The sequence below is a fragment of the Equus przewalskii genome, chromosome 10 (assembly GCF_037783145.1).
Source record: "Equus przewalskii isolate Varuska chromosome 10, EquPr2, whole genome shotgun sequence".
Lineage (NCBI taxonomy): Eukaryota > Metazoa > Chordata > Mammalia > Perissodactyla > Equidae > Equus > Equus przewalskii.
The window spans coordinates 57,275,758-57,391,722 of record NC_091840.1 but is presented as its reverse complement, the minus strand read 5'-3'; the positions used below and the strand labels follow the sequence as shown (position 1 = coordinate 57,391,722).

At 43.2% G+C, this 115,965-nt stretch overlaps 3 protein-coding genes across 11 annotated transcripts; all 3 read left to right on the top strand.

Moving 5' to 3' along the window:
- The first annotated feature begins 14,315 nt into the window (after positions 1-14,315).
- On the top strand, positions 14,316-33,828 carry TRIM16 (tripartite motif containing 16). The gene is made up of 6 exons (XM_008540724.2): positions 14,316-15,108; positions 20,736-20,831; positions 24,370-24,603; positions 27,477-27,642; positions 28,115-28,210; positions 32,924-33,828. Exons 1-6 carry the CDS (start codon positions 14,608-14,610, stop codon positions 33,505-33,507), a joined length of 1,677 nt encoding a protein of 558 aa, XP_008538946.1. The 5' UTR covers positions 14,316-14,607; the 3' UTR covers positions 33,508-33,828.
- A 9,377-nt stretch (positions 33,829-43,205) lies between these two features.
- Positions 43,206-80,704, top strand: FBXW10B (F-box and WD repeat domain containing 10B). Of its 4 annotated transcripts, none has more exons than XM_070563442.1 (14): positions 43,206-44,010; positions 45,818-45,994; positions 47,214-47,411; positions 47,503-47,630; positions 48,516-48,638; positions 51,551-51,660; positions 55,166-55,366; positions 64,077-64,198; positions 67,831-67,979; positions 68,973-69,115; positions 74,191-74,349; positions 75,999-76,270; positions 77,173-77,316; positions 79,582-80,704. In XM_070563442.1, the coding sequence occupies exons 1-14, from the start codon at positions 43,509-43,511 to the stop codon at positions 80,400-80,402; spliced, it is 3,249 nt and encodes a 1,082-aa protein (XP_070419543.1). In that variant the 5' UTR covers positions 43,206-43,508; the 3' UTR covers positions 80,403-80,704. The 4 variants fall into 4 exon arrangements, with proteins under 4 accessions (XP_070419543.1, XP_070419544.1, XP_070419546.1 ...); XM_070563443.1 differs by having other exon boundaries at positions 43,283-44,010; positions 77,176-77,316; XM_070563445.1 differs by lacking the exon at positions 74,191-74,349 and having other exon boundaries at positions 43,283-44,010.
- Positions 80,705-82,219: 1,515 nt separating this feature from the next.
- Positions 82,220-107,795, top strand: TVP23C (trans-golgi network vesicle protein 23 homolog C). 6 transcript variants are annotated; one of them, XM_070563447.1, is made up of 7 exons: positions 82,220-82,433; positions 86,996-87,078; positions 88,516-88,660; positions 94,066-94,155; positions 95,274-95,405; positions 104,451-104,579; positions 105,983-107,795. In XM_070563447.1, the coding sequence occupies exons 1-7, from the start codon at positions 82,422-82,424 to the stop codon at positions 106,007-106,009; spliced, it is 618 nt and encodes a 205-aa protein (XP_070419548.1). In that variant the 5' UTR covers positions 82,220-82,421; the 3' UTR covers positions 106,010-107,795. The 6 variants fall into 6 exon arrangements, with proteins under 6 accessions (XP_070419548.1, XP_070419550.1, XP_008538942.1 ...); XM_008540720.2 differs by lacking the exon at positions 82,220-82,433 and adding an exon at positions 82,574-82,952; XM_070563448.1 differs by lacking the exon at positions 82,220-82,433 and adding an exon at positions 82,698-83,129.
- The last annotated feature ends 8,170 nt before the right edge of the window (positions 107,796-115,965 follow it).

Genomic DNA, 115,965 nt, shown 5'->3' with positions numbered 1-115,965 from the left:
TATGCATTTGTTAAAATCCATAGAATTTTAATAGTACAAAGAGTGAACCTTAATGTATGCAAATTTAAAAAAATCATTTAGGAGGTGGAGAGATCCCAAGAAGGAACACAGACTGTGACAAAAGAATCTAACTGTATTTCAAATATTATAGACTAACTTCACTGAAGGGAGTGGGGAAACAAGTGCTGACCTAAGTAACTTTGGAAATGAGTGGAGCCTGTAAGAGTAAAGACAATAGGAACCATACATAAGCACTGTACTCTAGTTGACAACATTATTTCCCGTAGGATTATAGGTTAACAATTTTGAAATCAATATACATGTATACTTAATTGAACAATTAGGTACATGGATGGTGGATGGGGGAATTGAGATTTCTCACTGCTGGAGTGGGAGGTTACAGACAAGCAAGGAGAAGGCGAAGGATGGAATGATCCATGTTGGACTGAATTAGAGTTGGAGGTATCAGTATGAACTCATTGTTAGCTTAATATAGATACAGATAGATACACATAGAAACATGTATAGGTATATGTATACCTATAGTTAGCATATATTTTCTTGCTCTGTCAGCTGAGAGAACATTGAGATCATGGTTTCAAATGGCATTCTCTAATTAAAGGAACCAAGGTTCCTTGGAGAAAAAGCTGATTTTAGGATTGGGGCAGAGAATATACAAGATGAACATGGAACATCTTGTAGTTCTCCAAACCCAAAACCCAAACCAAACCAAACCAAACCAAACCAAACCATAACAATGGGGAATGTCAAAAGGACACTGGAGCCAACAAGAAGAGTTACCAATGGCCAAAACTGGCACAATTAGAGCAACAAGATAAAGTAGTGTTGTATTATAACCCAATGTCTAAAATAAATATCCACGAGTCTTTACTGATATAAATAAATGATTGAGTAGATAAATAAATTAGGGAGAATAGGCAAATCTCCCATATAGAAGAATTGCAAATAAGTTCTGTAGATATCTACTCCACTCTCAAAGAGGTGGAGCAAAACTCCGCACTCCTTAAGTGTGGGCTGCACATAGTGACTTCCTTCCAAAGAAGACAGTATGGAAAGGAGGGAAAAAGAGTAACTTTACAGTAGGGAAACCTGACAAACACTACCCTAGCCAGGTGATCAAGTCCTGTTGATTGTATGTGTTCTTGATATGATGTGATGAGTACAGCATTTTACCTCTGTAGTCTTCCTCCAAGAAACCTATAACCCCAGTCTAATCGTGAGAAGAACATTAGACAAATCTCAATTAAGAGACATTACACAAAATCCCTGACCAGTACTCCTCAGAGCTGTCAAGGTCATCAAAAACAAGGGAAGTCTAAGGACGTGTGACAACTAAATATGATGGGGTATCCTGGATGGGATTCTGGGACAGAAAAAGGGAACTAGGTAAAAACTAAGGAAATCTGAGTAAGTATGGACTTTAGCTAATAATGTGTCAACATCGGTTCATTATTTGTGGTGAATTAGCGTAATAACCTAAGACGTTAATAGTAGGAGAAGTTGGATGTGGTGTATGTAGGAATTCTAAGAAAAAGTTTGATCCACCATGGTAGAGGAATTTTATTATTTCCTTAGAAGTTATAAAATTCTCAGTTGAAGAAACACACAAAGAGAAAGCAGCTAAAAATTATATGAAGAAGAAAGTGTCATAGAGGTGTATCAGGAAGTTGATTAATAAAAATATTATTCTTTCTGGAAAAAAAGCCACGTCTACTTGCATCTCATACAACTGCACAAGTACAGTTTCTCTAGAAAACCATCAGAGGTGCTTTATGCATAGCTCCCATTTTGTCACTTAGATAATATTATAAAGTCATGTACTCAAGGGTTGAGATTTTAATGAAATTAATAGTTTTCACTGCTTCATCAAGTATACTCTTAGCTGGAAGTGGCGTGTTCCTCTAGTCTGTGGGTGGTGAATGGGAAGAGCATGAGGGCTGCTAGTTGGTTTGGTGCTGCTGCTCTGTCTTGTGCTGAGGCCCCAGGAGTTGCTTCTCCGCCAGCAGTGAAAATACCAATGCAGTGAACAAGGCAAATAATACTCTCATATTAGCATGGAAACAGTGCTGACCTCACATACCCCCTGAAAGGGTCTCAGTGAGCCCCTGGAGTCCAGACAACACTTAGAACCACTGGGTTGATGGCAGGTATCCAGAGTTTTTGGATGATGAAGGCAAGCTCCTATAAATACTTTATGCTTGCTGTGCTTGTCCCATTAATGAAATCCATTAGCCTTCCCCCCACCCTCTGCCAAAGGCAGAGTTCATTACACTGGATAAAAACCAAAACTCACTTATATGAGGCTACAAGGGATGCATTTAAAATGTCAAGATCCAGGTAGGTTGGTAAAATGATGGGAAAAAGATAATACCAGGTAGCTAAAAACTGAAAACAACCCAACAATGCTCATCAACAGATGAATGGATACACACATTGTGGTATAGTCATAGAATGAAATATTACTCAGCAATAAAAATGAACAAGCCACTGACACACACATACGTGCCTGAATCCCATTGTTTTGCTGAATGAATATTAAGCTAGACACAAAGGAATACCTACTTTTGTATGAAAGTCTAAAACAAGCAAAATTCATCCATAGTGATAAAAAAATCAGATAAAAAAGTTGGATCCACAGTTGCCTGGGACCAGGAGTGGCAGAGAGATTGACTGTAAAAGGATTTGCAGGAACTTTCTGAGGTGCTGGAAATATTCTATTTCTTGATTGAGTAGTGGTTACATGAATTATATGTTTGTCAAAACTCACTGACCTGTACTCTTAAAATGTGTGAATTTTATTGCATGTACATTACACTTCAAAAAAATTGATTTGTAAAAAAAGCTTTCTCTGATGCAGTATGGAGAATGGATTGGAGGGAGCAATGAGTGGATGTGCAACTTCTGGTTTGGAGGCTGTTGCCATATGCAGGTGAGAGACAATGGTGGTTCAGACTAGAGTAAGGAAATACAAAGAGGAAATGTTCTGGAGATACTTTGGATATAAGATGGTGATGGAATGGATATGGGGATGAAGGAGAGGGAGGAATTAGGGATGTTCCCTAGGTTTCTGGTTTGTACATCTGGTTGCGTGCTGGCAGCAGTCTCAGAGAAAAGACCCATGAAGAGGGCCAGCTTTGTTGTGAAATCTGGAAAGGTTGTAAGTTTAATTTTGGATGTGTTAAGTTTGAGGTGACTCTGAGAAAGTCAAGCTTTTATATTTAGAATGTAGTTGGATATACAGATCTGAAAGTCTGAGCTGGAGATCAATTTGTGAGTCATTTGTACTGATGGTAACTTACGTCTTAGGAATGGGTGAACTCATCTGGGAAGAAAGAATAGGCTGGGAAGAGGAAATGGTCTTGGGTTGAGCTTCAGATAGTTTCACAACTTTACCAGCCAGGGAGAAGGAGAAGAGCAAGAAAAGGAGACCGAAAAGTAATGGCCACAGATTGAGGGCAACCAGGAGGATGTGGTTTCACTTGAATGTTATCAATTCATTATCCAGCTTTCCAAAACATTATCTTGTTTTAAAGTTTAGGATCTTACAATAACCCTGAGAGTTAGACAAAGCAAGTACTACTCTAATTTTATAGGTGAAGAAACCCGGACAGATCCAGAAGCCATATACACAAGTCCAGAGTGGCAGGAGGAACGTATACTCTACAGGTCGATGGAAGCAGTGTTTCCTGGTTCTTAGTCGGGGCAGCAGATGTAAGGCACATCATTGCCTTGATATTGGGACAGTAACCTGCCTCACTCAGGAAGCTTCCCTGATGCACATTTTCTTGGGATGTAGTCTGCCTAGCTTTGAGATGCTAGAGCTGATAGGTCGTGTTGGGGAGATAGCAAGTAAGTTTAAACAGAAGAAGAGAGTGTGTAGTCAGAAGTCATAGCGGGTCCTCCTCTGTCTCTCTTTAGATTTTTTTCAGGCTGAATTTTTCCAAGCTTTGTCTTCACTCACATTTTATATTTATTCAGGCTTTTCATCACTTTTGCTCTCCTCCAATTCTCATGTTTACCATCTTCAGTGGGTTATGAATTCTCCAACCAGTGGTGGCTAAACCTGATGCTGAATTTACTTTTTCAACTTCCTCCAAGCCTAGGTTCCGTTCACCTGTGCCGAACCCTGGGCATGTGCTCCTTAATGGGCTTCACTGCCCCTCCTCTCCGCCAGGAGTGGAGAGAGGATGGGCTCACCTGTGCTGCCTCGTCAACACTTCAAGGGGTGTATCATCCTAACAATGTGTGAAATCCACCTGCATCACCCTCTCTGAATTACGGCTGCCACCATACATGAGCCCATTTTTGCTTTCAAAGATGATTCAGAAATGGGTATTCAACTTCATTCTTAAATCCCATTTGCGTTGCTTTGATTGGCCTATATTCACCATGGGGGGACCCACTGGGTGTGGTTTTTAGTCAAACACTGCGCCCCTCCTTTGTGTCCTCAGGGGGACTCACAATCCAGTGATTCACAAAACATACGACTCACAATATATCATAGTGTTGTATTTCACCAGACATGGTAACTGACCCAGGCCTGGGCAAGCAGAGTGAACACGATCGATTAGAGTCCTTCCATGATGCTTGCTGTATGCAGACTGGTAGGGAGAGGTCTCTTCCCTTTTTGGATCTCAAGCTTGTATAACGTGGGCCTGCTAGTTGGCTTATTTCCTGCCACATGGAGAGTGTACCACTTATAATGCTTCCAGCTGGAGCCTAAGGACATTTGTTATCCTATATGACTTGAAGCCTGAAAACAATCAGCTTTGGGGTCAAGCAGCTCAACAATGTCATTGAGGGTCTTTCCATGTTTATGCTCCATTTTTATGCACTTGGTCCTTGCATTGGTCCTTATGACTGCAAAATGAATGCCACAGCCTGAAAGGCAGAGCTATCAAATAAGTCAAGGCAGAATTCCAGAGATATTGTAAATATAGGATTGGCACCTGTTCTTTTTGTGGCAGGGCCTGTGTCATATCATATTTTATGACCTCCAGTGTATCTCAGATTAAGCACGTAATGGATGCACAATGAATACTTGATGAATCAATGAACTAATCCTGTGTGGGGAGGAGACAAGCATGTGGAAATATTTTATGAGTCATCTATCAGGCCAGGACCACTCTGGGGCAAAAAAATGGAGACACTTTTCACAGGAGGGCACTTGGATGTTTGAGAAAGAATTAAAATGAGGTAAGCATGTTACAGAGAGAGAGGAAATGCCAGCTCGCTTGGGAGTGTTGTACCTATTTTCTCCTTTCCTGAGAAGATCCAGCTGAAGAGCAGGCAGGACCTGGGGGATGGACAGCCCTGCTTCTCCGCTACCAGCCAAGTCAAAAGAAGCTGCTTCAAGTCTGTTCATGAGTGACCACCTCCCTCCCTTTCCACTGAGATGAAAGGCCTCTAGGAGTAGCCCTGTCCTTCCCCAGGATCAGCAAGAAGGTCACCACACAGTTTGCCTGGGACCTCTCCTGGCTTTGGAGTCACGAATGTGTATTTAAATCTTTACTCCGTCATATATCCAATGTATGGCTTCGGGCAAGGTACCCAATCTCATTAAATTACAATTTTCTCGTCTGTGAAGCCCAGTCCCATGAAGACAACATGTATCGACTGCTTAGCCAAGTCCCTGGCTCAGAAGGAGTAGTTGCTGTGATGATCTTGGGCGTGGTGGCAGCAGCCATGACACGTTTCAAAGACAGTTCTGCTCTCCAGCTCAGGAAGACACATGAAGGAAAATCGAAGCTTTGTGTTGGAAATACTCTATGATTGGGAGGTCAGGCTGAAGGGTTCTGAGGACCCAACTATGGGAAAGATGAAATCTGAGAACTATAAACTGAAGGATTCAGAACAGAATGTATGCCATGTAGATAAGTAGTAGAAGATACAGAGATGAATATGAACTAAGAAATTCAAAGAACCCCCAGCAAAGTCGTGTTAAGGAATCTGGAGCTCTTGTGAAAACTGGGCAAGGATCACTGCAAATAGACACTTGGTTTTGAGGCAGCCATATCTGCGCTTTCAGTTGACTTTGGGCCTGGCCCCTCACAACCAGGTCTCAGTAGGATTCCTTTTAACAAATACTTATTAGGCACCTACTCTATGCGTTATGACTTACCGAATACCATATTATTGGAAGAGGTGATAAATTCTAGGGGCAGTGAGGAAAGGGGAAAAAACAATAATTATGAAGTGATTGGGGAAGAAGAGAGAACAGAACTCGAGCTGGCACATGAAGGAGTGATGTTTGGAGGGAAGAGAGTGGAAAATTGAGGCAGAAATGATCCCTTAGCTTGAGTTTCAAATTGAGGATAATGAGTTTCTTTAAGAGTCTGTCAGAGGAGAAGCTGGAGGAAAAAAGGGCAGGAATGAGGCAGAAGGATGGGGTCTGGCGGAGGGAGATGTGGAGTGCTGGTGGTTGCCTGCTTAGCCACTGTTAGCATTCTTCTAAATCCTCAAGTAATGATAACTCATGACGACAGCTAACCTGTTGAGGATGAAGACTGTATGTGGATATGTCTAATGTAATTTAATCTTCTCAGCAATCCTGGGAGGTGAGTGCTATTATTATCTCCATTTGGGGCAACTTAGAGACGGTAAGGAGCTTTTCCAAGGTCACCCCTGAAGGTTTGAACCCAGATGGTCTGATTCCAGATCATGCACTGCATAGCTGCAGAAATCACGTCTCCTCGCTGAGAAGAGGGTACAGGATGCAAACGTGGAGTGGGCTACATTTCCAAAGCCCCTTAGACAGTCCCTTAGATGGTCACATCAGATGCAGGAAGCCTGAACCTACCATTTTCCCCAAAAGGAGTAGTAAGAGTTAAGGACGGTTAAGGAGGGTAGAAAACTTTGAAAGTCAGGCTAGGACAAGAGACAGAGCAGGTTAGAGTATTTGATCAGAGAGGAAGGTCCAGTGATTGCGACTAGCAGAAATTATGCCTGTAAGTGAAAGGGCCTCTGTGTACCGAGGAAAAGATCTGACATAAATCCAAGGGTGTTGATGGGCTTTGTGATCCAGGTTTCTTGGCAATTTTCATTCCTTCCTGAAAAAAGGCCGAGAGCAGCTTGAAGTGCAGCTTGACCTACACCTAGAGTTCTTGTGGCAAAAGAGTTCAGGCCAATTTTGGAGCATGGGCTTTGTGAAAGTATTCCCTTGTCAGTTAGGACCATTCAGGTTATTTGCAGACCAACCCAAACACTTTCAAACCATAACGAAAACGCATAGAAAGTGGATCGAGTTGATTCTGCAGCTCAATGATGCCATCAAGGACCAGATCCTCTTAGTTCCTCTGCCTTGCTGTCCACTGTGCGGGTGTCATCTTAAGGCTCGTCCCTTCATATCATAGGCTAGTTGCCAGCAGCAATGCTTCTTTGTCCATCTCCAGAGAGAAAGCAGCTGCTTTCCCAAGAGTCTCTCTTAAAAGCCAGGAAAACCCCAGCAAACTTCTCAGATCTCATTGGCCTAAGTTTGCGCAGACTTCCCATCCCTGGAGCCGTCACCACTAGCCAGTGGGCTGGAGATCAAGTCCGGCGTAGGTGAACAGAGCCCATCCCTGGAGCTGGGATGGACTGGCTATTGAGGAGTCATGTTTTCTGACCTGTGGAAGGAAAAAATAAAAAGCTATGTTCTTCCATTAGGTGATTTAGAGTGAAGCTTGACTGCGGGGTTCAGAAGAGTCTGGACCTCTCTAGCAAACCTGTGGGGCAACCCACCACAAGCCTTGCTGTGTGAGAGGCCAGGAGTCTCCTAGCAGGACACTCGTCCTGAGGGAAGGAGTTAACCACGATGAGCTTGGCTACGCGTCACCATTTCAGGGTCAGAGTGGGAAAGTGGTCCTAAGAAGGGTGGAATATGTCTCCAGGATCTGCCCTGGAGCCAGCCTCAGTGGAATCATGGAGTTTTAAGGAGAAAAAGGGCTCTGAGTAAAAAGAGAATGAGCAGTTTCAGTAAAATTGGAGGGACTCGGTGTCCCAAGCACCCTGGCTGTGGGACTTCTGACAGAAATGACCCCGTGTACTTCCTTAGTTGGAGGATGGCCATTGCTAAAGGCACAGCTGAAGCTGATTCTGGTCAGTTCCCGCCACTCACCAGCAGGGGTCCTTCAGGCATTGTGGTGGGTGCTGGGCAAGATGGATAGATCAGAGGTCACAATCTTGTCTTCAGAACCAGTGTGTGTGCCCCCTGTCTTTGTGAAGAGAAGGCATATGCAACACCCTGGGACAGCCCCTCCTTCCCGAGGAGGCCAGTCACTACCCCACGGAGAGATAGGAGGCTTGGGGGCAGGGCGGGGGCACGGAGTCCCTCCAGGAGCGGGTGTTCTGAGACTAGGAGCAATGATCCTTTGAGTCTGTAATGCTCTGTTCGCCTGTCCTGCAGTTGGTTCTCTTGTTTTGCTAGCAATAATTACTTACCAAAAGCACTCAAGAGGCCATTCTTCTCCTCTTAGGGGAAAAGCAGGGCCTGGACCAGTTTGCTGATAGCAACCCCAGGCCAGAAAGTCCACTGGGCCCACACCCCCAGGTGAATCAGGAAAATTCTGGGCTGGTTTCTGGAAGAGTGACACAGCTTGCAATTCTGTGGTTCTCAGACTTTGGGATTTTACCAGAAAAACTGCAAAGTGAATTTGGAGGACTGACTTAGATATAACTCTTCCAGATAACTCCATCCCCCCCACTATTATTACCATAGTTTCATAAAAGATAAGACTTTTAATTCAAAAAAAGGGAGGAAACAGTCTCAGTAAACTACAATCCCTTAAAATTGATCAAATTTAGATTTATGACTAGTTACTATATTATTCTCATTTTTAAAATCCGATGGACTGCTTTTTCTTAATTTCTGCAGACAGATGGACAAATATTACCTATGTTTGTGAATCACAGCTCTGCGTGGCTTGGCAGAGACACAAATGAAAAAAACCCAGTGAGATTTTTCAGTAGGCAAACTGAAAGCTGTTTGCTTAGGAGAAAAGCTTGAGAAGCTTCTTTAGCTAGAAACTGCCAGATAGAGTCTTTGGGTTAAGAAAGCTCTGCTTGAGTTCTTCCAGATACCCTGAGGTGATGGCCTTAAACCCATAAACTGGGAGGGGATCTGTTGGCATTCATTGTTTATGTACCTCTTAGGGAGTTTGTCAGTTTATGGGACTATTCACCACACAGTCAACTGGGTGAAAGATTAATAATTACCTACCTACCTACCAATTACTTACCACATGGGTTGGTAAAATTCTGGATGAGGAAACCTCCCTCAATTCTGGAAAGGACTACAAAACCACAATCTGGCCCCAACATTCCTAGTGGCAGGTTTGATTCAGGAAAGGATACCCAAGTGAAATTACACTTGTTTTGTGTAGAAGAGAGAAACATTTCCTTTTATACAAGGCTGAGTGTTTTGGGGTTGGTTATGATGAAGTCAGTGGTGTCCGATTAACACCATTGCTAAGTCTTCACTCAGACAGGACCATCCCTTTGCCTGAATTCATCTCACTGAATTGTTTGCGTATAATAAATTGTTGCTATAGAGACCAACCAGCAGACAGCACAATGCCCCACAGCACTTGGAGGTCAGAGCTAAACTGACCAGCGTGGGAGGAAAATGACAGCTAGAGCTTCACTGTCACTTCTTGCTACTGGAGTAGCTGAGCAAGACTCTCCCTATGTGACTCCAGAAGGCAGGTGGCTCTGGTCAGAATCTCAGCTCCTCATGGTGGCACAGGAGCATGGAACAGAAAATAGACAAGAGTCAGAAATAGTTGACCTTATAGTTAGAAGGGGCCTAACACATATGAGAGGAGCCTATCGGAGTAGGTATACGTAGTCTTTCAGTCAGCATATCTATTTCTCAAGTGTTAGGTGCTGGATAAACAGTGGGAAGTGGAATGACAAGGTGAGTGACAAGGTGAGTGGTCCTTGGGGACAGACCTTGAAGCTGAGACTTGTAGATCTGAGTTAGATGGGCATGTGGGTTCCAGGGACATTTTTTGTTTTTTTTTAGGATGGAAGATACTAAAGTATGTTTGCATGTTGACAGGAGCTCTGTAGTGGAGAGGAGCAGAGTAAAGGTGCAAGAAGGAATATACTTGAAGAGATAGAGTCCCTGAGAAGGTAGGAGGCAGGAGGAAGCCCAGCGCACAGGAGGAAAGACTAGACTCTAACAGACCTAGGGATACTGCTCTTATTGCAACAGGAAGGAAGGAGGAGAGGCTACCGATGCTGGCACCTATGTAGATCCGGTCATGGAAATACTAGGGATTTCCTAATTGGTGACTTCTTTTTCGCATTAAAGCATGAGTCAAGATGCCCTGCACAGAGTGGAGGTGGGAAGCAGTAAGAGGGTGAGGAATCCAGTCCTTGAGGAGGGGAGAGAGGGCTTCCTAGAGAAACACAGCATGATGGCTGTGCGATGTCAGGGGCCCGCTGGAGGGTAATGATCTTGAACTTACAGTGGCACCTCTCTGCATGATTGATGATTTTGCCCCAATAATGCTTGCTTTTAGGTGCAGGCCCAGGGAAGGTGGATAGTAGGGGCTGCTTGGTGTTCTGGGGTTACCAGGAGAGTGTGATGGAGGGTAGAAAAGAAAGGGAGGGGCTGGCCCAGCCACAGCAGTTAAGTTCTCACGTTCCACTTCGAAGGCCCTGAGTTTGCCAGTTTGGATCCTGGGCACGGACCTATGCACTCCTTGTCAAGCCAGGCTGTGGTAGGCGTCCCACATATAAAGTAAAGGAAGATGGGCACGGATGTTAGCTCAGGGCCGATCTTCCTAAAAAGAAAAGGAAAAAAAAAGAAAAGACAAGGGCAGCTGCAAGAGAACAATGCTTGTGGGACCATGGAGTCTAAAAGAAGCTAAGAAGAAAATGAAGACAGGAGAGGAAAGATGAGAAGGAGGAACTGGTGAGTAGTGGATTAGTGGTCTAATGAAACCTGAGGTGCCTTTTTCCATGAGGCATTTAAGCAAGTGAGCTGTAAGTATAGTCAGAGAGTAGGATTATCAATTCACGATTTTGGAGATAGAGATTTCTGGTGAATGCAAAATCTGTGTGTGAGGAAGGGAATTCTGACACACGCTACAACATGGGTGGAACTTGAAGACATTACGTAGAATGAAATAAGCCAGACACAAAGGATAAATGCTGTATGATTCAACACACGTGAGGCACTTAGTATAGTCAAAATCATAGAGACAGAAAGTAGAAGGGTGGATGACAGGGTCTGGGAGGATGGGGAGCTAGTGTTTAATGGGGACAGAGTTTCAGTTGGGGAAGATGAAAAGAGTTCTGGAGATGGGTGGTGGTGATGGTTGCACAACAATGAGAATGTACTTTAAGCCACTGAACTGTACACTTAGAAATGGTTAAGATGATAAATTTTGTATTATGTGTATTTTACCACATTAAAAGAAAAATTCATGTGTGACCATAGGGTGGGTGGCCGAGGAAAAAGTCCTCGGCAATGAGGTGCATTCAGAGGTGGAGGTTCTGAGAGTTGGGCTGGGGAGAGAGGCTGCGATCCAGAGCTTGAGTCTTTGTGAGTTAGATGCATGACCGGGAGGCAGGTGGAAGACAGCCGGGAGGAGAGGAGAGGGTGGTATTTTGGGGCGGTATGAGCATGGGGGAGCAGGTTTGACAAGAGGGCTGGGTTTGACAAGTGGCGATCTGGATGTTGCGATGGGGGGTGAGGAGGACTCCCACCCCACCTCAGCTCTAAGATACTTAGGGGATGAGAGAAGGAGCAGTGCCAGTTGAGAGGTGGCGGGAGAAATAGTGTCTTTGGGGGAAACCAAGTCTCAGTTAAGGCCAGGAAGCAGAGGGAGCAGTTTAAGAAGAGACTGAGAATCTTGGGATGGCCCAGGGTGCAGTGGGAGGAAAGGGGTGGTGGTGGCTGTGGCGCGCTTGGTTCAACAGTGAGTTCAAGTTGAGGAGACACATGGGGTGTTAGCCGCAATCTTCTGGTGCTGAAGTGTCGAACCAGGGGATTTGAGGCGTGATGAGATGGGTTGCAGTCCCTGGAAGTAGGATGGTGGGAGCTCAGGGCTAGCAGTTTTGTCCAGAAGGTTCTGCTTCCAGGCCTGGCTGTGGAGGGGATATAGAGGTCTTGGTGAATTCTGTGGTCCCAGAGCACTAGAGGTGGGCCCCCACTCTCCAGTCCTAGGCCCACACCGGACATCATGGCTTGACCATGACGCCATTTCCCAATAAGCTCAGATATGAATTTAGAGAACACAGTTCCCCAGAGAGCCAAACCAGGAATGTATTTACCAGCCCTGACAGGCTGACCTGCTCATTTTCTGGATGAGGAAACTGAGGTAAAGAGAGGACAAATGATTTTCCTAGACCAGGCTGAGATGGAAATTCAGATTTCCTGTTTTCCACATCACTGTGGACCATCTGCCAGCTCAGGGCTCCAGTGGGGGCACAGGAGAAGGGCTGAGCATGCCCATGAGCTGCCCTGCAGAGTTACAGTAGAGAAGAAGCAGGCAGGGAGACAATTCATGAAAGGAGAAAGGATGGGAACGATGAGGAGGGGACGATGGGACATCAGTGAGAGGCCTCAGGGAACCCAGGCTGGCTCGGTGCCCTCTCATTGGCACTTGAGGCTGAGGAACGTGTCAGACAGGCAGCCACCTTCCCTTCCCCTTCCCCAGAAAGAACAAAGGCTCTGAGATGTGTGGGTGGACTAGTTCAGCTTTGAGCACCGGGTCATTGTGCAAAAGGGGCAGAAAGGAAAGCAACTGTGTCTGCTAATATTTGGGAAGGCCCTGAGAATGGTCTGGGGTGGCAGAAGCCAGCTCCTCTCCCTCCTGGCTGGAGATCTAAAAACCACGAAATGAACTATAAGGAAACCTCTTCTGGGGGGTCTTCAGCAGCGGAGGAGGGCGGTCAGGACAGGGATGCTTAGGGAACTTGATAGTGCTACGGAGGGCTGCTTTTAGGCTGTCATGATATGTGTGTTCCACGCATGGTTGAAAACAAACAGGGCTGCCTCGGAGATGGATTTACAGTCTTCTATGCCCTCCAGCTCGGAGCAGCCTCTGGATTTCTGAAATGTCCTGGTCACTGACAAGAAACGTCCCTTGGTTTATCTAATTAAATCCAGATCTTGCAGAACTCGCCTCAGGGGTGGAGAGCCATGGGGAGTGCGACGTCTTGGAGACGTCCCAACCCCTGATCCCAGGGGTGAGCTGGACTCCCATTCTCTCTCTGTTCCATTAGTCTTCCAAGTCCTGTTGAGTACAGCTGAGGAAGTCCTGGGTGGAAAGCTGTGAGCCTCTGCAGGACACAGAAGCTGGAGTTCAGGTCCCGGAGTTCTTTGGTGCCCATCTGGCAAATACTAAGTAGACCGTGTGTCCCCATCCAGTAGAGATGCCTAGGAGCTCCTTCCTTCTAAGGAGCTGCATCCTTCCTGTCTCCTCCCCTGGCCATGTGTTACGGGCTGAATTCTCTCTCCTCCCACCCCAACATGTACGCCGAAGTCCTAACCCCAGTGCCTCAGAATGTGATGTATTTGGAGAGAGGGCCTTTAAAGAGGTAATTAAGTTAGGATGAGGTCACTAGGGTGGGCACTAATCCTATATGACTGCTGTCCTTATAAGCAGATGAGATTAGGACATTGACATGTACAGAGGGAAGACCGTGTGAAGACACAGGGAGAAGTTGGCCATCTACAAGCCAAGGAGAGAGAGGCCTCGGAAGAAACCAACCCTGCTGACACCTCGATCTTGGACTTCCAGACTCCAGAATTGTGAGAAAATAAATTTCTGTTGTTTAAACTAACCAGTCAGTGGTGTTTTGTTATGGCAGCCCGAACAGACTCACATGCCGGGTCTAGGTTACCTTATTCAGTGGACAGAGGGGCTGTTGCTTAGCATGCACCCCTCTCCAGGAACTGCAGGGTAGGGTGTTTGGCCCTGGAGGGCTGTCTGAATGGAGCTGTCTGAGGGAGGAGACACGTGCTTCCTGACCCTCCCGGTCCACACTGAGCACCCATCTTAAGCCTGTCTCCAGGAAACTGCAAGAAGGTGCTATGGAAAAGGTCAGGGTCAGAAACATGGATCCTGTTCCTCGCTGCCTCATGTCCAGTTCTGTGTGACAGGGAGGGATGAATGGCTGCCCTATGGCTGGAGTCGGTACATTTTGGATCCCTTTAAAAAATGGAAACAAAAAATTTAGCCTGTCAAACCACAGAAAGCAATACAGGCTTTTTACAGCACAGCTCAGGCATCTCCAGTCCTTTTCAGCACAGCCAGACACACGTGGTCTCTGGCTGAGCCTATGGGGGACGGATGATTTACATAAGAATAGAAGTTTCGGGCTGGACTCAAGGAGGGGCCTAGTGCCAGTGGGGAGACATCCTGAGCAGCTATGCAGAGCCTGAGTAATCGAGCTGCCTTGTCACAGCAGCTGGCCGCTGACCAAGCCCTGGGCGGAGCAATGACTAACTGAGCCTCCTCTGGGAGGGAGGAGACAGTTAAAATCTTGTGGCAGCTGTAATCACCGAGGCATGGTTCTCCTGTCTGACTTGGGCTGCACAGAGCCTGGGCTAAGGGGCAGAGGAAGGACGGCTTAGGCGGCGGAGACTTCCAGATGGCTGAGTTGGATCTGATGGCTCCGGGGCCACTGCCCGGGGTCACTGCTCACTCTCTGGTCACTCTCAGCCCAGACCTTGGGTCAGCCAACCCGGCAGAAGAAGAGGACATGGGCTCCCTGGGGAGTCCCCATGGGGAGGCTGAGGGACAGGGCAGCAGCTCTGCATCGCACGGGGGTCCTGGTGTCGAGGGGGAGGGGGAGATCCTGTGTGACTTCTGCCTTGGGGCCAGCAGGGTGAGGGCAGTGAAGTCCTGCCTGACCTGCATGGTGAATTACTGTGAGGAGCACCTGCGGCCACACCAGGAGAACAGCAAACTGCACAGCCACCAGCTGACGGAGCCGGTGAAGGAGCGGGATCTGCGCACCTGTCCTGCCCACCACAGCCCGCTGGTCGCCTTCTGCCACCACGATCAGCAGTGCATCTGCCAGGAGTGTGGCCAGAGTGAGCACAGGGGCCACCCCTCAGTTTCCCTGGATGCTGCCCGCAGGGACAAAGAGGTGAGTGCTGGGGTCCATCTGGGAGATGGAGATGAGGAGACGATGAGCCCAAGGAGAGGCCGGGCCACCACTGCTCCTGGGGCTGCCTCTTTCACTTCAGGGCTCTGAGTTCACCTGAAAAAGAGTTTAGCCGTAGCACCTGGCTGTTGGTCCAGCATAAATATCTGTTGCACTTGGTTCTGGAAACTAAAGAAGGTCACTCTGTCCCCATCTGGGTCCACTGTCCCTATTCTCCTTCTACCTTGGTCTGTGTCTCCTCAGGCCTGCTAGTTTCCTGCTATTTCTTACCCACCTTTCAGGAATTGATATGTGTTTGGGTGTGGCGTGCAGAAGTTGTGGGACTTAGGATGGTGGGTTTTCCCTCCAGCTGGATCTGGGTGTCAATTAATAAAATGTAAGCCTTAGCAGAAATTCAAGAGTAAAGAATCTAACCCTTCCCCTAATTTCTCTTTTTGTCTTTACCCCAAAACAAAAGATCAGTAGAAAGTGCTCCTCTAAAGTTACTGAGAGTGAAATCCAAGAGCTTGAAAAGTGCTAAGATAGCATAGAATTGGAAACTTACATTCAGATACGACCTCAAGGACGGTTTACCTCAGGGAAAATAAATGTTCCTCATCAGATATCGGGTCAGGAGAGACTGAGAAAGACCATGCTCATAGCCTGTAATTTTATTCCCATCAGATAAGGGAAACTATTTCTAGAACAACTAGCTTTTCTTTGCCCGAAAGCTGAGAGCCTAGAGAATTTCTTGGGAATGGACTTAGCTGCTTTATCTGCTTTCTTTCTCACACCTTGACTTTCCAGGAGCACTCTGTTTCTCAGTAGGGAAATGCAGTTGGCTTTTGCCCCACATTCCTTATATTCATACTCCTGGCAGCCCCGTGTCTGCACTGCGTGTGGCCGCAGGCCCTTGGCAACTTCTTGGCCCTGTCGTCCTGGGCAGCAAAGGAAAGAGGTGTCTGGGAAGGGCAGTTTACTTGCCAGGGTCTTTCTTCCACGCCCTTTTTTAGGCATACATTTTATCCAGTGTTAGTGAGAATTGTTCTGGAAAGCTGTGTGTTCCAGATGTCAATGACTCAACGTTTCCAGCTCTAAAACCCACTTGTTAACTGTTTCCAGTGTTTCCTGTGTCAGGGAATGTCCTGGGAATGTCAGGAGAGCAGTTCCTACTCAATTCCCTACTCTCATAACCACAGAGGGGCTCCATATTGACAGATAGACAGATCAAAGAAAAAGCTCCATGCAGTGGAAGAAGTTAGTCTTTCTTGAGCATTGCCACGTGCTAAATGCTTAGCATGGATTTTCCCATCCAGCCCTCAAATAACTCTGTGAAGTGGCTACTCTTTTTATCTCCACCACATTTGTCCAAACTCATCCAGATGACTAAGTGATGCGGTAAGGAACTGGAGCTTCTGGAAAGCTACCCTACTGAAGGAACACAAGGGAAGGACCCCAAGATCACGATATTTTCACCTTGCTTTTTTTGCACCAAAACCCTGCCACATGTATAATAGACATATTAAGACAAAGTGTACTGCTTTTCCTTTTGGGCATAATATCTGAATTTCATTATAACTGACTGGTCAAGTGATGCATATCTATGCTGAAAAACGGTCTCCACCAAATACCGCAACAGATTATGCCAGGGAGAGGTCTCCTTCCCATCCCGGATCCCCCGTCTTCCTCCTGAGAGACAAACAGCACCACCTACACTTCCTTCTGTTTCCTTTCAGAGACGTTCTATGCGTGTAGCAGCACAGATACAATATGAGTTTTAAACGTAGTGTAAATGGATGTATTACAGAGACTTAGGGGAACTGTATTTCTGAGCAGGAAAGCCCGTGTAGAGCATGTTCTGAAGCCCAAGGTCAGACGTCCTGGGAGGGAGCTGTGTGAGGTGAAGTAGGGACAAGGGGGTCAGGGGCTCTGGGGCAGGTTGTGGTGCTGGAAAGCAATCATGGTTATAGGTACAATGCACCAGCCCCATACCCCAGATTTTTCGTGATGGCCCCCGTTCACAAGCTCTGCTTTCTGGTCTGCATGAGAGAGCTCTTGTCCTTTCCATCCTGTGTCCTTGTTTTCGGCTCAGAGAGCAAATTTACTCTGTAAATGCAGCCACACTCTAGGTGGCTCTGCCAAAGCTTAGGAGCCTAAAAGGTTTCTTGCAAGGAGCCCGAAGAGACCAGCCCAGAAGACATAGTACTTGAAGAGGCTGAAACAGCCACCAGGATTATTCTGAAAGTTTTATGAGACACGTTAAGGCTCCAGAAGCTCACTATTGCCTTCAGCCAGCCCAAGCCTGCTGGAGTCATTTGCTGAAGGTCACTTTGGGTCGTGTTAAGGACTAATTACTCAGGCAGGCGTGTTGTGCATAGGAAACTGCAAATGGCAGGTCAGCCATGAGGACAAGAGCAGTCAGGATCCTGCATTGGGTCCGCAGAGCAGCCGATCGCTCAGTTAACCCATGAGCCTTTTTGGCAGCTCCCGTGGTCTCTAGCTGTGCCAGTGGGCAAAAACTCTGTTTGGGTTTTGGGAGTTCTGGGTGTTCTTTGATTATTTGTTCTACTCTACTGGGCTTCCAGAGCCTGGCTCTTCCTAACGGGGACCTCGGCACTTCCCTTTGCTCCAGGCCAACTTCCTGAGACCCCCTTCATTTTTAAGAGCAGAAGAGCAGCTGGTCTTAACTCCCCTTGCCTTCTCTGAATCTCAAACTTGCTGTCGTGGAAACGAGACCACGTGCGTGCATGCCTGTGTAGGTTGTAAAATTGGTACTCCTGTGACTGCTTCCTGTTTGTTCTGATCCACAAAGTGTACGTGGTTCTTTTCTGTTCTTCCTCAAGTTATCACGCGTTATTGAGTGCTTCTCTTGGGCTAAATGTGAGGCTACACTGTCTGTCCTCGGGCAGCGTGCACTCGAATCAGGAGTCCAGGTGTGTCCCATAGCTCCTTGGAGGGCCAGAGGGCCCAGGCATGTCCCATAGCTCCCTGGAGGGCCAGAGGGCCCAGGCAGTGCAACTGCAGCATGTTCCAAGGAGGGAGCGGTCACTGGAAGTGAGGGCAGGGTGCCATGTTTGAAGGAGGGAGGATGTGAGCTGGGCCCTTTCTTAGATCCTGAAGTCCTTTACTGACAGGTCATTACATTCAACTTCAGCATTGGTTCCAGGAGGCTCAGGACTGGGTGCTGTCCCTGGACGTAATTTCCATGTAGAGCAGGAGCCAGGTTTCTGAGAGCCACAAGTGTCCATGCTTCTCTGGGGAGCTGCTAATAGCATTGTTCATAGCCCATTTGCTGGTAGCCAAAAGGCAGATGATTTGAGGCCACTCAGGAAAAGAATTTCCTCTAGAGGTTCTGAGGAATGCCTTGGGCTCAGTGTTATATAACTTGTTTTTCTTAAACACTCTAGCAGGCTGCATGTCTTTCAAGAGCAGGGAGGGTGTCTTATTTGACTGGACTGGTATATGGTGGGTTCTCACCAGTTGACTGAGGAATGAAGTCAGGGGCCAGGTGGAACCCTGCTGCTACCACGCTCTAGAAGGGCCAACAGCGCGTGGTTGGAAATACAGAGGAACTGACACTATCTGGAATGTTCTTCTCTCTTCTCACTCCCTCTGCTATTCCTATTTGCATCTCTAACCCGACCTTTGGCCACCAAGCTCTGGTGCCACCTTTGCCCTGTAGATAGAAGCAAGAACAATTGTGTTAACATTTTCTTGTGGCCTTGCAGCAGAGGAGACACTAAATCATCTGACTAAGATTATACAGCCAGCAAGTGGCAGGTCTTAGGACTCCAAATATTGTGCCCTTTACACGACATTCGTCATTATCCTGCGGAAGTAGGTTGGATCTCTGTGCCCTGCAGTGTAGGGCTGTCTACACATGTTGACACCACTGTCCTGCTTTTGTGTAGGGCCCACCCTGACCTGAGACATGTGTATGGATGACATCTTGGGAAACCTTGGAGCCAGAGTCTGAGGCACCGTGTTATTTTCTAGTAACAACAATATCTGGAGATACTGGTCTCCCAAAGTGGCCCCACCTTTTTGGTAATTGGGAGTGCGTTCCCTTGGGGTGACTCACTTGAAGAGAGGTCCCCATTAGGTACTTCAGAGTCCTTTTCTCCTTTTATGGCAGTGTGCAGACTTCGGAGTAAAGCCCCCTCGCCGGATGCTCTCGGGTGTCTCCCTATGGCTCTGGATCATGCTGGGGTCAACTGCTTTAATACATTCTCATGTCCATGCCTGTTGCTAGGGTGTGTTCAGTTGTCTCTTCCACCGCCTTTGAACAAGTGGCTCGTGTTTCCCCCCTCGCCTGGAACAGGTCACTGTATAAGCCTGTTAGATAGATCAGGATTCCATAATTGCCAGATCCTCAGCCCCTCCCACTCTCCCTCCTCACTCCTGGGCCTCAGGTCTCAGGTCTCAGTCGTAGGAGGTCCCTGGGGCTCCCTCAGCCCCAAGTCAGTGCCCTACAGCCTGGGCAAATGTTACCTGCCTTCTGCAGATTGAGGCAAATGCCCTGCCTGCCTCGGTTTCCCTCACTGGGAGTCCCGGAAGTGCCCCAGGCTTCCGTGGGAGAAAGGAGAGACACTGCATTCGTGTTCTCTGAGTTCTGTTAGGGCATAATGATTCATGGCTTCCACTGCAGACATAACCTATTAAAAGCAGTGAAAACTATTTTTTTTTTTTTTCTGTCTCATGCCCTTGTGGAAGTAGGAAAGTGACAGGGCCTTTGAAGTTTGCCAAGGCTTAGGTTTTATGCCTCAGCACACTTCTTGGCAGAAAGCGCTCAAGGAGCCCCAGGAACGAGAGTGAAGCGGGGCCGTGGGGTCAAAGCAGGCAAACCTGAGGTTCTCAGGCCAGCACTTGCCTCTGCTGGGAGGGTTCACTCTGCCTGCCTCCAGGAGAGAGTAAGAGCATGTGATGGAAAGTGGCCGTGGCAGCAATAATAATAATAAGAAGAACAGTGATGGCAACACTGACACTGATGGAGCACTCACGATGAGCCAGCTACTGTACAAAGTTCTTGTTAACACACTCCATCTCCTTCGACCCTCACAATAACCCTATGAATTAGGCACTATAGTTATCCCCATTTCACAGGTGAAGGAACGGAGGAGTCTGGAGACGTTGAGTAGATTTTTCCGAAGTCTCAGCTGCTAAGCAGACAAACTGGAATCCCCGTCACCAGCTCCAAGCCTGTACTCCTTGTTAGGCTATTCTGGGGTTGGACTGCCTGGGCTCACCTCCACTGAGGGAGTGTGTGACCATGGCTAGGTGGCTCCATTTTATCATCTGTAAAATGGAGATAATGATATTTTCCTAATATGGGGGTGGCCAGGGTGATATGAAGTAATCCATATAAATGCTTGAAATGATGACCAACACAGCACAATGTACGTGCTCACCACATTTTAGCTGATCTGTGCTGAGAGCAGCCCCAGGAGGAGGCTGGCACACGGCTGACCCTTTGCGCCTCCACTTAGGGTGCTCTAGGCTGGTTTCTGAGAGCAGCTTCCGAGGTCAAACTTCCCTTCCGTGGCAGAAGGGCAGATAGTGCCATTGCTCTTGGGGACCTCATGTGTGCACTGGGCTCCTTCCTCCTTAATGCTGTCCTTTCCTCTTCCTAGGCTGAGCTTCGGCGCACCCAGTTAGACCTGGAGCGGAAGCTGGAGCTGAATGAAAATGCCATCGCCAGGCTCCAAGCCAACCAGAAATCTGTTTTGGTAAGGCTGTTCTGGGTCACGTGTGAGGCTTCAGCACACCTGGCTGCTCCTGCAGGCTCAGCCAGGCCCATCCAGGGCTGTGGGATGGGGGCTGCAGGCCCAGCCTCCATATCCATGGGCTTCTTGGGGTATCTCAGCAAATGAGCATTGTAGGTACAGATATGATCAGCTATGCCATGGGGTAGCCTCACCTTGCTGTCGGAATTTGCTATGAAATTAGTTTAAGTTTCAAAATTGACAAGTGATTTACTTTTTAATAGTACAGAGTAGAAGCAAGTCTGGTCCTGTAATAACAGCATTCTTATCCTTGCATTTGCATGTGCTCTTTTGACCTGGACAAAAGGATGCGTGGAGGAGTGACGGGGTGTTTAGCTAGAGCTCCAGGAAGTATGCATAATCTTGGCTTCTTCCAACCTGAGAGGATGTTCTACATGTGAATTTCACCAGTCCTATGTCCTGGCAGCCAGAGAAGAGAGTTGAGACTTGCTGGATTAGTGGATGGTACTTGAGAACACCAATGGTGTGCCAAGCTGCTTAGTTTTAGTCTGTCTGGTTTATGGCCACTTTCCACATAAACTCTAAGTAGACCCAAATGGTTTCACAAATGCTTCTGATTAGTGGCAAGCCAATAACCACCACGCAGAAGAGAACACAAAACACCTACCCTATGGCGGTGGGTCAGCAGCATCATTTTTGCATACCAAGAATGATTCCATCCATCCACCCACCCATCCATCCATATCTAATACGTGTATCCATTTCAACTTAATTTCCTGCTCCTCAGTGTTTACAACTAATTAGCTGCTGAAGGATGAACACCTCTTTTCTACCCACATAATCTTATGAAAAGAAGAAAAATAATTGTCCCTTGAAAGCTTATAAACCTACAGAGAGTGTTGACTTCCAGGCTCAAGATAACTGGGAGAAGCACGTGGAGCATCTTGTCTTTTTCCAGATCTTTAATTTTCAGACACTTTGATCCCTACTCAGTTCGTCTCGTGATTGCATGGTAACTGGGGAAGGTAGTCATCACAATGGCCACCATATACAAGGGACCTGAAGACACAGAGAGAGATGACAAGACTTATCTGGGTCCTTAGATTGATGGAACAGGACAACCCGGGATTGTTGCGTTGACAGACATGTGCACCATCCGTCACCTCTTTAGACCATTAATTTTGGTGACTTTAATATCTTTGTGGCCTGTCCTTTCTGTATTTTTATTTGTCATCATTTGGGCAATAAATGATATCCTTCATACATTTCATTTATATGCAAGGAAAAAGTGTTTCTCCATAAGAAGGTCTGGGAATGAGAGGCCACCTATGAAAGCAGAAGAGTCAATCCAGCAACATCATTTGAGGCCTCCTTTCCACTACCCTCCCTCTGGAGGCCTCAGTTCTGGAGGGGAGTTTGGACCTGAAGTTTGTCTGTAGACTCTCGCCTTTCAGCCTCATGGCATTCTGCTTCCATGAAGAACCTACATGTCATAATTATAGAGAGCAAATGGACTCCAGTCCTTTCCCACAACACCCTCACACTGGTTCCCATGCCTCGTCCTGCTCCTGCTTTCTGGCAGTGATCGGGAGTGGGCAGTGGGTACCCGGTGACCCCATGGCTCATGGAGCCTGGCCACCTGGAGCCTCACCGGGCAGGGGAGGGTGGGTTAGTGAGGGAGCTAGAATGTGTTACTTAGGTCAGAACCTGGCTAAAACACCAACAGCAATACTTCCCCCAAATTCAGTTATAAGCAAAACTGACCTGTCTCCTGAGACATTTCTCAATCTTGACTTCTTTGCAATATTGAAATATAATTTGACATTTAGATTTAAATCCAGCTATGATTAATTTTCTCAGAATTCACAGAATTTACAGTATAAGAAGGCAACACTTGTCAGTTGACTCAGAAGTTGCTAGGAAGACTTGCCATCTTTCTCTTTTGGTCGCCTGCTCAGCAGCATCCTGTGTATTTAGTCCATCGTGGCTGGAGGTGGTGCTCCTTGACCAGTACCTGCAGTGACCAGGGGCTAACTGTCCCTTCTGTGGTCCTGGAAGGGCTTCAGTTTAAAGGGCTGAGCTGGAAGTTCTTGCTCGGTGACCCCCACAGTGGTGCAAGCTCCGCTGAACCACCCTGCTTGTCCTAATGAGTTTGCCAGTGTCCACAGCCAGAGGTCTGGCTGTGCCTGATGCACCGCCATGCGGCCGCCACGGGCATCCCCACACCCCCCCACCCCCCGCCCCGCCCACTGAGTGGCCCTGGAGAAGGGTGATTAAAGGAGCAGGCTCTGGAGGCAGACTGTCTGGGTTCAAGCCTTCACTGTGTCATCTTGGCAAATCACTTAATTTGGCAGTGCCTTGGTGTCCTTATCTAAGAAATGGGGACCATAGCAGTACCTACATTTTAAGGGTTGCTATGAGGGAATCTGTGTGAAGTGCTCGGAACAGTGCCTGCACATGATAAGTACTTACTAAGTGTTGGCCATTGTTATATTACTATTTTATTAAATTAAAAAAATGTGACCAGACAGGCAACAAGACCCCAGGAGGAACAGAAAACAGTCCCTGGAGGGGCTGCTTAGAGAGCTCTCAGAGGGGATGGGCATGGTTGGGGACAATGGGGAGACTGAGGCAGGCAGAGAATGGGCTCTGGGCCGTGCAGTGGGGGAGAAGGGAGAATGAACAAAGGAAATTGTATCCAAGACCATTCTGTGAAGTTTAACAACGTAATGAGTGTCTGCACAACGAGATGAAACCGGACGCCGTCAGAGGGAGCTGTTGGCACCAATACTTAAGAACCCCTGAAGAGAAGAAGAAACCATCTACATCTTGGACTGATGTCAATATGCTCTCAACTGAAGACATTTATAAAGCCTGTTCACCCTGTGAAACGATAGAGTCCACATGTGCAAGTGCTTTCATGCAAATCCTTGATATTGAGCCCACAGATTTAGTTTTCTGTTTTATTTGACTGTTCTGCACAGGTAGGTTCATCCTGCTGCTCGGGTGCTGAGGGCACCTGCACCAACCCAAACACTTGCTGCCTGCAGGAGACACCGTAAGCTCAGAGGTGCTTTCGGCCCCAATGGACTCAGTGGGCAGTTTAACCGGACATAATGAAATGCTGAAAAAGCTATTTCATCCTACTGATTTGTACAAAGAAGCTGAATTATTAATTTACCACAAGAAATACAACTATCAAATATACAGAATACGTGCATTGTCCTGGTAGGAAAACTGATTTCAGAAATTTGTACAGCTGCTCCAGACTGTCAGAGCTGGAAGGGGTCTCAGAGATCACAAAATTCACTCTCTCCTCAGATGGACCAGGCGCTAAGTGAATGACTGATAAATAAATACTTACACCCTGGAGAGTAAATCCTTTTTTCCAGGAACTCAGGGTTCATATGAGAACAAAAGCTTCCTTTTAAAATAGAAAATTGCTCCCTAATTTATGGGTTTCTCAGGTTTACATTTTTGTGTGTCGAGCTTTGATAAAGTTGGATGTCTCGGTAACGGGTTCTTCGCTGCCCCCCACCAGGTGTCAGTGTCAGAGGTGAAGGTGGTGGTCGAGGAGCAGTTTGGGGAACTCCTTGCGGCCATGAGGAAGGCCCAGGCTGACGTGATGCTCTTCTTGGAGGAGAAGGAGCAAGCTGCTCTGAGCCAGGCCAACGGCATCAAGACCCACCTGGAGTACAGGAGTGCAGAGATGGGGAAGAGCAAGCAGGAGCTGGAGAGGATTGCTGACATCAGCAACACTGTCCTGTTCCTGGAGGTACCGGAGGAGGGAGGGGGCGGGAGAGGGTGTGTGGGGGAGTTTTGGGGTTGGGGGGGTGGAGGCAGAGGTGTCCACAGGACTAACGCCAGGGAGCACCCTCACTTTGCTAGGCCTGTGGCAGATGTGGGAATGGAAGTGTTCTTTGATAAATGGGGTGCGTAGGGAGCTGTGGGGACAGAGAGGAGCAGGTCTGGATTCATAGGAGCACAGCAGTGCAGGATGGGTAGGGAAGACTTCCCAGAAAGGGAGGCTGGAACCACGTCGTGGAAGATGAGAAATGTTCAAGGAGAAGTTTAGTCCAGGAGAGGGAACAGCATGTGCGCAGGCAGAGAGGTTTGAGAAAGCATGGCTGATTTGGGGAACTGAGGCACCTTCACAAGGATGGGGTGAGGGATGCTGGGCGCATAGTGATGGGAGATGAGGCTGGGCCAGGCAGGCAACTGGCTGTGAGAGAAGTTCTTCATCATGAAGTCACAGAAGCCAGTGGAGGACTTCAGGTGGAGAGTGATGAGATCAGATCAGTGTGCTTTATACACCCCTCCAACAGCGTACGGAGGCTTGCCTGGCGGAGGGGAGACTGGAGACCTGCTGCCTTGCTGAGAGGGCTGCGTGTGCAGGGGTGACTGAGGGGGGTCCAGCAGGGGAGATGGGAATTTTCATTACGATGTGCCATCAGGCATTAAGCCACAGGCCATGAGAGCTGGACCCGAGAACATGAAATCTTGTGGGGAAGGCACACTGGGTTGGGCATAAATTCTGTCATCTGTCACTAAATAGTTGTGTAGTTTTTAGCAAGTTGCTTAACCTCTCTGGGTCTCAAATTCCTCATTTATCAAACAATCAGGTCAGAGTAAGTAATTTCAAAGCTCATTCAGATCTATATTCCTAAATACAAATAATTTTTCTTGGTTGCATTTTTGAAAAAAATTCCTTTCTAGTTGCAACAAACATAAATGTTTACTGTGGGGCAAAAAAGCTTGGAAAATACAGAAAAATAGAATGGGAAATAATCACCCCTACTGCCACCACCCAGAGACAACCGTAGTCCACCTTGTGAGGAGTGGGCGAAAGAGGAGGAGAGGATGAGGAGACAGGAAGACAAAAATACGGACAGCATGTCTCTCTCTCCATCAGTTCCTTTGCTTTTCAACATCAAAACAGGAAGAAAATATGAATAAAAATTTGGCTTTCCATGTCATGAGTTTCCCCAAAGAGTATATAAATTTCTCTCTATTTTTGTTTCTCCTTTTATAACTTTAACATTAAAACTTTAATCTGTATAAAATATATTTTAGTTTAAGATAACATTTATTTTGGTTAAAGATAATTTCTTTCTCCCCAAATCATTAGCTAGCTGAAATGACAACGCCCATCCTTTTTCCCTCCACTGGTTTAAAATGCTGCTTTTATCATGTATGGTACTAAATCTACATATGGCATTAAAAAATGTTTATCTAGCTTTCTTTCTACGAACTCTCTGGTTTGGGCTTTTCTTCTCTTTCACTGATCTATCTAATCATTTTGCTGCAACTGTTTTCCTCACTAAGATTCCCTCTCTACCCAGCCTGCTCTCTAATGCTTCAGCTGCGCTAGGATTTTGATAACGTGTTCCATCTGAAAGCAGCCTTTCCCGATCACCACGTGGCTTTGAAGTGTAAGGGACTTATTGTGATCATCTATGTGAAGACACTTTTCAAACTCTGAAGCACACTATGAGAATTAGAGAAAAGTGTGTATTGGATGGAACCGATAAGGAAAAGGCGGCGCTCCTGCCTGAGGACTTGTTTGTGGATCTTCTGGGTGCTGTACCAGGTCCTCCATTCCCTATGGTGGCTTGTGTTTAAATTATTAAAAAAAAGTCCTGAGGGAATGACTGTAGCAGGAATGTCACCTCTGTTTGGGCTGTTGGCATAAAATGTGTTTTTGTTCTTTGGTTCCCAGTCTGGGCTGTGTATTCGAACATGGCCATCTAGTATCTCTTGATTTTTAAAAGCCCACTTTCCCAGTTTAAAAAATAAATAGTTTCTCTGTTGTTAGACTCTGAGCTGGATACTCACATTACCACCTTTCTCTGTGAAGTGCACATCACCACTGATGAGGATTATTTTAGGCTGGTTACTTTTAAAACTGCAGATGAGAAGGAGGCTCTGAGGAGTGGAATTCGCTTGCCCTTTGATGAGAGACATTGGAATTTGTGAAGGAAGTCTCCATCTGTGGGGGGTGTCTCCCTCTTTGCACCAGGAGGAAGGTGGGATGGCCTTATCTCTGGGAACTCTTAATAGGGAAGGCAAGGACTTAAGTTGTTTACTGTCTGGCAACCTCATGTAATTGACCCCCCCCCCCCCCAACATCCTCCTTTGTCTTTAGCTGAAGATAATATTTAAGCGGTGGCTTCTGCCATTTACTTAATCCGGTTTGATTCTTATCTAAAAGTTATAGGACCACCCAATAACCAGACCCTACCGGCACTGATACCATTTTAACAACTTTGTTTTACATATTCTTTCCTTTGTCTTGCAAAGAGATAACTCACATACCTATGCCTTAAATTTAGCCCTACCCTCAACCCATGTTTGCAGCAGCAGCGGCAGCAGCAGCTGCTCCTGCCCGTGGGTCCTGTCCCCACGCAGCAGCTCTGACTGCCCATGGGTCCTGTCCCCATGCTATTCCACACTATTCTCTGAATAAAAGAGCACTGCTGCCAGACCTTGAGAGTCCAAGAAATCTTTCTTTCGACTCTTTGGCTCACTGACCCTGCATCAACCATCAACCCCTTTTACAGACGCAGAATGTGACATAATGAGGAGGGCAGCCCAGTTTAAGAAATACAGAAACCAAGGCAACAAGTTCTGCTGTTTCCTTTCGTGCAGGAGTACTGCAAGTTCAAGAACACCGAGGACAGCGCCTTCCCTAGTGTTTACATAAGACTCAAGGATAAGCTCTCGGGCATCCGCAGGGTCATCACAGACTCCACTGCGCACTTAGTCCAGTTGCTGCAGAACTACAAGGAAAAGCTCCAGGAGTTTGCCAAGGAAGGTGAGGAGCTTTCTGGGCTGTGGAATGTGGTATCTCAGAGTGAGTGATGGGGAAGGAGAGAGAGCCAGGGGAGGGAGGGTGAAATCAGGGGAGAGTCTCATTTTCAAAGCTATGCTTTGGCTAGACCACGTTGCTAATGGGTGCATCTCGATGATGTTATTTTACGATTGAGACCCACAGAAGCTGAGTTAGTTACCTTGTGCAATTGGTTGGTATTTCTATGACTAGTTTCTGAGGTTGCTAATGCCTATACTTTTGAGTGAAATTCAAGTCAGTCTGGGATCTCTTTCCAGCATATTTTCCTTCATCCAGGAGGCAGTGAGGTCCTTCGAGCATGGTTCTCTGAGAAGTGACTAGGCTCCAGCCCCAGCTTCCCCCAGGGAGCCCAAGGAAGAGGGGCTGGGAAGTTCTGCTTCTTCAGTTCCCCTGACCTCCTGGACAGATGTGCATTCACAACTCTTTGATTTTCTAGAGGAGTATGACATCGGAACTCAAGTGTCTGCCATTGTCGAGCGAAAATATCGGACCTCAAAGCCGGAGCCCAGCACCAGGCAACAGTTCCTTCAGTGTAAGTTGTGAAGCACTCCCCTTCCCCAGGTGTTGGCGTCAGTGTAATGCTTTGCTGAAGTAAGAACTCCATCTCTCACGTAAGTTTCAGGTTCTAGCAACCTCGAGTCTATCCCTAAAGGCCACATTTTTAAATTTTAATTTTTTTGCTTTCTAACTTTTCATTTTGTAACAATTTCAAACTTACAGAAACTTTGCAAAAACAGAACAAAGATTCCCATATACCTTTCATTCAGTGTCTCCTAACACATTACATAACTACAGCACATTGATCAAAACCAGGAAATGAACGTTGCTACAATTCTATGAACTAATCTACAGAATTTACTCAAGTGTCACCAAGTCTTCCAACCAATCTCCTTTTTCTGGCCCAAAGTCTGATCTGGGATCACAGAGTTTCCATGTCTCCTTAGTCTCCAATCTGGGTCCAGGCCCTTAGTCTTTCTTTGTCCTTCGTGACCTTCCTGACTTTTGAGGATCCTGGCTAGCCACCAAATGGTTCCCTTTTAAGTCTGACTTGGCTAGAATTGCATAACCCATTGTCCTGTCCTTAAGCGGTATTGTTCTGGTCTGTTAGCATTTTAAAAACACTATTTCCAATCAACACATCATTACGGTTAACGAGCGGGTGGGGTTCCATCTCCTAGTAGGGAAGGACTATGGCTGTGTAGTCACGGCTCATTTTTCTGACATTTTTGGAACATGTCATTGAACCCTGCTTCTGCTTGTTTTCTGGGGGTAACCAGTGGCTAACTCCTGGACCCCCTTTTCTCCTGTTGTTTTGTGGAGCCTCAGGTTCTGATGATTATCTCCTGTTCTTGCCACAACCCCTACTTCTTCCCAGGACCTCTTGGCTTCCACACAATTTCTTTTATTTATTCTTTCCTGCTTCCTGACAGAAGTACATCTCTATTTTCCAAACAGATATAATTAGTACAAGAAGCCAAACACCTTTTATTCTTAACATTAAAATAAAAATGAAACATATCCTATGATAACGTCGACTGAAATAAAGAGTCTAGGTGACATTAGTGAACGAGTTTTCTCAATAATCAGCTTGAGGAGTTCGAACCCTGGGAAAACAGTCACGCAGAGCGCTCTGATGGAACTGCTCCGAGGGGTGTGAGGTTAAGTGCAGATGATATCTCTTTCAAAAACAGGGTATGTGCAGAGAAGAGGACCAGAGAAAAACCTTACAACTAGATTTAAAAAAGAGAGAGAGAGAGTACATCTGGGCTTTTCTCTAGGTGACACATTGAAGGTAACGTAAACAAGAATTCCTTGGTTGTGCATCAAACAAGTTCCGAGATGCTGACGTCCTCTGTGTTCTCTATGTGTGGAGGGGGCAAGGACCAGGGTCCCTCATTATTCCCTCAATCTCTAAGAAGTGCAGCTGGGAAACGGGAGAGCGAGGTGCCCTCTGTCTCTGCTGCTGTGGATCTGTCCAGCTGCCGTCCTCGGTCGTGAGGTGTGGGGCTGCAAGGACGCTTGACACAGGCTGAAGATGGCCTGCGCGGCTGCTCCACAGGACAGCGTGGATTCTATTGTACTGACTTAAAGCCTGTGCAGTCTGCTTGTTAGACTCGCCTGTTAGACCAGGGAGAGGGGTCCCAAAAATCTGTCCACAATCATCTATCCTCTTTTGCATTACAAATGTCTTTTTTCACACACTATATTAACTTTTTCTCTTTGAATATTGTTATAAACTTTTAGCCTTTTCTACACTCAGATTGTTTCACTGGTCAAAGTTCTGCGGCTCAAATTGCCTGCTTGACCAGTGGAAGCCACTTGTAAGCTAGCCTCTTTCTCCTTTAAGCATTGACATTCTGGCCTTGACACTCTTAAAAGTATCATTGCTTTCTGGCACTAGCAGAATGCTCCAGGACCATTCTGGTTCTCTTGTCCCGAGACATAGTATCACCTGTCCTCCTAGGTGTCCTGGGTCCCCTTAGATGAGAAGAATCCTATTGTTCAACATCTGGATGCTGAGGATTCCCGAGGACTTGGCGGTGGCTGCGGCGCCGCTGCTGCTCTTGGGGCCACTTTTAGTAATGGAGCCGCAGTCTGTCTGCCCTGATGGTCCTCAGTTCACACTCATTTTTCCTTTGAACTATTGTAAGCTTGTTTTCTTCTAGGATGTGGTTTCATTGACTAGTAAGAATTTCTCTTACCAAAAGAGTTTGGAAAAGTCTGGGTTAGAATAAGATACTTTTTAAATTTAATGGATCTTTAAATAGCCTTTAATATGCTAATTCATTTGGCAAGTGTATACTGATCATCTCCTCTGAGCTAGAACTCCGGAATAGAGTCCTACATAAAATGTGGAACTTACAGACTGGAAGGAGGACAGGCGTGAAACAAACACACAACTAAATAGATTACCACGGTGGTGAGTCCCATGAAGGTTAGGAAGCCACGTGCTCTGAGAGGCAGTGATGGGAAGGCATCTGATTCAGATTGGGCAGCTGTGGAGGGCCTCTCTGAAGACATGGACTCAGCCACAACCGGAAAGATCGGTGGGAATGACCCAGACTCAGATTAGGGTCACGATCATGTTGCGGAGTGTGTCTGTGCTGAAGTCCTGAAGTGGGTCTGAGGTCAGAGTGGCTGGAGTGTGGCGACCAAAGGGGAGAGGATAGGAGACGAGGCTGGAGACACAGGCAAGGCCAGTCATGCAGGCAGTTCAGGTCGGAGTGAGGGGTCACTGCTTTATCGTACGAGCAAGGGGCACCATTGTAGGGCTTTAAGCTGAGGCGACATGATTCACCTTAGCCCACACCTTGAAACAAGCACTGTGGCTCTGTCGTGGAGAAGGTATGGAAGGGGGGCAAGGAGAAACACAACCAGGGAGGAGCCTATTGCACTAGTCTGGGCGAGATTTGGTGGTGGCTTAGATGAAGCAGTGGGCCAGAGAGAAGCAGGTGGATCTACTGGGCTTGCTGCTGCCTTTGTGTGTGTGTGGGACAAGTCAGGTGGGGAGGATGAGGGCAAAGAAGTGTCAAAAATAATGTTAGTGTGCCTTGAACAACTGGGTGCATGGAGGTGCTAATAATCTCTTGACTGGGAAGAGAATACGTGTGGGGACTGTTTGAGAGTTCAACATGCTAAATATACGTCCAATAAAAAAAGGAAAAACCAATGAATGAATCAAATGTGGATATATTAGTGCCTATTTCCCCGAGCCCTCGCCAACACTAGGTACAATAGCGTTTCAGTACGTATTTGTTGAATGAATGAATGAATGAATGAATGAGTGAATAAATGGATTTTAGTTCTCAATTCAGTTCAGCAAATAATACATTAATGCCAAGCAATTTGATCTTCAGAAAGGAGGAAAGTGGAGTGACTTGTTAAAAGGAGTGTGAGACCGTTCAAAATGTATGTGTCTGGGTTTCCCCACCAACCAATTCTCTGCGACACTGGTTGGGTGTCCTACAGTGCAACTCACTCTGACACTACCTGGAGACAGCGTCAGATCCCACAGGTTAAGGGCTCAGTCCCACAAGACCGCCCGTTACTTCAGATGCCATTCACAAGTAGTGGGTCCCCAGATCACCCACAACTTCTGTCCAATTTGGCTACAAATTGGAGGTTCCCGTGATCCCCTCCTCAGGTTCAATTAATTTGCTAGATCGGCTCACAGAACTCAGGGAAACACTTAGGTTTACTAGTTTATTTCTTTATTACTTTTTATTTTTATTTATTTATTTTTGAGGAAGATTACCCCTGAGCTAACAGCTGCTGCCAATCCTCCTCTTTTTGCTGGGGAAGACTGGCCCTGAGATAACATTCATGCCCATCTTCCTCTACTTGATATGTGGGATGCCTACCACAGCATGGCTTGCCAAGTGGTGCCATGTCCGCACCCAGGATCTGAACCGGTGAACCCTGGGCCACTGAAGCGGAACGTGTGCACTTAACCGCTGCGCCACCAGGCCAGCCCCTAGGTTTACTAGTTTGTTAAAGGATATGATAAAGGATACAGATGAATAGCCAGATGAAGAGAAACACAGGGTGAAGTCTGAGAGGGTCCCGAGCACAGGAGCTTCTGTCCCCATGGAGTTGGGGTGTGCCGTCCTCCTGGTGTACATGTGTTCACCTGCCTAGAAGCTCTCCGGACCCCCTACTACTGGGATTTTTACGGAGGCTTCATCGCATGGGCATGACCAATCATTAACTTCATTTTCAGCCTTTCTAACTTCTCAAGAGAATAGAGAGTGGGACTGAAAATTCCAAGCTTCTCATCATGGCTTGGTCTTTCTGGTGACCAGTGCCCATTCAGGAGTCATCCGGGAGACTCCCCCGCCCCCCCGAGTCACCTCATTAGAACAAAAGACACTCCTATCCCCAGGAAATTTCAAGGGTTTTCAGGAGCCCTGTGTCGGAAACTGGGGGACAGAGATGAAACATTAGAACAAAGATGCTCCTAGTGCTCTTATCACTTAGGAAATTCCAAGAGTTTTAGGAGCTCTGTGCCGGGAACTGGGGGCAGAGACCAAATATATATTTCTTATTATAAATCACAATGTCACACTTGTGTTCTCTGTTTTCTGGTTTTCACCCACCTCTTTCCCAGGCTAACAGTGGCCTGGGTAAACAGAGAACAGGAGATGGATGTTTTCTCACACTTTGGAGGGTGGCCAGGTTTGAAGTGTTCTGTCTGAATCAGATGTTTGTTCATAACCCGCTCTTCCTGCCTTCTGTATCTCCTCAGATGCGTGTGACATCGTGTTCGACCCCGACACAGCACACAGGTACCTCCGGCTGCAGGAGGACAATCGCAAGGTCACCAACACCACGCCCTGGGAGCACCCCTACCCGGACCTCCCCAGCAGGTTCGTGTACTGGCGGCAGGTGCTGTCCCAACAGAGCCTGTACCTGCACAGGTACTATTTTGAGGTAGAGATCTCCGGGGCAGGCACCTACATTGGTCTGACCTACAAAGGCATTGACCGGAAAGGGGAGGAGCGCAACAGTTGCATTTCTGGGAACAACTTCTCCTGGAGCCTCCACTGGAATGGGAAGGAGTTCACTGCCTGGCACAGTGACACGGAGACCCCGCTCAAAGCCGGCCCTTTCCGGAGGCTGGGGGTCTACGTCGACTTCCCGGGAGGGATCCTCTCCTTCTATGGTGTAGAGCCTGATGCCATGACTCTGGTTCACAAGTTTGACTGCAAGTTTTCGGAGCCGGTCTACCCTGCCTTCTGGCTTTCCAAGAAGGAAAACTCCATCTGGATTGTGGATCTGGGAGAGGAACGTGAGAAGCCAGCGCCAACTTCAGCGGAGGCTGCTCCCTAGACTCCAGGATCTGTATCTGAGACTTTTGCTAACCACAAAGATGGGGCAGCAACTTGGATTTTAACAGCAACTTGGAGGCAGAAATCTCTGCCAGTGGTGGGTGGCTTAGAAATCGTATGGGTCCCCGAGTGAGGAGAAGTGTCTTCAGCTTCTCCCTGTTGCCCCATGCTGCACTGTTCTCCATATATTTGTAGTAATCCTCAGGCGCCTGAGTCTCTTTCATCATCTTTGAGTGATATTCTGCTGTTCGGTAACCAGGAATCTTCAGAGCGATCAGAAAGATTTCAGAGAAATCATAATAAATTCCTAACTGATTGTGCATTTCCTTTGTCCCGGACACTGATCTGAGGGCTTCCCGTGCATTGACTCAACCCTCACAGAGGCCCTGTTGGGTAGATGCTCTTATCATCTCCATTTTGCAGATGGGAAAATAGTGGTCTGGGGGGTTAGTTAGCTTGCTCAAAGCCATTGTGGTGACATGGTGAGTGAGTGGCAGAGCTGGGAGTCAAACCTGGGCAGGCTGACGCCGGGATTTTAAGACCACACCGTGCTGCCTTCCTCATTAGATCATGGGTGTTGTGTGTAAGGGAAGAAACTACACGGTGAACTACATGGCCTGGAAAGTGAGTGTCTTAAACACTCAGTCTCTTTGTATCCCCACATCTGACTGGCCCATGCAGCTGTGCAGCGGCAGAGAGCTCACTCCCTCACACAGCAGCTCCTCCTGTGTTTGGACAGTGAGGATTATAAGAAATGTCTTAACAGAGTCCAAGTCTCAGTCCCTGTGACCTGTGGGGAGGGGTCTCGTTTCTCTCTTCTGAAGTCACGTGGACTTGTCTAATTTCTCATTCAAAGGACAGTTCTTCAAATATTTGAATGCAGTTCTCACACACGTCCTCCTGGGATGTATTCTTGTTTCCACACTCTGTTTCCCACTTTCCTTCATGGTTTCCAGACCTTCCACTCCCCTGATCATTTCATCCTTCTCTCGGCAGATGTGCTGAGATTAATGGTGAATATTCATCAAGCCGTTAGGTAAATGATAAGCATATTTAAATGGGTTTCTGGGGACATAACCTGAAGCCCTGTCAGGCCGCACCAGAAAAATAACTCTGGGTCTTTTCCTGTGACCTGTGTCAAGGCAAGTCTCTTCCTCTTTGACCAGTCTGATGGGCCTGTCTCGAGAGTACTTCAGCATTACTCGTCTTGTGTCCAGAGGCTGTGCCTTTTATTTGTATGAGGACTTATACAGTGTAAGATTTGCATTTTTAATTGAATTTTTTACTTTTTAATTTTGTAATTTGAATTTCATTGAATTTATTTTTTATTTGAATTTTTAATTTCATCACATCATTGCTGCTTGCTGAGAACGTTTTGACTCATGATTCCACATCCAATATATTTGCTCTCCTTCCTAGCCTAGTGTCACCTACAGAATTGGTAACCTTTTCTTCTTACGTCTTAACCTTGTTAAGACGTATCATGATTAGGGTAGGGCCAAATATAGACTCTCTCAGCTCTCCGTCAATACCCTTTGGGTTTAGTTACTCTCTAAGTTGCGCATCTGTAGAACTGTGCAATAATGTAGCCCACCTCTTCCCCTTTTCCACTGGATGTAATGAAGGACTGTTCAGTGGCAGAGATCAAGATATGTTACGTCTGCTTTTCCTTGCTCTGCCTGTCTAACAATCCTCTCGAAAGAGAAACTGAGGTCAGCTTGGCCTGCCTGATTTTTATCGAACCCTTGTGGGTCATTGGTGCTTGTTACTTTCTTTTCTAAATGCTCCCAAAATATCTGATAAACCATTTTAGAATTCTGTTGTGGATGAACACCAAGTTGACTAGTCTGTTGTTTCTAGAATCTACCTTATTTTTCTTTTAAAAATCAAGACAGTTCTGTCTGCCCTCATCCTTTACTGTTCTCCCTAATTTCTTGGAGGTTACTGCCTGGACTGGAGTCTCGTTGGTAATTGTGGCAGTGCCGTGAGACGAAATTTGTTTATGCCGGAATACTTGACTCATGTACAAGGAACCCTTACCTGTCTTGAACTTCATTTCCTTGTCCGCCCTTTTTGTCCACTTGTTTTCAGTTTCAAGACCTTCCTTCTTGATAGAAAAGATCAGAGCAAAATTGAGAGTAGGGAATGTTTGCTTTCTTTCTGTCATTGCCTCAAGTGCTAGGCACATCTTTTTTACTTTTTCTTGGTCTAAAAACTGAAAATTGCCTAAAACAAACAAATAAAGAAATTAAACAAACAAAAAAAGAACAAAGGCTTATTTTATATTCTCTGTCATTTCCCCCAAGCTGTGTGTGTCACTCTCCTGTATTTACCCACTTCTATTTCCTCTCCCATTGTGCAGACTCATTTTGAAAAAAAAAAAAATCTGAACTCATCCAGAGCTCTTCTTGGTGCCGGACTGTTTTTTTCTATTACTAGACCATTTGTGACTGTAGAGTCAGAGTGTAATTTTAGCCATGACATAATTTATTCTTGTCTCAATTTTTTGAAGTCCCAGGGCATATGGCAATGTCCTCTAGGAATCCTATGAATTCTGAGTCAATTCCCACATTCTCCTGGGATCAGTGTTGAAGTGATGAGGTGTGAGTACTGGCACAGTCACGGGGCCCTTACGTCTTCAACCTGGTTCAGCATGTTTTTGGAATGACTGTCCTCAAATCAAATCGATTCAATGTATGTGACATTTATAACGTGCGAGCCACTGTGCTAGGTACTAAGATAGAGTCACCCGGAAGATAACAAGCTGCGTCTCTTGATCACAGAATGCTCATTTAAATTGAAAATTGTTCGTACGTGAAGAGCTAAATAGGAATCTACTATTCAAGAGGATAACAGATGAGGTAGTATACGAAATGCATTCCTCGTTTCCATGTCCCGGTGCCCTGCTTCTAATTTAACATTTTCTCAGGTCATCTTCAGTGACTGCAGTGTCATTGACCGACCTACTCCCTGATTGCTTCTCGTCTCTACAACCCGCTGCTGCCATTCCAGGGGCTCCCACACCAGTCCCATTGGCCTCAGACAGAGGCCGGAAGGAAAGGCAGTGCCTACACTTCCTGTTTCTCCGAGTTCCCTGGGATTTGGCACTGAGTCCCCTCCCTCCACACCCGTGATGAGAACGGGGAGCAGATGGCCTTCGCAGGGAGGGTCCCTGTGCCATGTGGGGTACACGTGCAGGGCAGCCACTGTGTACGGCTCAGGAGAGTGACTGGCCGGCCAGGCTTTGCTGGGATATGCGTAGTCTTTATCTCTATTTCTGGTTTGCTCTGTCGTCTTGTCGAGAAAATATCACCATGTCCTGGAAGGAAGGAGGCCAGGTACTGGAAAAGAAGAGGTGGAACAGGTCATCTAACAAGGACTGAGGGTCAGCACAGCAGTGGACAGCCATTTGGGGTTAAAATCTTTTCCTCCAAATTAATAACTTGTGTGGTGGCCCTGATGATTACCTGAAAAGAGGTATGCATGTGTATATATGTGTGTGTCCCATATAAAAAATATAATCTTCAGGGGCTGGCCCCGTGGTGGAGTGGTTAAGTTTGCACATTCTACTTCAGTGGCCCAGGGTTTCGCCGGTTTGGATCCTGGGCACAGACATGCCACCGCTCATCCTGACATGCTGAGGTGGCAGCTCACATAGCACAACCAGAGGCCCTCACAACTAGAATATACAACTATGTACTGGGGGGCTTTGGGGAGAAGAAGGAAAAAAGAAAGCAGATTGGCAACAGAAGTTAGCTCAGGTGCCAATCTTTAAAAAAAAAAAGAAACTTCAAAAATGCTACCAAGCTGCGTAAACTGGGATTAACCCCTTATACTATCTCAGCCACTTTGAGCTAAAGCAATTCAGTCTTTGCAGCCTTTTCAATTATAACGTGCTCTCCAGAAGCTTACATGAAAACCCATCATCTTCTCTTCTGTTCCAGCCATGCCTCTCAGCCCCTCCTCTCCTCCTCCTGCTCTTCCTTCTCCTCCATCTTTGCTCCAGTCAGTTTAAAGCTTAACTTTGAAATTAAATTTTATTTCCTCCGGGATGCTCCGGGCTTTATGCTGTGATCCTGAGACAGTGTGACTGGCTTGGGTGTCAGGTTGCTAACCCTGCCCTGGCACACCGGGCCTCACAGCTGGAAGCTCAGAGAAGCCCAGGTGGGGCGGCAGGTGTGGTGGGAGATGGGGATTGCCCTAGGGGTCCCCATGCAGAGGTCCACGCAGAGGCGGGCTCCTGGTTTGTTGTATCCATCTTTCTCTGGGGGAAAACTAGGATACTTGGTTCTGTGCAATCAGCTTATTTGTCATATTAGTTGGTTAAATAAATTTAGAGTGGAACAACAACCCAAAAAGTAAGAGATCTGCTCATTAGTAATTTTGTTTACTCTTGAGCAACCAGTGTTTCCATTCGGCAATATTGTGCATTTCATTGTTCTCGTCCTTCCTTCAATTTCCTTTTCCTTTTTCTTTTTGTCAAATAAATTCTGTGCTTACCTCAGTAGCCACGGCTAATACTGGTCGGGGTCAGGATCCCACGCTGCATCCCATTTGGAGGGATGGAGACAAGGCTGCCAGGGGAAGACTACCCTTCTTAATCTTTTTTTTGCATTTTCTCTCCATCTCCTCTTCTACCACTCTTTCTCTCTCTCTTTTCTTTCTCATTTCTTCTACTTATGCTGTTCTTGACCTGCTCCTCAAATTGGCCTCTAGGACTCTAGGGTTTCTTGGTCCCCGTCTCAGAGAAGTGAATATCCAGCTTCACCCCAGACCACCGAGTCCTGCTCCCACTGGAGTGTATTATTTGTCACTGTAGTTTCCATCAGTGCAGCCTTCAACGTGGGCATTCTGCCAGTGGTATTTGGCTATCTCGCGTAACCATTCTGGGCCTCAGTTTCCTCGTCCATAAAATGAGGGGCGTGGGACTCCCCACGTGTCTCTCAGAGCGCGTCCAACCCTGAAACCTAGACCTGTTCTTATTTACAGAACACCGGCGGTCACTTGTTGCACCCTTCACCAACAGATCATGTGTTCATCAGTGACAAATGCATGGCTCGAGCCTATAAAAGCTACTAAAGCTACTGTAGCAGAATTTTTAGGACCTATGCAAACATAAAGCAGACAACTGTCACACAGGAGTCATCACTAGCCCTGGCAAGTCCCTGAGCACAAATAAGAACGGAGAGTAGCAGATTCAGCTGGTCAGACACAGCTGACGTTCTAATTCTCTCTCTCTCTCCTAATCCCCCTCTGCCTACCATATTTGCTAAAGTTTTGCTGAGGTCGTCAGATTCCTGTCCAAAGCTTAGATTTTTTAAGATTAATAAGAAATAGAAAGGGCTTTAGCATTTTGAGTACTAGTTTTAAACGTCATTTCTTATCTCACTTCATCTTTGCAGCCCTGTGAGATGGATAATATTTTCCCTATTTCATAGACAAAGATGAAAAACTGGCGGCTCAGAGAGGTTTAAGTTACTTGGTAAAAGACACTCAAAAATAAGTTTTGAAAGAATTAAGTATTAGTGTTTATTTCTAAAATGGAGTTATGTTCATAGATTGTGAGACCAGAGCACAGCTTACATCAGCGGTTCTCAAAGTGTGGTTTCCTGACCAGCATCAGCACCGCCTGGGAGCTCATCAACCTAGACCTCGAATCAGAAACTCTGGGGGTGGGGCCCAGCAATCTGTGTTAACAAGGCCTTCAGGGGATTCTGACACACACACACACACACACATGCACACACACACAGAGACACACAAACACACATTCTTAAGTTTGAGAACCACTGGTTTACATCTGTCTATTCTCTTTAACCTGTTCTGTTCTTCAACTACCAATAGCAAGTGACTGTGAGTTTTAGGACAAGTAGGAAGACGTTTTGGCCACCAGAGGAGCATTCTATCTCCTTGGAGATTCAGCTATTTTAGCTAAGTTTAGAATTTTTCTGTGCTCTCCTGGTTCTCCCCCTTCTGGAGAATAAAACATTTCTAGCCCATGCCCTTGCTTCCCCACCTGCTTCTTTTAAAGTCAAAGAGCAAACTGGCAACCTGGAAATTCATGGGTTTCTTGTGACCAAAGACTTTTCCTGTTTAACTTTGCCAACAAGTGTAATACCACATAATGGGAAGGTGATGGATAAAACATGACAGTTTTCCCACTTTCCCCAATGATAACAATACTTGTATAGCTTTTGACATGTTATAAAATGGGTTTTCAAATACATTCATTCATTTGACCTGTAGGGGAGGAAGACGTTTCCTCTACCCACTCTGGGTTCTTCTGGCCGGGGAACGAATTAAATTCACATGAGACAGAATAACAGGAGAAAATTAAATAAAGCTTTATAATATGTATACATGGGAGAGGCTCAGGCAACCTGAGCTACTCAACTTGCCAAAATGGCCAAAGCCACCACCTTAAATATCATCTTCAGCTAAAGACAAAGGAGGATGTTGGGGGTAGCGGAGTCAGTTGCAGGAAGTTACCAGACAAGTACAGTCAACAGGAGTAAGATTATTATGCAGATTTAAGTCCTTGCCTTCTGCATTGATTAAGAGTTTCTAGAGATAAGGTCATCCCCCCTTCTTCCTGGTATAGAAAGGGAGACACCTTTACAGATGGAGATTTCCCTTACAAATGTAAATGTCTCTTGACAAAGGGTAAGTAAATTCTACTTTTCAGTTTCTTTCCTGTCTGCAGTTTTTACAAGTAACCAGCCCAAAATAATCCTCATGCCAAAGAGACATATCTTGGGGTGGCCAATTCCAGTGCCCCACAGACCCTGACACCCACCTGTGACCTAGGTGGAATTATGATTTCATTCACAGAAGGGGAGCAGGCCGAGAGCAGCGGGCACATTGTCCAGGGGCAATACTGGCTCTACCGCAGAGCCCAGCTTCACTCCACACCCTCCCACTCCAGAACCTCAGCCCTCTTCTGACTTCTGCTGGCTGAGCCAGGGCAAGGTGGCTGTGGGTGGGAATCAGCCAAACCTCACGTGCAACGTCAGGCAGGACAGCAGGGCCAGGTGCGGGTGTCTGGCCTTCCTGATCAGATGCTCCTCTGCTCTTGCCTTTTCTCTAGATAGCTCTTCAGATAGAAGAGGTGGAGCTGTTAGAACTGCTCTCCTTCCCAGCTCTCCTGTCCCCACCTGACCCTTGTAGGAGACTGCCATTGCTGACCAACTCCAGCCGTGATTTCCATTGCCTTTCTCTAACTGCCAGGTCTCTGGACACAGGCACTAGATGTGGTCACAGTACTGCAAACCTTTTAGTTTAACCTAGGGCAATGACAATAACCATAACAACAACAGTGGCAGTGACAACTGGTCTCACACATTTGGTCTAATCCTAGAAGGTAGCTGTAATTTTCATTACCTGCCTTCGTCTCTACCATCGTCATCAATAAGTGGAGACACTGAGGCTCAGAGAGGCCAGGGAGCTTACTCAAGATCATCCGGCTCCTAAGTATCAGTGTTTGAATCCTGTCTTGTCTGATGTAGAATCGTCTCAGTGTGCCTTCGAAACTCTTTTCTGGGCTGCCCAACATTTCCAAGGGCATTTTGGCTACAGTGGAGAGCTGGTGGCTATTGCTAGATAGTAGTCTATTATAATAATTTTTTTCCAACTTAGCAGTATATCTTTATTAGTTATTTGAAATATTTATTTATTTATTTATTTGAGGAACACTAGCCCTGAGCTAACTACTGCCAGTCCTCCTCTTTTTTGCTGAGGAAGCCTGGCCCTGAGCTAACATCCGTGCCCATCTTCCTCTACTTCATATGTGGGACGCCTACCACAGTATGGCGTGCCAAGCAGTGCCATGTCCGCATCCGGGATCCGAACCGGTGAACCCCGGGCCACCGAGAAGCGGAACGTGTGAACTTAACCGCTGCGTCACCGGGCCAGCCTCGAAAAATTTCAAACCTGTGAAAAGCTGAAAGATTAGAACAATGAACACTCATACACTCTTCACCCACATTCACCAATTATTGGCATTTTGATACATTTGCTCTTTCTGTGTGTGTGTATATATACACACACACACATATATATATATATATACACAGTATATGTGTGTGTATTGTTTGTGTATTGTTTTTGGTGGAGCCTTTTGAGAATTATTTGCAGACATTCATTCTGAACATATCAGCACTTAGTGATTTTTAAAACTGTTTTTTGAGCACTCTAGGTTCCTGGAGCAGCTGCTAATTTAAATTTTGTGGCTTTTGAAGCTGATATAAAACAGTATCTGTCATCTTTAACTTCAGCTTTAAAGGTGTTGCCTTCATCAGAATAGCTCCATTGTTCTCAATAATTGCCTTGCTAGCAAGCAGACTTTTGAACTTATAAATTTGTACTAATGTAATATCACTGTCTATGTTACATAATAAGATTTTATAGAAGATATGGTTTGCAAACAGGATTTTTCTACTGAAAATGTTTGAGAAGCCCAATGAGCCCCTGTCTCTTTCTGGTCATAACTGACAGCAGAAGCCTTCTGCTTGGGACCCTCCCGGGGGCCACAAGCGCTCACAGAGTTGGTTCTCATGGCCCAAGTCATTACTCCTAAATGGGTCATAAGCCAGGGCTAACTGGTAAAGAAAGACCTTATGTAATAACTAAGTCAGTTTCATGTCACTTTTCTTTTGAAAACTATGTGTACACACCTTCATTATTATTATTTTCAAACATTGGCTCCTGAGCCATCATCTGTTGCCAATCTTTATCTTCTTCTTCTCCCCAAAGCCCCCCAGTACATAGTTGTATATTCTAGTTGTAGGTCCTTCTGTTTGTGCTATGTGGGATGCCACCACAGCATGGCCTGATGAACCATGCCATGTCGGTGCCCAGGATCTGAACTGGTGAAACCCTGGGCCACAGAAGCAGAGCGCACTAACTTAACCAGTTGGCCATGGGGCTGGCCCCTCATTATTTTTTTACATGCATCTCAATGTATGTACATATGCACATATAGCCATTGTAGTGGACGTTGTTTGGCTGCCCAGAACAATAATCCTAACAACAGTGGTGATAATGACAACAATAGGACAATGGTTAGTGTTTACTGAAGGTTAAATATGTGCCGTACAATCTTCTAAGTGTTTTTCATAAAGTATCTCATTTAATCCTCACAACAATACTACAAGTAGGAACTATTGTCTCCATTTTACAGATGAGGACACTGAAGCACAGAGGATTAAGCCAGGTGCCTGTGTTCACAGAGCTAGTAACAGCTGGGCTGAGGTCCAAACCCAGGAGTCTGACCCCGACCCCACACTCTTCACCGCTAAGGTACTGACTCCCAGACACATGAGTGGGCATGTGACAGAGGTTTGATGTCCCCAAATATATTCTTAGGCCCAGTGAAATTTTTTCCACTAAGGAGTGGCTCCCTGCAGAGGTTCTGGTTAGCATTCTGAAGCAGTTAAATAACTTAAATTTATGTTAAATATTTGGGTTTTTACTTCGATGATGAGTTAAGAAAATGAATGTAAACATATTCAGGATCATTGAGACAGCCACCTTACAACCAAACAGCTATAAACATAAGTTTACGTCTAATTTTATTTTCACGAATATTTAAAAGTCATTAATAACAACAACAATTGAAGCTCAACATCTGGCTTCACAATATTTTTTTTCCTTTGGAAGGGGCCCACATATTACTCAAGTTTAACTAACACTATTCTTGTTCTAGAAATGAGATGACCAGCTCTTTCAGAATATACAGCAACTGCCTCCAGATAAGCAGTGCTGGGTTTAGGAGATTTACGGTAAAGTCATGTTTCCTAGGAGGTCAGTACAAAAAGTCAGACTTCTACCGGCAGTTTCTGGGGGAGAGAAGCTTTCCATCCATCGCAAAGGTTTACTTTTCCCCTGGGAGATGTTTGTAATAGAAAGGGCTCAGCTGGGGTCTCTGTCAGCTTCTCATGTTCCTCTGGTGTTTGGTGGAGTTGACAACGGACAAGGATAAAATGAGCTGGTCGTCTCAGGATCATGGAGAACCTGGAATCAAGACTCAAGAATGCCCTCTATTTTCGTTGTGAGAGGGGAAGCGATTTTGTCCCCGTGTGCCAAAAGTGTGAAACGTGTATCTTGGCTTGGAAGGTCTTCTCTACCAAAGAGTGGTTCCGAAGGATTGGGGAGATGTCCCAGAGGAGGTTTCTAGTTAGCATCCTGGAGCAGTTAGACAGCCTGTATTTGTTACACTATTTTCAAAACATCCTTCAGGCCACACAGGGGAAGGATTTCATCTGTAACAGGTCCCGGATCAACCTCAACAAGGAGGGTAAAATCGTGAAGTCCTCCCTGAACCAAATGTTGGATAAAACAGTAGAAGAGAAGATGAGGGAGATTTTGTGCTGGTTTGAGAACAGCACCCACCGGACTAAGGCCAATTACACACTCCTGCTGCTTCAGATGTGTGACCCCAAGTTACTGCTTGCTGCTGCCGATGTCATCAGAGTCCTGTTTCTGAGAGAGCAGAACAGCATCTCAGGTAAACAAGGCCACAGGTAGAGACCAGAGGGCCCCCAAGACCAGCCAGACTTCAGGAGCCTGTAAAGGGACCAGAGGTGTGGACAAGCTTAGGTAGATGGGGATTTTCCAGAGCGCAAGATAGAGTTCTTTGTCCTGACACCTGATCCTGTTTACCAAAGGAGAAATTGCTGAATGTGACTTCCTTCTAGAAAATTATAAAACAACAAATGCAGAAGGAAGTAGTGCAGAACTTTTAACTGTCAGGCCTTTAAAATGGATTTCTGCATCCCCTAGGCCCAGAAATGGTCCGTACCTTTACTGCTTCATGCTGGTGTGGCTCCTGCGTTCACGGGTTAGGGATTGGACTGGGTTTGGGAGGGATGTAAGGGGAAGCTACAGAATTGCTTTACCTTTCAGCTTGCACTGTACAAAACCCAGGCCAAGAGGTCAAAACTTAGGGCTTTTTTTTCATTTATTCCATCATATCCCTTGCTTGTGCATAAAATCCAACCTTGGAGTGGAGTTTATCCAAGCCTGGAGATAGTGAAAGGGCCCAATAAGGCTGGGGTGGTCGTTCTCAAAGTGCAGCTTGTGTCCCAATCACCAGGAGCGCCTATTAAAACGCAGAAGGCTGGGGTCCTCCCCCTGCGCTGCTGACTCAGCAGGTCTGCTGTGGGCTCGAGATTCTGCATTTCAAGCAGGTTCCCAGGTGATGCTGATGTTGCTGATCCGAGGACCTCACCTTGAGAGTCATTGGTGTAGGGTGTCAGTGAGAAGATCTTGGAAATGTTTGACCAGCTGGATCAGGGAAGCAAAAGAAACCAGAAGGGAGGAAAGAGACAAGAGATGACAGAGGGGTCTGGGAGTGGAAGGTCCAGCGTGGGGAAGCACAGGTTTCATGAGGGGTGGAGAGGGCTGGTCGGGTGGAGGAATTCAGAGTTTGAGCTCTTGAAGGTAGGGAATTCTCAATGTCTCTGAGACCTGATTTGTAGTCATATTTTGCACTAACAGAATCCAAAAGAATTTTAAAGCTAGACGACCTATGGAGCAGTGGATCCCGATATATGCCGCTTGGTATGTCATGGAAATAATAGAATGATATTCTGGAATGAAGAAGAGATGAAAAAAATCAGAGAATCCTATAAGTTAGATTAGAGACCAACCAGTCCAGCTCCTTAATTTTATATTGAGCCAAAGTTCACAGAATCGGAGTGACATGGCCTAGGTCACCCAACAAGGTGACCTCTCCTGAGCAGGCCTCCCATCCCGAACATCTCCCACTGTGCGGCGCTACCCCTCAGACAGGGGCGGGGAACTATGATAGATCCGGCATGTACACGCACACGCCGTGTTGTGTGGGCTCTCTCAAAGGCTTCCATCACCCACTGTGGGCATCGACTCCTTGGACTGGGGTTGTGTAAGTCCAGTTACAGGTTGATCCTACATTCCCGTCTTCCTAGAGGAGCTCCTGTCTTAAAAAACTCAATTTTCTAATTTGGCTCAAGGGCAGTTATTCATATTGTTGAAGAAAATTAGGCAAGAGCTCAGACAAACAGTCCCTCTTCCAGCTCCTGCCCACAGCGCTCTCTCTCCCTCCTTGTAGATAGAGCTCTGATAAATTTTGTGTTGTAGGTGGGCTGGCAAAACCTAACAGGGGGCTTTCTTTGATTTTTGTGTAGAAACTCAGAGTCCCCAAATGAAAACAGTTGTAACTGGCCTGGTCCATTTTGTGTAGATTTAAAGAAGCAAGTAGAAATAAAATAGTTTCTCTCCACCTCTTTCTCATTGCTTACAGAGAAATCTTGTCTTGGTCTTTTGTTTTTCAGGCCTCAATCAAGACTTCAACAATGTGCTTTTCTTCCCCGAGAAAGACTACAACCTCCAGTCTGAGACCTCACGTGTCTACTGGGCAGCCAGAACCAGGCACACATCCTTCCCTTTGTCCAAAGCTTCAGGGAAAAAAAGCTCGCCTGAAAATGTGGTGGGAGGTGCAACTAAGACTGGTGAGTCAGCTTGTAGCAAGAAAGTCAATAGATAGGAGATTAGAAAGTCTCAATGGAGTTGGAGGGGCTGGCAGGGCAGCAGCATCTGAGGATGGCAGCTTTGCGGAACTAACATTCACTTGACACCCACAGTGTGTGTGTTGGGCTCCCTGAAATTTATTCTCTCAGTTAATCCCACATCTGGTAGGGGAGAAGTGACCCTCAAGTCTATATTGCCACCTCTCCACCGGGGTTCCCTGGAAAGACACCTGAAAAGAGAGATCAGGAAGGAAACTATCAAGAGTGCCCTTTGAAGTCCCCTCTGCTCCAGGCCGCAGTCCCTTGCCCCGCCCTGACCTCTGGCACGGTGGGCTCCTCTGGGATTCCACCCCTCAGCGCCTACTTTCGCAGCCCTGGATTTACTCTTTAGGAGGAAACAAAGTAGTGGGAAATTTGGGCCTGACCTCAAGGCCCAGATAAGTTGGTTTTTGAAGCAAGACGTATACATGAACTAATTACAGGAAACACAAAGCAAAGATTCTAAAACATTTTTTATATGGAAAATTTCAAATTTCAAAAGCAGATAGAACATTGCAATAACCACCCACATAACCATCACCAACTTCAAAAATTATCAACATTTATCAATATTTCATTCATTCCTCCTTTCAAAACATGTTTAAAACTTTTTCTTGTTGGGGTAATTTAAAAGAAATTCCAGACACAACGCCATTCACCAGAGCAGGGCAGGTGTTTTTATAGACATCTCTTCGAGCTGAGAAAGTTGAAAAGGATTTGTGTGCTTGGTTTGGGAGGTTCTACTTTCATTTTGACAGAAGAAATGATGGAAACCCTGGGGCCTAAGGGTAGACTCTGCTGAGCTCTATTTTGGGGGAAAGCTTTTTTTGTTTGTTTGTTGGAGGAAGATTAGCCCTGAGCTAACTGCTGCCAATCCTCCTCTTTTTGCTAAGGAAGACTGGCTCTGAGTTCATATCCGTGCCCATCTTCCTCTACTTTATATGTGGGACGCCTACCACAGCACGGCTTGGCAAGCCTGATGGGCAAGCTTGACCCTGGATCTGAACCGGCGAACCCCAGGCTGCCAAAGTGGGACATGCGAACTTAACTGCTGTGCCACGGGGCCGGCCCCTGGGGGAGAGCTTTTGGCGAGGACTTTCTCTTGACATGGACTTAGCACAGAGACAACCCAACCATGCACCTTTCTCTGGCTTCACTCTAGGACAATGGAAGAATTCCATCCAGTTTATTTCCGAGATGAATAGGCTGTTTTCTGGAAAAGCAGACATGCCCAAGGCAGAGTGCGCCTCCGCCGATCTGTTGGTTGACCTGGATGCTGTCAGAGACCTGTGTTCTGGGGTCAGCAAATATCGGGACTTCATCCGTCACCTGCCCATCCACCTCTCCAAGTATATTCTAAGTATGCTGGGGTGTATTGGGGGATTTCTCAGGAGACCTCCCATTGCGGCCCAGTTCGAAGGTTCCCAGGTCTATCTTTTTTTTTTTTTCAGGTATACTGGATAAAAACACCTTAAACAGGTGTGCCTCTGTGAGCCAGCACTGGGCTGCACTGGTACAGCAGGTCAAGATGGACCTGTCGATGCACACATTCATTCAGAACCAGATTACCTTTTTGCAGGTATTTTCTCTTTAGGGGCGGGGGTGGTCTGGAGACCCGACTGTGGGCCTTTCTGTCTACTCAGCAGACCCTTCCCTGGCTTCCTGCTCCACATTTGCCACCTCCCAGGCTTCAGCAGTCACTTCCTTTTTGTCTCAACTCCTCACGAATCACCATTTACACTTCCTTTGTTAGTGTATCCAGCAGGGAAAACATGTATGGAAACCTCTCAGGAAGAGAGAGGCAGGGCCTTTCCAAAATCTCACAAAGCAGGGAATTTTTTCCCAGATTCTGGATCAGCCTCATAGGGTACATAGATGTTTACAAGGCCACAAAGTACATATATATTTATTAATTTATTTTTGGTGAGGAAGATTGGCCCTGAGCTAACATCTGTGCCATTCCTCCTCTGTTTTGTATGTAGGATGCCACCACAGCATGGCTTGACGAGCTGTGTGTCAGTCCATGCCTGGGATCCAAACCCATGAACTGCGGGCCACTGAAGTGGAGCTTAAAATGTAATTTCCCCCCGATAGTAACCATCTCTGGCATTTTTACTTCTGTTTCTTGCTTGAATCCTAACCCTAAATCATGGCTTCTTGGTAGCTTGGATGTTTCCCACCAGAGATAGATGACAGAAGATGAGAAGAAGCAGGCATTGTAAGATAGACCAGACTCTGGAAAGCTGGGAACTGCTGACCATCTCCTGCTGGTCTTGCTCCATATGTTTGGTTTTCCTTATCCTCCTTAAACCAGTCTGCACACACAACTGGCCTAACTGACCAGGCCTAGGCCTCCCTTAGCCAGAGCGCACCCATCTTTCCGATCTTGCCAAGCACTAGATTTCCCCCTCCTCTTGAACAGTAGGAACCAAGAGTAGCCATTTTCTGTTATTTTTTCCCCCAGGGGTCCTACACAAAGGGAATAGATCCTAATTATGCCAACAAAGTTTCTATCCCGGTTCCTAAAGAGGCAGAAGACGGAAAGCGCACGCGTGTGAAAAATCCAAAATTGAAACTGAGAACAAAGGTGGGTTCCCATGGCATCTGGGACAAGGAACTGTCAATGTCACATTCTTATTGGCCATTGAAGGCTGAAGTCCAGACTCAGCTCTCACACAAGGATATAGGAAATGGGAAGATATAGGATATAGCATATGGATGGATATAGGATATGGGAGGCAACATTTCCTAAAGAAGACCAGAGTTCTGAGCTGTGTGTCCTTAAGCGGGTCACTTCCTCTCCTTAAGCCTTAAATTCCTTATCTGTTAAATGAGTGAATTAATTTGGCTTTTCACTTCAAATCCCATGGCCATATCTTCTGTCTATTGTACCAAGTCATCTAGTGGAGAGCTCAGAGCCAGGAGCAATGTCAGTGATAGCTGGGATTTTCCTTGACATCTATCAGTCCATGCCTCTTGAGGCTGCAAGACTCCAGCTCGGGAATGAGAAGGATATGAGGGGAGGGCCTGGGCTGGTCCAGAATGTCCAGGGTCAAGAATGAATTAAGCTTCCTCACCTCTGACTTCAAGTTCATCCTGATTCTACGATGGAAGAGGAGAATTACTTAACCATAGACCTCCCTAGCGAATCTTGGGCAATAATAGAGAAGAGTAAACGGGAGACTCTGAGCTCTGTGTTCTGCCTATCCAGGCAATGGTGGTCATTCCTAAAACCATTAGATTCCTGACCCCTCTTCTCTGCTCAAGGCCTTTCTATTTTGAAATCTATTCAATGGGCCCAAAAAGAAGGATACTTAACAAGGGGTCGTCAGACTGAAGCTTCCCATAAGGAAACCGCAATGTAAATTAGAATCTGAGAAACAGAAGTGTCCAGAGGGATCATCTAGTTTATATGTCTGTAGAGGTCAGATAGGTCACATGAAGGAGGGAGATGGGAGGTGTGGGCAGTAAAGGACAATGCGACTGTGATAAATTGGAGCGTTCACTCCCCATCTGAAGGGGCTAGTTGCCACTCAGCTCCTGATAATTATTGCCATGGGAGGCTGTGGACCTCAACCTTCCAGACCATGTGAGCTTTCAAGAGAAGATAGAAATATGAATTATCGTGTGACATCTCTTGCTTTTCTTAAACGCTGGCAACCATTAAAAGTATTTTTAGAAATTATGTGGGCCAAAGAAAACACATTTGTGGACCTCATTTGACCTGCAATTTTTTATCTTTGAACTGACACATTCACTCATTGTATAGATGAAGAAACTGAGGCACAGAGAGTTTCAGGTCTCCCAGCCAGTGGAGTGAGAGAGATACAAGCTGAATGCTGACCTGCTCTTTCCAAGCCTGTCGCTCTGTTAAGTATAACAAAACTAACACCCTACTTCCTTAGGTGATGTAGTTAGTAACTGCCTGTCAAAAAAGGACTACCTGGACAGTGTTTGATATTTTAGAAATACATAACTTAAGAGAAGAGAGAGAAACAGCTAAAGCAGTACGGAGACCAGAAGAGAACAAGTGAAGTATCAAGAATAAGCAGTTAAGGGGTCTGGCAGGAAAAGGTGGAGGTGCGTGCTTCTGAGGGGTGGTGATCACAATGGGTGCTCTCTACCGAGCTGAGCAATGTGCCAGGCACTGTGCCAAGGGCTCTGTATACATCATTTACTTGATCTTCACCATAGTTGGGTAGATATCATTGCTTCCACTTTATGGATGTGGAATGAAGACTATGATCTTAGAAACTTGCTCAAGGTCTCATAGCTTGTCAGTGGCAGAGCTGGGATTTGAACCCGTCTTTTTCCTCCCACTGTCTCCACCATGTGGCTCCTAGGCTTTCAAAACTTAGTTGATGCGCAAGAGCCAAGGAATTCCATCCTGGGCTGTGAGAAGCCAAGGAAGCCTCATTTAATTCAAGGCAGGTTATCAAAGCTGCCTGGACACTGGAGGGGAAGCAGGTTGAGAGATTTTTCTGGAGAGACGTCTCGAGGGACATTAGTGCTTGGTTACAGATAATGAAGGAGAGTGAGCTGAGGAAAGTGGGCATCCTGAGGAAGAGTACAGGCATGGAGGAGAAGGCTAAGGTTTGGAAGGAGACTTAGGAAGAGATGTCCCTGGGAGGACTCCCAGATGCAGACGTGATGATATGGTCTTCTTTGCTTTCACAATAAACGCACCCTGGTTTTTGGTTTCCTGCTAGGGTGATTGGTATTCGTGCTGTGTGAGGGTGGAGACTATTGCTGGAAAGAAGAGTGGAACTGGGAACCCAGTTGAATCATCTATGCCCAAATTTGGCAACTGTTCAGAAAGTGTGTGATGGAGCGGGGAGAGGGATGGAAGGAGGGAAGGAAGGAAGAGAGGGAGGGAGGGAATGATTGGAAAGGAAAGAGAAGCACCCCTGCTGAGACTTGATAAAACTGATCTCCCCTCTCTGAGGCTCACGTGCCTCATCTGTAAAATGATGAGAATAATTCACGGGGCAAATGATGTACTTGGTGAGGCAGCTGTAAGGAAAAATCAGGGTTGCGTATGTATGCAAACTTTGAAGCATAGAGTGTGTAACAGTAATTTCACATACAGCTTGAGTTTCCATGAGTATGCTTTGTACGGTCAGGAATATGCGATATAAACATGAAACCTCAGCTTCCATGAAGTGGCCCATCAAAGGGCGCCTATGACTTTATTTTGTGAGCTTGTTTTTGGGAAAGTTGCGCTGTCAGCAACATCAAAAGTTCGTGGAATCAGAACACATAGAAAACACAAAGAGATAGAAGGAGAGTTAGCACCCTTCACTCAATATTTTCTAACTCACAGATTACGTCAGTGCCTGCTCACTGTCCCCTCGCCCCCACCACGTAGCAGCAGCTGCAGCCTGAAGAGGAAGAATCCACGGGCCCTTGTGCCCTTGCAAGGGGAGACTCCAGAGGAGGTGTGCCTGGGACCCTGGGTAAAGTTCCACCGTACTTTGACTCCATGTGTTCCTTTCTTAGAATGACTACAACCTGTGGGCTGCATACCAGAACCAGGAAACCCAGCAGGTCCTGATGGAGGAGAGAAATGTCTTCTGTGGAACTTACAATATCCGTATTCTCTCTGACACGTAGGTACCGGGGTCAGAATCCAGGTCTTCAGGGACTCTTGAATTATCCACACTGGCATCTTAGGATTCCCATGACCCGTGTTCACTTCCTCACCTCAAGCTCCAGCCCCAACGTGAGATCCCATTTGGAGAATAGGTGCTTGATTTTTGCTCCTTTCTCACTGGTGGGTGGAGGATATTTTCCCCTTACAAATTTTGGGTACACTGCCCAACAGCCTTTTGTTGATATTTTGAAATATCTTTATTGTTTTATTCTAATTGTAGAAGTAATGTATGCTTATGGGAAAAACTCCACCAGATGCCAGGAAATATATAGAGAAAACCAAAGATCACCTATAATCTTGTCACCTAAAGATAACTACTAATGCGGCTGGCACGGTGGCACAGCGGCTAAGTTCGCACCTCCCGCTTTGGCGACCCAGGGTTCGCCAGTTCGGATCCAGGGTGAGGACATGGCTCCGCTTGCCAAGCCATGCTGTGGTAGGCGTCCCACATATAAAGTAGAGGAAGATGGGCACGGATGTTAGCTCAGGGCCAGTCTTCCTCAGCAAAAACTGGAGGATTGGCAGCAGATGTTAGCTCAGGGCTAATCTTCCTAAAAAAAAAAAGATAACTACCATTAATACTGATGTCTGTCCTAGAATTTTTTTCTTTGCACGTGTAAATACATATTTTACATAGAAATCGGGTTAATCTATACATATTTCTGTAACTCACTCCAGCAAAATACTGTGGAATCTTTCCATGTTCGATATGAAAATGGTGTTTATTTATTTAATTAATTTATTTTTATTTTTTTAAATTTTTCTCACTAAATCCTAAGTATTTTTATTTCCTCATTATTTTCCTTGGTGTTCCAAAAAGCAAACTTGGGGTTGAAAGCCCCCAGTCTTAAATGTAAATATTAGCTTCTCTTGGCATAATCTCCTTCAGCATTTTGGCTTTATATGCTGTTTCAGTGCCTCTCTCTTATCTAATAGAGATAATATATGAAGCCTAAATTGTTCCAAATTGTTTTGTTTTGTTTTGTTTTGTTTTGAGGAAGATTAACCCACCGGGCTGGCCCCTGAAGCCCAAATTGTTGAAAGGTGGAAGAAGAGAAAAAGAATTGTTTTCTTGCTATAGCTTTTCTGACTTTCTATCTATTAGGCATATAAAGAAGGAAATAAATCATTTAGGTGAAAATTTGTGCTGAGAATATGAAGAAATACAAAATTGATGGGCTTTTTTTTTTTTATAGTATAACATGCTTGAAATTTCTTCATAAATCGATGTGTGCAAAATGTTCATTTTAAAATTTTCATTAAATCAACTTGAATTTAGCCTTGACCCCTGTTCCACCAGACTGGCTTGTACTTCAACCTCAGGCATTCCTGGGGCCACCAGAATACAGGAGGTTTATATGAATTCTGGATAAATGGGAAAGAATCTCTAATCTTCAATTCATCAGGACCATTTTGTTTCATTTATTTATTTGTTTGTTGAAAAAAATTTTTTAATGCAAACTTTTATTTAATTTTTAGTAATTTCCTTTTAATCTATTCAGAGACATGCATTATTTCTTATCTTTTGTTTTTACATTTTATTTATTTATTTATGTTTTTAAATTTTAAATTTTTCTTTTTAGAGCAGTAACATTGGATTATAGCATTATATAACTTTCAGATGTACATCATAATATATTTCGAATTCTGTGTAGATTCCATCATGTTCGCCACCGAAAGACTGATTACAATCCATCACCGCGCACATGTGCCTAATCACCTCTTTCACCCTCCCCCTCCTCCCCTTGCCCTCTGGTAACCATCAATCCAATCTCTGCTGCTATGTGTTTGTTTGTCGTTGTTTTTGTCTTCTACTTATGAATGAGATCATATGGTATTTGACTCTCTCCCTCTGACTTATTTCACTTAACATAATATCCTCAAGGTCTATCCATGTTGTCATAAATGGTTGGATTTCATCATTTCTTATGGCTGAGTAGTATTCCATTGTGTATATACCACATCTTTATCCATTCGTCCCTTGATGGGCACCTAGGTTGCTTCCAAGTCTCGGCTATTGTGAATAATGTTGTGATGAACACAGGGCTGCATCTTTATGTATTTGCGTTTTCAAGTTTTTTGGATAGATACCCACCAGTGGAGTAGCTGGATCATATGGTCGATCTATTCTTAATTTTCTGAGGAAACTCCATACTGTTTTCCATAGTGGCTGAACCAGTTTACACTCCTACCAGCAGTGTACGATGGTTCCCTTTTCTCCAACACTTGTTGTTTCCTGTCTAGTTAATTACAGCCATTCTGACTGGAGTGAGGTGATATCTCATTGTAGTAATGATGTTGAACATGTTTTCATGTGCCTGTTGGCCATCTGTATATCTTCTTTGGAGAAATCTCTGTTCAGATCTCTTGCCCGTTTTTTAATTGGGTTGTTGAGTTTTTTGTTGTTGAGAAACGATGTTATTTAGGATAATTGCAGAGTGTGACATCATTTGGATATGCCATAGGAAGACCCTTTAATAGTCAACTTCCTGCCATCCTTTAGGACTTCACTCTTTACTCACAGAGGTTTGTGAAGGTCATCTCTGTTTTCTTTTTGGCCGTGAATCCTGCTAACAGATCACATCTTGACCAGTCAGTAGGGGGAAGACAGAGCACACAGGGAAGGCAAAGTTGAGTTTTTATGGATGGCACGGTGATAAGTGCTCTTTAGAAGGGATGAGGACTGGTTGAACTCTAGATATGACAAGTGGAATGAGGACCAAAAGATCAAGAATTGCTCTCCATATTTAGAGTGACTGTTAACTGAAAGAATCCCACTTTCCTCTGTGGTCCTCAAGTAATTATAGTGTCCCCTTTCACAATAAAAAATGTCTCAGTTTGGACAATGAACTATTTGGTCATCCTGCTCATATTTTTTCTACTTGTTAATAATCTTATGATTGGAAAATTAATTCAACTCACCCTGTTTTTTTGGACTGCAAGCTCACTGAGGGCAAGGTCTGTATCTTATTCATCTTTGTATTTGCCACGGTACCTGTTAGCACAGGACTTTGAACCTAACATCACTCGTAGGATATTGGTTAGGAAAAAAAAAAAAGAACAGAGGGATATACAGTGGGTATGGGGCTTCCCACCTGTGTTCCTCTGAGGTTTTCCATGAAAAAAGATTTCCATGATCAAATAAATTTGGGAAATCCTGCATACTCTATTCTCTCTCTTGGGGATTTATCAGACATTAGCAGATTTTTTTCTTTATAGTTTTGCCTTTTATCTTTAGGTTTTAAATCTACCTGAAATGGATTTTTGTTATGGTAATAAAATCTGCTTAATGCCACCAGGGCCCATTAATACTAGGCCTTGCTTTCTGCTACATCCCTTGTTGGAAGGCCCTGGATTTTTCACTATACCATTGCTGCAGGTGAAAGCCACCGTGCTAAGTGAGTTTCAGGAAGGACACTAACTCTTCTTTCATGGGTCATCCTTTTCCCCCTGCAACTCAGGTGGGACCGAAGCAGAGTCATTCACTATTCTGGGAGAGATTTGGTAGCTGTGTCATCCAATCGGAAGATCCACCTTCTGGACATCATACAAGTAAAGGAGATGCCCGTTGAGTTCCGAGGCCATGCTGGGAGTATCCACGCCCTCTTCTTGTGTGAGGAGGAAAACTTTCTTCTGAGCGGGAGTTATGACCTGAGCATCCGGTAAGTGGTCCACGGAAGCTGTGGTCCCCTCCCAGGGCCTGCAGTCAGCTTGTGGAAGAAACACGAATGCTTTTTCCTTTTTGTCTTTATTGAAAAGTTATCCTAAATGATACTGACTTCTAGAATAACCCACAACATTTTTTCTTTGTTTTGGCAAGGTAAAAACCAAGAATTTGTCTATTGTTTAAACTTTGAATGAGATAGATTTCTAACAATTCTCAGATCTATTTTCTAGTTGAAGACTATGAATCAGAAAATATCTTTCTTAGAATTCTTAGATGAAGGCATAATTTATATTTCTTTCTATAGACTCCTTCGGGGGAAAGATTTTTGTGGGTATGAAATATGGTATAGAAGCAAAATAGTGTTTAACGATGCATTTATACATATATTTTTAAACAATGTAATAAACACCCATGTGCTCATTACTCAGGCCGAGAGATAGAGTGTGATCATTCCCCAGATCCCACTGTGTGCCTTTCCCTTATTGCTTCTCCCTTCCTCCCAACCAGAGGTAATGTTATCCTAAATTTTAGACTAATTATTCCCTTGTATTTCTTTATAGATTTCTTTATAGTTTTGCTACCTATTTATGTATCTCCAAACATATTGATTACTTTTGTCCATTTTTTAACTTAACATAAATGGAATTGTATTTTAAAAATTCATCCATAGTTGATTCTTAACACTGAACTATGATTTTGAGATTCATGCCTATGATGTAGGTAGCAGTAATTAATTTATTTTCACTGAGATATTGTATTTTATTGGATGAATATATCATAACTCATTCCTTTATTCTTCTATTGATGGGTATTTGCATTGTGTCTCATTTTTTATCCTTTTGAAAAGTGCTACCATAGATGTTCTTAGATGTGTTTCCTGGTGCTATGTGCATGAGTTAAAAAAAATTTTATTGAGATATAATTGATATATAATGTATTAGTTTTAGGTGTACAACATACTGATTTGATGCATGTATGTAGTGCAAAATGATCACCACAATAAGTTTAGTTATATCCATCACCACACGTAGTTACAAATTTTTTTTTCTTGTGATGAGAACTTTTAAGATGTACTCTCTTAGCAGCTTTCAAATATATGACACAATATTGTTGACTATAGTGCGTGAGTTTATTTTAAGGTATATTCTTGGTAGTGGAATTTCTAGGTAGAAGTACTAAACTATTTTCCAAAGTTCTTGTATTAAATTACACTCCCATTGGCAGGGTATGAGAAGATCCATTCTTATACATATGTGTGTGTAAAGAGATTTATTATACGGAATTGACTCATGTGATCATGCAACCTGGAAAGTCTAAGGTCTGCAGCATGGGTCAGCGGGCTGGCGACCCAGGAGAGCTGAGGGTGAGAGACAGTCTGCAGGCAGTCTGCTGGAGAAGTCTCTCTTGCTAGGGGAAGCTGGTCTTTCTGTTCTATTTATGCCTTCAGCTGATTGGATGAGGCCCACCACGTTACAGAGGGCAACCTGCTCTACTCCAGTTTACCCACTTAAATGTTACCTCATCCAGAAACACTCTCAGGGTTGACACTGAAATTATCCATCACAGTATGTTTTGTAGCCATTTGTGCTTCATCTTCTCTAAAACTTGTGTTCAGTTTTTCTTTATTTGGCCCATTTTTCTGTTGGTTTATTTATCCTTTTCTTATTGATTCATAGGAGTTCTTTATATTTTCTGGATTCTAATTCTTTGTTTATTTTTGTACTGCAAATTTCTTCTTTGATTTTCAGACTCATCTTTTCACTGTCTGTGGTGTCCTTTGATGACAGAAATCTTTAACTTTAGTGTAGTAGATTTTGTTGATTTGACATGTTTAAGAAATCCTTCCCTACTTTAAAGTTGTAAAGGAATTCTCCCTGGTGTCTTTTTTAAAGTTTTTTTTTTTATTTTTTAAATAATAGTTTGCCTTTCATTTTAGGTCTTAAATCTACCTGAAACTGATTTTTGTTAACATATCGGTAAGGGGTCCAATTCCTTTATTTTTTTCTCTCCGCATTTGGATATCCAATCACCTAAGTACCGTTTATAAAAAAGAATGTCCTTTCTGCCATCGGTCTGTACTACGTGCCTTGTCATAAGACAAGTGTCCATATATTTCTATTTCTGGACTCACTATTCTATTTCATTATCTGTTTGACTATCATTTGTCAATACCACACTGTCTTAATTACTTTTTTTGGAGTCTTTGTATCTGGTAGGGCAAGTCTCCCTCATTCTTCCTCAGAAGAAGGAGTTCAGTTTCTTTCAGCTACTCTTGGACTTCTGCGCTTCCACCTGAATCTTCCACCTGAATCTTCCGTCTGAATCTTCCACCTGAATCTTTTTGGTGGGTTGGGGTAGGAGGTTTCTTTTCATTCTTTCTCAGATCTCAGGTGCAGAGGATTGATTTGGTTATGCTTCTCTGTTCATATCATATTATTATTATTGGTCTGTACAAGCCTCCATTCCTGTTTTATTTATTTGTTCATTCTTTTTTCTCTCTATTCTTCATTCCTATTCTCTTCTCCCAAGGGCTACCGTCTAATCTTTTTTTTTTTGAGGAAGATTAGCGCTGAGCTAACATCTGCCACCAATCCTCCTGTTTTTGTTGAGGAAGACTGGCCCTGAGCTAACATTCATGCCCATCTTCCTCCATTTTATGTGGAATGCCTGCCACAGCGTGGCTTGACAAGTGGTGCATAGGTCTGCACCCAGGATCTGAACCAGGGAACCCTGGGCTGCTGAAGCAGAATGTGCACACTTAACCACTACATCACCAGGCTGGCCCCCTTTTTTTGTGTGTGTGAGGAAGATTGGCCGTGAGCTAACATTTGCTGCCAATCTTCCTCTTTTTGCTTGAGGAAAATTGTCACTGAGCTAACGTCTGTGCCAGACTTCCTCTATTTTGTGTGTGGGATGCCACCACAGCATGGCTGGATGAGTGGTGTGTAAGCCCACGCCTGGGATCCAAACCTGCAAAGCCTGGACTGCTGAAGCAGAGTGCGCAAACTCAACCACTATGCCACTGGGCTGGCCCCCATCTAATCTTTCTTAATGTGTATCTTTTTATTTATATGTATTCTTTTAAAACCAATTGATATATTTTGATATGTTTTATACATGTGTTTATCATTCTCATCCATGGTATTATTTTAAACTTCTCTTGGTTTCTAACTTTTGCACCCTACCCTATGTTTCAAAGATTCATCCATGTTACCATCTAGTCAGTTGTTTTTAACTGTTGTGTGGTACTCTAAGGTCCGCATATACATTTTACCTACTTGCTGTCTCAGTGATGGACACTACTTTGCCTCCAAATAATGCTGCCTTGAGTATCTTTGTCCCTTCTCAGACACTGTGAGATTTCTTAGGGATATATACCCAGGAGTGGACTTGCTGAGACAGAGGGTAGGCAGTTCTTAATTTGACTAAGAAGTACCAGATTGAAGTCCAGAATGACTGTATGGGTCTACACTCTTACCAGTAGTGACCCTGTATCTCTATTTTCCTACCAATATAAGGCATTGCCCAGCTTTCAAGTTTTTGCTAGGTGGATACATGTATGTACAACCATTTCCATTTATGTTACTGTGGTTACTAACAAGTTTGTTTATTAACTTTTGGGGTGTAGTGGAGGAAGACAGTTCCTCTACCCTCTAGGTCCTTCTAGCTGTCATAAGATTAAATTGGTATGAGACAGAATAACAGGAGAAAATCTAACAAAGCTTTATAGCATGTATAACATGGGAGAAACACAGGAAAGCTGAGTAACTCGCCAGAATGGCTGAGGTTTCCACCTTAAATACCATCTTCAGCTAAAGACAAAGGAGAGTGCTGGCGGTGAGGGGAGTCAATTATGGGAGATTACCAGAAAAAGCACAGTAAACAAGAGTATGGTTTTTATGCAGATTTAAGTCCTTGCCTTCTGTGTTGGTAAGAGTTTGTAGAGGTAAGGTCATCCCCGCCTCTTCCTGGTACAGAGAGGGAGACACCTTTAAAGAAGGAGATTTCCCTTGCAAATGTAAATGTCTCTTACAAAGGGTAACTTCTACTTGTTTTTCAGAGCTTCTCCCCTGTCTGCAGTTTCTCAAAAGTAACCAGCCCAAAATAATCCTCATGCCAAAGGGACACATCTCGAGGTGGCAAATTCTGCTCCCCTACCAGGGCTTCCTCTTTTGTGAATTGCCTGATTATGTCCTTTACTCATTTTTCTCTTTAGATTACTCTAATTTTCTTATTAATTTGCACTTCCATGTATTTTCTTCTATATTAGTCCCTTGTCAGTTTTAAAATTGCAAGTGTCATCTCCTATTCTTTCACCAATCTATTAACTTTGTTCATAGTGTCCTTTGTTGAAAAAAAATTCTTGATATTGATGTAATACAATCTATCAGTTTATCAGTTTTTGGGGACCTTCGTCTCTGATTCTTCCCACCTCCAGGTCACAAAGATATTTTTGAATATTTTCTTCTGTTAATTTTATAGTTTTACCTTTTGCATTTTGTTCTTTAACCTATTTGCAGTCCAACTTTGTATGTGGTATTAGGAAGAGTTTCCATTTTATTTATTTATTTTTAAGTAAAGTGAGCAGTTTGCCCCACAGCAACTACTAAATAACCTATTTCCCCCATTGATTTGTGGTGTCATCTTTATAACATGGTAATTTCCTCATATATATATGAGAGTGTCTCTGTGAGCTTGTTTTTTCTGTTCTTGCATCAAAACAAAACTTTTTTTTTTTTTAAGAAAAAGGCAATTTTTATTGAACAGTTTTTGGTTCACAGCAAAATTAAGAGGAAGGTACCAAGATTTCCCATATACTCCCTGCCCCCACACATGTGCAGCCTCCCCATTATCGACATCCCTCACCAGACTGGGACATTTGTTACAACTGATAAATCTATATTGACACATCATAACCACCCAAAGTCCATAGCTTACCTTAGGGTTCACTCTTGGTGTGGTACATTCTATGAATTTGAACAAATGTATAATGACATGTATCCATCATTATAGTATCATATGGAATATTTTCACTGCCCTATAAAAATACTCTGTGCTGTGCCTATTCATCCTTCCCTCTTATCCTAACATCTAGCAACCACTGATCTTTTTACTGTTTGCATAGTTTTACTTTTTCCTGAATGTCATATAGTTGGACTCATACAGTGTGTAGCCTTTTCAGACTGGCTTCTTTCACTGAGTAATATACATTTAAGTTCCTCCACGTCTTTTCATGGCTTGATAGCTCATTTCTTTTTCATACTGAATAATACTCCATGTTCTGGATGTACACATTCATTTCCTGAAGGACGTCTTGGTTGCTTCCAAGTTTTGGTGATTATGAATAAAGCTGCTATAAACATCTGTTTGCCAGATTTTTTGTGGACATAGTTTTCAGCTCCTTTGGGTAAATACTGAGGAGCACTGTTGCTGGATCATATGGTAAAAGTATGTTTAGTTTTGTAAGAAACCACCAAACTGTCTTCCAGTCTGGCTGTAGCATTTTGTGTCCCCACCAGCCATGAATGAGAGTACCTGTTGCTCCCCATCCTTACCAGCATTTGGTGCTGTCGGTCTTCTGGATTTTGGCTCCTCTAATAGGTGTGCAGTAATAGCTTGTTGTTGTTTAACTTGAGTTTCCCTGATGATCTTTTCATATGCTTATTTTCCGTCTGCTTATCTTCTTTGGAGAGGTGTCTGCTCAGATCTTTGGTCCATTTTTGAATTGGGTTGTTTGTTTTCTTATTGTGGAGTTTTAAATGTTCATGGTATAATTTGGGTAGTAGTCCTTTACCAGATGTGTCTTTTGTAAATATTTTCTTCCAGTCTGTGCCTTGTCTTCTCATTTTCTTGACATTGTCTTTTGCAGACCAGACAGTTTTTATTTTAATGAAGTCCAACCTATCAATGATTTCTTTCATAGATCATACCTTTGGTACCATATCTAAAAAGTCATTGCCACATGCTCCACTTTGGCAGCCAGGGTTTGGTTCCTGGGTGTGGAACCACACCACTTGTCTGTCAGTAGCCATGCTGTGGCAGAGGCTCACATAGAAAAACTAGAAGGACTTAAAACTAAAATATACAACTACGTACTGGGGCTTTGGGGAGGGGAAAAAAAAGAGAGGAAGATTGGTAACAGATGTTAGCTCAGGGTGAATCTTTCTCAGGAAAAAAAAAAGAATATATGTATATATAAATATATATTAAAATATATATAAAATAAAAAGTCACTGCCATATCCAAGGTCATCTAGTTTTCTCCTATGTTATCTTCTAGGAGTTGTATAGTTTTGTGTTTTACATTTAAGTCTGTGATCCATTTTGAGTTGATTTTTGTTAAACGCGTAAGGTCTGTGTCTAAATTCATTTTTTTACATGTAGATGTCCAGTTATTCCAGCTCCATTTGTTGAAAAGACTAGCTTTGCTCCATTGTGTTGCCTTTGCAATCAGTTGACGTCACTTATGTGCATCTATTTCTGGGCTCTCTATTCTGTTCCATTCATCTATTTGTCTATTTTTTCACCAATATCACACCATGTTAACTACTGTAGCTTTATAGTAAGTCTTGAAGTTGGGTAGTGTCAGTCCTCCAATTTGCCCCCCTCCTTCAATATAATTGTGTTGGTGACTCTGGGTCTTATGACTCTCCATATAAACTTTAGAATAAGTTTGTCAATGTCTACAAAATAACTTGCTGGGATTTTGATTGGGACTACCCTGTTTTTAAAATTATTTTCAATCTGTTTTGTGTTTAGCTATGCATTTGGAGAATGTTTTAATATATGATGGTAGGGCAACTTCTACTCTTCATTTTCCTTTTTTATGTAACTTAGCTATGGTACATTTTTTTGAGTTTTTAGTTTATTGGCTTTAAAAAAATCTAACTAGACTTTTGACAGGGGTTACATTGAATTTATACAATAATTTGGGCAACACATTCATTTCTTTTTTCTTTTTTCGAGCTGGAAAATTTTCTTTATAAAAGTCTTGGGTATTCTTACTTAATAGCTACAAACTTTATAATTTTATTGCTATTGTAAATGATATCTTATTTTCATCTATATTTTCATACTGGTTATTGCTGGTATAGAGAAATGGTATTGATTTTTGTAGGTTGATCTTGTATCCAGCAACCTTGCTAACCTCTCTTATTAGTTCTAAAAGTATGTGTGTTGATTTGGTTTTTCTATGTAGACGATCTTGCCAACCGGAAATAATGCCAATATATCATCTTCTTTTCTAAGACTTACACTCCCTTTTCTTTCCTTTCATCCCGGCTTTGCCTGGGCCTTCCGGTTAAGCGGTCCCAGTAAGACGGGCGTCTTTCTCTTGTTCCTCTTTTCGAAGGGAGTGTCCATCTACAGCTTCTCCATTAAGCATAATGATGCTGTCATGACTTTGGTTTATAAGTTTACTAAGTCAAGGAGATTCCTTCTATGCCTATTTTTCTAAAAGTTTTTATCAAATAAATTTTCTGCATAAATTAAGAAAAACAACCTAGACACATGGTTGGCCCTGTTTCTAGAAACAGAAATTCAAAACATGCTTTTTTCAGATGACTGGGACATCGTTAAATGCACTGTGAATGCACAGTAGGCTCTAACAAACAGGTAAGGCTGTAGGACCTTTGGGAATATTAGAAGCAAAAGCTTAACACATCCAAAGAAAAACAAAAGAAACATTTATTAATTGTTTATGTGCCAAGTCTCATAATAACTCTGTGAGGAAAGTACCATTTTTATCCCCAATTTACAGATAAGGAAACTGAGGGACAGAGTGCTTCAGTAACTTATCCAAGATCCCACAGCTAGTAAGTGATGGACTTGGGATCAGATCTCAGGCAGCCTGGCTCTAGAGCCCACTATCTTAACAGTACACCTCGCCCTGTCACAAAAGCAATCTGGCTGAAGTGGAAGTCTGTATCTGTGATAGTTGAGAGATCTCAGGCAAGTTTGCTTGTTAAAAAACAGTGTAAATCCTACATATTTCCATATATCTCTTAGATATGCTTTTGATATATGCATGAAATATTTTGGATTTAAGCGGCTGTGGTAAATTTTTTTGTTGTTCTGGTTTGAAGGTCAGCTCTACAACTAAATCAGTGCCATGGATTCTGAGCCTGGTGATCATTCCAGGGACCCATCCACCAACTAACATTTACCAAGCATTTTCCACTGTTCTAATGTTACATGCAGTAATGCAGAGTTCCTCAACCTCAGCACTATTGACATTTGGGGCTAGAAAATTCTTCATGTGGGGGCTGTGCTGTGCCTTATAGGATGTTCAGCAGTATCCTTGGACTGTATGCGCTAGAAACCAGTAGCACCTCCCTCCCCACTTGTGACAACCAAAAATGTCTCCAGACGTTGTCAAATGTCCCCTGGGGTTGAAATCACCCCTGGTTGACGATCACTGCATTAGCGTCTTTAATTCTTCACAAAAACCCTATGAAGTAACTACTATTTTTATCATTTCCATTTTATCAATGAGAAAATGAAATTTACACAGAAATTAAGTGGCTTTCCCTAAGTTACACCTAATTGGTGCTGCATCTGGGCTTTGGTTCCAGGCCTCTGAATCCAAGCTTAACCGTGAAAGTCTTCTGCCTTCCACTGACCTATTGCTCTAAAGAAACTCTATACAATGTGATCCCTTGATCTTCAGAAAATCTCAAAAAATCCTTTTTGGCTTGCTTCCTGCAGATACTGGGATCTGAAAAGTGGGGCTTGCCTACGAATCTTCAATGGTCACCAGGGGACAATCACTTGCATAGATTTATATAAGAACAGGCTCGTATCTGGAGCAAGAGATTGCCAGGTGAAAGGTGAGGAAGAAATGCCTTAAACTTTCTAAGAAGTTTCCCCAAATCCGTGGGTTGCTGAAATACTTGTTTTACTCATTTCTATAGGCAGTCATTTATTCTTTTATTCATCCTTCCATCCATTATATCTATTGATCCATTCAATCAACAACTATTTGCTGAAAACCTACATTATGCTAGACACTATACTAGATGCTAAAGAAAAAAAATGAATATGATATGGACCTTTTGAGGTGGCTTTTTATATTTTCAAGAGTCTTGTAGTCTCCTAATGGAGATAATATGCAAATACATGATGGGGGATATAATAAATATGTGAAAGACAACAGCTGCCATTTATTGAATACTAAGTTGGTGACAGGCACTGTGATAGGTGCTTTGCATATAGTGTCTTATTTAACCCTCACAAGAACCCTATGGGGTTTGACGCAGATGAAGAATCTAAAACCCAGAGAGAAAAACAGCTTGCCCAAGATCAAAGCTGCTAAGTGTTAGAGTGGGGATTTGAACCCAGGGCTGTCTGGCTTTAAATCACGTGCTCCTGACCAACATGTGCAATTCTAAGGGACTGTAGAAATAAGAGTAAAAGGGAAAGTACCACAGATAGGATGCTATTTGAGCGTAGTCTTGAGGATGAGTAGTTCTACAGGCAAAGGGAGACGGTAGGGCATTCCAGGCAGATGCAACAGCACAGGCAACTTCATAGATGGTTGAAGAAAACGGTGTATTCAGGGAATTTCCCATAGCTAGGTGTGGCTGGACTGCAGTGTGTGGTGTTGAAGATAAGGCTGGTGAACTTGTTTGGGGCCAGATTATCCAGGGCCTTCTGCATCACAGGAGGAAGTTGAACTTTATCCATAGGACTTGGGAGGTTGTAAATGCATTTTAAGCTGAAGAGTCACATGATCAAATGTGGGTATTTGAGGAAGATAGCTGTAGTGACAGTGTGGAAGAAGGATGTGGAGAGAGGTGACTGTGTGGAGACAGGGGACAAGTTAAGACCGTAGAGAATTGCTGTGGTGTCTTCTGAATATCTGAGAATAGGCAAGTGTGAAGAAACTCAAATGGACATGAATTTACATGAGCTGACCCAGACTGAAGGGAGATTTCTAGAGAGAGAATTGGCAGGACTTCATCACCAATTGGATGTGAAAAGTGAGAAAGATAGAAGGGCAGATGATGAGGCCAGACTTCTTAACTCAGGCCAATGGGCATATGGGGAAGTGCCATTAATGGAAATAGCGATTACAGGGTAAGAGGAGGGTAGGGTGAGGAGCGGAGGAGGAGATGATGGCTTTAATTTTGGACACGCTGAGTGTGGTAGGCAGAATAATGGCCAACCAAAGATAATAATCACGTGATAATCCCTGGAAACTGTGACTATGTTATCTTGTGTGACAAAGGGACTTTGCAGATGTGATTAAGTTCAGGACCTTAAAATGGGGAGATTATCCTGGGTTATCAGTGGGGGCCCATGGGCGATTACATGGATCCTTAAAAACAGAAAAACTTTCTTGTCTGTGATCAAAGGGAGATGTGATTACGGAAGAATGGTCAGAGAGATGCGATGTTGCTGGCTTTGGAGATGGAGGAAGGGGGTCATGAGGCAAGGAACGTGGGTGACTCCTAGAAGGTAGAAAAGGCAATGAAATGGATTCCTCCCACAGCCTCCATAAAGGAACATAGCCCTGCCGACAACTTGATTTTAGCCTTGTGGGGTCATGTTGAACTTCTGTAAGATAATACATTTTTGTTGTTTTCAGCCACTAAGCTTGTGGTAATTTGTTACAGCAGCAATAGAAAGCTCGTACATTGAGTATGGGATTCCTGAGGATGTCCAGGCAGATGCATGTGTGGCTATATCGTTCTGGGGCTCCAGATATGTTGATTTAGTGGTTATCAATTATAATGAAAGGTGGAAGCCCCAAGAGTGGATGAGATTTCCCCTGCAAAGCTTGAGGAAAGAGTGAAAAGAGGAGAAGCAAGAGACCTGGGAAACTACAGCACGTTAGAGGCAGGTGGAGGAAAAAGATGTGGGAAATGGACAATGGAGTGGTCCATCACAAACACTCAGACCTGCTTAAGAAATCTTACTCCCTCTCTCTTCACCCTCCTCGACCTGATCCAAGTGTCATTGCTGTGACAGCTTTGAGGAGTGGAGCAGAAATGATGAAAAGATGAGGCTTTGAAGATGGAAGGGCAGACAAGCCCTCTAACCCAGCTGAGAGAGTCTTGTGGGGCCACTGGCAGGCTGGAACTAGGGCGAGGGGAGTTAGGCCCTCACCTCATGTGTAGAATTTCAGGGAACACCAAAAACTCAATAATCAAGGTATGCCTTTTAATGCAATATTTGAAAAGTCAAAATTAATCCACAAAATATACAATGAAAAAAGATCTCTCATTTTACCCTAATCCTGGCTGCAGCCACCAGGCTGCCTGCTTCCCTTGGCCTCTTCCCATGTGCCTGGGTTACCAAGATACAACAGAAAAGGAGACAATTAGAGACCTGAAAGGTACCCCCTAAATTTTGAAATCCTTTATACTAGGGTAACTTACCAATGAGTCTTTTAATTTACCTTTCAATTTTTCCACTTCTAATTTGACAAAAGGGCCAATATATGTGTATAAAAAATAAGTGAAGAAAAGCATACTTACGTAGTTAGAATTAACCAACGTAAATGGTTGAGAGCATGGCCTCTGGATCCAGACTCCCTGTTTTCGGATCCCAGCTGAATCCGTTCACCACCTGTGTGATTTTGAGCAGGTTGCTGAACCTCCCCATGCCTCGGTTTCCTCATCTGTGTAGTGGGGAATAATAAAAGTACCTGTCTTGTGAAGATGAGTTACTGTATGTCAAGCACTTTGAATGGTGCCTGGCTCACTGTTAGTGCCATGTAAGTACCAGCTGTGGTTACTGTTTTGTCTTAGGTTACACATTCAGTTGTCTGAGAAGGAAGGTACTTTGAGGGCTGATGAAGCTGACTTGAATGTTCTCATCTCTGAATTTGTGGTGCCCCTTTCTGTTTCCCCCTTTAAGCTCTGTTCTCCCACCCACCCATCTACTCTCATATCCGCCCAACACTTACAGTACGCTAGGCAGTTGCTCCAGCACTATCTAGCAGAAGCAGCATGAAACCTGCCTCCATCTGTGACAACCTCTCAATTAGTAAAATCCAAAAATCAGATTCAGAAATATTTAAAAATGTAAATGACAATAGACAGCTTTCTTTTCTTTGGGGGAAAAAAGTTGTGGGTCAGGAAAATAGCATCTGGGAGAAATGACAACGTTAAACATATGCCACGATTTTCCTGAAATCTATTCGATAGCAAGCATTTTTCAGGCTTGAGGAGGAGGCATATTGGAGATGAGTTGTCCAGCAGTTGGACCCCAAGGCTAAGTTCCAAGGTCAGAGCCAAGGTGTATGCATTGCTGGCCCTCCCAAGGGCCTATGATCAGGGAGTTCTGTGTTGCAGGTACATGGAGCTGTTGGTGAGCCTGTGGGGGTGCTGGGCCAGGCCAAGGCCTTCTGGGGTCTGACTTGATGAGGGAGCTTGGCTAGTCTTAGCTTCTGTGATGGGGTGTGGAACTCCACTGTCAGCTCCTTCATCCCCTGTCCTCTTCCTCCCCCTTTCAGAGTGGGATGTAGAGACAGGGAAATGCCTAAAGACATTTAAACACAAAGACCCCATCTTGGCCATCAAGATCAATGACACCTACATCGTGAGCAGCTGTGAGCGAGGGGTAGTCAAAGTGTGGCATGCTGTCACTGCCCAGCCGATAAAGGTGAGAAGGTGGTAGGCTATGGGGGGAATGGGGCACTGGTGGTGACGAATTGGAGGAGACTGATGGTCTCCCCCCAGGTAGCTACCTAGACCACCCTAGAGCAATCGAGTTACAGTCACCAAAAGGGTGGTCCTGAAGACCTGAAGGGGAAGGACCCCCCAAAAAAGGACCCTCCTGAGTCAGTGGTGGGTCAGGGCCCATGTGAGTCACATTGTCACGGGGGTGGTGGCAGAAGGCTGCATTCTGACTCTGCACCATATTTGTGCTCAGGGTCTTTCAACAGCAGCATAGGCAATGTACCTTTTCCTCTTCTGGAATATTCTACCCTGATTCTGGCATGGGGTAAGGGAATGAACAAAGCCACAGTTGTTTTTCTTCTCACTCTCTGATAAGAAGGGTACATTGGCTGTCTTGAAAGTGATTGAATGTTCACATACACAAAATATTGCTGGATTTGAAACCCCCTGGCCTTGTGGGTGGTGGTGAGATATCATTTGTACCAGGAACACAGGATCACACTGAAAAGCTGCTGGCCTGGCTAGTGGATTTTTTTCTCACCAGTCTTGTTGTCACTATGGTCTAACCAGCAGTGGCAGGCACTGGGATGTCCCAGGTGCCTTCTGGGTCCTGGCAAGGAGCTGGGCATGGAATATCTGACCCTTCGCCTTCTGCCAGCAGAGGATGGTAAATTCTGTCTCCTCTGGTACTCCAGGAAGATAGGCCTGCCCCGGCCATGGACCCACCAGGAGCAAAGTCTCTCCCTGATCACACTCCTCCTTAACTTGGGAGAGAGCTCTGGAGAGAGGGAGGCGTGAACTTCACTGGGCTTCTCAGAGCAAAAGTATAGTCAGCTCAGATAAATACCAAGTGAGTGTAGTCATGGACTGAGGGATGGCTTTGGCATTCATCTAAAGAAGCCTCCAGCATTGGCCCTTGGAGGAGTCACAATCTGAGTTGAAGACAGGCTGAAATCAAACGCATCTTTTCTTGCAGACTCTCAATGGCCATGAGGGAGCTGTGAAATGTCTCTTCTTTGACGACTGGCATCTCCTCTCGGGAAGTACTGATGGCCTGGTCATGGCCTGGAGCATGGTGGGAAAATATGAGCGATGCCTCATGGCCTTCAAACATCCAAAGTAGGTACCAGGAAAGCCCTGACTAACCAATCTCCTTTTCCTGTCAGAGCCTAGACTTTGATTTTTGGCAAATCAATCCTTTCTGCTCCCTGCTGACCTCTCTGCTCCTTATCCATTTCTGCTTTCCTCCACTTCCACCTGTTTCCCATCCCTCCCCTTTTTGGCCATTCCCTCTCCTACCCTCACTTCTTCCTCTTAAGAAATAATAATACTGGGTGTGGATTTTGAGATGTTATTGAAATGTTATACTTATGACACACGTAATACATTTATATCTGTTACCTACCAAACTTATAAATATTGGCAGAACTGTCCCAAATAAAGCCGATTCCAGTAAACTTAAAATTCTGGGAATTGTTCTTTACCTTAGGAAGCTTGTGTTCACAAAAGCTTAAAATTATCCAAGTGCCAAAGGTTTAAAAATAACTAAGGGCTTAAAGAAGGAGCTTATTTACAAGTCTGTAGGGCTAGATTCTATTCCAGGACAGCAAATGGATTTCATTTTACAATTCCAATCCCAATTTAGTGGTGGTGGCTGCTTGGAGCCAATTGAGAAGTAGTCAAAGGTCACATCTGGGGTTATTTGGAAAGAATATTGTGGTCAATTAATGATTCTGCCAAGGCCATGGGTTTTACAGGCTGCTTTATGCCATTCCTGTACTACAAGAATAATGTTCTTCCTCTGAGCGTATTATAAAAATTCCAGGAAACTAAATGCTATCCTAATTGATTAAAAGAGTAAATAGATCTTTCAGGGGATCCATCAGGGGATAGTTATTTAGTAAAATATGGTCCTAGGTTTTTTTATACTCTCATAGGAACCTCTTGAGCAGGCACACTGGGTCTGTGGGTGGTGGAAGGGGATTTGGGTACGTATGTGTATGTTCTCTGTGGTGTGTGACAGCATTATTGACGAGTGGGTGCTGGGAAGGGCCTGTGTTCAAGTGATTTATCCAACCCTTAGATGATTATCAGTAAGCCTCTTGGCTTGTCATCTGGGTTATCAAACCTTGACCTCAAGGAAGGAGTCAACATTTATGATGTCACCCGAAAACTATAACTATATCTTTTTAAAACATTCCAAGCATGATTCAGTAGGATCTAGTTTAGGTATTGGAAAATAATTTGTTTGCAGCAAACACAAGCAGTTTGGTAATCATTCTATCAATCCATGAGCCTCCTGCTCCACCTCAGCTATGACACCTTCTCAGATCATTCTCACTCCCACTGAATGACAGACCCAACATACCATTCACCTTGGTTCTTGATACCTTGCACAGTTATAGCAAATCCATAGACATCTGGAGGACACGGTCAATGTTCTCATTGGCAGGGCTCCTCTTCCCACTCGTCTGTATTAGTGCTGTATACGTGTAAGTGCTCAATAAATATTTCTAATTGATGGATGAGGACTAATTTAACAGATTGTCTTTCTGGAGAATTCTAATGATTGGACTGATACCCATCTTTTGAATGTGACATAGGTGAAAAAAACACATATAGTTGCTATGTGTCCTTCAGTGGAAAAAGGACTGGAGAAAGAGGTCTCCTGTTCTCTTGATCCAACATTTTTTCATCCAAAATTAAGATTCTGCATCAAGCGTGGGAGAGGATGGATATGAGGGATGAAATCAGAGGCTGCAAAGTAGGGCTGACAGGAATGATGATCCTTAGAAAAGTTTCTGTACTCTGTAGTGTCTTTTTTTTTTTTTTAAAAGTGTTTATTCTTTAATGTCTTTTCCATAGCTAGTGTTGTAATAATTTTTCTGCAATTTTTAAATTAAGATATAATTCACATAACACAAAATTTACTATTTTATAGTGTACAACTCGATGGTTTTTAGTATATTCATAATGTTGTGCAACTGTCACCACCAACTAGTTATACATGATTTCCATCAGTCAATAGTAATATTCTGTTTCATTTCTGATTTTAGTAATTTCAGTTTTCTCTCTTATTTTCCTGTTCAGTCTAAGTAAATTACTTGTCAATTATCTAGCTAATGGTTTATTGATCTTTTCAAAGAACCAGCTTTTGGTTTCATTGATTTTTCTGTATTATTTCTTAGTTCTCTATTCCCTTGATCTCAGCTCCAAGCTTTATTTTACTTTCTTCTCCTTAGTTTGAGTTTAGTTTGATATTCCTTTTCTACTTTCTTTCTTTTTTTCTGCTTTTTCTCCCCAAATCCCCCCAGTACATAGTTGTATATTTTAGTTCTGGGTCCTTCGAGTTGTGGCATGTGGGACGCCACCTCAATGTGGCCTAATGAGTGGTGCCATGTCCGCCCCCAGGATCTGAACTGGCGAAACCCTGGGCTGCCGAAGCGGAGCGTGTGCACTTAACCACTCAGCCACGGGGCTGGACCCCCCTTTTTTTTTTGAATATATTTTAATACGACAACTCTGGAAATCAAATTCTCCCCATCCCCAGAGTTCGTTTTGTAGTTGCTTGTTGTACTTTTTATTGTTTGTTTGTTTAATAAGTCTGTATTCTTTGCCTTGTTTGGCCACTAAAATCTCTGTTCTATTACCTTGGTGGTGTGCTAACGACAGGAAAGAGATTTACTTGAACACCTGGAAACAAAATATCTCTGATATTTTTGCCAACGTGTTCTCTGTGCCTGTTGAGGGAAGCCTTACACACTCAGGTGGGCCGTTTACAACTCCGCCTTGGCTCTTACTTCCTGCTTGTGCAGAAAGGCAAAGTCAGCCAAGAGGGCGAGCTCTTTGGTTAATATTTGCCCCAACAGATATCTATTGCCTTAGGCAGCAGTGACTAAAACATTTGCTTATAAATGGTTACAACAAACGCCTCACAGGTAGCAGCTTTACCAGTAGGTGAGTTCCTAGTAGGGTGAAATAAAGACAGGCTTTTTGAGCCAGTCTGCCAGGAGGCCACCAGACAGGTCAAATAACTCATTGTGAAGGAGGTCTGTTCTGCTTCCTCCAGTACCAGGTACGTGGGCCGTTATTTTCATGGCTACCACCGGGATGGGGAGTTAGCAATGGGACTAAGGTAACGTAAAGTGCCACAGAGTTGACTGTCTTTACTGAGAGAAGCCATTTTTCTTGCTAAGTTCTCCTTGGGTTGCTGCAAGCCTTTGGTTATTTTTCAGAGTTCTGAAAAAGTTGATTCTGCCAGTTTTTTTCATTGCTTTTACAGAAGGGCGTAATTTTAGAGTTCTTTCTCCATCGTTTTCACTGATATCACTCTCTACAATGTCTTTTGATTAAGAAGGAACAAACAAGGAGACATGTGATTTATTTCTGGGGCAGAGATAAAACCTAAAATGAGACAGGGCTATGCCAGGATCATAATAACCACTATTGTGTCAGGTACTGGGCTGTTTTTTTAAAAATATACCTTTATTTATTTAATCCTGACAGCAATCCTCTGAGGCAGAAATCACTATCCTCTTTTCATAAAAGAGAAAACTGAAGGCTGAGAGGTTAAGTTACTTTCTCAAGGTTATACAGCCAGTAACCAGTGGTAGAATCAGATTTTGATCTCAGGTTTTCTGATCCCAAAGCCTGTGCTTTTAATCACTAGGCTGTAACGGTATAGGCTGAACTACCAAATGTCACAGGAACTATAAGAAACGCAGGCCCAGCCGGGTAAGATCAAAAGAGGTATAGAAAGAGAAAAACCCTTCGATCACAAGACCTCTCTCCTAGTGTTGGATTCCCCTATAGGGGGACTAAGATGCACTCAGGCCACCAATAAAATTATTATATTTCCATCTTGGAAAAAAACTAGAACCTTTTTGGACTTTCTTATACTTACTTTACACTTTAGATCAAGCAGTTGATTGATCTATTGATCTATCTTTCTATCACATGATGAGGGATTCAAGGCACATTGGCCTCTTTGCCGTTCTTTGAACTTGCTAAGGATGCTCCTGCCTTTCAAGGGCTTTGTTATTCCTGTTTTGCTAATGGTTGATGCCTTGAAAAGTCTTAATTTGGCCCTGGGACCTGACCAAGGCTAAGGCCAAATGGTGTGGGTGGATGTCCATTCTTTTAACACACTACGATGATCATACTCTGAAACGTGAGCAGACACTCACTTTTTCAACAAATATTTATTGAGGCCTTGCCATGGGCTTGGCCCTGTGCTAGGTGCTGGGCATGAAAAGACGAACAAGACATGGGTTGTGTCCCAGAAAATCTGAGAGTATATCTGGAGTTTGTGTATGTGTGTGGGGGCAGGGGAGGCGGAGATGAGCGATGGTTTTATGGAGAAGGTAGCATATCAGCTAGGCCGTGAAGGGACTTAGATGGGCAGAGATAGCAGCGATCAACAGCCTTGCTTTGCAGATAAGATCTAACCAATTAGACGCACCAAACCAACTTTTCAGTATCATTAACAGGAATGGGGCAATTACACTTCTCAGAATTGAACACTCTGCATATCAGGAGTCCAACCTGGACCCAGCAGTTGTAGAGAGGATTTTGTTGGAGGCCTCTGAGTCTTCGCCTGATGCCCTCTCTTTTCCTGTTGGTCATCACAAAGGGGAACTAGAAAATCTCACCCCTGGGTATAATGTCCTTCAAGATGTTTCACTGAAAGAGTGAAAGCCACTAATTTAAGATCTAAAAGAAACTGCTCAAATACCAGGATTTTGCTTCATATAAAGATGATAGTTTTCCTTTATGTTTTTTTCTTTCTTTATATAATAATAACATTTGGAGAGGAATCAAAACATTAAATAATTCTCAGCATGAGTTTTGTAGAAGTCAGTAGCTAGGAATCAAATTGTAAGAGAAAAGCATGATCATCTATGTATGAGACCAAAAAAAAAAAAAAAATCTGTGACATAAGCCTTTGTGTTTTGCCACCTTGTGGCACTGTGACCAAACTTCAGGAGAAATAACTGCAGAATGGAGAGGAGAGAGTATAGCCACGTCTTGAGGGCTGATGGTTTACATCCAGAATTATAAAATGATGGCAAACATCACTTCAAGGACGGTTTTGATCACTGCGTCCCAACCATACACAAAATACCCCAAACTACAAACAAACCCAAGCACTTTACGAGAAGATGGGTACTGCCTTTTGCTCTGTTCCCTTCCAGGGAGGTGCTCCATGTGGCCCTTCTCTTCCTCCGGGTCATCAGTGCCTGTGCAGATGGCAAGATCCGCATTTACAATTTCCTAAATGGGAACTGTCTGAAGGTGATGAAAGCCAATGGCAGAGGTGATCCTGTGCTGTCCTTCTTTATTCAGGGCAACAGGTGGGTGGTAGGTGTGGAGGTCAGAGCTGTGAGCAATTCTGTTTGGATGACTTTTTCTCCTCTGGGACACAAGCCCTGGATCTGCTGGCAGTAGGAGAGTGGGCAGTGCTCCCCTCCAAGTTTGGCTACAGTGGAGGGACCGTCTTACGGGGGACTAATCGGACACTGCATGAAACTAAGCAATCAGGGATCACATGACTCTTGATTTGTTCTGGATGTCTGGGTAGATCGTGCAAGGGGTGCAATACGGCTCTGCTGCCAGGACTACAGTTCTGCAGATGCGCACCCCTGCTTGCTCCCTGATCATGCTTTCAGTTGTGTGAGAGCTGCAGCAGCTCTCTCTGGTGCCCCCCTTCTGATGCAAAGAGACTTACAGGAGGGTGGAAGATGGCAGTAGCAGGGAGGCCAGTGTCCAATGGGACAGCACTGAGCAGGTGCTTTTAGAGAAACCAGAATCATGACTAACTAATCCTATAGAGTACTGTGTTTGTTATACGCTAGGTTCAGGGTGATATAGGATGGGAAACTACCCAAATAGAATTAACTTTTAAATTCTACCTCAGGCTCCCTTGAGACATCAGTTAATCTCCCTCAACCATAGTGCCTTCCTTTTATGAAACTTTACTAATACTATTTACCATCTGAAAGGGGGAGGGCTGGTAATAAGTCTCAATAAATTAACCCTTTCCATTTATGAAGTAATAATATCATTAAAAACATCACCTCTGACCTTTTCTCATCTGTGACATTCAAAGAGAGATGATTTCCGTTAGGATTGAGTAAAAATAAATCTGAAAGAGATTTCTAATTGGAATGACTCCCCAAATTCCATTCCAGTATTTCCAACCAGAACAAGTCCTTTTTATAGAGTTTACGCTAACAGCGAAGGCCTTAAAATGCAGCCTTTCGGAGCAGAAAGGACTCTAAACATAGTGTTTCATGTCTCGTCTCTGGTTATGGAGCTCTAGGTGCAGAGGGGAAAGCAGCATGCTCTGTGACCACTGCGAAGGACACAAACCAAGGGGTGGGAGGCAGTGTTGGGGGGCCCAGGTTTAGAACTGGTCTTCTACCAGGGCATAAAAGTGGGGATTAGGGAAGACAGCAATCTCCTGCTTTACGAAGTACAAATGTTCCCTCTAAACGTGGAGCATGCACAGAGACCCCGGAGTGATGGAGTGAGGGGGTCAGCGAGGGAGGGAAGTCCTCCTGATTAAGGAGTTTCCTTGTTCCCATCTCAGCAACAGGAACATGGCGTTTGGATGCCGTGCTTTCGAAAAAGCGTGGATTTCAAGGGATCTGTGCACAGAGTACCTAAGCCTCTGCCTTGGGCACCTTAGGTACTTGGTACTCACTCCAGGGATGGAAATTCATTTAAAAATATTGTAACCGGAGAAGCTAAGTAATCAGAACGTATGTGCCCTGCTCACATGTGATTTTTAAAGAAAACGGCCACAGAGCTGAGCGCCCTGCTGCACAGCCTGCCGCCTTTCGCCACTCCAGACCCTCCCACAGCCTACACTGCCCTGATTGTACGGTTGTTCCCTTGGCCTCAGGATTGGATGGGAAGGTAGTTGAAATGCACATTTGGAGGCTGGGGAGTGGTCGCCTCCATGCTCATCTTGTGGGCAATCTTGTTGTTTTGGTTCCAGGATGGTGATCAACACGGAAAGGAACATTCTCCTGTTCCAGTTTGAGCATGTAAAGTGGCAGTACTCCCTTGAACGAGCCAAACAAAAGAAGAACAAGGATAAAGAGGAAGACAGGGAAGAAAATGGCTTCACAGATGTTCCCTCCAGGTCTAGCACTCAGGTTTACAGCCTGAAGGACTCCGTGTCCAGTAAACAAATCGTGGCCCAGGAGTCCCTCACAAGTAAACCTCACAGGTCCCGCGTTCTCCTGAGGGCAGCCAAGTTACCTACAGGTAAGAGAGCTGAACCCAGGCAGTCTCAGGGGTACCCAACCGAGCAGGTGAGGGAGTGCCAGGGCTAGTTTCTTTGAGCGATATTTCGGCCAGTGGTTTCTTGATGACGTAAATTCCAACCTTTAAGGAAGGTGGGAGCCATTCTCTTTGATTCACCAATTTGTTAGCCAGCCCAAGGGACTGTCATGATTTTCAAGGCCTAAGTTTTCAAATAAATCAGAATCTCTGTACAGCAGATAACACTAGCATTTAATACTTGCCATTAAAACAAAATACAAGCAACCGACACCCTTCTCCCATACCCCTAATCCAAACATAGAGTACATAATTATTTCCTTAGGACAGAGACAAAATCTTGTTATACTGCAGAAAAATTTTCTATGCAGAATGTATTCTCTCTAGACCTCTGATTAGTAATGTGTGTATCTGGAAAATATTAGTTATACAGCAGATACGTGCGTGTGTGTGCATCTAGATGGGGGGGATGGGTGGCTCACGCCATTTATGACACACAAAGAAAAATTATGTGTGGGCTAGACTAGTGAGACTCCTTGCTTTTACCTGGTCTGTATTTGGCATGTTAAATTGGGTCCACAGATCTATAGAGAACATCGGTGGATCACCTCCAAGTGTATTTTACTACAAATGGTCAGCTATCTCTTGAGAAGAGAGGATTGTGGTTTTAGATAATGCATAAAGCTTGATAATCAGTAAGAAAGGCGAGAGGGAGGGCAGTCAGGAGGTGATCTCAACCTTAGGCTCCAGGTGATTATCTCGTTTCATATAACAGCACACAATAAAGTGATGGTTTGGGTGAAAATCAGTCATTATCAGTTATGCCCGTTATTCAGACCTAACTGAATTATGTAATTACTGCAGTTTCCTCCTCAATCTTAATTTAGCAGTTTTAACAGAGGCATCTCAAAGTCAAGGAAAGCCAAAATCAGCCCGAGGAGATGGCAAGAAGAGAGCAAGTCCTGCTTCCGAGGAAGCAAACAGCACGGATGGTGGGCAAGAGACTTTGGAAGCAAAATCTCCTCCAGGAGGTTAGATGAACGGTGATAATTTATTCTGAATCAGTCGCAAGATCCAGCCTCTCTCGCTTGCTCGCTCTGTTCAGTTTAGTTTTTCAGCAAGTCAATAACGTTGCTTCTCTTGGAGAATTCAGAATGGATAAAATGCGTGGTTTCTCCTAAGGGTGACTGGTTTTCCTAATTGTCCCCTTACTAACTTGAGGGGTCACAGAGCAGGAACCCTTCTCAGAGCTGAGTTTCCAGTTTGGGGCTCAGAGTCTGCCTGCCTTCCCCGCCATTCAGCCTCCGCACTGTTTGGACTGCTGTGTCATCAGTCTGAGTAGTGGGCGCAGCAGAAGAGCGGACAGGCAGTCGGCGGAGCTGGTTTCAGAGGGTGGTATAGGGAGCTTGTGAGGGAGGAGGTAGATTTGGGAGCAGGTGCTGTGCATGTGGGATAAGGAGATAAGGGAGAGAGATGGGGAAGGGGCTTTTAAGAAGTGTTACTGGACATCATGAATGAGATGACCCTTTGTTGTTTTTGAGAGACTTTGGTAAAGATTTAAAATGCCTTTCAAATATTTTTGGCTGATACAGTAGTGTTTCTTTGAATCAATTTGCCTGCAGAGACTAGCTTCAAGGTGAGGGTAAGGCAATTAAGTTTTATGAGGGCTATCCTAACAGTGGGCATCCTTGTATATATTTCTGTCTGTGTACCTGTATGGGGATACCTGCAGAGTAAAGTCCTAGGACTGGCACTGCTGAGGCAAAGGATAATCGCATTTAAAAACTACAAAGATATTGCCATGGCTGTCCTTAAAAAATGATGTATCAACTTACACCCCCACCAACAGTTCGTGAGAGCTCCCACTGCGCCCATACTGACACAGGGATTAGCCATCATTTTGCACTTGCTTATATGATAAGTAAAAATGGTATCTGTATTTCTTTAAGGTTGATCACGAACAAATTAAATGTCCATCAGAGGGCAATGACTAAGTGGATAAGAAAAAACCCATACTATGTCATATGATACCACAGCTAAAAAGTTGTATGATTAGGATCAACATATATTAACTTGGAAAGAAATCCACAATATATTATTATACCAAAAAAGACAAGTTAATGAACAATGAGCTCATCACAATTCCTTTTACAAAAGGAGACAAACTGTTTTGTCGTACACACAGACGCACGCATCCACATATATGTAGAGTGGTTTATTCTGTGATTGGACGGAGAGTGAAGATTTGACATCTTAATTTCATTCATTTTATATGTTTTAATAAAATATTATTTAATTAACAAAGTAAAGGTCAGGCAGAATTTTAGAGCTTCATTCCATCCTAGTATGCCCATACACAGATATCTTGGGATAAAACCTATTTGGTCAAGGAAAATTCTACGCTTAACATGCGGTTGCATTTTCTTTGCTGGTTACAGATTAGTGTAGTGTGGGGTGCAGACTTTTACTTGCTAGGTCAGACCAGACAAATGACTTCTACTTTTCATGATTCAGTTATTCTTTTTGTAAAATGGGATAATGTTTTTGGTGTATCTGTGAGGTACTGTAGGGACTGAAAAGCTCAAATGAGAGAGATATAATAGATTTGCTCACCTATGAAGACATCCTCATTAACTCAAGGGTCTTAGCCATTTTGCAGGTCTGGACCATAATGTAGAATGCCAGAATCAATCTCTTGTCCTTGTCAGTGGCTTTTGGACCTGCTGCTATTGTTCAAAACATTTTGGCAGCTCCTGCTTGGGAACTGCCTTTTGGTCAAGTGACATTTTGCATTTCCCAGGGGTGACATATTTTTTGAAAGCTGTTGATTTTGGGAAACATCCAAACATCATTTGGAGTCAAGTTTGATTAATGAGGTGATCAAACTTTGCGATACAATTTTTATTGAAAAATATAGGTATGTTACGATAAATTTATAAGGCCTATTTTGTGTGAATCATAAATGAGGTGCGAAGGTCATTCTCACAGGGAAGTTTCAAAAATACATGCAGCATTGGGATTACATATGTTCCTTCCAAAATATGCCTATCTAGGGGTTAATGATAATACACACTATACACAAATCATATCATATTTGTTAAAAACTTGTTGTATTAAATATGTCACAATTTCTGGTCTCATAGAGCATTCTTGCTCACATGATGGTGGCATGCCCAGTGGGCAACAAAGACCTTAGTTTGGACAGCAGCTGGAATGGATTTAACTTTCAGGCATAAGTACTTAATGATTTTCACAGGACACTGATTTGTTTTTCTTTTCTTTTTTCGAAAAACCAGATAATGTGGAGAAAGTACAAAAACAAGGACAACTGAAAGCTCCTGCAGACTTGATAAATTACCCAAAGAAAAAGTCCTGGCCCATCCCTATGTCGCCCGACCGGTTCCTCCTGACAGTTAACGCCCTACAACAAGCCCATAATTCAGGGGAGTTTGCCTATCCCCGGAGGCCCCAAACCCAAATCATTGATGCCTGGGGACCTTCAATTTCACACCCAAGAAAGGTCCTGAGTTTCAAAGGAAAATCAGTCCAACAAGCAGTTGATCGGCTGAGATTCAGCAACCCTCCCATAGATGTCAAACGAACTAACATTCCCCTTGAAATCCAGAAACTGCAGCCCAACCTGAAGAACTCTTTGCACAGTCCCAGAGTGCAGTCCACCATACCCCAGCCCATGATTATCCGTTCCAGATTCACTGGCAGGCTAAAGGGTGAAGACCAAGCGACCAGTTTGGTTGATGGGACAGTGCACAGCTTTCGTCCCTTAACTAGTATGCAGGTCATTAAACCGAACTGCATGCTGGCTTCACCAGTGGGCATGACAACCCAGTCTGTCAAGAAAGAAAGGCCTCGCTTCTGCACAACCCTCAATCCCTTTAGAGTGAACACTGAGTTCATGTTGTTAACTGTGAAGGAGGAGAAAGAGCACAGGGAAGCCAAGATGAAGGAGTACCAGGCCAGAACGCCCACTGAAGTGGTCAATCTAGAAAAAGCCAGTAAAGCTGCATGGATCAGGAAGATCAAAGGCCTGCCTATAGATAATTTCATGAAGCAAGGGAAAACAGCAGCCCCTGAACTTGGACAAAACATATTTATCTGAACCAGCCCAGGGAAATTACAATGTCATACAGTAAACAGGATACCAAGTGGATGTTGGTGTTTGACCTCTGTTTTGTTTTTGATTTTTGACTGTCCCCTGGCAATGAATGTGGGGACTCATAATTATCTTCCTATAGGCCAAAGAATTCATATTATCAAAATAAGAAAACAGAAGGAGGCTGGGAGAGGTTGGCATCTGTATTCCCACTGAAAACCATTCTATGAGGCATACGGAAGCCCAGTTTCATTGATGGGGGATGGGAGAGTGATCACTGGAAATTAAACACCACTCATAACTACCAACTCAGGGCTATTATTTCTTCTAGCAAATGAACTGATGAGATTATATCAGAATAATGCATTGAAAGTCCCTGGTATTTTCGGCGGAAGCCTGATAAAGCTCAGTGAATTCAATAAGAAGCTAAAAGGGGAAGCCCTCAATGGGTTGACTTACTGCATTTGAGAACATTATGTGTTCTTTTCCTTCTCAGGACTAACTCCTATGGAAGAGAATTAATCACATTCATCCTTTCTACAAACAGGGCCACTAGTATTGAGTGTTGAGGTTTCCACTTAAACCTTCTGAGGCTGGTGTCAGGAACTAGGCATGTAATTTGGAAAAGTGCAGCCCACCACAGGAGCTATGGCCCATTGGTGATCTCTCGTCCCATCCAAAGGGGAGAGCTCCTAATCAGTTGCTCAGCATGGCCAAAGGATGGTAATGAATTTAAACAGAATGCAAACCAAAAACAACAAGAAAAACCCCCTACAAAACCCCACAACCCACACACTGGGTGGGCCACCAAAAACGTGGCATGGGCAGAGTAGATGCCCAGGCCACTTGTTCACAGCCTCTGCTTTTCACTCCCTGTGCAGAAATACAATTGTTTGCCAAGCTTTCTTTCCTTTGAGAATTTTCCCACCATTGTTAGGATATCAGGTTTAAAGTAGTACTAGCAAATAGCCATGTAAAAATTGTGATTTTAATGGAAAGAATACCGTCAACTGAGGAAATGTGCTAATACACATTGTTTCATGACTCTTCCAACAGCAGTTTGATGTTGGCCGGGCAGACAGGATATTGTTATAATCATAATTTCAAAGATGACAAACTCCCTGAATTTCAGGTCCTTCATCCGAGGCAAGATCACACTATTAGCGGCTAAACTTCAAACAGTAATAAAAATAACATCTCCTATTTACTAGGCACTTACCCTGCACGGGTACCACTATCATCCCCACCTTACGATTGAGGAAAGACATACACAGGGGTTAGAAAACTGGTTAAGCAGACCAGCCGGGCTCAAACCCAGGCGCTCAGACTCCAGGGCCCACGCTCTGAACCGTTCTGTTCCTTACTGTTTTCCTGGCGTCTATTTTCCTCCCATAATAAACCCCTCCATTGTTTACTATACAGTCCTCCTGCCAGTTCTTCTTAGTAACTTTTTAACCTTCGCACGAGCACATTTTTTCAGTTCTACAACTTAAGGTACAAAAGCGTAATACTGTACAAGAATACATGTTCTAAAACATGGTGTCAAACAAAATGAAACCATGGAATAATAAGGCCCCTCCCCCCCCCAGCCCCCGACTCAGGACACCCACGCTGGCGGGAAGGACACCTCCGAAGTAGCAAGAGCTCCACCTGACAAACCACGAAGGTTGCCCCTTCTCCCTGCACAAGACTTCCATTCTCTGCTCGTGTCTTCGCTCCTGCTGGGAACCCCCGCGGCTTGCGCCGAGTCCGCATTCCTTGCCCCAGGTCCAGGGTCGCCCCGCCCCCTCTCTCGCCCTGCCCCCTCCCAGCTCACGTTTCTCGCCCGAATCGCCCCGCTCACACGCTCGCCCCGCCCGCGCAATTGCTCCTCCCCGGTGGGCCTGGAAGCGGAAGTGGGGCTGGCGTGCGGCATGTACTTTGGCTCCTCCGGGCTTGTGGTAAACGCGTCGCGGCAGTTCCGGTCGCCGCCCGGCGTTGCCTAGCCGACGTGGCTTCCGGAAGTGGGGCCGGCGCAGGGCCGCCATGTTGCAGCAGGTGAGGGGCTGTTGGCGTGGGGAGAGGGCGGCGGGGGCTGGGGGCTGGGGCCTCCACATGCAGGGTCCGAGGGCACGAGTCGAGTGTCCGGGGGCCGTTGTGTCCCCGCTCCCGCCTGCTGCGCGAGCCCGAGGAGGAGCGGGTGGGGCGGAGGGCCCCGGGCTGTGTCCGGGGGGCGTGGCTGGGCCCCCCGCGGCCTCGGCGGAGGGGGCCCGGGCTGCGCAGAGGAGGGCCGTCTTTGGCGGGTGGAGAGGCGCCGTCAGCGGGTCGCAGCGCGGGGATACTGCGGGCGGGGCTGCGGAGACGCCGTCGTGTGTGAAGTTGCGGGTGGACGGGCGACGGCGAGCGGGCAGCCCGGCCCCAGGGGGCGCCGATGTCGTCACAGGAGACCCGCCCGGGCCTCGGGGCCCGGTGTCCGCGGCGGACTGACGCTGATGCTGGTTCATGGCTGGTCCGCCTCGTGATCACGTCTGTGCCCTTAGAGTTAGTGACAGTCCTCAAGTTTACGACCAGAGATTAGTAAGAATAACTTAATCTCTTACTGTTTACAAAGTGTTTTTACTGTTTGTAGCGCACTTTCGCTTAGATTATCACGGGTAGTTTTTCCTTATTGTGCACTTACTACGGCCAGGCTCTGTTCAGGCCCTGGAATAGGGCTGTGGACAGTACAGACAGGTTTCTTGCCCTGAACCCCAGGTGAGTGGGAGGGTGCCAGGGGATGGGAGCTTGTTGAGGGGTCGGGATGGGAGACAGGTTACAGCACTAAGGGTATTTTCAGACAGTGATAGCAGAAACAAGGCAGTGTGATAGCAAGTATCTGAGAATAGGACCACCTTTGGATTTATGGTCAGTGAAGACCGCTCTGAGGAGATGGCTGAGTGGAGGAAATCCAGTGATGGTTAAATTCGGCTCTCTGAACCTGCCCCCAAGCTGGAGAAAAACACACACCCATACTGATTTCCCACTTTGAGTTTGTGACCATGAACCTCAAGTGAGCCCTTAATGCTGCGGCAGTCATCACTGCGTTTCCATGATCCCCTCGCTCTCCCGCCCTCCTAGGCCGCTACTAAAACCTCTCTTCTCTAACCTTCAGCATTTTTTCCTGATCTCAGCCGGTAGCCTCGCTGCTTGTTTCACTGAGAACACGGAAGCCATCAGAAGGGAATTTGACACCCCCTGCCATCTCCGTCTTTGGGCATAACTGCCCGTTTCCTCTGTCTGTCTTTTCCTGTAGTTGAGCTGTCTGGGCTCCGTTCTTAAGCTGTGCCCTCTCCGTGTGCACTGGTTTCCATCCGCTCTTACCTTGGAAGGCATTGGTTCAGTAATTCTCCCTTCTCTCTTCTGCCTCATGCTTATCGTCTTTTTCCCTGTTTAAAAGCTTGTTCACATCAGCATGTAAACATGCTTTAATTTCTCCTGTCTTAAATAAAAACTCCATTCCACCTGCCCTTTCAGCTATCACGCCATTCTTTGCTCCTCAAAAGACTTGTCTGTACTTGTCTCCTAATTCTTCTGTCTTGCATCCATTCTGGTCAGGCTTTCTCCCTCCTCGCCGTGCCATACTGAAACTGCTGTTACTGAGGTCACTGGTGACTTGTTAGAAATACAGTGGTCACTTTTTGGTAATCATCTTGCTTGTGAGCAGCATTTGACACAGTGATTGGATCCTTCCCCGGAACACTTTCTTCTCTTGTCTTCCAGGACACCACCCTCACCTTCAGCCTAACTCCTTAGCACTTCCTGTTCAGCCCCCACTCCTTGTTCCTTCTCAATTTCCTGCCCTATAAATATTGGAGAGCCCGGAGTCTGTCTTTGACATCTTCATCCTTTTAGCTGCTCAGGACAAAAACTTTGAAATCTTTCTTAACTCCTTTTCTCTTACCCCCGCATTCAACCCATCAGCAAATCCTGTCAGTTTTATCTTAAAATGTGTTGGAATCTGGCTGCTTTTCACCACCTCCACTGCATCCACCTTAGACCAAACCGTTGCTTCTTGGCTCCATTATTGGATTAGCCTCCTGACGGGTCTCCCAGCTTTGTGCCTTTGTCTTTCCCCCTCCCCCCAGTTTCCCCTCAGGTTCTTGTATTAAGAATCTGCCAGAATTTTCCTTTTTTGTTTTTCCTCCCCAAAGTCCCAGTACATAGTTGTATATCTTAGTTGTAGGTCCTTCTAGTTCTTCTATGGGGGACGCCGCCTCAGTGTGGCTTGATAAGTGGTGTGCAGGTCTGTGCCCAGGATCCGGACTGGTGAATCCTGGGCTGCCAAAGCAGAGCATGTGAACTTAACCACTATGCCACCGGGCCGGCCCCCCAGAATTTTCCTTTTAACACATCAGTCAGAACATGTCAATCCTATGCTCAGAACACTCTAATGGTTCCCCCCTCACTCAAATGTTTTTTAAAGTTCTTAATACTAGCATCTGAACTTGTACGTCCAAGACTAAACTCCTGATTTCACCCTGAAATCTGTTTTGCCCACAGTCTTTTCTGTTTTAGTAAATGCAACTCCAAGAGTGCAGAGCTATTTGTCTTTTTTCTTGTTTCTGGTTGTACGACTTAAAAGAGTACCTGGCACATAGTAGGCACTCAGTATTTATTAATAAATGAGAAGCCAGTCTTTCAAAGAGCAGGGTAAGAGAAAAGAGTGTTCTAGGTGGACTGAACCACAAGTACAGAAGGACCCAGTGGGGCACAGTCGACCTCAGTCTTAGCTGCACATTATCATCATCTGGGGAGCTTTAAAAAAAATCCAGATGCCCAGGCCACACCCCACACAAATTACATCTGAGCATCAAGGTGGGACTCAGGTGTCAGGTTTTTTTTTGAAGCACCCCAGTAATTCCAGCCTGGAGCCAAGATTGAGAACCTCTGGTCTTGTAGATCTGAATCCCTTTTACTAGCTTAGGTGCTACTCCATTTCTACCCCCCTTCACTTACTGTGTGGGCTTCTTGGCCATTCCCTGTACATACTTTGTGTCTTCCCACTTCTGTGTCTTTGAAAATATAGCTAGTCAAGGGACTAGTGTGAACAGGAGTGTACTTGCTCTGTCAAGGCCCGGCTGATAAACTCTCCTTCAGGAGTTTCTCCAGAGCCTCTTCCCTCTCTGTGCTCCCATTTGCATTTATACTTTTCCTGGCACTGATCGCAGTCTGCTGTGTATTACAGGTGATCGCCTCCTTTGTGTATTCACTCAGGCCTTCAGCAAATGTTGTAGTGTCTGACCTGGTGCTCTCTAGACACCAGGATGTATTACAATGCAGCGACAGACCTCAGCTGCCAACAGCTTAGAGTCTAGATGGAGAGAGGAGGAGTAGACTTGCAGGAAGAATATCCTGAGATAATTGTTCTAATGGAGATTTTGTGCAAGTGCTCTGGGAACATGGGAAGGCCTGGGGACTTAGGGACAGTTTCTCAGCTATTTCAGTATTTGAGCTGAAATCTGAAAGATGATTTGGTGTTCGCCTGATGGTGAGCTTCGTAGGGGGTGGGAAAGGGAAGAGCTTTCTGGGTAGAGAAGACATGAGAAAGGCAGAAAGCGGGGAGAGACCACAGTGTTTCAGAGAGCCGGTAGTAACGGTATTGCTGCAGTGCCCAGTGGGAGGGAGAGTCGGAAGGCCAGTAGGGGGATCAGATCTTGAGGTCTCCTGTGCTGTGTGTGAAGGAGTTAAATTTTATCCTGTACATGTAGGAGCACCATTGAAAAATCTAGGCAGGAAGTGACATGGTATGATTTCCACGTTAGGAAGATTACTCTGGGTAGTGAGGGGCTGGAGTAGAGCAGCGATGACACCAGAGATAAAGGCAGGTGAGTGGGGAGTGGCTGGCGCTAGGAAAGAGCAGATTCATGGTTGTGGTTGAGGCTGAAGGTGAATTGCAGTGAGTTGAGGTGTGGACCACCCTTAGAAGCCTAAGGCTGTGAAAGGAAGGAACGCTGTGGGAAGGGAAGTGGAAGATAGAAAGTGGAGATTCAGAATTGGAGTTTTTAAAGAATCTTTTGTGCTCATAAAGGACACTTGAAGAAATTTGTGTGCTGATTAGAAAGATCAATAGAAAGACTTGAAGATACAGAAAGTGTAAATAAAGGGGAAATTGATGGAACAAGCCCCCGAGGAGGCAGAAAAAGAAGGAATTCCAAGTACAAATAGTTGGTTTAGCTTTGGATAAAAAGAGAAAGAGTTGTGAGGAGGGATCAGGGAAACAAGGATGCAGTCGGGTGATTTTGTGAAGGAGCCAAAAACATTGAATTTGTCCCCCAAAGCCTCAGCGTTCTCTCTGACTTTGCAGGAGCAGTGTCTGCACCCCCGTGGTTTCTCACAGGGCTCAGCAGCCTGGATAGGGATGGAGGCAGCAGATACTTGGATTACCACGTGGGGTTTTTGCCAGATGGTTGGGCTGGGGGTGGAGGAACTACACGTGCTCTTTCCCTAGGTTGTGAATTCCACATGGCTGTGATCATGTCTGAATTTTGTCTTCCATTTTGACTAATGTGTTACCTTGCATGTAGTAGGCATGCAAATACTGAATTTCATTTTACTTCATGGATATTTAATTTTCCTATTAGGACAGTAATGACGACATTGAAGATGTTTCACTGTTTGATGCAGAAGAGGAGACAACAGATAGACCAAAAAAGTCCAGAATCAGGTATGAGAATAAATTTTAAGAGTTGTATTAGTATCCAGTGCTGTTCTGTTCGTAGACTGGTGTTAGCAATGGGATTCCAGGCAGACTGGTTGCGATGTGCTTGTGAATATTATATATCGCTAGTTTGATCTTTGGCCTCAGACAAAGGTGACATTTCAGATTTGCTTTGGGAATAACTAGCATATGGAGTTTTACTCAGCACTGAGTTTTCAAATTTGCAGACAAATCCAGTTTTGTGAACACTGGCGTTTTTAATTCTAGCTACTGTTTACCAAGAATGCACCATTTCTTTAGATAGTTTCTATAGATAGATTTTGATTTGTTGCGCAAACTTTGGAGTTGCATCTTTTGTATAAACTAACATGCAAATATCAAGCCAACTATATTTCTATTCCAAATTTAGTTCTCTCTAAAGAAATTCACATAATGAAATCAAATTCTACCTAAACCTTGAAAACATTATACCAAGTGAGAGATGCCAGTCACAAAGACTACATATTATATGGTTTCATTTATGTGAAATGTCCTGAATTAGGCAATTCTGTAGAGACAAAAAGTACGTTAAAGGTTGCCCAGGGCTGGAGAGGAGTGGGGTTGGAGGTAAATGGGGAGTGACTGCCGGTGAGTACAGGGTTTCTTTTGGGGGTAAAGAAAAAGTTCTAAAATTGATTGTGGTGATAGTTGCACAATTCTGTGAATATAACAAAAACCGTTGAATTATATACCTTAAATCAGTGAATTGTAAGGTATGTGGATTATAGCTCAATAAAGCTGTTAAAAAACCAACAACTCTACCTGGTGGTACTTTGTCTTACTGCCTGAAGTGATTTCTGAGGGCCTAGCTGTCCTTTTGGCATGATTTTTTTTTTTTTATAAAGGTTTTATTTTTTTCCTTTTTCTCCCTGAAGCCCCCCGGTACATAGTTGTATATTCTTCGTTGTGGATCCCTTTAGCTGTGGCATGTGGGACGCTGCCTCAGCGTGGTCTGATGAGCAGTGCCATGTCTGCACCCAGGATTCGAACCAAAGAAACACTGGGCTGCCTGCAGTGGAGCGCACGAGCTTAACCACTCGGCCACGGGGCCAGCCCCGCTTTTGGCATGATTTTTGCACGTGTGAAAATAGGATTCAATCCTCAGAGTATAGTCTGTATTTCTCCAAGCTTGATAAAGTTTCTTGTTACATATTCTGTGATAGTTTATATTCAATGAGGTGTTAAAGTCATGTTTACATAGTGTATTTTCTGTGACAACAGGGCGTAGTCAAATAATGGGACTTAGGAAAAAAGAGAGGTAGGCGGTTTGCTTCTTCCTCAAGTCATCTCTTTTATTTTGACAAAACTGCATGGTTATGTTATGGCTGAAGCATTTTTCATCTACATCTACAGTACCTGTAGTAAAATGTAATTGCATTTCTTTTATTATGTTTTGGTTTTCAGACACCCAGTGGCATCATTTTTCCATTTATTCTTTCGAGTCAGTGCAATTGTAGTCTATCTTCTCTGTGAATTGTTCAGCAGCAGCTTTATTGCCTGTATGGTGACAATTATCTTGTTGTTGTCATGTGACTTTTGGGCAGTCAAGGTAGGTTTGATTGTTTTTATTTTAAAATCATATTTAATATCATGAGATTGACATATAAACAGTAAAAAAAAAAAAAAGACGGCATTTTGGATTGGTGTTGTTACTTCAGGTCTCGTGTGTTAAAGTGCCAGGTATATCAGATCACATGCAGGTTCCTACACTACTGACTTGTCTATGCCTTATGTCAACCTACATCAGCTTTAAAATGAGACAGAAAAGGAAACAAAATGTGCCTAGCAGCTACAGACCCTGCACACTGCTTCTAATCCATACCACTGATTTTGCTTCAGGTTACTCCAGCCGCGCCATGTGTAATGTCCAGATAAGACCCGAGGATAGTTTGTCCACAAATACTTAAGGAGTGCCCACCATTTGCAGAGGTCCCATGTGTACTCTAGGGTAGTGTTTCTCAACCAGGACCAGTTTTTGGTTGTCACAGCTGGGGTGGGGGAAGTGTGCCATTGGCATGTAGTGGATAGAGGCCAGGGATACTGCTAAACAATGCACAAGTCAGCCCCACAACAAAGAATGATGCGGCTCAAAATGTCAGTAGTGCTGAGGTTGAGAAACCCCATTGTAGGGGATAGACAGGAGTGTAAGAAATGGTTTTAAATTCAAAGGCAATGATGAGTAGAGAGATGGATGGATAGATATATAGGTACATAGATGGACGTGATAAAATAACTACAGTAAAATATTAAATGTAGACTCTAGGTGGTAGGTATATGGGGCTTCCTTGTAAAACTTGATATTTCTGGGTGTTTGGACATTTTCATAGTAAAATGGTGGGGAAAAAATCAAAGGCAAGAAAGAAGCAGAAGCTAATTTTGGAATTTCAGAGACATTTATATTGATTCAAAAATCAGTAAGATGTTACAAGTCTATTCATACCACCAACCCAGCCATTTTTAGACCTTTCGATTCTTACAGAAATCAGAAGTGGTTGGCTTGGTGGTGGCCAGTTTCAACAGTCCACAAAGTGCTGAAAATGAAGGTTACAAAAGTCTCTTTTCTTTAGGATTTTCTTTTGTACAGTCATCTTTGGCTTGTATTTCTTTGAATTTCATTTGTTGCTTTGTGTTCTAAATGTTTACCGTATCCTGGTCACAATTTTGTTTTAAGGAATATTTCTTTTTGCTGTTCTTGTAATTTTTGTTTAGCCATATAGAACATGGCATTTAGTCAGTTCTTCCTGGTCATTTCCAAACTCTCAAAATTCAATAATTAAATCTTTTCAGATTAAGAGTTTTAAAAAATGTGGCCAAAAAGTATATTTTCTGGTAAGCTGGGGTTTTTTTTTACCCCCTAAAACAAGGGCCTAAAAAGTGTCACCTTTTTGAGTTAGCCCTGATGGCCTAGTGGTTAAAGTGTGGCGCCCTCTGCTTTGGTGGCCCAGGTTCGGTTCCTGGGTGTGGAACCGTGCACCTGTCTATTAGTAGACATGCTGTGCTGGTGGCTCACATAGAAGAACTAGAAGGACTTATGACTAGAATATACAACTATATACTGGGGCTTTGGGGAGAAAAAAAAAGAGAGAGAGGAAGATTGGCAACAGATGTTAGCTCAGGGTGAATCTTTCCCAGCCCCCCCCCCCCCCCAAAATCACCCTTTTTTCTTTGGCAAAATTACTTTTAGATATCCAGACAATTGAGATATGAAACAAAATTGAAAAGTCAAGAATGGGGAAATTATTGAGTGTGGACCCTTTGGGAAAGGGGGTAGGCAGGGTCCTGAACCTAGTTAGGACAGAGATGTGTCATGATTATTATAAATCTCAATTCACTTGTCAAAAGAAGAGATATAATTATTTAAAAAGATGAATTAAAAAATTTAAATGTTATAGCCTGTGGGACTTTTGGTTTTATTCTTTACTCTGACAAATAGAGTAAGAAAGGTTAAATAATGGTTTTGAAATTTTAAGGTAAAATTTAGTAAAATTTAAAACAAATTGTGTATCTTCTACAACATTGGAGAAGATAGGAGCAACTAAAACATAGTTCATAGAGCAAGAGGAGGAAAACAAAACAAAAGGATACTTTAACTATCGCAAGGTGATGGGAGTAGTAGCAAATTAGTTATAACAGTACATGTAATTTGATTAAACTCTCATTTTAAAGATAAGAATTCTAAAACTGGGTCAAAAATCAGAAGTCCAACCAAAAAGATCTAACTAAAATCATGACATTGGAAAAAGTAAAAGGTGGCAAGGATAATATCATACCAATTCAAACAAAAAGAAATGTGGCATTGTAATATTATTGTCAGACAGAAGAAAGATGGAACAGAAAGATCATTTTACGAATCACAGTGAAGATCATTCATAGAATGACATTATGTCAGACTGTGTATAGTGAGAAACTATGAGAAGCACTGGAAGATGGAACATTAGTGTGACAGGAGTCCAGTAAACCACTGTCTTTGACTGATCAAAGCAACGAAAGTAAATAAGGTCTAAAGGATCTGAATGAAATAACAAGGTCGATTTAATAGAAGTATCTGGAACTTTGTATGTACAAGGATAATACCTTCTTGTTCAGTTCCTGTGGAACATTTGCAAAAATTGATTAAATATCACTATGAAGAAAACCCAAATAAATTACCCAAAGCAGCTACATTTTTGAGTTGAGTCCAGCAAAACTAGAAATTAATTAAAAATGATTGTCAAAGTTGGGTTTTTTCTTTTTTTGGTGAGGAAGATTGTCTCTGAGCTAACACCTGTGCCAGTCTTCCTCTATTTTGTATGTGGGACGCTGCCACAGCATGGCTTGATGAGTGTTGTGTAGGTCTGTGCCTGGGATCTGAACCCGCAAACCCTGGGTCACAGGAGCGGAGTACTGCACACAAACTTAACCACTATGCCACTGGGCTGGCCCCAAAATAGCAATTTAAAAAAGCCAACCAGCTAAATATCTTGGCTTAGAAAGGAAACAAAAACTGTAAATATAGATTGTGTACATCTTAATGATAATGATCATCTATATTGAAACTTTTAGAATGTGTTTAAAGATGAATTCAGAGGAAAAACAATAGACTAAAGGCTTTTCTTATTAGACAGAAGTCCAGAAGTTTCAAAAACAAAAACAATAAGAAATTAGGAAATAATAATGATAAAAGCAGAAAGTAAAGTATGGGAAAATGGCAGAGTTTGAAAAATATTCTGAGATTTGTTATTTGACAATGCCAATAAAATCGAGCTCTGACTGTCTTCAGTCTTCATTGCCAGCTCCCCTCTTTGACTTAGCCTTTAAATGTTAGCGTTTCTACAGAATGCATTGTGGTCTTTAAGGCTCCTCCTCTTCTTCTGTACTCCTTTTCTAAGTAGTGTCATCTGTGCCTCTGATTTCAGTTGCTTATCTGTAAGCCGAGTTCACTATATCCCCAGTCCAGGTTGGTCCTCACAGCTCCAGATCTATCCATCTGTCTTCTTGACATTTTTACTTGGCTATCTTGGAGGCTCCTCAAATTCAATATGTGTAAAATACTGGTTTTTATCTTCCAGCCCCAAAATGCTGCTCTTCCATCAGTGTTCCCTTTCACACGGCCTGGAATCACTATTTTTTTGCTTGAGCAAACCAGAAATATATGAGTTGCTTTTTTCCTTTCTCATATCCAGTTAATCACCAAGTCCCAGAGATTTTACTTTCTTCCTCAGGGCCTACTGTTCTACCTGGAACATTTTTCTCACTCCCACATTGCCTTAACACAGGGATTCCTAATCTTTTTTGTGCCATGGTCTTGTGAAGCTACGAATGTTGTTAAACATATAAAATGCATAAGATTGCAGAGGAGGTCATTTTTACTGAAATATAATGAAAACATATTAAAGAGGCAAATTTCTCATTTACTAATAGGTACTTCTTTATTAATGCACTAAATAGAAAGATCTAGCAGCAGGTCTAATTATTTTGACAGCATCGATGAGCATAAATAATATTTTGTGATACCTGTAACAACTACAGTACAGTATGCAAAATATCTGTGGTTTTTATTGTGACAAAGTCACAGGTATTGTTAATTCTATTGTGGTGTATTGTCTACACTCATAATTTAAAGAAACCAAATTTCAACCAAAAGTTAGTGACAATAAAGATATAATTTTTTTTCCTATTCAAGTTCACGGAACCCCTGAATATATTAGTGGACACAACTAATTAAAACTCCCCCGTGTTTTCAATTCCTGTTTATCCTTTCAATTTTTATTCCAAATGTTGATTCCTCAGGAAGACAGTTTCTCACTCCCAGACTAGATCGTATTCCTTGTTAGAGTAGTGACGTCCCATACTTCTCCCTCACAACATTTATCATGGTTGGTAATGGTGCACATGGCATTGGTTGACCACCTCTCTTCCCACAACACTTGAAGCTCCATGAGGACAGAGATGATATCTGTTAGTCACCTTTTTATTACCAGCACATAGTAGGTGCTCAATAAATATTTGTTGAGTAAATAAACATTAGGAAAACTATCAAAGTAATTTGTTACCTTAGAGGAAAAGAGCTATTTGTTGAGTAAATAAACATTAGGAAAACTATCAAAGTAATTTGTTACCTTAGAGGAAAAGAGCTATTTGTTGAGTAAATAAACATTAGGAAAACTATCAAAGTAATTTGTTACCTTAGAGGAAAAGAGCTTGTTTCATTTGAGGTACTGAAGGAAGGAAGTGCCTATAACCATTGTCTTAGTCAGTTGTAACAGCTGTAAGAGAATACTATAAACAATAAGAATTTATTTCCCAAGTTCTGGAGGATGGAAGTCCAAGATCAGTGTGGATTCTGGTGAGGGCCCTCTTCTGGGTTCCAGACTGCCAGTCTCTCTTGTATCCTCACACAGTGGAGAGCAGTGAGGTTGAAAGCTCTCTCTTGACTCTTATAAGGACACAGATTCTGATCAGGAGGGCTCCACCCTCATGACCTCTTCTAATCGTAATCACCTACAAAAGGCCCCACCTCCTAATACCATCACGTGGTCGGGGGGTAGAGTTTCAACATATGAATTTTGGGGGGGACACAGGCATTAAGTCCATTACAACCATTTTTAGAGATAGACAGTTAAAAAATATATGTAACTCTAGTCAGGATATGTAGGAAAAAGTAGGTCCCAGTAGCTAAAGAGTAAGGAGTTTAGGATCACATTAGAGAATTGGAGAAAGGACAAGAGTTCATGAGGGAAAAGAGAGCGCAGTGTTATGGGTATGCTTACCCTGTCACCTCTACCCCTGCTGTCTTGCCATTGCTGTTTTATCTAATCTCTTTTCCAGGCCTGGTATGTAGTCATCTTTAACTGGATACTGTGGAGGTAAAGCTGATGACTTTTCGTTGGTGAAATGTTACACTAAGATATGACCTTATGACGGATCTTTAAATAATGCTTTTAAAATGTGTGTGTCTGTATTCATCTTTACCAGAACGTCACAGGTAGGCTAATGGTTGGCCTGCGTTGGTGGAATCATATTGATGAAGATGGAAAAAGCCATTGGGTGTTTGAGTCCAGGAAGGTAAATAGCCCTTTTTTTAAGCATCATTCAATGGATTATGTGTAGATTAATTTGGATATTTAAGGATGAAGTATTCAGGATTAAGAGTACTGTCCCAAATCACTTGGTATGTCAGCACTAAATCAGATGGCCTTCTAAAACTTCCTACATTTTTCTGTCTCGTTGAGACCGGAACAAGGTGTGTAGAGGAGAGAATCCAGTGAGAGGGCTTTGGCTCAGAGTTTATACGGTGTGCTAGGCTGCCTGTCCGGGGCTGCCTTGCCTGGTACAACCGTCTCCAATAGCTTGTTCTGTCCTTGCTCCCATGGTCCTCTTCCGTTTGTGGGCAGGAAAAAGAGCAGGATTGCAACTGGACAGAAAATCTGCATTGATCAGAGTAGTCTATTCTTCAAGCTGTGCCTTCAGGAGCCCTGGTCTGTTTTGAGTTAGCCTGCTTATCTATAGTGAACATTCATTTTCCCTGTGGAAATCAGTTTGGGAACCAGAGGACAAAATTCTTGGAGACAGTACCAATTAAATTGCTTGCCTTCTGCTTGGAAGGGTCTTGGCAAGTCCTTTTCAGAAAGCAGCATTGTGCTCAGTGAGCCCATATTCCTTCATATTATAAAATCTACCTTGAAAGCAACTCACCACCCTTTTGAATTCCTGGGTATTTCTAAGATGTGGTCATTGTCCAGAATCCCTTGATTCTATTTCATTCTCTGGACCCTGACTTGACCTTTTAGTTTCCAGGATGTCTATAGCTTTAATTTTCTTGATCCTCCCCTAAAAAATATCATTCAAAGCTTCCTTATGAATAAGCAATATAAGTGCTTATAGAATAGAATAGAAGCCTATCAGAGACTGCCCTTACTGTCTTGGGTCATGAAAATCTGTCCATTCTGCCCTGAAAATGCAAAATTATGGATTTAAAACAAAGTATATTAAAACCACTTCCTAAAATTACAGTAGTAGTAGATCTATTCTTTTGGTGGGTGGGGGAGTTTCTCACTTAGGACTTGGGTTGTCTGTATTAATTTATTTGAATTTGAGGATAAGATGTTTTTCATTAAAAATGATAAACTTTTTACTGATAAATATCACAAAACATTGGTTATTAAATTCATGTTTTTTTGTAGGCATCCTCTCAAGAGAGTAAAACTGTTTCTGAGGCTGAATCAAGGATCTTTTGGTTAGGACTTATTGCCTGTCCAGTGCTGTGGGTGATATTTGCTTTTAGTGCTCTCTTCTCCTTCAGAATGAAGTGGTTGGTGAGTATCAGTGTAGAATACTAATAATCCATTAGGACGGCTGATGGGTAATCATAATAAACAACTGTCTGTGTTAACGTTATCTTGCATAGGCAGCTTCATCATATATTTCCCATGTTTTGGTCCCCAACTCTACTTGTCTCTAAGTACTGGAGAGCAGAGTTTTGTTAAAGACCTCATTTCACCACTTCTCCAAGTGCCTAGCAGAATTTTGATTTAGCCCACCTTGTACAGAGATTACCATATTTATTATATTATTATTTTGTTGAATGAGGATATTCATTATGCAAACAAACCTGTATAGCTTAGTTTGGATCTAACAGAATGGTCTTTTCTGAAAATGTTGGTTGATAACCTATTCAGGTTATCTTTCTTACAGTAAATCTTGCCAAAACTTAGTGACTTAAAATGTCAACAGTCGTTTTATGATCTCTCTCAGTTTCTCTGGTTCAGGAACTTGGAAGGGGCTTGTCTGGGAGGTTCTGACTTGGGATCTGAGGTAGTTGCAGTCAGACAGTGGCTGGAGTGGCTGGGGCTGGGAAGACATCTCCTCTTCATGAGGTCCCCTGGCCTCCCACGTGGTCTCTCCACGGGCTGAGCGTGGGCTTCTTTGCTGCCTCGTGGCCCTGGCAATTAGACTGTTTACTTGGAGGGTCGCAGCTCCAACTGAGAGTGTTTCAGCTTACAAGCTGAGTTGCTTTTTATAACTGGATTAGTTTGCTGGGGCTGCCATAACAAAGCATCACAGACTGGATGACTTAAACTACAGAAATTTATTTTTGTACAATTCTGGAGCCTTGAAGTCTCAGATTAAGGTGCCGGCAGGGTCGATTTCTCCTGAGGGCTCTCTCCTTGGCTTGTAGATGGCTGCCTTCTCTCCCTGTGTCTTTACGTGGTCTTACCTCTGTACGTGACTGTGTCCTAATCTCCTCTACTTATAAGGACCCCAGTCATATTGCATTAGGGCCCACCCCAATGAACTCATTGTACCTATTACCTCTTTAAAGACCCTGTCTCTAAATCCAGTCACATTCTGGGATACTTGGGTTAGGACTTCAGCTTATGGATTTTGAAGGGGACACACTTCAGCCCATAGCAACAACAGCCTCAGAAGTCACAACATCACTTTTGCCACATTTTTCAAGGGAATGGGAATTAGGCTCTATAGCTTGATGGGGGAGTAAGAAGCTTCTTGAAGAGCATGTGGAACAGGTGATATTATTGCCACCATCTTTGGAAAATATAATCTGTCACTTGATCCGAACTGTGAGTCTTGTTCTTTTAATAGTTGAGTTTCTCACTTAATATTTATAAATATCAGATATATTTTGGCCTTAATTATGTTTTTTTCCCCTATTTTTTGTATTTCCTTGTCTCTATTTTGCTATATGTGTTCTCTTTTTCTTTGTATGTGCACATACATAAAGACTTTCGCTTTTGGGATTTGGATGGTTTATTGTCTAGTTTTTCTAGTAGTTACCTTTATTACATTTATATCATACCCTCTTTAGTGAATTAGGAAATGGATTTGATATCTATTGGTTTCCTGCTATGAAAGATGGTAAATGCTCATGCTCTCTCCCCCTTTCCTCCCTGCCTTCCTCTGGATTTTTGTTGGTTATAGTCTTATTTTAGTTATTTTAAATAACACTTAAATCTGTTTATTGACTTAGAGACTTGTTTAGAAAGGGAATGAAATAAACGCTCTTATATTCCCTCCTTTGTTTTTTCCCTTTCTAACACCTGAGTTTTGTTTGTTCCAGTATTTGTTGTTTATAGCAGTTGCCTTTTGAAATGGTATTTCTTACTGGTTGTTCAGTCTTTCATCTATTGTTAAGTGTATTGATCTGTCCTTTTATTCGAGCTTCTCCTTTTGCCTCCCGGTTGGCTATGTTTTATTGTTGGGTGATTTTTTTCCAAAAACTTGTAGGTGTTATTTTCCTTTGGCTCTGCCATGTTTAAGAATACGAGTCTATTGACTTTCTTCTTTTTTTAATTGAAGTATAATTGACATACAATTTAATATTAGTTTCAGGTGTACAACATAATGATTCGACATTTGTATACATTGCAAAATGATCACCACAATAAGTCTGGTTACCATCTGTCACCATATAAAGTTACAGAGTTTTTTTTATCTTGTGACAAACACTTTTAGGATTTACTTTCTTAGGAACTTTCAAATTTCCAATACAGCGTTATTGACTATAGTCACTGTGCTGTACATTGTATCCTTGTGACTTACTTATTTTATAACTAGAAGTTTGTATCTCTTGATCCTCTTCACCCATTTCCCCAACTCCCAACCCTCTTCCCCTCTAGCAACCACCAGCCTGTTCTCTGTATCTGTGAGTTTTTTGTTTGTTCATTTGTTTTGGATTTTTGGTTACACATATAAGTGAAATCATACCGTATTTGTCTTTCTCTGTCTGACTTATTTCACTTAGCATAGTACCCTCACGGTCCATCCATCCCTCCGTGTTGTTGCAAATGGCAGGATTTCATTCTTTTTTATTGCTGAGAAATATTCCATTGTGTATGTGTGAATGTATGTGTATACACATACACACCACATCTTCATGCGTTCATCCAGTGATAGACACTTAGATTGTTTTCCTATCTTGGCCGTAGTAAATAATGCTGCAATGAATATAGGGGTGCATATATCTTTTGAAATTAGTGTTTTCGTTTTCTTTGGATGATATGGTAGTTCTGTTTTTAATTTTTTGAGAAACCTCCATACCATAGTGGCTGCACCAGTTTACATCCCCACCAACAGTGCCTGAATGTTCCCTTTTCTCCACATCCTTAACGCTTATTTCTTGTCCTTTTGATAAAAGCCGTCCTGACAGATGTGAGGTGATACCACATTGTGGTTTTGATTTGCATTTCCCTCATGATTAGTGATGTTGAGCATCTTTTCCTGTGCCTGTTGTCTTCTTTGGAAAAATGTCTGTTTTGATCCTCTACCCATTTTTTAATCGGATTGTTTTTCTGCTATTGAGTTTTATGAGTTCTTTATATATTTTGGATGTTACCCCCTTATCGGATACATGATTTGCAAGTGTCTTCTCCCATTCAGTAGGTTGCCTTTTCATTTTGCTAATGGTTTCCATTTCTGTGCAGAAGCTTTTTGGTTTGATTTAGTCTCGGTGGTTTATTTTTGCTTTTGTTGCCATTGCCTTTGGAGTCAGATCCAAAAAAAAAAATCACCAAGTGTGATGTCAAGGACCTTACTGCCTATGTTTTCTTCTAGGAGTTTCATGGGTTCCAGTCTTAGATTCAAGTCTTTAATCCATTTTGAGTTAATTGTTGTGTATGGTGTAAGAAAGGAGTCCAATTTCATGGTTTTGCCTCTGGCTCTCCAGTTTTCCCAGCACTGCTTATCGAAGGACTGTCCTTTCACGGTTGTATATTCTTTCCTCCTTTGTCATAAATTAATTGGCCATATATGTATGGGTTTATTTCTGGACTTTTTATTCTGGTCCATTGATCTGTGTGTCTATTTTTATGCCAATACCATACTATAATGTTTTGATTACTAAAGCTTTGTAATATAGTTTGAAATCTGGGAGTGTGATGCCTCTAGCTTTGTTCTTCTTTCTCAAGATTGCTTTGGCTATTAGGGATCTTTTGTTCTATACTAATTTTAGGATTGCTTGTCCTATTTTTGTGAAAAATGCCATTGGAATTTTGATAGGGGTTGATTGAATTTGTAGATTGCTTTGGATAATAGGGACATTTGTACAATATTCTTCCATTCCATGATCATGGAATATTTTTCCATTTATTTGTGTCATCTTCAATTTCTTTCATCATTATCTTATAGGTTTCAGTGTACAGGTCTTTCACCTCCTTGGTTAAATTTATTCCTAGGTATTTTATTCTTTTTGATGCAATTGTAAATGGGATTGTTTTCTTAATTTCTCTTTCTGATAATTCTTTCATAGTATGTAAAAAGCACAGCAGATTTTTGTGTATTGATTTTGTACCCTGTAACTTTACTGAATTCGTTTATTAGTTCTAACAGCTTTTTGGTGGAATCTTTAGGGTTTTCTATAAATAAAATCATGTTGTCTGCAAATAGTGACAGTTTTACTTCTTCCTTTCCAGTTTGGATGCCTTTTCTTTCTTTTTCCTGCCTAGTTGCTCTGGCTCGGACTTCCAGTACTATGTTGAATAAAAGTGGTCAGAGTGGGCATCTCCTGTTGTTCCCGATCTTAAGGGAAAAGCTTTTAGCTTTTTGCCATTGAATATGATGTTAGCTATGGGCTTGTCATATATGGCCTTTGCTATGTTGAGGTACATTCCATCTGCACCTACTTGGTGAGAGTTTTTATCATAAATGGATGTTGAATTTTGTCAAATGCTTTCTCTGCGTCTGTTGAGATGCTCCTATGCTGATTATCCTTCATTTTGTTACATGGTGCATAATGTGGATGGATTTGTGGATGTGGAAACATCCCTGCCTCCCTAGACTAAGTCCAACTGGATCATAGTGTATGATACTTTTTTTTAAAGATTTTTTTATTTTTTAATTTTTTTCCTTTTTCTCCCCGAAACATACATACATAGTTGTATGGTACATAGTCGTATATCTTAGTTGTGGGTCCTTCTAGTTGTGGCATGTGGGACGCCGCCTCAGCGTGGCTTGATGAGTGGTGCCCTGTCCGCGCCCAGGATGGGAACCGGCAAAACCCTGGGCCACCGCAGCGGAGTGCGGACTTAACCCCGCGGCCACGGGGCCGGCCGGCCTGTGTGTGATCCTTTTAACGTACTGTTGAATTTGGTTTGCTAATATTTTGTTGAGGAATTTTGCATCTGTGGTTGCCAGGGATATTGGCTTGTAGCTTTTTTTTATGGTCTGCTTGTCTGGTTTTGGTATCAGGGTATTGCTGGTCTTGTAAAATGAGTTTGAGATCATTCCCGCCTCTTCAGTTTTTTGGAAGAGTTTGAGAAGGATAGATATTAAATCTTCTTTGAATGTTTGGTAGAATTCACCAGGGAAGCTGTCTGGTTCTGGACATTGTTGGCAGTTTTTTGATTACTGATTCAATCTCCTTGACTTTATTCTTGAATGATGACTTGGCTAGGTTAACATTTTTGGGTCACAACTTCTTTCTCTCAGCATTTAGAAGATATTACTTCGTCATTTTCTTATATTGAATATGTAGAGAAATCTGAGGCCAGGCCTCCTTACCTCCATGTATATAAGTGAGCGAATAATTTTTTTTTCCTGGACAAAGAATTTTTTTTTTATTCTTGAAGTTTTAAAATATCATAACCAGAATGTCTTTTTGTTTATCTTTCTATATTGATTTTTCTGGCAACTTTGTGTCCCTTTAATATGCAGGCACAGGTTTTGCTTTGAATCAGGAAAATTGTCTTCTGTTAAATCTTTAAATGGATTTATGTTCTATTTTTGGGCTTCTCTAAGTCTGAAGTACCAGTTATTTCTGTGATGGATCATTTTTACCTCTTCTCATCCACCACCTTTAATTGCTTTGAACTGTCGTCTTTTTCCTTTCTACTTACTCACTTAGCAAATGTTTTTAAGAGTCTGCCATATGCCAGAGCTGTTCTAGGCACTGGGGACAGGGTTAGGGGCCAGGTAAAAAGATAACTTCTCTGATAGAGCTCACATTCCAGTGGAGCAGAGTGTAAACAGGCAGTAAATAAGATAGCGGGGGATGTTAGAAAGATAATGACACAAGAGAATAGAGTGGAGAATGCAAGGGAGAGAGCAGTGGCTTACTTTAGATTGGGTGGCCTGCAAGGGCTTCTCTCTGTACTTCCTTAGCTCTGCCCGCTCCATTTTCGTCTCCTTCTGTTGTCTTATCTTACCTTCATGCTCTTTGAGTTCTTATCTTTAGCTTCTTCTGTAGGGTTAAGTATTCCCAGGAATGCTTTTATTTTGGTGAACTCTATTTCTTTCAGAATAGATTTTTCACCTATCTTTTGCATTGTGTTCTTTCCTTATTTTGGTTTTTTACTATAGTTTGCATAGATGCTTTCCTAAACCCTTTCCCTCTCCATTTTGCTCATGCTTCGGGTGGTAGCTCTGTCCAGGTCTTCTCATTATGCTGGTTTAGTGTGGGTGGATTCTCCTGGACTGCCTTCCCATGTTGTCTGAGACATCTAGGCTCTGTTGTGAGCTAGTTTGAATGATGTCTTTGGTGGCCTGAAGGCGCAGATGTGAGGAGGAGAATGCAGCCTGCCTTTGGTCACCTTGGCTGGTGGCCACCTGGCTTGCGCCTGGTTTTGCCTGGAGTTCCTGTTTCCTGGATGGGCGTATGCTCTGTTCTGATTCTACCCTCCTGCTTTTAGGAGGCGGCCCTGGAGCCTTTGTATCCATCCATCTGGGAGAGTCAGCCCAGTCTTTCTCTAGCAGTGTTTCCGTTTCTCTAAAACAGAGTAGGGATGTTATGTGAAAGGTGATTTGGGCTCTTCTTACGTTAAGACACAGGGTGGGGCCAGCCTGGTGGTGCAGTGGTTAAGTGTGCACGTCCTGCTTCAGCGGCCTGGGGTTTGCCAGTTCGGATCCTGGGTGCGACATGGCACCGCATGACACGCCATGCTGTGGTAGGCGTCCCACATATAAAGTGGAGGAAGATGGGCACAGATGTTAGCTCAGGGCCTGTCTTCCTCAGAAAAAAGAGGATTGTCAGATGTTAGCTGAGGGCTAATCTTTCTTGAAAAAAAGACACAGGGTGGGCTGGGGGCATCTCCTGAGCCCTCCTTGAGCATCTTGCCACCCTCTGTTCTCTTAAGGTGATTGGCTTGATGATTGTCCTATGCTTCCTCTCCTCCTCCTCCCCACCAGGGAGGCATCACCTTGGCAAGCTGCTGGGATTTTCCTGCCTCTGCTGGGTCACTCTTGGTTTGGTTGGGAGGCACTTTTGCTCTCGTCTGTTTTTGCATTTTTTTCTTAGCGCTGTCTATATCCTCTGCCTTTTTTTTTTTTTTAAAATGTTTGCCAGCTGGCAATTTTTTCTTTTTTTTAAAGATTGGCTCTGAGCTAATATCTGTTGGCAATCTTTCTTTTTCCTTCTTCTCTCCAAAGCCCCCCAGTACATAGTTGTATATTCTAGTTGTAGGTCCTTCTGGCTGTGCTATGTGGGACACTGCCTCAGAATGGCCTGATGAGCAGTGTCATGTCCGTGCCCAGGATCTGAACTGGCGAAATCTGGGGCTGCTGAAGTGGAGTGCGCAAACTTAGCTACTTGGCCATGAGGCCAGCCTCCGCCTCTGGCCTGCTGCCTCTAAGTTGTTGGGGGTGGTGACTATTAGTGAAATTTCCCTTAGAGCTTCTTTGGAGAGTTAGGAGCTGTATAGAGTGGGGCCAAGCTGGCTCCTTCTCTGACCACAGCCCTTTTTTATGTTTATTGGTCCTAGCTTATTTGCCTTTAAAAAAAAAACCACCATTTGCTGTTTATATCTTAAGAGGAGGGAGATCTTGATGTCTGGCTTCACTATACCATCTTAAAACCAGAAGTCTGCTTGTTTTAACTTACAAATACATTTTAAAATTTGTCATCATTGAATAACCTCGATGCCTCAGCAGGATCCATGCTCAGTCTGTGAATTCAGGTGGCCCTGGCATGTTGGTGAATACATACTAGGAGGGCCCCAATTTGAGCAGCATGGAAAGTTGAAGGAGATTTATGTAAATAAAAATATAGTGTTATGTTTATTTAGGTAACTAGCAACCTTATATAATTCTAATCTGTTTATTTCTGTGAAACGTAAGTTTAGAACAGAAAGTACAACTCCACTTCTTTTACTAGGAATTTGAACCTTTTCCTTAATTAAACGTTTAAGTCCTCTACTCGCTTAAAGTCAGCTGTACATCTTGTTAAGGGTTAAGGACAGTAAGTCTGGATTGGAAAAAGATATTCTGTTTAGCTTTTTACAGATGTAAACATTTCCCAGGTAATCCCTTTAATAGCATATTATGGGTTGATGAGTTGTTTGTTCTGAAACAAGGGTTAGCAAACTGACCTGCAGGCTAAATCTGGCCCAACACCCATTTTTGTAAATTTTTATTGGAATACAGCCTTGCCTATTCGTTTGCATATTGTTTGTGGCTGTTTTGAGGCTAGAATGGCAGAATTGAGTATTTGCAACAGAGACCATAATGGCCTGCAAAGCCTAAAATATTAATTATCTGGCCTTTTACAGAAAAACTTTACTAACCCCTGTTCTAGAATATTTTAACCATGGGATCTCCTCACGTTGTCCTAATTAACTTTTCTTCCATAATATTTAAAAAGTAGGCTTGAGTTTATTATTCTCAGTCCTTAGTGATCTTAGTAGGGTCACCTAAAGGATCCCTGATTTGGCCACAGGAAGAAACGACTCTGCCAAAGTGCATTTCCTCCCAGTGTTCCATCCCTCTCCACCCCGCTTCTTGCCCCCTCAGCTTGCCCCGTCTCTCTCCATCCCCCTCCATCCTTCTCCACACCTCTTCCCCCTCCTTCTTGCCCCCTCCTTTCCCTCCGTCTCCCTCCATCCTCCTCCATCCCCCTCATCACAGAGGGAAAACACCTGTTGAGTGCTGCCTTGAGGCACTGGTTTGCTTTCCCAGAAGCCAGTTAGCATAAAGCAGAGATTCACCTCTCCAGGCTCTGTTTATTGAACTTGATTTCTCTCTTGACCATTCTTTTTTGTAATTCTTAAAGGAATAGTTAACATTTGAGCCTCTTCTGAGTCTCATTTACTTTTTTTCTATCTTTAGTAATAGACCTATGGAAAATATTAGAGAATGGTCCCCACATTGCATCCCCAGGGGCTGGCGTGGTGCCTGGTATATAGCATATGTGTTTAATAAATATTTGCTGGGTGGGTGACGTCATGCCTTGTGCATAGCATGTATCAGATAGGTCTGTTCTGGCAAGTTGAGGACTCTCATTGGCACAGCCCCTGCTGCGCAGAGCTTCCTCCTCCTCCTCTTTCCCATGGCAGTCTGCCTTGTCGCAGTTATGGTGTGAAGAAAGGTCAATTAATTTTAGGCCAATAACCATTGATTATTTTTCCCTTTCCCAGGCAGTGGTTATCATGGGTGTGGTGCTACAAGGTGCCAACCTATACGGCTACATCAGGTGCAAAGTGGGCAGCAGAAAGAATTTAACCAGTATTGCTACATCTTATCTTGGAAAACAGTTTTTAAGACAAGTAAGTGTTTTCTGGATGTGGGGGTAATTTTAATGTGATCAGTGACTAATGCAATGATTTTTAATTCTTGTGGAGTTTAATTTTTATGAAATACTTTAAAAAATAAGTTTTTAAAGGCACTTATTTAAGTATGAGATGATGATGATAAAGGTATTTTAATTAGTCTTTGAAGGCTTTTAGGATATTCCAATGTCCTAAATAATGTGTGTCCTGAAATTATTTTAAAACCAGCAGGTTGAACTATCATTGCTGGTAACTTATTTAAAAAAAAATTACCCTAAGTTCAGTTGCTTTCCATTCATTCTGGTGGCTCTAAATGAACAGTTTTGAAGAACGTATATTGTATGGTTTTGGGGTTTACAGTAGGAACAAGTAGAAACATAATAAGACTGTCTCATTAAAGATTTTCTTATGGTAATGACATTTTTTTGTTGTTGTTAGAACATACAGGGTTTACTAGAATTCCCCAATATGAAGATTTAAATCAGGGTTTTCAGTGGGTTAAGTAGTATTCATAGGTAAATAGTATTGGGTAAATCTCTTGGGAAAATTGAGTAGGTCTTTGTATGAGTGATACCTCACATTTGTTTCGTGCAGTAAGTTGGGCAAGTAATGTTTTTTGGGATGGTGGTTCTCAAACTTGAACCTGCATAGGAATCATCTAGAGGGCTAAAATGCAGGTTCCTGGGTCCCACCCCCAGAGTTCCTTATTCACTTGGTCTGGGACGGGGGTCTCATAATTTTCATGTCTGACAAGTTCCCAGGAGATGGTGATGCTGCTGGTCCAAGGATTATGTTTAGATAACTAAAGCCCTGCAGAATTAAGTGATTTCTCAAGAATATACAGCTAATAAGTGGTATACAGCTAAGGCTTAACCCAGCTCTCCTTGCTTGAAATTCGTTGTTATTTTCATTGTACTATACAGTTTCTCTTGTATAAAAGATAAGAAGTAGAGAAAACGAATGTTCTTGTGGGGACATCATTCTTCTCTTTAGGAATTTTTACATGGTCCCAGTATGCCTTTGCTGTGGTCCACCTTATGGTAATTGTCAAATGTGTGCTTAATAGGTTTTTTCCTTAGCATTTTCAGTGTTTCTGAAGTGAGAAGAGACATTGAATACAGGTAAATTGGAACCTGGAGCCTGATGTAACATGGATAGGGTTAGTAGACTTGCATAATAGCTGGTGATGCTCTGCTGGAATATGACTGCCTTGCTGGACGTCTTGGTGGATCCATTGATTTACTTCTCCAGCATGTCCATCATTTTTAACATAGTTGGGCCATAAGGTAATGTAGTAGCTGGTTCTGCTTGCAAATAGGAAATGTTTTCCTAGGCCTCATGCTTTGAAGTCTGTTAAGTAAAGTAGCTTTTAATATTAAGGAGTTCTTTCTCTTTTGCAGAACACCGGAGATGATCAGACTTCCTGAAGAGGACTGGAGAAAGCTTGTGTGTTGTGTTACACTGGGAAACAACTGAAGAGATTCTTGACTCTGAACCTTTTAGAACTCAGTACATGTTGCAAAGAGGAGTGTTGGGTTTGTTTTTCCATTTACGAATTTACTTTAAAAAAGGAAAAGTAGTTTTCGTATTAAATTTTTGTTTTCATTCTAGCATTTTGGGGCTTGAAAGTATGGTGTTGTAGAAATATTGTCAGAATTTAGTTCATGGTATACTTATGTGTATGCACATAGTCATGTAATACCCATATATCCCAAATTCATGAAAGTGTTTGTGTTCACGTACGTATGTAATGGAGACCTTTGCATTTTGATCCATAGAACATAGGAGGATGTTCTTAGTCTACATCAAAGCTCTATGTATTTACGTATGATTTCTGTAGATTATTTTCGAAGAAAGTTTTGCTTCCATGTTAAGAGTGAGCACTTTGGCTTATATGTAAGTTAGAAATAATTGTTAATTTTACAACATAATATTTACTTCATGATGAAACTTCTTATCCTAGGCGTTCACAGGCAGGTAAAAGCCAAATTCGGGCCAGTGGCATTAACTAATTTCTAAGATTTTGTTTATTTTTATTTGTAACATATCATGTACTTAAGGCCCAATTAATATAAATGGAATTTTTATAGTTTATATTTAAGGGATACCTAGAGATTGCTGCTGTTCTATTTATTTTTTGGAAAACATAGCCAGATTTTGCTTTGGAACTTCCCGGAGGCTCTTCAGTGGTCCTTGGCTTAATGAAATCTATCTTTTACCACTAAGAGTATTATTCTTATAATGTCATAGTGAGAATAATCATTTAAATGCTTGGCATAATAAATGCCTAAAAGACATTTTATTTTATGAATCTATTTTTTTCTTGGTATAATGGGGATATTGTAAATCATGTATTTGTATTGATGGTATTTCTTAAAGCAATATATGTAACAATCTACAAACTAGTGTAGGCATCTGTAAATTCTGTTGTAGGTATGGTAGTCCCCCCGTATCCGTGGGGGATATGTTCCAAGACTCCCAGTGGATGCCTGAAATCACAGGTAGTACCAAACCCTGTATATACTATGTTTTTTCCCCTATACATACATATTCGAGGTGTGACAGCAAAACTAACATGAATTTCTTTTTCCTTCATAATTTCGTGGATAGAAGATTCGTTCTTACTGTAGATCTTAGCAACCTCAGCATACGAGTTTTTTTTCTTTCCTTAAGTTGAAAACTTTTACCTTTTCACTTAAAGGAAACACTTCACAACTTCTCTGTGGCATATTCGAATTGCCAGCATCACTACTCTTGTGCTTTGGGGCCATTATTAAGTGAAATAAGAGTTACTCAGACACAAACACTGTGATACTGTGACAGTCGATCTGATAACCGAGAGGGCTACTAAGTGACTAACAGGTGGATAGTATATATAGTGCGGATGCATTGGACGGAGGGATGATTCATGTCCCGGATGAGAAGGAGCAGAATGGTGCAAGATTTCATTACGCTACTCAGAATGGTGTGCAATTTAAAACTTGTGAATTGTTTATTTCTGGAATTTTCCGTTTACTATTTTTGGACCACGGTTGACTGGGGGTAACTGAAACCGTGGAAAGTGAAACCTTGGATAAGGGGGAGCTATTGTATACTGTAAACTTTATTGGAGTCTTTTAATCAGCGCGTTATTTCGTGAATGTATTTATACATCGTTAAAAACTTTGAAAAGGTGTTTTGTTTAATGGAATAAATGTCTTTATTGGAGTGATAGCTTTGAAGGTGCATACCTATATTTGTATAAAATTCTACTGTTTACAAGCACTTTGACACATGTAATCTCTTTTGATCCTCATGACAAACCTGTTAGGTGTGATGCCCATTTACAGATGACAAAATGAAGCTTCAGGTTATTGAGTGACTTGCCCAAGGAAATACAGATTGGAGGAAGACCCATCAGGGGGTATTACCGTTTTTAGAGTGAATATTTGTCTCTAAATATCCTTTCCTTTCTTAAGAATCATTAATTTATTAAGTCATTAATTTATTAAGTACTGGTTTGCCATTTTACTTATACTCTTCTGGTGAGGAAGGTGGATGCTGCGTAAAGATATGTTTTAATTTAATCTGAAAGATCGAACCTAAATCTTTAGAGTTGAGAGTCTAACGGGACACATTAGTATAGTTCTTGAGGTACCTATGTTGTTATTTGAACCTGCAGTCCTAAGCAAATACGCATGTGGCATATTTTGGAATTTTGGAATATGCATGTGGCAGGATCTACTACTTATCCCCCAATATCCATTTTTCCCTTCTGTGTGCTTCCCACCTATTGGCTGGGACATGGCAATGAAGACAGATTTTCTGCGTGCGTGGCGCTTTTTCTTCCTGCTAGCTGAATGTAGACATAATAGAGGGAGCTTGAGCAGCCATCGAGGCCAATGGGGTGGAAGCCTTGTTTTGTGAACAGCAGAGAACTGAGGTAGAGCTTTGTCTGAGTTCCCTCTGATGGGATAGCAGCTCTGACCTGCCTGCTGAATTTTTAAGTGAGAAACAAACCTCTGTCTTGTTTAAGTGTTAGTGTTTTGGCTTTTCTGTTGCTCATAGGCTTAACCGAATTCTTCATGAATATAGTACATTATATTACAGTAACATCCCCCATAATTGTTTCCATGAATATAGTACTTGAGATGTAAAAATTCAGTAAATACATATTTGCCCTTTCCTCTGTGTACTAATTAAGCTACTATAGGTGCTAATGAGTCCAGCTGTTCCAGATGCTATTGCTGCATAAAAATTCACCCCAAAACTTAGCAGTGTAAAAAGTCGTTTTATTTTGCATACACATGCTGTGGGACAAGAATTTGGGTGGAGCCCAGTAGGGACAGCTTTTTTCTGCTGTCTGGGGCTCAGCTGAGAAGATTTGAAGGCCAGGCTTCACATGCTGGCTGGGGGCAGGAAACATCTGGGGCTTTCTTCAGCCACAGGTCTTGGAGGTTGATGTTGGCTGTCAGCTGGGACCTCAGCTAGGTTGTTGTTGGAACACCTACGTTTGTGACCTCTGTGTAGGCTCATTTGGGCTTCTCTACAACCTGGCATCTGGGTTCTAAGAGCAAGCTTCCCTAGAGAGCGAGAAAAGTGTGTTTTTATGACTAGTCTCGGAATTCACATAATGTCACTTCTGCTGTACTCTCTTGGTTGAAGCAGTCAGCAAAGTCCCTTCGAGTTCAAGGGAAGGCTAATAGACCCCACTGCTTGATGAGAGGACTATTAAGGTTACATTATAAGAAGAATATGTGGGATGGGAGATAATGTTGGAGACATGTTTGGAAAATAAGGTGACAGCACACCTACTGTAAACATTTCATCAAGACTGAAAAATTACTTGAAAGAGGCTGAGGGTAGTAAGTGTTGTTTTCCCTCTTATCTTCCCTGGTTCAGCCTTGAATACAGGTGAATTGACTGAGTGGTGCACTTAAAATGAAAGCAATGTCATATCCTCCAGCCCCCAGAGTACTTTGACCCAAACCTCTGAAGTAAATAGGAAGGGGTGAGTGTGTGTAGAGGTGTCGGCACGTTCATTCCACCATAGCGTGGGTACTGTGATCCTTTCAAATTTGTATAACTCTAGAGCTCATCAAAGTTCTTTTGTATATATCATCTCATTTGATTCTCCCCATAACCTCGGGATGAAGGAAAGACCGTTAATAGCCTGATGTTACAGATGGGTAGCTAAGAATGAGATAAGTAAAATAATTTACTGAAGGATGCACATAGTAGAGACAGTAATGCTAACCAAATATTCCATTTATTCTGCATTTCCCAGCTTCTTTAATTAATTGAGGCCATGTGATTAGTTATGGCTAATGAAATGTAATTGAAAGTGACCAGTGTCATTTCTGGGTGAAGAAGGTGAAACTGCCGTGAGATTCTCTGATCTTTCTGTCCCCTCTGTCACAACCAGCAGTCCTTAGGATGGTGGTGCCTCAGCCAGCCTGGGTCCCTGGGTGACTTTTGTAGATCAGAATCTCCTTAGTTACTCCTGTTGGACACACAGCCTAAGTGAGACGTAAACTTTTGGTGGGTTAAGCCACTTGATTTTCTGGTTAGTTTGTTTCCATAATGTAACTTAATAGCCTATTCTGACTAATAAAGTTGCACAACCAATAAGTAATATTCAGAAAACTTTTAGGTCTCAATTCAATAAGTTTTCCACTGCTCCGTGTTTTTGCTTTTGCAAAGAAAGAAACTGGATTCCTTATCCCTTGGTGCAGTGTTGCCAGTTGTGGGAAAAATTGACCAGGTGAAAACCGTCAACTAAGAGAGTCCACACTCCCTTGAAAGGACCAGAAGCTTCTCATTTCCAGCCATTGGTTGCCACTCAGGAATGTGGTCCCTGTGTTGCTAGGATTTTCAGTTTTTTCAAGAGAAGTGGAAAATCTGGATGTTTATATGAAATCTGATCTTTTAGTGCTTGTAAGTTAAATGTAAAAGGAAAAAAAACCGTGTGAAGCCAAACAATGTCTGCACGTCAAATTCAGCTGTGCTAACTTTTGCCGTAGGGCAGTGATTTTCAGAAAGGTTCTGGAATCACCTGCTCAGCCCTAACTACCAATTTGCAAGGAGCCTCCTGAGCTACTGTTTGCACACCACTGCGAGGAAAGTGAAGCCTGTCCATTCCTGGTTTTGAAGAACGCATTCTCAAGTTGTATGTTAAGTAAACTCTTCAATTAAAAGTAAAATGGAAATAACATTGAATTCTTGTGAGAAGCAGGAAGCACTCTTTAAAACCTTTATATTGTTCTTAAGAAAGAAGGAAGCATATCACCCGAAGAGGTTATAGTTTGGTGCCAAGAAAAAGAATAATTTCATACATAACTTTCCCCCACTACAATTAATTAAAAAAGATAATTAAAGCACTCATGGTCAGAAAATCAAGTAGTACAGAAGGGCTACAAAGAAATGCAGGTCTTATCCCACTCTCAATTCTGCTCCCCAGGAGCAAACATCTTCAGCTGCTTCCGTATTTCTGTTTTGGAGTATTTACCTCCATAGCTCTAAGTAATATGCTTATTGTGCTTACAGTGTTTCTCAGCTTATCAGCTTTATATATTAGCTGTTTACTTCCTGCTATGAAAATGAAGATTTCACTCAAACCCTCCTCCACATCAGTTTGAGTACTGTTTTCTTTGTCCAATTGGTTGTAATATTAAAGGTGTAATATAAACCTCCATTTTTCACTCCATCAGTCATCTGTTGTAACTTAATTTCCTCTGTTAGTAATTTGTGCAACTACAAGTAACAGAAAAATCCTACAAATAATAGTGGCTTACAAAAAAAGGGGTTTGTGTGTTTTTCTACAATGGAAATCTGAAAGTAGGCAGCTGCTGGTATTGATGCAGCTACTAAACAAGTCCTTAGAAAGCTGGTTTTTGTCCCCATGCTCATTGCCTCAGCGTCACAAGATGCCTGTCACAGCTGAAGATGACTCATCTATTTTTAAGGAAGGAAGAATGGAGGCTCCAGTTGTATCTGTTCCCTTTTATCAGAAGAGCAAAAGCCTTCTCAGAAATCACAGACTTTTGTTTCCACGTACATCTCATTAGCCAAAAAGGTGTCACCCAGGTATAAGAAGTCTGGGAAAACAGGTATGCAGGTAGGCACATTGCTGCCTTGAATAAAAGTGAGATTTTTGTTAGTGGGGGAAAAAGGAGAAAGAGACATGGGCTAGGCAGCTGGCAGCCGATGGCACACTTCCCATGTGGGGCTTTATGTAGAGGACACTGCCTGTTGGGGCTAATGCTCTTGGCATCATTTTTACAATAAATAAATAGCTTTTGATCTGGATGGCAATTCTTTAGCCAACTCTTTTTTTTTTGAGTTCATAATAGTTTACATCAATGTGAGATTTCAGTTGTACATTATTTCTTGACTGTCACCACATAAGTGCTCCCCTTCACCCCCTGTGCCCACCCCAACCCCACTTCCCCTGGCAACCACTGAATTGTTCTCTTTGTCCACGTGTTTGTTTATATTCCACATATGAGTGAAATCATCTGGTGTTTGTCTTTCTCAGACTGGCTTATTTCGCTGAGCGTAATTCCCTCCAGGTCTTCCATGTTGTTGCAAATGGGATGAATTTGTCTTTTTTTTATGGCTGAGTAGTATTCCATTGTATATATATACCACATCTTCTTTATCCAATCATCAGTCAATGGGCACTTGGATAGTTTCCATGTCTTGGCTATTGTGAATAGTGCTGCAGCAAACGGGTGCATATGTTACTTTGGATTTTTGATTTCAGATTGTTTGGGTAGATACGCAGTAGTGGGATAGCTGGGTCATATGGTAGTTCTATTTTTAGTTTTTTGAGGAATCCCCATACTGTTTTCCATAGTGGCTGCACCAGTTTGCATTCCCACCAGCAGTGTAATGTTGTATGTTCTTGGTACTTTTGTCGAAGATTAGCTGTCCATAGATGTGTGGTTTTATTTCTGGGCTTTCAGTTCTGTTCCATTGATCTGTGTGCCTGTTTTTGTACCAGTACCATGCCGTTTTGGTCACTATAGCTTTATGGTACATTTTGAAGTCAGGGATTGTGATACCTCCAGCTTTGTTTTTTTTCTCAGGATTGCCTTAGCAATTTGGGGTCTTTGGTTGCCCCATATGAATTTTAGGATTCTTTGCTCTATTTCCGTGAAAAATGTCACTGGGATTCTGATTGGGATTGCATTAAATCTGTAGATTGCTTTGGGTAGTATGGACATTTTAAGTATGTTTATTCTTCTAACCATGAGCAAGGAATCTCTTTCCATCTCTATGTCATTATCAGTTTCTTTCAGTAACGTCTTATAGTTTTCATTGTGTAAGTCCTTCACCTCCTTGGTTCAGTTTATTCCTAGGTACTTTATTCTTTTAGTTGCGATTGCAGATGGAATTGTATTCTGGAGTTCTCTTTCTGTAAGTTTGTTATTGGAGTATAGAAAAGCAACTGATTTTTGTAAGTTGATTCTGTACCCTGCAACTTTATATAAGACTATACTGTCTGCAAACAGTGAGAGTTTCACTTTGCTCTCTATTTGGATCCCTTTTATTCCTTCCTTTTGCCTCATTGCTCTGGCCCAAACCTCCAGTACGATGTTGAATAAGAGTGGTGATAGTGGGCATCCTTGTCTTGTTCCTGTTCTCAGGAGGATGGCATTTACTTTTTGCCCATTGAGTATGATGTTGGCTCTGGGTTTGTCATATATGGTGTTTATTATGTTGAGGTAACTTCCTTCCATCCCCATTTTGTTAAGAGTTTTTATCATAAATGGCTCTTGGATCTTGTCAAATGCTTTCTCTGCATCTATTGAGATGATCATTTGGTTTTTATTCCTCAATTTGTTGATGTGGTGTATCACATTGATTGATTTGCGGACGTTGAGCCATCCCTGTGTCCCTGGTATGAATCCCACTTAATCATGATGTAGGATCCTTTTGATGTATTGCTGAATTCGGGTTGCCAAAATTTTGTTGAGGACTTTTGCATCTATGTTCATCAGCGATATTGGCCTGTAGTTTTCCTTTTTTGTGCTGTCCTTGTCAGGCTTTGGTATCAGAGTGACGTTGGCCTTGTAGAATGTCTTAGGAAGTGTTCCGTCTTCCCTAATTTTTTGGAATAGCTTGAGAAGGATAGGTATTAAAGCCTCTCTGAAAGTTTCTTAAAATTCCCCAGGAAAGCCCTCTGGTCCTGGGGTTTTATTCTTTGGGATACTTTTGATTACTGTTTCACTCTCTTTCCTCCTCAATGGTCTATTCAGATTGTCTGTTTCTTCTTGACTCAGCTTTGGGAGATTGTAAGAGTCTAAGAATTTATCCATTTCTTATAGGTTATCCATTTTGTTGGCATATAGTTTTTTGTAGTATTCTCTTATAATCTGTTGTATTTCTGTGGAGTCTGTTGTTATTTCTCCTCTTTCAGTTCTGATTTTGTTTATCTGAGCTTTCTCTTTTTTTTCTTTGTAAGTCTGGCTAGGGGTTTGTCAGTTTTATTTATCTTCTCAAAGAACCAGCTCTTTGTTTCATTGATCCTTTCTACTGCCTTTTTTGTTTCAGTAGCATTTATTTCTGCTCTGATTTTTATTATTTCTCTCCTGTTGACTTTGGGCTTTGTTTGTTTGTCTTTTTCTCACGCAGTTAGGTGTAATTTGAGATTGCTTATTTGGGATTTTTCTTGTTTGTTAAGGTGTTCCTGTATTGCAATGAATTTCCTCTTAATACAGCTTTTGCTGCATCTTATATGAGTTGGTATGGTATGTTACCATTTTCATTTGTCTCCAGATATTTTTTGATTTCTCCTTTAATTTCTTCAATGATCCATTGCTTGTTCAGTAGCATGTTGTTTAGTCTCCACATCTTTGTCCGTTTCTCAGCTTTTTTCTTGTAATTAATTTCTAGTTTTATAGAATTATGATCAGAAAAGATGCTTGTTGTCAATTTTCTTAAATTTATTGAGACTTGCCTTGTTTCCCAACATATGGTCTATCCTTGAGAATGTTCCATGCTCATTTGAAAAGAATGTCTATTCTGCTGTTTTTGGATGGAGTGTTCTATATATGTCTATTAAGTCCAACTGGTTTAGCTTTTCATTTAATTCCACTGTTTCCTTGTTGATTTTCTGTCGGGATGATTTATCCATTGATGTGAGTGGGGTGTTGAGGTCCCCTACTATTACTGTGTTATTATTAATATCTTCTTTTAGGTTTGTTAATAGTTGCTTTATGAACTTTGGTGCTCCTGTGTTGGGTGCATAGATATTTATAAGCATTGTTTCTTCTTGATAGAGTGTCCCTTTGATCGTTATATACTGCCCTTCTTTGTCTCTCTTTACCTGTCTTGTCTTGAAGTCTGCTTTGATATGAGTATTGCAACACCTGATTTGTTTGCCATTAGCTTGGAGTATCGTCTTCCACCCCTTCACTCTGAGCCTGTGTTTGTCATTGGAGCTGAGAAGTATTTCCTGGAGGCAGCAAATTGGTGGGTCTTGTTCTTCAACCCATCTCGCCACTCTGTGTCTTTTTATTGGAGAATTCAATCCATTTATGTTTAGAATGATTATTGATGTATGAGGGCTTAATGCTGTCATTATATCACTCATTTTCCAGTTTTCTTGCATTTCTTTTGTTTCTTGTCCTGTGTGTTTTGGTCTACCCATTGACTTATGTAGTTTTTTATGATGTGTTTCTTTGTTTTTTTCCTTATTTAGTTTTTGTGTCTCTGTTCTGCCTTTTTGTTTAGTGGTTATCCTGAGGTTTGTATTCAGAATCTCGTGTATAACATAGTCCATTTTCTGATAGTCTCTTATTTCCTTAGTCTAAACCGATTGAGTCCCTTTCCTCCTCTCCTCCTAAGTTGTTTTTCTCACATCTTATTCCATCTTGTGTTGTGGGTTTGTGGCTAAAATGACAGGATTATCTTTGTTTTTGGTGTTTTCCTTCTCTTTATCCTAATGCTATAGTTGAATATTTGTTATCCTATTCTGATTCTGTCTGTCTGTTTATCTCCTTAATCTGTGATCTGTGACCCCTTTATCCCTTTTTTTCTTTTTTCAGGTATGAGGGCCTTCTTGAGGATTTGTTGGGGGAGGGGCGGAGTCTCGTGGCTATGAAGTCCCTTAGCTTTTGTTTGTCTGGGAAAGATTTAATGTCTCCCTCATATCTGAAGGATATTTTTGGTGGATAGAGTATTCTTGGCTGAAGATTCTTGTCTTTTACAGTTTTGTATATATTGTTCCATTCTCTCCTAGCTTGTAAGGTTTCTGTGGAGATATCTGCTGAAAGCCTGATAGGGGTTACTTTGTAAGTTATTTTCTTCTGCTTTGCTGCCCTTAGTATACTTCTCATTCATTTTTGCCAGTTTTACTACTATATGCCTTGCAGTAGGTCTTTTAACATTCAGAAAT

Coding starts and splice junctions, on each gene's coding strand:
- TRIM16 (XM_008540724.2), top strand. CDS start 14,608: ATGGCTGAGTTGGATCTGATGGCTCCGGGGCCACTGCCCGGGGTCACT. Junction 15,109..20,735: donor CTGCCCGCAGGGACAAAGAG/GTGAGTGCTGGG, acceptor TCCTCTTCCTAG/GCTGAGCTTCGGCGCACCCA. Junction 20,832..24,369: donor CCAACCAGAAATCTGTTTTG/GTAAGGCTGTTC, acceptor GCCCCCCACCAG/GTGTCAGTGTCAGAGGTGAA.
- FBXW10B (XM_070563442.1), top strand. CDS start 43,509: ATGGAGAACCTGGAATCAAGACTCAAGAATGCCCTCTATTTTCGTTGT. Junction 47,412..47,502: donor CCTCTCCAAGTATATTCTAA/GTATGCTGGGGT, acceptor TTTTTTTTTCAG/GTATACTGGATAAAAACACC. Junction 67,980..68,972: donor TCACTGCCCAGCCGATAAAG/GTGAGAAGGTGG, acceptor CTTTTCTTGCAG/ACTCTCAATGGCCATGAGGG.
- TVP23C (XM_008540720.2), top strand. CDS start 82,878: ATGGCTGGTCCGCCTCGTGATCACGTCTGTGCCCTTAGAGTTAGTGAC. Junction 82,953..86,995: donor AAGTTTACGACCAGAGATTA/GTAAGAATAACT, acceptor TTTTCCTATTAG/GACAGTAATGACGACATTGA. Junction 104,580..105,982: donor GAAAACAGTTTTTAAGACAA/GTAAGTGTTTTC, acceptor TCTCTTTTGCAG/AACACCGGAGATGATCAGAC.